This window comes from Eubalaena glacialis, chromosome 10, assembly GCF_028564815.1.
Source record: "Eubalaena glacialis isolate mEubGla1 chromosome 10, mEubGla1.1.hap2.+ XY, whole genome shotgun sequence".
Taxonomy (NCBI): Eukaryota; Metazoa; Chordata; class Mammalia; order Artiodactyla; family Balaenidae; genus Eubalaena; species Eubalaena glacialis.
The window spans coordinates 86,826,333-86,955,592 of record NC_083725.1 but is presented as its reverse complement, the minus strand read 5'-3'; the positions used below and the strand labels follow the sequence as shown (position 1 = coordinate 86,955,592).

General features: G+C 35.3%; 1 protein-coding gene across 1 annotated transcript; it reads right to left on the bottom strand.

Annotated features, from left to right (window-relative positions):
- Nucleotides 1-20,589: 20,589 nt before the first annotated feature.
- Nucleotides 20,590-116,852, bottom strand: ANO5 (anoctamin 5). Its single transcript, XM_061203149.1, has 21 exons — nt 116,072-116,852; nt 105,156-105,199; nt 93,892-93,942; nt 82,381-82,494; nt 76,702-76,770; nt 75,313-75,597; nt 62,732-62,845; nt 59,643-59,758; nt 50,637-50,771; nt 50,045-50,150; nt 49,891-49,951; nt 41,383-41,534; nt 39,209-39,283; nt 37,390-37,612; nt 35,527-35,696; nt 34,770-34,867; nt 30,108-30,238; nt 27,072-27,277; nt 25,223-25,401; nt 23,699-23,804; nt 20,590-20,975 (listed from the first exon to the last, which is right to left on the bottom strand). Exons 1-21 carry the CDS (start codon nt 116,850-116,852, stop codon nt 20,754-20,756), a joined length of 3,438 nt encoding a protein of 1,145 aa, XP_061059132.1. The 3' UTR covers nt 20,590-20,753.
- Nucleotides 116,853-129,260: the final 12,408 nt, after the last annotated feature.

Sequence of the window (129,260 nt, the reverse complement as noted above, 5' to 3'; positions counted from 1 at the left end):
CATTTAAAGTCCATAATCTGTACAAACACTTGGTTTCAGCCCTTCGTACTCAGCTTACTTCTGGGTCTACGCCACCCCTCTTCCACTTTGTGTCATCAGTATATGGAGACTGACTTTACTCCTATAGGATCTTTTTATTCTGTTTCTGCGTGCTGTGTTGTTTATATATTTCTTCATTACTTCTTTCTTTCTTTTATTTTACTTTGAGCAAATTATGGATGTATTTGTTTGATTCTCCCTTTTTAAATTTAACAACAGCTTTTAAAAATGTTCTTTCTCATTCTAAAATTTCGAACAGTAAAACAAGAAAAAAAATGTTAATTTCATCTAAAATCCTACCACTCACATATAACTTTTCTTTACATTTTAGAAAATGTGTCTGCATTTTGGTAATTCTCAAGCTTTAATGTGCAACAGAATTACTGAGGAAGCTTGGTAATAATGCAGACTCCCTCAGGCTTTAGCTCCCAGGGATTGTGACTTAGTATATCCAGGGTGGATCAAGGATTCTAAATTTAAAATGTCAGATTTTTAAAAATCTGAGGCAATTCTGATGCTGATGATCTACAGACCGTATCCTGAAGAAAAATACAAACAACAACAGCAAGAAAATTACTGCTACAGACAACACTTGTTGTCCATATAGGAAAAGGTATACACATTCACATGTATCCTTGTGGCAGACATGGCTGGTTGACTCCTCCAGGGCCATTTCCAACTCATGTCTCTGTTGTCTATTGTGATCTTCCCCTAGAGGGCTTTCCCTACAGTCTCCCCTGCAGCTACAGTTGGCCACGTTACCCAGTTTTGGCCAATGAGGGCTTCTGGGAAATTTTATCGGTTTTTTGATAGAACAGAAAGGCACAAGGAGCAAACTGATTGCCACTGCCCCCTCACCTTTTGAAGTAGACATTTATCATATTCGTGACAGCTCATTATCTTTTGAATTGCCCGATACAGAAGTTAGCATTTCGTAACTGGACAGGCAATCAATTTAAGCCCAGTCTATCAGACACTCTCATGAGAAGGATCTGAAAGTGAGCACTGTTAGGAAGCAGGATCTGTGTGGAGTTTCCACTTGCTATCATGGATGGTAGCTGGCTGAGGTATCTGGATTTTGGTATCATCAGTGGCAGAGGTGACTGTTTCCTAACAGTGGTGAGGTAGGGTGACGTATTCATCCTAGTTTGGCCAGGGCTTTCACAGTTTGCCACTGAAAGTCTTGTGTCCGCAGGAACTTGCTCAGTACCAGGCAAACCTGGACAGTTGGTTACCCTATGACTAGGGTAACATTCTTGATGCAGGTTTAGTCATAAACTCAAGTTTCAGTAAAACCAAGTTCCTGGAACTTAGTGCTAAGCAATGGCAGCGGCTGAAGTTTCTGGTGTGTTTTGTAGATGGATTTCGAGATTTTCTCCTCAAAGCCGAACTAAGGGTCTTTTCCCCACCCTTCCAATGATTTCATGAGCTGCTGAATATACTGCAAATTACTTTTAAACTAGGGAGAGTGAATTTGTTGTTTTCAACTCAGGTCCCTGACTAATACACCCTTTTCCTGCTTCAAATACCATGATGACACCTACAGATATAGTAGCCATCTTGTAATATGAAATGATGAAAAGGAGGATTAGAAAAAACAGTTAAGGATGACAGAGTGGAAAAAAGAAAGAGCTGTATTCTTGCTGGTATAACTAAAACAATGAGAAAGTCCTGCAACTGCCTATCTATAAGACGTCCTGTACCTGAGATAATAAATATCTGGTTTTAAGTCATTGTGCCCCAGTTAAATAGCTATCTTAACTGATACGGGCTCATGTTAAGCATGCTATTATGTAACCTGTTTTTTTTCTCACTCACTCAACAGTATGTGAATTCATATTTCTCTACCAATAATATAGATTGACAGCATCTATGATGATGGTAAAGCCTAAATTTCCTTGAATGTTCTAATCCTCATTTCCCACCAAACTTTATTCATCTCTATTTTGAGCTGTTTTATAATTTTTATACTGCTGTCTCATATAAATTGCTTGGTAAAACTTTAATAAAATATGACAGTAAAAATATTAAATTATCTTTGAATGTATTGACCACCAAAAGATATAACATATTTTTAAAATGGTTTTTAAAAACTTGCTATATAAAAAGCTGGTGAATAATTTCTGCTGCAGGACAGATTTCTGCAGAACTAAGGAATGACTTTATGTCTTTTTTCCTCCTTCAAAACTTTATTTCCTAACTCTGCAGAATTGGTCCTAGGAGAGGCAGCTTAGAACATCTTATATATCTTCCAAACAAGGAATGAGATGGTTTTCAGTTGTGAAAAGTTTCACTGGATTACTCTGATCAAATGATTAAAAGAAGAGGAGAAGGAAAGGGAAGGGAAGAAAAGGAAAGGAAGGGAATAAAGAGAGAGTGAAAGAAAGAATAAAGGAACAAAAATAATGAAGGATGTAAGAAAGAAAAGAGTAATACAAATTGGAGTTCCAGTATGAAAAGCAAGTGGTTATGAACACATATTATCTGACTTGTTTATAAGCTAACCCCCCATTCATCATCTTATATAAAACTTTCAGTTCACCCCTTGTAATTCTTTTCTCCTTTCAATATGTTAGTGATTCCATAAGATGCAAGGTGACCTCTATCTTCCCAGAAAGAGCATTTTGCCAAGACAAGAAACTGTCAGCAAGCACGGTGCTTCCACCCCACATCTCCCTTTATCCTAGACTCTTCCCAGCTGCAATGAATGACACAGACAATGCAGACATCTCTTCCCACATATTAAACCCTGCTCCCTCAGGGTCCACAATCCATCAGAGACCCACCAAAGGGACTTGCTGTTGACATACTGGAGTTGCGTCTCTTGGTATCAGAAACAGAAGACACCATTTACCATAACCCCTTGTTGGTGTCTTTACTTCCCCTCAACTTGCTTTTGCTAGCATCCTCTCTCTTGCTTTCATGCTATTTGTGAGAATAAAAAGTAATAATTTCTGACCCAATATATCAACCTATATAATTGGTCTGTTCATATTTTCTATTTCTTCTTGGTTCAGTCTTGGGAGACTGTACCTTTGTAAGTATTTGTCCATTTCTTCTAGGTTGTCCATTTTATGGCATATAGTTGTTCATAGTAGTTAGTCTCTTATGATCCTTTGTATTTCTGTGGTGTTGGCTGTAACTTTTCATTTTTCATTTCTGATTTTATTAATCTGGACCCTCTCCATTTTTTTCTTGATGAGTCTGGCTAAAGGTTTATCAATTTTGTTTATCTTTTCAAAGAACCAGCTTTTAGTTTCATTAATCTTTTCTTTCTTCTTTCTTTCTTTCCCCTTCCTTCCTTCCTTCCTTCCTCTCTCTCTTTCTCTCTCTTTCTCTTTCTTTCTTTCTTTCTTTCTTTCTTTCTTTCTTTCTTTCTTTCTTTCTTTCTTTCTTTCTTTCTTTCTTTCTTTCATCACTATTTCATTTATTTCTGCTCTGATCTTTAGGATTTCTTTCCTTCTACTAACTTTGGGTTTTGTTGTTCTTTCTTTAGTTCCTTTAGGTGTAAGGTTAGGTTGTTTATATGAGATTTTTCTTGTTTCCTGAGCAATCTTTCATACTCTTAAACTTCCAGTCTGGATTCTTAGGACATATGAGTTGGCTATTCCTTCTTTAGAGTTTATTAAAGAAAAAAATCAATATCCTTTAATTATAATTATTAATCATAGCTAGTAATATTTCTATGTTGTTCTCTTTCTAAGAATATATTATTTTATGTTTCTTAAATGCTCTTTTATTTTCTTAAACAAATAAATCATTTTATTTTAAATTCATTATCCACTGTGTCCAACAGTTTTGCTATTAGTGTGTGTGTTCTCTAAATTATTGTGTTTTTAGTGGGTGCTGATACTCCTAAAAACCCAAACAAACTTTTTGGCCAACCCAATATATCACTATGGTGATTCTCCTATGTGATATCACTATATTAACTCCTCTAAAAGAGTCACCTCCTCTTTGAGGTAATTTCACTTGAGGAAGGCAGGAATAACATAAGAGAAATCCTCAGGCAACATAGCATCATCAGTGATCACTCCCCATTTCTCCCACTACAACAAGTAATTCTTTCTTTAAACCTTCAGGAAAAAGTTACACAAGGAGGTACTAATCTCCTGAAACTGTAATCATACTATTTACTTAATAACTATTATGTAAACATAATAAAGACTATACATGACAAACCCACAGCTAACATCATATTCAATGTTGAAAGACTGAAAGCTTTTCCTCTAAGAGCAGGAAAAAAGAGAAGGGTGCCACTCTCACCATTCTTATTCAGCATATAACTGGAAGTCCTAGCCAGAAGAACTAGGCAAGAAGAAGAAATAAAAAGCATCTAAATCTGAAAGGAAGAAGTAAAAGTGTCTCTGTTTCCAGATGATATGTTGTTATATATGAAAAATCTTAAAGACGCCAACAAAAAACTCTTACAAGTAATAAACAAATTCAGTAAAGTTGCAGGATAAACAATCAACATGCAAAAATCAGTTGTGTTTTTATACAATAACAATGAACTATCAGAAAAAGAAAGAATTTTAAATCCCATGTACAATAGCATCAAAGAGAATAGAATACATAGGAATAAATTTAACCAAGGAGGTGAAAATCTGTATGCTGGAAAATATAAGACATTGATAAAAGAAATTAAAGAAGACACAAATAAATGGAAAGGTATCTAATGTTCATGGATTGGAAGAATTAATAGTATTAAAATGTCCGTACTATCCAAAGCCATCAATAGATCCAGTGCAATCTCTATCAAAATTCAAATGGCATTTTCACAGAAATAGAAAAATATCCTAAAACTTGTATGGAAACACAAAAGACTGCAAATAGCCAAAGCAATCCTGAGAAAGACAAAGCTGAAGAACATTACTTACCAAAAAGATAGGAGATAATAAGTGTTGACAAGGATGTGGAGAAAGACCCTTGGGCATTGTTGGTAGGAATGTTAATTGGTACAGCCTTTATGGAGAACAATATGGAGCTTCCTCAAAAAATTTAAAATGGAATTACTATATGATCCAGCAATCCCACTTTGTGATAAATAAATGGAATTATCATCTCGAAGAGATATTTGCATGCCCATGTTTATTGCAGCATTGTTCACAGAAGCCAAGACATGGAAACAACCTAAAAGTCTAATGATAGATGAATGGATAAAGAAAATGTATCATATATATACAATGAAGATATGTGCATTCAGTTCCAGACCACCACAATAAAGCAAATATTGCAATAAAGGAGTCACACAATCTTTTTTGTTTCTCAGTGCATATAAAAGTTATGTTTACACTATATTGTAGTCTATTAAATGTGCAATACCATTATATGTAAAAAAAGAATGTACATACCTTAATTTAAAAATATCTTATTTCTAAAAAATGTTAACCATCATCTGAGCCTTCAGTGGGTCATAGTAGCAACATCAAAGATCTCTGATTACAAATCACCATAAAAAATATAATGATAATGAAAAAGTTTGAAATATTGTGAGAATTACCAAAATGTGACACAGAGACACAAAGTGAGCAAATGCTTTTGGAAAAATGTCATCAGTAGACTTGCTAGATACAGGGTTGCCAAAAACCTTCAATTTATAAAAACCAAAGTATCGGTGAAGAACTATAAGCAAAGTGCAATAAAACAGGGTATGTGTATATATATAAGGAATATTATTCAGCCATTAAAACGAAGAAAATTCTGCCTTTTGAAACAACATGGATGAAACTTGAGGGCATTATGCTAAATTAAATAATACAGACAGAGAAATACTGTATGCCCTCACTTACATGTGGAAGCTAAAAAAGCCAAACTCATAGAAATAGGGAGTAGGATGGTGGTTGCCAGGGGCTTTGGGTATGGGGAATGGGGAAATGGTCAAAGGGTACAAATTTCCAGCTATAAAATGAATAAGTTCTGGGGATCTAATGTACAGAATGGTGGCTATAATTAACAATATTGTTTTATATACTTGAAAGTTGTTAAGAGAGTAGATTTCAAATATTAACATCACAAAAAAAGGTAATTATATAAGACGGTAATGGTGTTAATTAAGCTTACTGTGGTAATCATTTTGCAATATATGTGTATAAAATCATGTTGTACACATCAAACATATATGCTGTATGTCAATAGTATCTCAAAAAAGCTGGAAAAAAATTAAAACTCCAAGTCAGTTAATGTAACACTACAAGGAGTTCACTTAATGAAATCTAAATATATGAGTTCTTCGTATGATATCACTTATATGTGGGATCTAAATAAATGGTAAAAATGAACTTATTTACAAAGTAGAAATAGAGTTACAGATGTAGAAAACAATTTTATGGTTACCAGCGGGGAAAGAGGGGGAGGGATTAAACTGGAGGATTTGGATTGACATATACACACTACTATATATAAAATAGATAACTAATAAGGACCTACTGTATAGCACAGGGAACTCTACTCAATACTCTGTAATGACCTTTAATGGTAAAAGAATCTTAAAAAAGTGTAAATATGTATATGTATAACTGAATCACTTTGTTGTACAGCATAAAGTAACACAACATTGTAAATCAACTATACTCCAATAAAAATTTTTAAAAAATAAATATATGAGTCCTTCCAAGAGGAATATTTGGATTTATCACTTTTTGACTAATTTTCATTACACATTCGTATCACCTAGGCTTTAAAAACAAATCTATTTATTATATACTAATTGCAATAAAATTCATATAATAACCAAGTCAGAAAGTTAAAAATGGAAGTATGTTTTCCCTATTTCCCTCACCCTACTCTTTAGAAGTTACTGTTGACAGTTTGCTGTGTATCCTTACAAAGATACTTATAGGTTCATATAAACGCTCATATAACTTTTTACACTTGTAAAGAGAATAATATTTCAAAAATTATTTGTGTACTTATCCATATTTTCAAATCTGCAATATTCACCTTAGTCAGAACAAGATGTTGGTCCAACTAGAGTAATTAAGATTTATTCAAAAAGAATGTAAAGAGAAAGTATAGGGTAATATTCAGCTTCTATGATCCATGATAGAATCTTGCAGGAGTTTAATAATATTGAAATACAGGCATTATATATAGTAAAAGTATTTACTTAATTCACTTGGTTTCTGAAATGACTAAACATTAATTTATCATATAACCCAACAATTCCACTTCTAGGTATTTACCCAAGAAAAATTAAAAACAGGTATACACAAAAACTTGTGCATGAATGTTTATATCAGTATTATTCATAATAGCCAAAAGGTGGAAACCATCAAAATGTTCATCAACTGACAAACAGATAAATGAAATGATATATCCACACAATGGAATATTATTCATCTATAAAAAGAAAAAAATACTGGTATATGCTACAAAGTAGATGAATTTTAAATCATTATGCTAAGTGAAATAAACCAGTTATGGAAGACTACATATTATGTGATACAATTCATATTAAATGCCTAAAACAGGGAAATCCACAGAGTTAGAAAGTAGAATAGTTGTTGCTTAAGACTAGGGAAAAGATGATAGCTAAATTGTACAGAGTTATTTTTTTGAGGTGATGAAAATGTTCTAAAATTGATTGTGATGATGATCACATATATCTGTGAATATACTAACAGCTATTGTACACTCTAAAGGATTGAATTGTATGTTGTATATTTATATCTCAATAAAGCTTTTTTTCAAAAAAATCATTTGACTTCCACTTGACAAATCAAGAGCCAGACTTAGAGGTGCCATTCATAGAGTTCTTCCAGTTCATAGAGAAGACAATTTTGGTTTGCCATTAAAAAACAAAAACAAAAACAAAAGCAAAAAACTTCAGCAAGACTGGATTTAGAATTAGGAAGAAGCAAGGTATGACAAGTGAGAAATGCCACTGCTTGTGTCTTTGGGGATGGCGATAAGAAAGATAAAGTCAGATGTGGATCTCATTTTCATCTTCCTAGGCTTCAGTCCGGAGAGGAATACACATCCTAATAAGATGAGGACATGTAAGCAGATGCCATTGGTACTCCACCACTTTCTTCACTGACCTAAAGTTTACCTGCAGCTTCAGTGGACAATTTCCATAAAGATTATTGGTATACTTGCATCCCTTCACCTGAATGATTTTGTTTTTCTGGCTGCAGGAATGTGCTTGTCCTGGTGGGGCAGGTAGAATTTCATAAGAGTTATTCCTAGAAGCAACCCATAATCAGTGAGTGATGGGAATTGGTGGATAAAGACCCCACCTTGTTTATCCCTCAGTGTAATAATTCTGAGCTTTGTTTTACACAGTTTTTGAGGACCCTCAGTGAGACTGAACTCTAGTTTCCCATAATGGTAACCACTGATAAACACATGCTTTATTCTCCGTCTCATTTTCTCACTCCCTGGAATCACATCCTAAATATAGTACTTCACCCAAATCCTTATTTCAGTCTCTGCAATAAGCAGGGGGGACACTGAAAGCAGGGAGTAATTGCCCCCATTCCAGGTGGGGTCCCTAGGAGGAAACTAGGAAGTTATACAGAGGACTTCACAGTAATATGGATCAGTTCAGCATAATAACAAGTAGATGGGTCTGATCAGAAAGAATTTTTGTGTATAGGGGGGTCCTAAGCTGAGAACCTGTGACATTGCCACTAAGTGCACTTGGAAGACTCAGGGCCCTATCTAGCAGAGGCTGAAAGCAGCAGGCCACTGGGCCAGGGGCAAGGTGGGGGACATGGCATAAACCTAGGGGCTTTTAGCTAGCAAAACCTGGAAGAGAATAGAGCTGGCAAGAGGAAGATAGTTGCTCTTCTCAAGGAGTATTATCCAAGACACTACTGCAGATTTACTTGCCATAGGATGTCACTAGAAAATACTACAGGTTCAATTGCCATAGGATGCCAGCAGGGCTCTCAGTGACCTGACTGACAAGGGTTATCTTGCCAAAGAACAGCAGAGAGCAGCACACACACCAAAATCAGCATGAGACCAGAGACCTTTCTCCCGTGCCACATTTCCTTCCACTAATAAACTGGAACACCATCTTTACAGTAGAAACAAGACAGAAGACAGGCTCTCTGAGAAACTGAGCATTTTTATCCAGGAATTACTGAGGCCCACCTAAAAGTACTGTTTATGTCTTTGGATCCAACAGAGTTGGAAACCTAGCAATGGTTAAAAATTATATTTCTCCCTGCCTACCAGCAGGTGGCGATCAAGATAGAGTCATTACAGAAAAAAAATATAGCATAATATTTTTGTTGCTTATCCCAGTTTCTAGGGTGAGTTAAATTGTGAGCTTAACTGTACACAAATCAGATGACTGTTTTGTAAAATCTCCACATTGATTTTAGTGAATGGATTGTGTTGTATCCCATAACGTTAACTTATTTAATCATTTCTTTACTAATTACTTTTAGGTTATCTCCAATATTTGTTACAGACAATGCCACAATGAATAGAGTATACTTGAGCTATCAACTTTCTACATACATTTTTCTATATGTAGTTCACAAATTTGTATTTCTGTAACAACTATTCCTAGAGTGAAATTGCTGGTCAGTGTGTAGCTTGTTGTTGTTTTTAACTGTTTACTGTGAAAAATGTCAGGCATATACAAAAGTAGAAAGAATAGCTCTTAAAAACACATATGTCCCCATTACTGAATTTCAACAAATGTTAGCACCTGGAAATCTTGTTTTGTTTATATCTCCTCCAATTTAAACTCCCCTCCCCAATCTAGGATTGTTTCGAGGGATATAATCATCATGTCACTGCACCCACAAATATTTAGAATACATCTCTAAAATATATGTACTCTCAAAATCATAGCAATAATGCCATTATCATACCTAAACATTGAAAATGATTCCATCATCCATTTTGAGTTGAAAACATTGCTCAAATTTGTGCTTCCCTCATATTCTCCTGCTGCTACTGTTGCTATTCCTGCCCACCTTCTCTCCTCCTCCTGTGAAGAATAGCCGTCGTTTGTCAGATATGTCTTTTGCAACTCTTTGCTCCCAGTCTGTGGCTTATCTTCTTCAATCTCCTGACAGTGTCTTTCATGAGCAGGAAGTTCTAATTTTAATGAAGTTCAGCTTATCAATTCTTTATTTCATGAATTGTTCCTTTGGTGTTGTATCTAAAAAGGCAACACCAAACCTGAGGTCATCTAGATTTTCTATACTATCTTCTAAAAGTTTTAGAGTTTTGTGTTTTACATTTTGGTCTGCAACCCATTTTGAGTTAATTTTTGTGAAGGTTGTAAGGTCTGTGTATAGTTTTTGTTTCTTTTTTTTGCATGTGGTTGTCCAGTTGTCTTAGCATCATTTATTGAAAAGACTGTCTTTGTTGCATTGTATTGCATTTGTTCCTTTGTCGAAGATTAATTGTCTATATTTTTGTAGGTAGTTCTATTTCTGGACCCTCTATTCTGTTCCATTGATCTATTTGTTCTTTTGCCAATACCATACTGTCTTGATTATTATGGTTTTAGAGTAAGTCTTGAAGGAGGGTAGTGTCAGTCCTTCAAGTTTTTTCTTCTTCAATATTGTGTTGACTATTCTGGATTTTTGCATTTCCATATAATTTTTAAAAATCAGTTTGTTCATATCCACAAAATGTCTTGTTGGAATTAAAAACATTTGATATATAATTAACTTGGGATTTTGATTGGAATTGCATTGAATCTATAAATCAAATTAGGAAGAAATGAAATCTTGACAATATTGAGTCAGCCTATCCAGGAATATGGAATCTGTCTGTGTATTAAGTTCTTTGATTTCATCAGAGTTTTGTAGTTTTCCTCATATAGATAGGTATATGGTTTGCTAGATTTATGCCTAAGTATTTCAGTTTGGGGGTGCTAATGTAAATGATATTTTGTTTTTAATTTCAATTTTCATTTGTTCATTCCTGTTATGTATATAGGAAAGTGACTGACTTTTGTACAGTAACCTTGTATCCTGCAACCTAGCTATAATTGCTTATTAGTTCCAGGTTTCTTTCCCCATTCTGTCATATTTTCTACATAGGTGATCATGTCATGTATGAACAAAGATAGTTTTATTTCTTCCTTCCCAATCTATATACATTTTAGTTTCTTTTTTGTCTTATTGCATTAGTTAGTACTTCCAGTAAGATGTTGAAAAGCAGTGGTGAGAGGGGAAATCCTCACCTTGTTCCTGATCTTAGTGTAAAAGTTTCAAGTTTCTCATCATTAAGTATGATTTTAGCTGTAGAATTTTTGTAGATGTTCTTTATCAAATTGGGAAAACTCCCCTCTATTCCTAGTTTACTGAAAATTTTTATCATAAACAAGGGTTGGATTTTGTAAAATGCTTTTTCTGCATCTACTGATATGATTGTGTGATATTTTCTCTTCTTTAGCTTGTTGGTATGATGCATTACATTAATTGATTTGTGAAGGTTGAACCAGCCTAGCATACCTGAAGTAAATCTCACCTGGTCGTGGTGTGTAATTGTTTTTACACATTGTTGGATTTGATTTGCTAAGATTTTCTTGAGGATTTCTGCATCTATGTACATGAGGGATATTGCCTGAATACTAATTCCCCAGCATGCTAATGAAGTAGAGACCTTTTTCATGTTTCATATGTTCATTGGCTATTTGGAAATCTTTTTTGAAGTGTGTGTTCAAGCCTCTTGACCATTTTTACAACATGCTGTCTTTCTCATAACTTTGTAGCAGCTTTCAAAAATATTGTGATTATGGCTTTGTCAAAAATATATATTGTAAGTATCTTCTATTACATGCTTATAATTTCAATGCTTTTTTATTGATGTATAACTTACATAGAGTACAGTGAATAAGTAAGTGTACAGCTTGATGAATTTACACTTATGTATACATCTGTGTAACCACAACTCAAATGAAAATATAAAACATTCTCAGCACCTCAAGAATCTCCTTCATGTGTTCTCCCAAATGATAATTCCCCCCAAAAGTAACCATAATTCTGATTTTTATATCATAGGTTAGTTTTTTTCCTCTTTTTAAAGTCTATATACATCAAAAACATGTAGACATGTAAAAATACTCCTTTTCATTGACCTTCTTTTATTTTCTGTGAAATTTATCCATGAGTAGTCCATTTTCATTACTATTAGTATTCTTTTTAATTACTATAACAAAATTATTATATTGTAGTTGGATTTTTAGATTGTGTCTAGTTTGGAGTATTATAAATAAAGCTGCTATGAACATTCTTTACATGTCTTTTGGTGGAAATAAGTATTTAAGAATTGCTCCATCATAGGGTGAACTAATATTTAGATTTAGTAGCTCATACCAAACAATTTTCAGTCATAGTAAAAAAATTTCAGTCTCATTAGCAATGTATGAGAATTCCAGCTGCTCCTCTCCTTTCCAACACTTGGTATTATCAGTCCTTTCATATTTATCATTCTAGTGGGGGGTGTACTGGTCTAATCCGCATTTCTGTTTAACTAACGATGCTGTTTACCTTTCCATATTTTATTGGCAACTTGGATAACCTCTTCTGTGAAATGTCTGGTTAGTCTTTTGCCCACCTGTAAAATTGGGCTGTCAGTCTTTATTTTACTTATACAGAACTTCTTTGTAAATTCTGAAGCTCTTTATTTTGGAAATATCTTATCTGTGGCATATATTTTCACACTCAATGTACTTCTGTTGAATATAATTTCTTAATTTTAAAGAAGTTAAATTTATCTGTTATTTCTTTAGTGGTTATTGTTTTGCCTATCCCAAGTCATGAAGACATTCTCCTGATTTTGTGATTTCTCTTAATCATTTCTTGCTAGGTGTTTATCAATTTTGTTATTTTTTTCAAAGAATCAACTTCTGTCTTTGTTAATTTTCTGTATTGTATGCTTGCTTTCTATTTCATTGACTTCTAATAATATTTTTATTATTTGTTCTTTTCTCTGTTCTTGGGGCTTATTTTGCTAATTTTCTCCCTATATATTTGAGACAGCAGCTTAACTGATTTTCGTAATTTATTCTAAAAAAATATAGCATTAAGATCTCTATATATTACTCCAAAAACAGTGATTTAGCTGCTTCCCACAAATTTTGAAATATCAACATTCATTTTCATTTTAAAGTATTATCTAATATCCACTGAGATTTCGTCTCTGATCCATATGGCATTGACAACTGTGTTGCTTCATTTTTGAACATTTGGAGGCTTTTCTAATATCTTTCTGTTGAAGTCTAGTTTAATTCACTATGGTCAGAGAACATACACTAAATGATTTCAGCCCTTTGAAATTAATTGTGTACACTTTATGGCTCAGGGTATGTTCCATTTTGGTTCATGTGCACTTGAAAAGAGTGTGTGTTTTGCCATTGTTGGATGTAATTTTATCTGTCAGTTGTCACACTGATTGCATTGTTTAAATCTTCTATATCCTTATTGCATTTTTTCTGCTTCAGTCTATCAGTTATTAATGTAAACATTTCCAAATACAATTGTGGATTTACTATCCTTTTTAGTTCTATCAACATTTTAAAATATATTTTCCTAAGTGTTATTAGATAACACATATTTAGAAGTTATGTATGCTTTTTGAATTACCATTTTTTTACATCTTTATTGGAGTATAATTGCTTTACAATGTTTAGTTTCTGCTGTATAACAAAGTGAATCAGCTATATGTATACATACATCCCCATGTCTCCTCCCTCTTGTGTCTCCCTGCCACCCTCCCTATCCCACCCCTCTAGGTGGTCACAAAGCACCGAGCTGATCTCCCTGTGCTATGCAGCTGCTTCCCACTAGCTATCTGTTTTACACTTGGTAGTGTATATATGTCCATGCCACTCTGTCACTTCGTCCCAGCTTCCCTTCCCCGCCCCCCACCCCCACCCCGTGTCAAGTCAATTCTCTACATCTGCGTCTTTATTCCTCTCCTGCCCCTAGGTTCATCAGAACCAAGTTTTTTTTTTGTTTTTTTGTTGTTTTTAGATTCCATATATATGTGTTAGCATACGGTATTTGTTTTTCTCTTTCTGACTTACTTCACTCTGTATGACAGACTCTAGGTCCATCCACCTCACTACAAATAACTCAATTTCGTTTCTTTTTTATGGCTGAGTAATATTCCATTGTATACATGTGCCACATCTTCTTTATCCATTCATCTGTCGATGGACACTTAGGTTGCTTCCATGTCCTGGCTATTGTAAATAGTGCTGCAATGAACATTGTGGTACATGTCTCTTTTTGAATTATGGTTTTCTCAGGATATATGCCCAGTAGTGGGATTGCTGGGTCGTATGGTAGTTCTATTTTTAGTTTTTTAAGGAAACTCCATACTGTTCTCCATAGTGGCTGTATCAATTTACATTCCCACCAACAGTGCAAGAGGGTTCCCTTTTCTCCACACCCTCTCCAGCATTTATTGTTTCTAGATTTTTTGATCATGGCCATTCTGACGGGTGTGAGGTGATACCTCATTGTGGTTTTGATTTGCATTTCTCTCATGATTGGTGATGTTGAGCATCCTTTCATGTGTTTGTTGGCAATCTGTATATTTTCTTTGGAGAAATGTCTATTTAGGTCTTCCACCCATTTTTGGATTAAATTACCATTTTTTCATTGTAAAATATATAAATCTCTAATATTACATCTTGCCTCACAATCTTCTTTTTCTGATATATGTATAAATCTGTTCTATTTCATTTTATTTACTTTAGAGTTTCCCTGGCATATCCTTTGTCCATTCTGTTACTTTCAACCTTTCTGTGTCCTTATATGGAATGTTTCAAAAGAAAGCTCTGGAAACTTACCAGGGCTACCTATTCTTGGCAGAACCTAAACTTAACTATTTTTCCTAAGCCCTAAGTCTGTTGAATGTTCAGCTTAACTTCTCTTCTTTTCAGCTATTATTTTTGCTTTTGGAATCTCCAATTTCCTCAAGAGGAAATAATCACCATAAACGCCTTAACTCCCTCATGCTGTTTTTTCTTTCCTAGACACTGGTTCTGTAAGGCAAGTCCCCCTTTGCCTTGAAATTTTCTGAAGTTTTCAATTAATTTTTAAAACATTTTACCCAGCTTTTCTAGCTGTTCTCAGGGTTCAGTGGTCTGAATAAAACCCAGAATTTTATTATGGAAGTGTAATTTCTTGTTGCTGATTAAAAACAGGATGAGTCTAACATGTTCCCGTTAAGAATAATGTTTTCTGTATGCTTTTCATTAATTTTTCCTCTTAAATTGATTTTTTCTTCCTTTTCCTTTTCTTAAAAAATTTATATTGCTATTCTCTTTTGATGCGTACTGTTTTTCTGTCTTTGTTCTTTTTAAGTAGCCTAATTAAAAGCTATACATTTTCCCTGAAAACCACCCACAAGAAGTATTTAGTGCACCCATGAAATTTCAGCTACACAGTATTTTCAATACCATGTAACTGAAATTATTTTCTAAATTCCATTTTATGATCTATGAGTTATTTCAAAATTTGTAATATAATTTTCCTAGTTATCTTTTTATTATTGTTTTCTAGTTTCATTTTTATTGTGAGCGGAGAAAATTATCTGATCAATTTTTTCCCACTGAAATTGCTGGGGATTTTGGTTTGCTTGTTTGCTTTTAATGGCCTGGTATTTGGTCAGGTTTTGCAAATGTTTAGAATTTGCATGAAAAGAAATTCCTATTCTTCAGTTATTGAGTACAACATATCGTGAAGGTAAATTAAGGTTATTTTTTAATCACATTGTTCAAATGACCAATAGTTTATTTTAATTTATTTATTTTTATTTAAAATTTTTTTGTCCACATGGTAGTTTGTACTCTGTCAACTTGGCGAAGCTGCATTTACCAGAAGTCTTTTCCTTATATGGCGTCAGGTTAGAGTTACAAAAGAGGCAGACAGAAGGGAAGCCACAGCTATTTCTTTCTGAATGTCTTTGAAGCCAGTTATGGGGAGGGACACGCAGAAGGGGGTCCAGTGGGCTCTACTTATCCACACTTTCTTCCACTCTACATCCAGATCTTTCTGCCCAGGAGTGGCCCTGAGCCCCCGAGTGAAGCTTGGCTGAAAGCTCAGAGTAGTAGCTACACAGGAGCCACAGCTTTCCACAGACTTCTTCCTGAGCTTTCCTCCCTAGTCTCACTTCAGCACCTGGATGTTTGTGCACACTCCAATGTGTCCACACATGGAGACATTTCAGGAGAGCTAAATGGTACCTTCCTTCTGACCCCCCAAAATCTCCCTCCCAGACCATTACTTCCCAGTTCCTTCCACAATTTCAAAAGGCCTATCTCTATAACAAATCCTCTATTCTACAATATTCACAGTACTTTTGCTGTCCTGATTATATCCTGTCTGAGAATCTATTTGCATTTTTAAAACTTAGAATGTGATGCATTTAATTTCTCACCAGTATGCAGTTTTATTTTCCTGAATATATTGGTAAAAGCAAATATTTAATCTTATCTCCCCTCTTTTAAAAAGTATTTTCTATAGTTATTTTATGTAATTATTTTCTTAACTACACAGGCTTAGGGCTCTGAGGGTGTAAGATTTCAATTACTTCTACACACTGCAGGATTAGAACAGTTTGACAAATTTGGAAATCCTGAGTCTACATATTTCTCTGATAGGTTGGAATGATAAATAAATGTTTGAGAGTTATTACAAAAAATACTTCTGGCTAGGGAATTTGTCATTTTTATGAAATTCTCATCAGTCTTATAGCCCACCCCCCAAAGTAACCCTGAAGGTTTTTAAAAGCTCCTCTCCCAGAAACTCTGTTCCTAGGGATATGGGATAGGACCAAGGGATATGCATATCTCACAAGTGGCCCAGACAATTCCAAGGAAGCTGGTTGTGGATTTCTTTGGGGGAAAGGTGGACCTGGAAAAAATTTTGGAAAATATCTCAACACATTATTTTTCCCCTTGGGCCTTTCTGTTCATTTTAATCACCTCTCAAAGTAGAAAAGATAAAAAGGCAAAACAACAAAAAATTACCACCTTCTCCATTTTTTCTGGACCATCTAGACTCTTTCTTCAAGGAATGTGCATCTCTAAATGGGACAAACATGTAATTTTGTGAATTAAACATGTTATACGTAATGCATTTTAATATTTCTAGACAACAAAAAATGACCTCAAAACCTCTTAGAGCACTCAAATTCAGAAAAAGCATATCAATATTTTACTGTAAGAATAAACTGAGCTCATGTCAAAATGTAGTTTAAAATTAAGTATTATTTTATTCATTGTGCATATTTGAATCTTGAGATTTATAAAATTTATGTATATGTAACTTAAGAGATACTTTTCCTGTGTACATGCATACCACCCTCCTTGCAAAAAAAAATGGAAGAAAGAAAGAAAGAGAAGAAAAGAAAGCACTTGTTTTCTTGGTTAACACCATGGCACATAATCTTTCATAGGAAAGACACACCTAGTCGAACAGTTTTAGGAGAGGGAAGCAGGTATCTAACACACACTGAACCACGCTTTAATATTCTCCTGAATTTTTACATAATCCTGGAATAACTGACATACTTGAATTATTACACATAAAGTAGTGGAGTAAAATACCGTCTAGAAAAAAAAAATAACATAACAGCAACAGGGATTCATGTGAGCAGACATCTAAGCCTGGCCAATGGTACTTCTTGCAATGCTATTTTCCTTAATAACATTCTTTGATAACATAATAACTGGTACGATTAAAAACAAAAGAGGTTCTTTCACAACAATATATTCACCTTTTGAATCAGCAGCACAAATTCCTCAGCCTCAACTGGAGTAATCAACAGAGACCCAGGGCTACACATGGCAGCTGACACTACAAAGTCACTTTGAAATCAAAGTTTTACTTTTGACATATAATAGTTTTCAACCTGAAATTTCTTTGGCTTTTGTCTCACCCTCATCAGATGGTTTAGGAAAGAGACATTCTTCTTAGCATCCACAGCTGCACAATGCACCTCACAACACCTCTCTCCCCATAGGAGCACACACAGGTTCATAAGGAGGGAACTCTTATCTCCTTCCTCTGTCCCTCCTCTTCTTTATCTTCTTCTTTCCTTTTTCTTTTCCTTGATAATTTGCTTGATGGCTTAGTTAAAAGAAGACTGTTAAAGTCAAGAGGAGTCACGAGAGGCAGCAAAAATAAGATAGCATTCCATTTAATTAAGACACCTCCCTCTTCTTGATGGGTTCCTCTAAAAGAAATGTTTTGAAATGGATTCTGCTTCTTTTGTGCAAAGAAAAACTGATGAAGGTGAAAATTTGAGATGACATTTGAAACGAGTTTTTTTTTTTTTTTTTTAGATTTTGTACTTCATATTATTTCAAATAAAGTCTCAAATGATTTCTGGAACATTTCTGAAAAAAAATAACTATGGATTTGATTGAATTATAAAAACATCTGCCACGCTGATAAATATCAACTTACACCTGGTAGTCAGGTGCTCAACTCAGCCCTCTTACAATAACTAATGGGTTTAACTAGACAAGACAAATCTACCTGAATCGATTTGGCTTCGGATTTTGTTTATCAAGCTTTTAGGAAAGTGAGAGATACTTGTATTTCCTTTTAAGATGTGAGAAACTTCTTGGTAGAAAATTGAAATGTGAATAGAAAGTATTTGTCAGCATTTTAAAAGGAAAATATCTACCTATCATAGGAACTATTTACCTATCTTAAAAACTATTTCTTCCCTTGCTAGTTTCTCCGTACATCCTAGAAACCCGACACTTGAGTTGTTTTGTTTTAAGATTGCAACGTACAGATAACCATGTGAATTAAATTTGTCTTTATTTATCTTGCAGTCTAGCTCTATAAACACTGTTAACCCATAAAAATTAAACCTTATATCTGAGAAACTGATTTCCATGCCCTTCCTTATTTTTATTAGCTCCCAGGAAGGAAGCAGTATGAGCTGTACAACATCATAGTAACAGAGTTTGCTTTGACAAGCAAAAATACTGCATCTGTGGCTAATTTCATAGTAACACTAACTGGTTCTCTCAAAGAAAATAATCTCCTCCACATGTGAAATCATTCTTCAATAATGAGATCATTTCAAATTATGCAAAAATGTTCATAAAATCTACCCAGTGGATGATAAATTACTGCCAATACTGGGGTAACTGTCTCATGGTTTTATAAATTGATAATCCTCAGTTCTAAATGCTTAATACTGATCATTAGTTAATACTACCTGCCATAAACTTAATACTGGCAATTCTATAAAATCGTATTAGGATCAAATAATGAAACACTACTTTTTAAAAAATCTTGTAATAAAGTTTCTTCTTTTGTGTGCAATTAAAAAACACTATTCTTTTGAAAATGAAGTGTAATTTGAAACTAGAGATTCAAATGTTATAAAATTAAACTACATCTCTCTATAGTGTTTAAAATATATATTAAGTATTTTTTAAGGGAAATAAGAACAAGAACTGGGGTACATGTGCCACAGGCTTAAGTATGAGAGAAATAATTCAACGAATATATTTTTTTTACTTGGCTATCAAATCCATCACCTCATTCTTACTTGGTTGATCCATATTTGGTGTTAAGCTCTGTGATTGATGTTAAACTAACAATTTCTCTAAAAGAAGCTCACACCTGAGATGTTACATCACATCAAATCAACAGTACAACCACATCTTGTGGGGCAAAGGCATAGGAGCAAGGCACCGAGCATTGTACAGCAGTGCATCAATAGAAAAAATTGTAAACTCATTAGAAGATTTGAGACTGCTTTAAACGAGATAGAATTTCATAAACAACTTGTACCTAACTTATGCAAATAGTTAATGCTCAAACAGGCTTCATGATGCAAAATAGGTGTTGTGGAAGAAAAATTATTTTTAAAAATAATTCAATGATTTTTTAGATTGAAGTCAATAAATTAATCAATATACACTGTCTTGTATTCATTAACTACTAAGAAGACACACTCACTTCTGTATGTCTTTCATTTACTTAAAGACCTGAAACAATCTAATACCTTCTTAATGCTGTTTCCCAGATAAGACAATCCAGTCTTAAAACTATTGTTTCTGAAATGTTATATTTAAAGAAATTAGTTGTTAGTCTTTTGCTGAAACCCAAATGTTCAGTCTCTTGAAAAATCAATTTTGTATTTACCTGGAAGGACTATCTGGAATTCTGATGGAAGTTTACCTTATTCAGGATGATTTTGGGAACAAACCCCTGCCATGATATTTACCCAATGTTTTTAATATGTATGTTTTCTTATCTCATCTGATATTGGTTTTTCATCTGCATAGTCTAAAATGGCAGGATATATATATGGCTCAATAGACCTCTTCACTTCTTTTCTTTTCGTCCCAACACTTTTCTTGATGGGACAGAGATATAACACAACCCAATAGAATGAAGACCATGAAAATGTGCAGCTGCACTGGAAGGTGATGGGACAGCTCACATCCAGTGTTTAATTCTAAACTGCAACATCCCATGATCTTCCAATATTCTGATTTCACACATACATTTAACAATCATTTATAGAACCCCAGAAAACAATATCTGGGGAGGGCCCAGCCAATGAAGCAGACAAGTGGTATTCTTCCAGCCTCCACTAAGTTGGCCTCTATATGAGTGTACAAAAACTTTGAGTTAAGAAAAAAAGAAGAAAGGGTAAAATTGACACACAGCTTCTGGCTTCTGGCCCCAAACCCAGGGAAAACTGTGAAGCCAGACAGGCAACCAGCGGCTTACTTGTTATGTTGATTAGGTTGCTGATTTAGCCAGATGTACTTCGTTTTCCTGAATAATGAGATGCTTGGCAAAATCACTAGAATTCATTCGCAAGTTCTCTTTTAGTTTGTTAAGTTCAAAGTCATGGAGAATCTTGACAGTCATTAACTTTTCTCGCTTGATTCTTTCCATGACATCTTTTGGAACATCAGGGATCATCCACGCCAACAAAAATTTCATTAGAAACACAACATGCTAGAGGAAACAAAAGAAAATCAGACACACTGCTAGAGTTGTCAAACGTTCAGCAGATGTTCGTACAAATTGTTTTATTCGTTCAACAAACTGTGCTCGATACAGTAGTTAGAAGGAAAAACAAAGAGATATAGTCCCTGTCCTGGAACTTTCCTACAAAGACCAACATTAAGCAAACAAATATATACTAAAATATGTGATTACAGAGATTCCAGTTGAACGTGGTTATTGAATATACTCTTCACCTATGCTTCCTCCTGAAAACCTAATAAAATATTTGTAAAGAAATTTAAAAATTGTATTGTTCACAAAGACACACAAAAAAGGGAGGAAACAGTGATAACAGACTCGAGAGAGTGAAGAAAGCTGGCACTTACATTTGCAGTTGGTGATACAGTGATGGTAGAAATCAAGACAAAAGCCAATTTTGTTTCAAATCATCAGAAAAGTTCAGAAAAGAAGGTACTAAGGACTTTGAAGGTGTAGTGTGGGTGGAGTTAAAAATAAGAGGCTTATTTAAAAATTTGTATAAGGGGCAGATGAATTTTCAGAGCCTCTCTCTAAACCATGTTCAGGAACTACTTCTCTCCAACCCCGCCCTGGCAGCAACTGAGTACCTTATTTTCTGCAGAAATTATATTTTCTGCAGAAATTAAGACAGAGAGCTGTGAACTCACAGGCAGCAGAGATGGCGAAAGATGGAGGTGTGGCACCATACTGAAAACAGGGCAACTCAATGCAATTCAGCATTCTGAACCATGAGATCTCTAGTCCCTCCTGCCTTTCTTGGCTCTCAACACAGTCATGAAATAGCTCAACAAACAGGAGGTTGGAGGATTTTTTCTCTGGGAAAAATAACTAATCAGAGAAGTTAGAATTATAGATATCAAAATTTTTTAGGTCTCAAATGAAAAGGCCCCTTTATCACCCTACAGTCAAGCCCACCCAAGTGACGTTCTTCCTGTATGCACACAAAGCTTATAATCGGCTTTCATTGCTTCGCTCTTAAATATGAGCAGATTGCCAAGAACAACCAAATACGTAAGAAAGTCTCTAACATGAAAGGGTAAGACCGAAGCACACAAATAGGAACTAAGAGGATACCTAGATAATGACGAGAGCAAGAGAATAGTAGAATAAAAAGACAAAGATATGAACCTGACTATAGGAGAGAAAATAAATGATAATTATAATCGAATTTCAAAACAGTTGTAACATCTGAATAACAGAAGTCCCAGAAAGATACAACAGAGAAAAGAAGGAAATTATCAAAGAAATAGTACAAGCAAATTTTCTCAACTTAAAGGGTAATTACATTTGCAGGTCAAAGGGGCTTAGTGAGTGTCCAGAACAATTAATATTAATAGTCCAACATCACATGACTGTCTTGTGAAGTTTCATAAAAGAAGGACTAGTGAGAGAATCCTCAAAGCTTACTGATACATAAAAAAATCATAAACAAAGAATGGGAAATTAGAATGGTATTGTACTTCATAGCAACACTAGAAGCTGACAGAAAATAGAGCAATGTCTTGGAAAATTTCAGGAATACCTAAAAAAAGTTGGTTCAAAAATTTTCAGGGAAAATGACTTTTAATCAAATTCTATACCAATTAATTATCTATGTGGAAAAAGAAGAAATTTTATATTCAAGTTCTCAAAAATTGTCCATTATTTTCCTCAGAAAATTAATGAAAGATGTGCTTTATCAAAATAAGCTAGTAATTCAAGAATGGGAGAATAATAGATTGAAGAAAATATAGTATTCAGTATAAGAGAAGTTGAAGAGAAGTCCCAGAATGATGGTGAGTTGGAGCCTGGGATGATCAAAAAAAATAAACAGAAACAAAAATTCCAAAGAATTCCTTTTGTAATTTACCAGGCTGAAAGGTGATCTAAACCGCTGATGGAAAATATGGGAATGAAAGTGATAAATTCATAAGGAGCTGAGAGGGGTGAGGATTTAAATTACTTACATGTATAACCTTGATAAAAATAAAACAAATTAAACAAAAACTGATAGGAATTTGTGTTTTCTTGCATTAGACTTATCTAGTCTATTATTGGCCTTTACTGTCGAGTGAAAAAATGCCTAACATTTATTTATCTCTCCCTTATTGGCCTTCATGTCTTATGATTTGTAGCACTCAATTTGTAACTTAGTCAAATACCCCCTCTGTATTGGTTCTTTTGTATTGCATGCCTTATATCCATAATTACCCTAGCTTTTCCACAAGGTAGGAAACATAATACAGTGGACAGAGCAGAGGCTTGGCAGTGAGACATCTGGCATTGAAACCCAGCTCTAATATTAGTCGATTATCTTTAAACCAACTAACTAATTTTGCTGACTGTTGGATTCATTTGTCAAGGGTGAATAATAAAGCCGAACTTACAAAGTTATTATTATAGCCTCTGGAACCACTATTTATTAATAATAGGTATTCAGTAAAATAAGTGGGTCCTCTGCCCTCTGACTGACCTCAAAGAAAAAGGTCTTACTTTTTCTTTTCTGTTACCTTGGTATCTTCAACAAGAGTAAGTGAGTAATAGGCAATCCACTGTACTTAAAATATTCCTAACTTACTTTTTATGACAACAAATACTTCCTTCAAAATAGTCTATTGAGATAATGTTAATTTTCTGCGGAACAAATATGCATAGAAATATATGCCTAAAGGGAGAAAAGAGACTAACTGGCACGAAAGTTAATAAAGGCTTACCTCCATAATTATGATGAAGGTCATCTTAGCAGCAAGGACGTGCCAGTACTGCATACTATGAAAATATTTCTCCTCGTGATCAGGAGGATTTCTGTAATCTCTGTACCTGAAAAAAATGGAAATAAATGCAAAATATAAGCTATAACTTCAAACAAACAGACCTAGTATAAATTCATATTATTTCTTGTAAGAGACCCTTTCAGTTGACAACAAAAGTCAAGTCAAAGGAAAATAATTGCTATTATGAAACATTTATCTTTCCTATACAGATAAAAATAATAGCCATACGTTACTTTTGTATGGTATATATGTAGCAGGAGACACAAGTGAAACTGCTCTCCTGCCCTTCAGAGACAAGTTTCTCTAGAGAGTTAGCAAAATTTGCTCTTTCCATTCCATTCCCTCTCTTCCTACTCCTTAACACACTTAGTTCTATCATCACTCCACTGACACCAACTGTCTCCAATCATTAAATTGAAGGAACATTTTAATCCAGATCTTATTTGACCTGTGAACAATAGAACTTGACATTGTTGACCATTCCTATTTTCTTGAAACTCTATTTTCTCGGCTTATATGACACTGCATTGTTTTTGTTTTCCTTATTATCCTTCTGGGGTTTTCTTGGTGTTCAATTTGTGAGTTCATTTTTTTCTGCAAGTGTCTAGATATTAATGTTCAAAGATTTAGTTCAGGTAGGTAGTGATGACATCAAGAAATCTGACAGTTGCCCATGCTATGATTCCTCTCTATATAAATATAGAATATAACAATGCTTTTGTCTACCTGTGTTGCAACATTTTGCTGTTTTTTTTTTGTTGTTGTTGGAATCCCAGATGAAGCAGTTGGTTTAAGGTTTAAGTTTAAAAGACTTGATGTACCATATATATATATATATATATATATATATATATATATGTGTGTGTGTGTGTGTATGTATATATATGTATGTATATATATATATATATACATATACACACATACATAAATAAATATATATGATCTTTCAATCCTAGAGTAAAAAGATCCTCACAGTACATGAGACACTGAGTGTGAAAGCAGCAGGTTTACAAATCCAAGTTCACACTCCCTACATGGAAGAAACCTTTTAAATGGGATGGCTGGTGAACTAATCATACTGTTATTTCTCTCTTCCTTACTCTGTCTCTTTTTGAGGACACATAGTTAAATTCAAGTAGGTTAAATGCACGTAAAATATGACCATGCTGTATGATTATACATATTACAACTTGGGACCAAGGAGGTATTTGTTGAAGAAAATTTTTCCAATAAACTTAGAAAATAAGAAACAATTCAAAATTGACATTATCTTTACCCATAATATTATCTTACTTTTGCGCATTCTACTTTTTCAAATCAGAACCATACAATGTGTGAATTCTAGAATTGATGCACTTTATCCAGGACTTTTACTGCCCCAAGTAAATTTTTTTTTGTAAGACATGAAGGAAATGGAGAACTTAAGAAATACATTTAAAAAGCAAAATGAAAACAAGAGAAAACCTGCAAGTGGTGAAGTCTCGTTTTTCCGAAGGTACAGTGTGGTTTGGAAAATCGGCTATCAGGAATATTGACAGGCTGTTATTGACATACCCTTTCATAGGCTGAATGGCATTTTTTGAGTAGGCATAGTAGTAAACTAAACGGGGAATCATGTCCGATGTAAATGCAACAATAAAAGCCTAAAGGACAAAACAAGAGGGAGATCATGAGCTAACAATGCAGTTTTACAAATGTCTGATTTGTATCTCTTTCAGTTCCATATGCCTTATGGATGCAAAATGATTAGAATGCTATTATTAATCAAGTTAATATATGAGTCTTTGACCTAGAACATAAAATAGTTCATTTATAGTGTATAATCAGTATTCCAAGATTTCATAGCTAGAAAGTGCTACATTGAAAACTTAACCTAAATGTATCTGTCTCCAAAAACACCATGCCTGTGTCTATCTCTTTCCATCATGGCTTGCTATTTCTTACATTTCTTATTATTTCATAACACAGTTCTACTCTCCTTAACCAAATTTACTTGCCTGGACTTGTGTGTGTGTGTGTGTGTGTGTGTGTGTGTGTGTGTGTGTGTGTAGGGAATGGAGAACGAAGAAATAGAAGACCATGTACTGGTAAATTTCCCACAGTTCAGTGCAATTAATTTCAGTATTTGATGCCATAGGAATGGTATTTTCCCATCCTTTCCTAAGCTCTGGAATACTATAAATGTCATGTTTCCTTTAGGTAAGATAAGTCAATTTAAAACCATTTGGCTCTGCCATCTACATTTTTAGTGGTAGATTTAAAAAATCTTTTAATATTGCTTCTATAGTTACTGGTCCATTTCATGTTTTATTAGCACTTACTGAATATATTTTGGCAGTTTTATTTCTAAAAAAGTGACAATTTCAAATAGATTTAAAAATTATTAGAATAAATGCATACATAACATTCTTATAATTTTCTCACTTGTGCCCTGTAATTCTTTTTTTGTTTGAGATTTTCAGTTTTGTTTATCTTTTCAATGAACCAACTCGACTTATTTAGCAATTATATTGCTTTTTGTTTGTTTTCTAATTTATTTCTGTTTATATCTTCATTAATTCTTTCTTACTACTTTCTATTGACTAGTTTTACATTTTTTCTTAGTTTCATAAATTACATGTTCAGTTCATGGTTTCCTTCTTCTTTTTCAATAATAAAAGTATTTATTGGTATACAGTTTTTATAAATATGGTTCTGGCTGATTCCTAAAATCAGCTAGGAAAATATTGATAGGTTTTCATTTTAATTAAGCTCTCCTTATAACTTCAATTTTATTTCATCTTTGTACAATAAGCTTCCTTGGAAGCGTGAATGTTAAGTGGTTAAATTTTCTTTTTTGGCTATCTTATATCAACTTCATTATTTATACCATTATTGTAGATGAATATTCATTGTAAAATTTCTGCTTTTGGGAATTCAGATTTATTATCATTTTTAATAAGTGCTCCATAAAAATAACAGGTAAATGTTGTGTATTCTGTTTGTAGTATACAACTTTATGTATAATCAAGCTTTAATTGTATTATTAAATCCTTTATACGATTACTTATTTTCTGTCTACTTTGTCACATGCTATGAAACTATATCATGGTATTTTAATAAGCAAGTTTTTACAATTTTCCTTGTATATCTAAGAGTTTGCATGTCATAGAGTTGCCTATGTTGTTTAGCACATAAAAGTTTAGGGATGTTTTACCTTTATGGACCATGATGAAATCAATGTAAATAAAGATTGAGTTAAACATCATTCACATCTCCCCATCCTCAAGAAAAGAAAAAAGTACAGTTATTCCACTGAAATAGGTCTACTTACATTAGTTGCAACAGAAAGGACAGCCATTCCATAAAGAATGTCTTGCCAAACACCTATGCTATGAGCCTTAGCAGCTACAGGTCTCCTGTACTGAGTCGTAAGCTTCCAGGCATCCACTCGAATCTCTATTATATTATTCAAGAGAGCAAGAAGAGGAGCCAAAGGAAAAGAGGCCACAAATAATGTAACAAATCCAAACTGGATAACTGCAGAGATAAAAGAAAAATTCACAAACTCATTATTGTGTAGGGGAAAACGGAGAACACTCTGCCTAACTCCTGCTACTTCCCTCATTTTGGAGGGATCTACATCAGCAAAACACTCCAGGCCTCTTTCCAGCTGTCCACGTCCTCTTCCCTATAGGAAGCACAGTGACTTATTTGTTGAGCTGGTCATGCACAGCTCAGCTCCATCCCTGCTGTTTCTTTTGAGACCTGCTTGTCTGAAGAAAGCATTTATTCTTGTTAGATAAGATATGGTTATTATCCATAAAACATAGTCTTTTACTATGGTCTATGTTTAGGTCTATGCTAGCCTAGCATTTACACGGGTATTGGCACATCAGTGGGGTAATCAAGTTTTCTATTTTGCTAATCTATGTACTTTTTAAGATCAGGGATAATGACCGACTCATTTGTATGTTTGGGGTATATAAAAACTCTCAACTATAAGCCTTATGAACAAATGCATTCTTTAAGATTTGAAGATGTTAACAGAGGAAAAGGTAGAACAAACAAGATATCTGACAACCAATCAGGAAATGAATCATATAAAGCATCAGAAATATATATAAATTTTATGTGGGCAAAAAAATATACATATCGTGGAATGAGGTATTTGTTAAGGTCCTGATCCTCTGTACTAACTTGACATCTTTCTAAATAAGTTTTACTCTCTTTCCTCACTGAGGCTTAACACCTGTGTAAGCTGGCTTCTCTCTCCATTTTTCTTCTTTTGTTTCCATCAGTGCTTGGGGTGAAAGAATCCATGCAGCTGGCAAACTTCCCACATAAGTGAAGAAAAAATAATAAGAGATACAAAAAATGGCTTTCTATTGAAGGAAAAAAGAAAAAGAGAATCTTCCACTAGTCCTCTATTTTTAGTTAGATTTTGAGTGTTTCTGGATTTCAGCTCTTCTCATAAGATTTCTCATTAGAATCAGTCTTGTCATCTACTAAACCAAGGGAACGAACTGCCTCCTTCCTGACTTCTCTACTGAACCAAGAAATAGAAAGTTAAGACAAAGTATTATGTAGAAACAGCTTGAATTTCTAGGTTTAAATCCCAGATCTTTACCTATAATCTCTGTGGCCCATGGCAAATTACTTAACCTATCCAAGTTTCAGTACCCTCTAAGATAAAATGACTATTTCTGTAGAATGTTTCAAGATTAGAGATAATGTATATAAAATATCCAGAATAAATTAACTCTTAGTGGTGTCTCAATAAATGGTAGTTAATCTTATTATGAAACCCTGATTTCATCTTTTAATTCCAGTTATAATCTCTGATACATTTATGCACAAATTCACTTGAAACATAAGCAATTAATTAAAAATTACAGCCTTATCACTCCAGAAAGCAAGGACTACCTAATTTTATAACTGGAGACTTCTTCCTATTTGTCCTGATTTACCTATTTTTATCCAGGTATCATATGTATGTGTTACAGTGGAGAATCGGTAACAAATTCAGGCCATCTCCGTTATTCTACCATGACTTTTATGGGCCATGAGAATAAGTTGGGAAAACAGTCCTCTTTAATTCCACCAAAGAAACAGAGAAAGACATTTGAGAGGAAACACCCTGAGTAGACTCCACAAGCAGTCCCCATTACTATCTCTCCTAAAATTTCATCTCAAGGTCTCTTCTCTTTTCAATCCTTAGAATATTTTATGCATTTCTTGTGTTCAATTTGGGTTTCCCTTGCATAACTGCTTTTAGCCTTCTTCTTTTCAGCCTGAAACAAGGGACATACACTAAAGGTATGTCAGACTCTGTAAATGTTTGTCAGCGTATTCTTTCTATGAGCAGTCACTGAGGCAAATGAAAGGAGAAAGCTACTTAAACTAATTTGAGACAGGTATTAAAAAGTGATCCTTACTTATAACAGAATTCCAGAGATTAGCCTTAAAAAATGCAAGTCTTCATAGTTAACAAAAAGAGACTCAGAAAGATATGGCAACATTCCCTCTCTCCTGTGGACATGGAGGGAGAGACAGTGTTCTTTCTGCCTGATAAAACTAAGCCAAGGGGAATTCCCTGGTGGTCCAGTGGTTAGGACTCTGCCACAAAACAAAACAAAACAAAACAAAAACCTAAGCCAAATAATCTAGTTGGACAAGGCATTAAATTAAGATCTTTCTCAAGAATTGACATTGGAGATTTGTATGAATGTTTGTAACTGGCACTCATTTCTTCTGTTTTAGGTTAAAACAAATCTGCCCTTGTTAAGTGTTATCTGAACGGGTTTCCATTTCCCCCTCCCCCCAGCCCCTGGCAACCTCCATTCTATCTCTGCTTCTATGTGTTTGACTACTTTAAGTACTTCATGTGAGTAGGAGTGGAATCACACAGTTGACTGGCTTATTTGATTTAGCATAGTGTCCTCAAGGTTCATCCATGTTGTCATGTATAGCAGGATTTGTTTTTTTTAAGGCTGAATAAAACAAAAATCCATTATATGTATATGTATACCACATTTTTTTATCCATTCATCTGTCAATAAATATTTTGATTGTTTCCACACAAAAAAGTGATCCTTACTTTATTTGGTTCAACAGAATTAACATTAAATTGATAGGAAAAATATCTCTGAGATTGGTGTTTTGAAATTAATTTCATTCTGCATTCTATTTGGTGGGAAATAGAAATATTGAACCAATCTTTTCCATATCCACCCATCTATCTTTTCATCCACTAGCTAATGATTTACTGAACACCTACTATGTGCAAGGTAGGAAGAAATATAAAAAGCTGAAAAATACTTATTTTACTCAGCCTATTCCATGTTTCAAGGCAGTGGTTGAAAATTACCTGTTTCCAAGTACTCATAGAATAGCCCGAGAGAACCAAAAGTTTCAAGGTCATGGTCCTGCTCCCATCGACTGTATAGCTTTTCAGAGTTGGTTCGAGCTTTTCGGCGTCTCCACCAATTCAGAACCAAGCTGTCGGAAGTGATAAAAGTAAATACATGAAATAGGGTTTAAAAGAAAGGGGTCAGAGAATCAGTGTTAGATCTAAAAAATGGCGGTAAGGGAGGGTAAGTAAGTTTAGATCACAGAACATGTAGAGGTAAGACTACAGCTAAAGTCCAAGTCAGAGCCTTGTGTTCTGTTCACAGTACTTGATGAGGGCAAAAGATCTTTACTTGGGTGATTGAGAAAGTAAGACAACCCTGACTCTCTGCAGGAAAATGTATTTACTCAGAGACAGTTCTGTTAAAGAGCACGTGGAGGAGAGGATCACTACAGGATGGTTTTTATCTATTTAATTCACTAACCTTTATGTTGTCATGATACTCAGAAGGCCACTTGGGGAAATGAGAAGTGGGTTACAATAGAAAATGTATGACTAGGGAACGAAGAGGTTATCTAACACATGAAAATAAACGCAATAATCCTAAACAAAATATTACCTAACTAAATTCTATACTATACAAAATATATCATGATAATACTGGATTACTTAAGGAACAAAAAGATTATTTTTATCAGAAACACAATCAATGTAAGAGACCATATTAACAAATTTAAGGAGAAAAATATAAAATCATGTTGACTGATGAAGAAAAATGCATTTGATGTATTTCAATCACCTACTAAAACCTATTTATGACTGAAAAGTAGGAAAAGAAGAAAATTACCTCAATCTGACCAAAAGCATCTACCAAAATCCTGGGGTTAACATCATTCTTAATAGGGAAAAGTTAGAAGCATTCCCTTTAGAATCAAGAACAAAATAAGGGTGTGTATGATCACATTCAAGACTTTATTGGAGATCTTAGCCAGCACAATAAGATGAAAAAGAAAAAGGCAAAATAATTGGAAATAGAGGAGACATCTATGATTACTAACAGTAATGTGAATGGATTTTCTGCATAGAAAACCCAAATGAAGTTAGACAGAAATTATTAGAAATAATAATAGAGTTTATCAATATATTGCATTCTTATATACCCACAAAACACAAGTAGAAAATATAATTTTTAGAAAGATACCATTTACAATAGCAATTAAAATGAAAAGTACCTAGAAATGGATTTGACCAAAGATTTATAAGACCTGTATGCCGAAGTTTAAATATTTATTTGAAGTCATTAAAGTCCAAACTAAATGTTCATGAATAAAAAGACCTGGCATAATAAAATGTCAGTTGTTTTACTGAAACAACTGGAATGTAATTTCAGTCAAAAAACCAAAATACTTTCCCATGTGAAATCTGACAAGATGTTTCTAAAATTTACACAGAAAGACAAAAGACAAAGGATAGTCAAGATATTCTATAGATGAGGAATAAGTTGGTAAAACCTGTCCCACCAGATATGAAGAGTTATTATAGAGCTGTATTAAGAGAGTGTAGTATTGGTGTAGGGATAGACAAATCCTGGAACAGAATGGAGGCCTAGTAATAGCCTTGTACTTGCCATTTGGCATAAATGGTATGGCAGATCATGGAGAGTGGGGAAGAGGGACTTCTCAATAAATGGTAACATGATATATATTATATATATATGTATATATATATATATATGTGTGTGTGTGTGTGTGTAAGAAATTAAATTTGACCTTCATATCAAACACAAAAATCGTTTCCATGTATATTAAGAATTTAAAAGAGAAAGGCAACAATAATGTTAAAATGCTAAAAATATTTAGATGTAATTATATGAGACTAGGTTTTTGATCTTAAGGTAGGAAAGGGTGTATTAAATGAGACTTTAAAGATGCTAAACCATAAAAGAAAAGATTGATAAAAATTTTGCTATAAGTATCTACTTTTGTCCATCTACAGCAGTGGTTCCCAACTGAAAGTGATTTGGCCCGCAAGGGGACCTTTGCAGTATCTGGAGGTATTTTTGGCTGTCACAACTGGGGGGAAGGTGGGCTACTGGCATATAGTGGGTAGAGTTCAAGGATGCTGCAAAACATCTTACAACGCAAAGGACAGCACCTCACACCAAATGATTATCTGGTCCAAAATGTCAATAGTATTGAAGATGAGAAACTGTGATTAAAGATACTATTAAGAAATAAAAAAACAAAACTTGTGCTGGGATAAAATATTTGCAACACATATAACCGAAAAGCAAACAAACAAAAACACAGTAACCAGAGTTATACAGTATTTCTACAAATCAATTAGAAAAAGATAAACATACAAGTAGAAGAATGGTTAAACAACACAAATAAGCATTTCATTGAAGAAAACACGTATGGTAAAAAAAGACTCATTCATGTTCTTAATCAGAGAAATGCAAAATCAGACCAAAATGAGATATCATTTACACCCTCCAAATTGGCGAAATTTAACAAATAAGACAATATGAAATACTGTAGCAAATGTGTGAATTAAAAGGAACACATTTTCTGCTTATATCAAAACCAAAATACAAAGAAAAAAGGAATGCTAAAAAGGGAAAAGAACACCTGAAAATTTTGAGACAATATCAAAAAGATGGGCATGCATGTAACTGGAATCACAAAGGAAAAGAGACCACCCAGTTCAAGAAAGAGAACTTTCCTAGGAATCACAGAAGCACTTTTATGTGTTCCATTCCAATTATAAACCCCTTGATCCCCACATAGTAACCCTCATGTTGAATTTTGTAATCACTTCCTTGCTTTCTCAAAAAAAATGGTTTTATCATCTATGATCCATTTTGAGTTAATTTTTGAATTAACTCGTGGAGTTTTGTTATTTTGCATATGGATGTCCAGTTGTTCTAGCACCAGCTATGGAAAAGACTGTTCTTTCTTCAATGAATTATTTCTGCACCTCTGTCAAAAATAAAATGGCCATATTTGTGTGGATTTATTTCTTCAATCTCTGTTCCATTTGACCTATATGTCTATCCCTTCAACAATCCCACGTTGATTTAAATGGTTTTATAGTAAGTCATAAATTGAATAGTGTAATTCCTCCAAATTTATTCTTCTTTATCAAATTTGTTTTGACTATTCTAGTTCATTTGCCTTCAATATAAGTTTTAGCATCCACTTGTCTATATCTACTAAAATCCTACTGATATTTTGATTGGAATAACAAATCTATTTATCAATTTGGGGGATAATTGGCATCTTTACTAAGCTGAGTCTACCAATCCATCAACACGTTTCTCTCCACTTGCATAGATGAAATTTTTTTTTCAACAGGACTTGTAGTTTTCAGCATACAAATCTCATATATATTAAAGATTTATACCAAAGTACTATATTTTTTTTGAGCTACCAATTGCTGTACTAACCAATGTTTCTTGCATTCCACACTTTCATTTCTTTTTTCAGTAGTTCTTCCAATGAGGGTCTATGAATGTAAACTCTTAGTTTTTTCATGTCTAAAAATGCCTTTATTTCACCTGTACTTTATGTAATAGTTAAAATGCTTCTAGAAATCTAAGGTGAACATTTTATTTCACTAAGAATCTTGAAAATACTTTTGCATCTAATGTTATTAGTGAGAAATCTATTGAATGTAGATGGCATTCCTTTTTCTTCTGAAAGATTTTAAGATGATTTATCTCTGATGTTCTGTAGATTGACCATAACATATCTGGGTGTGAATTTAATTTTATTTATTTTGCTTCATACTCAGGATTCATTTTCATTTCTGGAACTCATGTTTTTCTTCATTTCTGGAAAATTTTCAGCAATTACCTATTCAAAGGATTTTTTCCTCCACTATTTACTCAATTTTCTTTTTCTGAAACTACTAGCAGATTAATGTAGATGCCACTATATAGCCTCCTGTCACTTTAATATTTTTAACCTCATTGTCTCTCTGTTGCACTGTACAATGTGGAAATTTCTCAGTACTATTTTCCAATTAACTAATTGATTCTTCAATTGTGTCTGATCTGTAATTGATCCCATCTATTGTTCTCTTTACTTAAAGTATGATTTTACATTTACACATAATTAATTCTTTTTCACATTTATTTGTTCTCTTTCTAAAATTTATTTATTTTATTATTTTATTCTATTTATTTTTTTTGGCTGTGTTGGGTCTTCGTTGCTGCATGTGGGCTTCTTCTCTGGTTGCGGTGAGCAGGGGTTACTCTTCATTGTGGTGCGTGGGCTTCCCATTGCGGTGGCTTCTCTTGTTGCGGAGCATGGGCTCTAGGCATGCTGACTTCAGTAGTTGTGGCACGTGGGCTCAGTAGCTGTGGCTCGTGGGCTCTAGAGCATAGGCTCAGTAGTTGTGGTGCATGGGCTAAGCTGCTCCGCAGCATGTGGGATCTTCCCGGACCAGGGTTCGAACCCGCGTCCCCTGCATTGGCAGGCGGATTCTTAACAACTGAGCCACTAGGGAAGTCCCAATATATTCTTGACTGTTGATTAAAAGTGAAGCTTTTTTGTTGCTGTTGACTTAAACATTAGCTAACAAAGGCACAATGATAATCAAAGAATTCCATCTTCTTCCAGAGGAAATCTCTCATGGTTACTTAAAAAAAAGCAAAAACTTGTAAGTCATACATACGGATAAATGGCTTCTTTAATGTTTCCGAAGACCTGTTTCCCAGTCATTATGATGGTCAACTGGGTTGTCAATTCTACTAGACAGCCTCCAGGATCACACTAGTAAGAAGAAAAAGGAGAAAAATAAAGTGAAGGATGAAAGATGGACTTCTGCAACAAAAGAAATCCCAAACCAGAGGGTGAGAATCTGAAGATTTGCATTGGAACAGATATTAAAGAAATATAAATGGATATTTAGTTCCAAGTTCCAAGCATGATCACCAGTCTATCTACATTAGATTCAGCTGTGAAATATGTTAAAAACAGATTTCTGGGCCTTATTCTTAGAAAATTCCAAATCTTTATATCTGGATTAGGGCTGGAAGTTGTTATTTTCTCCATGTGATCTGGATGCATAGCCAGGTTTGGAAACCACTGAACTGTTCTCTGTACCCATGGTGGAGCCCTTTTTGCTGTACCTCTAGAAAGTTATTCATCCTTTGATGGAAGTCTTCAGGAATACAGAACTTACTTATTCCAGTTCATAGTTCATACTTTATACCAAACAATAGGTGCAATATAACTTCTTGCCCAAAACGAACTGGAAAGTCTATCAGATAGCAGGATTCTAAGACCAATATGCTCTGTGGACAGAGTCAGTGTCTTAGACTTTTCCTGCAACTTGATAAAATCTGAGTTAGTGTGGGGCACACCTAAAGGTATTTAGTTAACACTGAGTTACTGAAGCCACAAACCTCACCTCTCTAGAGAATTCTTACCTCTTCACTTCTCCACACATTAAACAAATATGTGTATTTTCCAGGATAGCCCACGAACTTCCCTTTAAAGAAAGCCACATAGAAGCAGGACGAGTAAAAATTTACAAACTGAAACAGGAACATTTTCAAGGTAAGACTGCTCTCATACTCCTGGTGAGTCCGAGGAATTTCTGGTAAATAAAAAACACCAAGGTTTAATAATGCACCTTCCTGCTTCTCCTTATTTTTTTTACTCCCTGGGATAAGTGGATATCTAGTCATATTATTCTGAGAGTCTGTTGAAATCTTCCCCACTCTGGTCATAACTGACCAATATTAAGTAGCTATGGATGTGCACTAGGCTTTCTATTAGAGATTGTGTATTAATCTAATCACCAGAGAAGCCTGGGAAGCCGTCATTAGTACATTTAGAGGGGTGAAGTACTTGCCTGGGGTCACACAGTCAAAATATGGAATTCAAGTGCCTATTAGACTGAAGAGCCTTATGCTCATCCCCGTAACACTATATGATACCCTGTAAACACATCAGATCTCTCTCCTCTGTTTTCAATCAGGTTTAAACAAAGTACATCTTATAAAGGGCAGAGGATGATTTCAAACTGAATTGTGCTTTCCTCTCATGAATTAAACGGCTTTATCAGTTTTGAAAACAATGTCATGCAAACGGTGGCAGTAATAGTACATATTTTCCCTCTCCTTCACTTAAATGCATGATCATGATCATGATCTATCTTAAAATGCATGATCATGGTTTATCATTTTATGAATTCCAAAGATAAGAAAATGTTAGAGTCTCTTCACACCACAGTAAAACAACATGAGGCATAAAAGAGTAAGGGGCCATGCTTTTCTGAACTGATGATCTCCCAAGAGCACAAGCTGATCCAGCCAAATCCATGACATTTTCAGCAACACTGAAATAGTAACACATATTTTTTAGGTGCTGAGATATTTTTTAGGTGCTGAGATATTTTTTAGGTGCTTTGTTTGTAGGTGCTAATTGCTATAATTTTTTATTTTTTGGCTGTTGCTAGCAGAAAAAATAAGTAAAACTGAGAGAGAAGAACTCCAAATTTGAAAATAGTATTTAATGACAGTTGCTTCCCAGTGCTTACTCTAGTGATGAGTAAATACTGTGCTGCCTTTCTGGTTACCACTGGGCACACTGTCAGTGTACAGATTTAGAGGAGGGGGGCATGAGCTCCTGGAGAGAGCAGTCCCAGAAGAAGCTGAGGCCTGGACTTGAGGCTCTGATCTCATCCCCAACTTGCTGGGGGCAAGGCCAGGAGCAACTGTGCTCTGTGCTAGTCTTCCTGACTGAAACTACCACTCTGCCTGTGACCCCTTCACCCTCCCTCATGGTTTTAGGAGAGATTTTTAAAAGAACATAATAATCCAGGTTCTAACACATGGTAACTGAGAAGAGAAGCACTAACTTTTAGATTTATTCAGGAGGACCTGATTGTTCTGTTTTCCTCACAGTGGTTTTCAAAATCCAATAAGATTAAATAAGATTAAATCCAATCTAACACATGAAATAAAAATTATCTGTGTCTTCAGAAACGTGTGAGGATTTTATTTAGGCTTCAACTAACCCCATCAAGGAAGGATTAAGGTAAGAATACTCAAAAAGATCTACAGAGTCCTAATTCTTTTTAGTTATTTTTCCTGCTTCCACTATAATCGGCCTGAATGCAGCTGTTAGGGGATTCTGAAGTACCAGGCTATGGGTCTACCTGTAGAGCAAAACTGCCTTAAAATGTGCCTTTAAAAAATGAACTCCCTTGGGGATTATCCAGAATGGAGGTATAGCATTGGTAGGAACCCTTTTTCAGAGTCATACTAATGACTTGGCCAGCTTACCCATTTTTGTAATCCAGGCAGATATCCTTTCATAAAAGAAATTCAAGATCAAGATGACAATAAAGTTCAAGCACGATCCAGTGAGAGATGTGGTTATCTGGGGAGTGAGGAAACTTCTGACATGCTTTAAGGATGCTTCACTTTCCATGAAGCTAGCAAATGTAGCAAAGACTGACAGGCGGTATACAATCACAGCTACCATACATGCGATGACCAGAGACATCTGGGGGAGGGAAACAAACACTGGTCACTCTGGTCTCTGAATCCCTGTGATGCATATATATCTGAAACATACTCTTCTCTTCAACTCATATATTAAGTTTAGCAGATCTGACATGGAAAGCAAGCCAAGTCAGTCCCTTTCACCATAGATGGCAGGAAATGAAAACTAGGAAAGTAAAAGGGTTAGAGATAAAGTGTATGGTAGCAGCTGAGTAAATCGAAAATAGAAAAGTATTCATTGACCATCCTCTAGGTCTATCCTTTAAAACGAGTTGGAAAACTACCAGCAAGCCAGAGTCTGCTTGTGGCCTTACCTGTTCTTGCGTGGCCCTTAAGGTAAGAATTTTTGTTTGTTTGTTTGCATTTTTAAAGGTTGTAAAGAAAAATAAAAACAATTATGTGTCAGAGATGATTTGTGGCCCACAAAGCCTATAATATATCCTTTACAGCAAATGTTTGGCAATCTCTGCTCTAGGTTGTAGTTAAATGTGTAGTGTGAAGATCACTTACTTTCTCAAGAAAAATAGGTTTAAAGATTCGATTTCATTTCCCCTCAGAATACTGCCATTAGTAGTCTGATATGCCTGGTAGTTTAAATATTTGTATAAATTTTATACCTTCACATATTACAAAATCACAAAGATCTTTATATCAATGATTGGAGAACTTTATTGTGAAAGTTGAGGAACTGAATCAAATTGAATGAGTACTAGAAATAAATGACAGTGATCTTTCTGGAACCACACTCCAGAATATTTTTCAAGGAGAGTCCCAAATTGATTATCACCCCCTTTTATTCTATCATCTCTCCTAAAATGATTGTTATATCATCTAGGAAAACACACATTTAAAATAGAAAAACCAATATCTTTATCAAAAAAGGTTAAAGATAAAAAATTATAGGACAATATGGAATGGTGAGGTTAAAACACAGTCTACAACTGCTAATTATTTATACTTCAACAGGCTAACTTCTCAGAGGGTAACCTTGCCTGTTTTCCTAAAACTAAAGGTCAACTGTAAGAGGACATAAATTTTGAAAGGGGAGGGCAGGAAATAGATTATGATGATGGAGAAATCTATCAGGTAAAAGGCATGGAAAAAATCTGACTCCCTAACAATGGAATATGCTAATTAAATTCTTCATGTAGAAGATGTACATTTTCTTCCATTTATCTTGGCAAGAGAATGAACCTTAATGGTATAGTTTTTCATTTTGTATAAGTATTTTAAATGGATAAAAGATAAATTAATAATGTTTTTAAAAAACTAAACAAATAGTCTGAAATCAAATTATTTATTATACCGTTCTGGTTTCAAGTTATCACCAAATTAACAAAGAGCTGGGGGAGGGGGAGGGACGGACTTTAAGATAAAGCGCCTCTCTCTCCCCCCAAATCTTTATCCAAGGTTTAATCATGGCACATCCATGTAAATTACAGTTTATTTTATATAAGAGCTCCATTCAAGATAAAAAAAAAAATACTGTGGAGTGGGAGGGAAGAGAGGGACTCGAGCCACTGCAGACAAAACTATTGAGGTAATCCCAGTATGATCTTACATCAATAGATGATAACAGTTTTTAAACAATGCTCACCCATAAAGTCACCGTGGCTCCCGATAAAAAGTACCATGGAATACGACTACACAGAGGCAAGTAAGGTTCCATCTCCTGTAATTTTGAAGAAATCACAGCAAAATTCAAAATCTACCCTCAAAGTTGGGAATCCAAGCAGTAGTCAAAATCACAAAGCCATGTTAAAGTAGAAACCTCCCCAATGGGTTCACCACAGCTCATGGAATGCTACATTCTAGTAGTGGTTCCTTACGTTTAGGTAGAAACCTTTAGGGCTCTCAGATGAAATATTTTACAAATGATATGAGATATAAAGGATACACATTATTTCCTGAGTGTTGAATTAGAGTTGCATTTAGGGAGAGGGAGACAGGAAAAACAAAGTCAAAACCTGAGGGCTGCTGCTTAAGCAGACATGCCTTAATGATGTTAAAATTTTCTAATTGAATTAAATTGAATTGAGTTGAATGCACTGCTCTGTAATTGCTCTGTATGATGTTAAGTAGGGTGCCTTCTTTATATTTATAGGATTAATTGTCTTCTTCCACACAGTTCAGGGGCCCAGACTTTTCTACAATTATGGTTTTTTAAGTCATTAATGGAAGATATTAATTATACCAGCTGATATTTTTAGTTATATCGAGAGGCAGTTAGATCTTATGGCCAAAATACTGTCATACAGTAAAAAATAGTTATCAGCAGAAATCTAAATCATGTAATTCTATTTAACATATAAGATTTTACATCTGTACAGTCTCAAGGATTTTTCAGAAAGGACTGAATGCAAACAGAATGTAGCAGTCAGGGTAGGCTGCCCAAGAGCTCTATTGAACCCCAGGATGTGTGTGGATACGTCTGATTATGTACATGTGTATGCATGTGTGTATCCAATGTGTCTGTGTGTTCGTGTGTGTGTGCATATTTGTTTGTGCACATGTGTGTGTCCATTCCTGCATGTACGTGTTCCCAACAGACTCAAATGTAAGAATTCTGGTTGTGCTTAACCACTGAAAAAGCACTGCAATGACGTAAAAAAAAAACAAAAAAAAAACTCTCATTTCCAAAGCCATTAAAGCTAAGTGAAGTAGACGATTCACAGTGAATCAATACATTTTGGTCAACAGTGTTTGGCAAAGCCAATAGGCCTGCTTTTATTTTCTTTTTTATCCCATTAAGTATGAACAAATACATATCATGTCATTATTATGACAATATCTCTTTTAATATATTTTTATTAATTTCAAATAGCCACCCAAATTGTTAATGTATTTTCTGAGGTGATTTTTCTCTTCATTCATTTACTGAATTTTTTGTAATGTTTCAAGGCAATTTAATAAACGTTTAGTGAATGCCTGCACTATGAGAAGAATGTTGAGTATTATACACAAGAATAGTGTCCTGAACAGAGTAGGGAATTCTACTGAGGAGATTTTCAGGGACATATTCTATTCTCTATTTAATAGCATCAGGTAACATGGCGATTATAGATTATGGAAAAGTGGGGACTCTAAGAATATGCAGCCAAGAGTCTGCAAAGTATCTTCCATTTTCAAGTGAAACAAAAATGAAGTACCTAGAAGTCAAATAACTCAGTCAACAACATACAGCCAGTTTGCCAGTTATCCCAAAATCTAGACTTTCCTTTCCAGACACCAGTGCAATGATCTTCCCATTATAATTAATTAGAATGGACTAGGTGAATAAACTTTGGTTGAATAAAGCAATCACTCGTAAGCCCACTACCTTAATACAATACTATTTTAATTTTCACGCATTAACTTAGTATCATTTCCATGTCTATATATTTATATACAAAGCCCACAGCATGCACACTATTTTCCATTTCATTTTATTTCACTTAGTATTAAAACTATGTATTTCATGATATGATGACTTGGATTTGCTTCAAAATAATCTAGTGGCAGGGAGGGGTAGGTGTATAAATGAAAAAAGATTGCCGATGAAATAATAATAGTTGAAGCTGGGTGATGATTCCATCCTGGGGCTCACTATACTTTTCTACCTACTTTTGCATGCGTTCAAAATGTATATTAGAAGTGAGTAAACAAGTTTTACGTGATTTATATGTTGTAGAATATTTTAAAGGCAAATTAAAATACACATCATTATTTGAGAGGCCACCCACAGCAGTGTGTCCACTGAAATATGCTGCCTATTTCAGTTTCCTAATATACCTTAGTCACTGCGTTAAGTTTCCTGTGTGTGCACATCGCTTCAAATTCAGGTCTCAGCTGGAGCTGCTGCTGTTCCTCCTCAAAGTCCACCAGGTCCCACTCATACTCCAGTCTGGCTTGTCGCTGCTTCCAAAACTCCAAAAACAATGTGACTATGGGCAAAGCAATGTATAAAAACAAATATAATAAAGAGATGGAGGAATAAGTGAATAAGGAGATAATAACTAGATTTTTCTTTACTTTAAAAAATCATTTTGGTTGTATGACGGTTCTTCTGTCGCTGTTTGACGATAAAATTATTAATTTTGGCATAATACTATGTAATAGTATTGAAATAACTCATATATAGAAATACAAATTAGTTTCTTAGACCGCAGTCCATGCAAGAAAAATCTTTTTCAGGCACGCTCTTCTCTCTCTCTCTTCATTCAGATAATTTGAAATAATATTTAAACTTGACTTTTTACTAACACTTAGATTTTGTTTGCATGTCTTTTACTGAAATCATTCAAGCAATGTACCACATTCTCAGGCTTAGAGAAATTTAAGGAAAACATAGGAGCCATTTCATAGCACAGTATGTCTCTCTCTCTCTCTCTGTCTCTCTTTGTCTCTCTCCTTGTTTCTGTCTCTCTATATATATGTATAATATATAATATTATATAGTATAATATGCAATATATACAATTTTTAAACAAACTGTCACTTAAAGAATAACATATTTACAGAAAAGTATATAAAACATTACCAACACCCCCAGAAAAACCTTCCCTTATAACCCTTCTAAGGCATAGATGTAACTAGTTTACATATATATATATATATATATATATATATATATATATATATATATATAAAACACACACACACACACACACACACACACCAGTTTCTTTACCCATTCATCTGTCAATGGACATTTAGATTGTTTCCACATCTTGGTTAATGTGGAGAGAGTTGCAATGAACATAGGAGTGCTAACATCTTTTCGAGATCCTGATTTCAATTATTTTGGGTAAATACCCAGAAGTGGGATTGCTGGATTATAAGACAGTTCTATTTTAATTTTTTGAGGCACTTCCACACCGTTTTCCAGTTGTACCATTTAGCATTCCCACCGGTAGTATGCAAGAGTTCATTATAATTCTCCACATCCTCATTATTTTGGTAATAGCCATCCTGACAGGTGTGAGATAACATCTCATTGTGGTCTGATTTGCATTTCTCTGATAACTAATGACATTAAGTATTTTTTCATATATCTGTTGGCCATTTGTATAACTTCTTTGGGGAAATGTCTATTCAAGTCCTTTGTCCATTTTTAATCAGGTTAGGTTTTTTTTTTTTAAACTATTGAGCTACAGGTGTTCCTTATATATATTTCCGAGATTAACCCTTTATCAGATAGATGGTTTGCAAATATTTTATGCCTTTCAATGGGTTGCCTTTGCACTCTGTTCATTGTTGTCTCTGCTGTGCAGAGCATTTTAGTTTGATGTAGTCTAGCTTATTTTGTTTGTTTTTGTTGCCTGGGCTTTGGTGTCATCTGCATGAAATCATTGCCAAAACCAATGTCATAAAGATTTTCCTTATACTCTCTTCTAGGATTTTTACAGTTTCAGGTCTTATGTTTAGGTCTTTAATCCATTTTGAATTGATTTTTGTGATGGTGTAAGATGTGAATGAAAAATGTTGCCTTCCATATCAGTAAACAAAGGATTTTGCAGCCATCAAGCCACTACAGCCCAGATGGTGAGCCCTGAGGGAACTCAAGATGGGAAAGAACAGGATACTGGCGCTAGACAGCTAAGGTGCATATCAAAGGAATGATTTCAGTTAGCCCAGATTCTTGCATCTTCCCATACAAAGAAAAGCGCTAATTCATTAACTTGAGGTATCTGGTTTTCTTTAATTAACAGTAATCTTTTGATGTTCTGACTACCTGGTCTTTGTTGCAAAACTGCTATGTATCCTGGCTCCTCCCTTACCTCTTCAGAGCAGTTCCTCAGAGCTATCTGAGAAGCTGCCACCTGGGCTTGAAGTTCTCAGAAAGTCTGCCAAATAAAACAATTCTCAACTTTCAGGTTGTGGATTTTTTTTCAGTTGACAAAGATAAGGATCCAATTTCATTCTTTTGCATGTCGCTATCCAGATTTCCCCAGCACCATTTGTTGAAGAGACTATCCTTTCCCCATTTTGTTTTCTTGGAAATCCTGTTGAAGATTAGTTTACCATATACATGTGGATTTATTTCTAGGCTCCATTCTGTTTCATTGGTCTCCATGTCTATCTTTGTGCCAGTACCATACTGTTTTGATTGCTGCAGCAAACAAACAGTTCCTAACTGGCTTTCTCCCCAGGGCTAAAAGCAGAGGCAGCAGACACAAATGCCCATCTTCCAATCTTTCTTTGAAAGAGATTTACTTGCAGACTTTAAAAGCTGCTGCCTGAGGGTCCAGCTTCCAAACAGCCTGTATCTAGGTGCTGACTGAGATCTTCCCATTTGGGACACTGATGGGTTTTGGCACATCCCCCAAATACTGGGAGCCACTAAGAACAAAGAAGGCAGCTTGGACAATCACAGGCCACACTTTCAAGGCTGGGAGAGGTAGCTGTTTTACCTAATGCACAGAAATCAACACAGAGAGTCAAGGTAAATGAAGAAACAAAGGAAAATATGTTCCAAATAAAAGAACAAGATAAACTGCAGAAAAAGACCTTAATGAAATGAAAACAAGCAATTTACCTGATAAAGAGTTTGAAATAATGGTCATAAAGATGCTTACTGAGGTCTGGAGAACAATGCATGAATAAAGTGAGAATTTGAACAAAGAGACAGAAAATATAAGAAAGTAATAAACAGAGATCATAGAGCTGAAGAATACAATAATTTTATTGTAAAATTCAATAGAAGGGTTCAGCAGCATACTACATCAAATGAAGAAAGGATCAGTAAACCCCAAGAAAGGGAAGTGGAATTCATTCAGTCAGAGGAGAAAAAAATGAATGAAATGAAAATGAAAAATGAGTGAAAAAAAGTGAAGTCAGCTTAAGGGAGTTATGGGACAATATCAAGCAGACCAACATTTGCATCATAGGGGGTCCCAGAAGGAGAAGAGAGAGAGAGAGAGACAGCATATTCAAATAATGGGTAAAAACTTCTCTAACATGGGGAAAAAAACAAATATCATATCTAGGAAGCCCACTGAGTTCCAAAAAAGATGAAAACAAAGAGAACCACACTGAGACACATTATATTTAAAAGGTCAAGAGTTAAAGACAAAGAGAGAATCTTATAAGCAAGAAGAGAATAACAACTTATGTATAAGGGAACCCTCATAAGACTATCAGCAGATTTTTCAGCAGAAACTGCAGGCCAGAAGGGAGTAGCATATAGTCAAAGTACTGAAAAAAATTTGAGGACCAAGAATACTCTACCTGGAAAGTTTTCCAGACAAGTAAAAGTGGAAAGAGTTTATCACAACTAGAATGGCTTTTTAAGAAATGTTAAAGGGACCTCTTTAAACTGAAATGAAAACATATAAAAGTACAAATCTCACTAGTATAGGTAAATGTATAGTTAAATTTAAAATACTCATGTTATAATGGTGGTAGGTAACTCACTTGTAAATCTATTATGAATGTTAAAAGACAAAAGTAGTAAAAATAACTGTAACTACAATAAAATTGTATAACTATAATAATTGGTTAAAGGATACACAAGCTAAGAAGATATAAACTGTGACATCAAAAACATAAAACATGGGAAGGAAAGTAAAAATATAGAGCATTAGTATGCATTTGGAATTAATTTGCTTTGCTTGCAACAGAATGTTATAACTATAAGATGTTTTATAAAAGCCTCACTGTAATCACTTACAAAAACTTATAAAAGACATGCAAAAGATAAAGATAAAGGAATCTAAGCATACCATTACAGAAAATTATCATACCCCAAAAGAAGAAGGCAAGAGAGGAAGAAAGGAACAAATGAATTACAAAACAGTTAACAAAATGGCAATAGTAAGTCCATATCCGTCAATAATTACTTTAATGTAATTAACTAAATTCTCCAATCAAAAGTCACAGAGCGGTTGAATGGAAAAAAAACAAGACTCAGCTATGTGCTGCCTACAAGAAACTCACTTCAGCTGTAAGGACACATATATACTAAAAGTGAAAGGATGGAAAAAGATATTCCATACAAACTGAAACCAAAAGAAAGCAAGATTAACTATACTTATATAAGACAAAATAGACTTTAAGACAAAGATCACAATAAGGGGAAAAGAAGATCTTTGTATAATGATAGAGAGATCCATCAAACAAGAAGATATAACACTTATAAATACTTATGCACCCAATAGAGGAGCACCTAAAATATATACAGCAAATGTTAACAGAACTGAAGACAGAAATTGTCAGCAATATAATAATAGTAGGGAAATTCAACACCCCATTTTCAACAATGGATAGATCATCCTGACAGAAAATCAATAAGGAATCATTGGACTTAAACTACATGTTAGACCAGAGGGACTTAACAGGCATTGACAGCACTTTCCATCTAACAGCAGCAGTATACACATTCTTCTAAGTGCACATGGAATGTTCTCCAGGAAAGGTCATATATTAGCACCATACAACAAGTCAATAAATTTCAAAAGTTTGATATCATATCAAGCATCTTTTCTGACCACAGTGGTATGAAACTAGAATTACAGGAAAAGTTAAAACTGGAAAATTCACAAATATGTGGAGAATAAAGGACATGCTACTGAACAAACTTAGAAAAATCAACAGAGAAATCAAACAATATCTTGAGACAAATGAAACTGGAAATACACTATACCAAAACTTACGGGATGCAACAGAAGCAGTTCTAGGAAGGAAGTTCATAGTGATAAATGCCCACATTAAGAACCAAGAAAAAGTGAAAATAAACAACCTAACTTTAGACATTAAGGAACCAGAAAAAGAAGAGCAAAGTAAGCCAAAGGTAGTAGAAGGAAGGAAATAACAAAGATCAGAGGGTAAATAAATAAAAGAGACAAAAAGACTAGAGAAAAGATCAATGAAACTGTTTTATTTTGAAAAGATAAACAATAGAAAACCTTTAGCCATAATTACCAAGAAAAAAAAGATAAGGCTCAAATAAATAAAATTAGAAACTAAATAAGAGACATGACAACTGATACCACAGAAATACAAAGGATCATGAGACTACTATGAACAATTATGTGCCAACACAGTGGATAACCTAGAAGAAATGGATAAAGTCCTAGAAACATACAACCTACCGAAACTGAATCATGAAGAAATAGAAAATCTTAACAGACCAATTACCAGTAAGGATATTGAATCAGTAATCAAAAACGTCCCCACCAACAAAAGTCCAGATCAGACAGCTTTACTGGTGAATTCTATCATACATGTAAAGAAGAATTAATCCTCAAACTCTTCAAAAGATTAGAAGAGGAAAGAAAACTTCCAAACTCATTTTATGAGGCCGTCATTATCCTGACACCAAAGTCAGACAAAGACACTACAAGTAAAGAAATTATACTTGATGAACATAGATGCAAAGAACCCGATCAAAAGAGTAGCAAATCAAATTCAGCAATATATTAAAAGAATTATACACGATGATCAAGTGGAATTTACTCCAGGGATACAAGGATAGTTCAACATCCACAAATCAATCAACATGGTATACCACATTAACAAAATAAATGATAAAAGAAAACCATCTCAACAGATGCAGAAAAAGCAATTAACAGAATTGAACATCCATCATGATAAAAACTCTCAAAAATATAGGTATAAATGGAATGTACCTCAATATAATAAGGGCTATACATGACAAGCCCACAGCTACCATCATAGTCAATGGTGAAAAGCTGAAAGCTTTTTCTCTATGATCAGGGACAAGACAAGAATGCCTATTCTTGCCTCTTCTATTCAATAGAGTACTGGACGGCCCAGCCAGAGCAATTAGTCAAAAATAAATAAATAAATAAAAGACATATAAATTAGAAAGAAAGAAGGAAAGAAGTAAAACTGTCTCTGTTTGCAAATAACATTCAATTATAAAAAACATCCTGAAGACTCCACCAAAAAACTGTTAGAACTAATAAATAAATTTAGTCAAGTTCCAGGATAAAAATAAATATATAAAAACCCATTGTGTTTCTATATACTACCCACATACTAACAGAAAGAGAAATTAAGAAAATAATCCCATTTACAATAACATCAAAAAGAACAAAATACCCAGGAATAAATTTAACCAAAGAAATGAAAGATATGTACACTGTATACTACTAGACACTGATGAAAGAAATTGAAGAAGACACAAATAAATGGAAAGATAGCCCATGCTCATGGATTGGAGGAATTAATATAAAAATGTCCATACTACCCAAGCAATCTCCAGGTTTAATGCAATCCCTATCAAAATTCCAATGCTATTTTTCACAGAAATAGAGAAAACAATCCTAAAATTTGTATGGGGCCACAAAAGACTCCAAATAGCCAAAGCAATCTTGAGAAAGAAGAACAAAGCAGTAGGCATCATATTCCTGATCTCAAACTATATTACAAAGTTATAGTAATCAAAATAGCATGGTACTTTTGGCATGGCATAAAGAGAAACACACAGACCTATGGAACACAATCAAAAGCTCAGAAAATAATCCCACGTATTATGGTCAATTTATATTTGACAAAGGAGCCAAGAATACTCAATGGGGAAAGAACAGTTTCTTCTATAAATGGTTTTGGGAAAATTGGATATTCGTTTGCAAAAGAACAAAACTGAAAAAAAAGGGAACCCTCGTGCACTGTTGGTGGGAATGTAAATTGATGTAGCTGTTATGGAAAACAATATGAAGGTTCCTTGAGAAATTAAAAATATAAATATAATAGGATGAAGCAATTCCACTTTTAGGTATATATCCAAAGGAAACAAAATCATTATCTTGAAGTGATATCTTTACCCCCATGTTCACTGCAGCTGCTGGGTGTTCCATGCATAATTGCTCCTCTATTTGTTACGACATATAAGGTTAGTGTTGGTGTACAATCTCTGTCAATGGAAAGAATTGAAAACTACTACATTTGTTGTAATTTGTGTACCTATCATCCATTTCTGATTCCAAAAAATGACAGAGGCAGGATTTGGTAGCCACATGATGAAGAGATGTCCATATACTAACTTAACCAGAGGAGGTTCCTGGAGAATTATGGGTAAGACTTCTCTGTCCCCCGTTCTCTCTTTGAATCTGGTCTTTTCTCTTCAGACCATAGCAGTCAAGCAGAAGTAACAGAAACCCATAAGAACCTCTGCTTCATGTACACACCCCCACAAATGTTGGTGTCCTATTGCCTGAATCAAGCTACCTTGCTCTCCTGGCCAGTTTTTTTCTTTTTTTAATTAACTAATTAATTAATTATTGGTTGCGTTGGGTCTTTGTTTTTGAGCGCGGGCTTTCTCTAGTTGCGGTGAGCGGGGGCTACTCTTCGTTGTGGTGCGCGGGCTTCTCATTGCGGTGGCTTCTCTTGCTGCAGAGCATGGGCTCTAGGCGCACAGGCTTCAGTAGTTGTGGCACACGGGCTCGTGGGCTCTAGAGCGCAGGCTCAGTAGCTGTGGCGCACAGGCTTAGTTGCTCCGCGGCATGTGGGATCTTCCTGGACCAGGGCTCAAACCCGTGACCCCTGCATTGGCAGCTGGATTCTTAACCACTGCGCCACCAGGGAAGTCCCTCTTTGGCCAGTTTTTAAATGCACACACTTGCGCTTGTTAAAGACTTTTTTTGTTAAATTGGAGAGAAAAAAGTCTATCTTTTCCCAGAGTCCCCCAAATTTCTAGACATGTTTTAGAAGTCTTTAGGCCTCCTCTTGCCAAGTTACTCTTACAGAAAATACTTTCCTCACTGATGGCGGGAATAACTTCATGACACTTCTACTTCCCACGTGATACAAAAGAGAAGAGATACTGGGACATTTCCAAAATTAAGGGAAATTCCACCTTACGTGGGAGATTTTTACCGAATGGAACTGGAAGCTGAAACTAGAATTTGACGCAGGATATTTAAATTCAAATGTTGATGTATTAGCCCTCAACAATTTTTGAGTCTCGTTCCAGTTTGTATCCATGACTCAGTATCCTCCAGCCACCAAATACTTATGTTTATTTCTCCTGAATTAAGCACTTATTGAGCCTGTTTTTACCACAGTGCTGAGAGAGTGTATTCTGAATACATATGAAGTTTCAAAAATTATAGTGTTTTTCAGAGAAGTGAGCAGATGATTAATGGAGACCTTTCTGGACCAAGTATCAAGACGAATGACCATTGATGTGGACTCCATCAGTGTACTGATGCTAGCAAAGACATAAAGATGTAAAATCACCTTTGGTTTATAAGGTATGCCAACTGTATATGTTATATGAATGGCCATAAAACAGATAACATGGAGAAAGCTGCTTTTATGTAACTATTTACTCACCCCAAATTCCCATGAATATTGCAAAGAACACTGTTGACTCATTGTCAAATAAATGGGAGAACTGTAAAACAATAACAACATCACAAAGACTACTTAGTATCAAATGAGGGAGGGAAATTGCAAGTCTTTTCAACATACCACAATACATACATACCTTTGAAGCCAAACAGGTAGAATTTAGTCTCCAATAGTCACACATTACATCACAGAGTGGGCACATGATAATCTGACCCCCAATCTCAGGGTCACAGATCTCAGTGCTGCAGAGGGAAGAGGAAAGTTTTTGTTTTGTTTTGTCCACACAGCATGGCATGTGGGATCTTAGTTCCCCAACCAGGGATGGAACCCATGCTGCCAGAAGTGGAAGTGTGGAGTCCTAACCACTGGACTGCCAGAGAATTCCCAAGAGCAAAGTTATTTTAAAAGTGGCATGTTTGGGTGAAAGTCCAAAGCTGTTCTTATTGGAACAACTTTATACAGCTTCTTACATATGGCACAAGGGGAAATGAACTAGCAATTATTGTAGATCAAATCATGCTTTGAGGAACAGAATCTTTAGAGCCCATCATTAAAAACAAATTTTCCATAAAGCACCAGGTGAGGGCTAGCTGCTATGTTTGGGTCTTTTTCAGAAATATCAATTATCTGCTGCCATAGGAAACATTCTGACACAAATTCCAGAAAAATAATAGCAACAGTTTCAGTTAGCATAAGATTCTCTATTTGGGCAACTCAGTTGCACTTACCTGCTTGAGTTATCATGCATCGATAATAAGCCGTAAATAAAACAAGCTAAGCCAACTATAGCTGCAAAAAACAGCATTTCTGTGTAAAATCCGAGAAAGACAAAATAGATGCCAATTTTTTCTCCGTAATAATCCCTATGAAAGAGGGTAAAAAGAGAATCAGAGGTTGTAAGAATGATACAGTCCTGAGAGTCTTGGTTTTGTATTCAGACAAACTTGAATTCTAATTTTGGCTCCATTGCTTTCCAGCTGTGTAATTTTGATAAAGTTACTAAACTTTCTAAACTTTAGTTTCCACATCATAAAATGCAGGATAACGCTTATCCATAGAATTGGTGTAAGGATTAAAAGAGACAACACATGTAAGTAAGAAGCCAACTGAGTGGAAGTTAAGATTTACTTTTGAAATAATCAGGTAATTTGAAAAGCTTTTAAATTTTAAACAGGGTTTAAATGTTTTGAAATAAAGTGCAGAACATTCTTCTAGCAATTAACAAATCAAAATCACATTCACAATCTGTGCATGGACTTTTGCTTTATCTCTTTCTAAAATTGAAGAATGTACTCAGACCACAACAGATGAGAGTGGTTGGTTGTATGTATGAACTTCCATCTTCCTCTGAATTTGGACCGCTGATGGATGCTTATAGAATTGTAAGACAGGGAGCAAACCAAGGAATCAAAAATGAGTGTTTAATAAAGTTCCATAAAATATACAGTTCAGCTCTTGCTTTACAAAGAGTTAAAAAGTGACAGCATTAGTTGGCATAAATGTTCAAGTCTTATAACCAAGTTTTAGGGGTTTTTTTCTGTTGTTTTTTAAACCAACCCTCTCCTTAAGGAGTCTCTCAAAGAACCAGAGAACAAGGTTTTCTCTGCCTCATAAAACCAGTTTTTAAAAAAAATCAACACAAAATAGGTTAATCTTCTCCCTTATTCATGTAGAGCTCAGCTCACTAAATCCGTGAAGTCTTTCCACAGTTTCCTAGACAGAGAGATGTATCCCTTTTGGGCTCTGATAGCATGATATATATAAATCTATTACAGCACTTTTTATTAAATTGTAATTTCCACACATGCTCAAAAAACAGGCAAATCTAAACATAAAGGGTTTAAATTTTACATAACATAAACTTACTTAACATAAACTTAATTTCCCAATGAGAAGGTTTTTAATTTTTTTTCACTCAATATTAATTTTATTGAATCTCCCATTCTTCAGTTTTCAAAATTTCTAATCTTTTCTAATGAAACAGGCATCTTTCTGCTTGTACCATCTTTCATTCTTTCATTTTTTCATTATTTTCAGTGATAATAAACATTTTTACATTGTTGTTTTCCCTTGTTCTGCTTTTCAAATTACTATAAACTTGAAATTAAATTATAATTCCATTGTATTCCCTTGTTAATTTACCATTTACAGCTTCCTTAGGTTCACTCACACAGGATGAGCAAACTTGCTTTTTCTCTTTTTTTCGTTTTTGCTGAAAAACATAGCAATTATTATAATACTGCATAACATCAAAATCTAAAAAAAAAGAATAAAAATATTTGATTTGGGAAAATTTACTATTCACCGTGTCTATTTCCATTTGATGTTTTAAAAATTATAGAATCAATATTTTTTAAGGTAAAACATCAATATTACCGCTATATGCTTAACCAAAAAATTATTTGGGAATTCATAAAGAAACTGGATATTTCAGAGAACTACATTTTTCTTCCTTTCAAATTTCAAGAATCTTATTCCTTGAGAATTAAAAAAAAAGTCCTCAAGAACTCCAGACCTTTAATTAGTATTTAAAAGATTCTCAAAAAGAGAAATTCTCAAATGAACATTTGTTATATATGGAATTATAGAAATAATTTTACTAAACTTTGGATTTGGGGAGCTTAATAATAGATTACCAACTAAACCATCTCTTAAGAATGCAAAAAGCAAGAGACATGTCTTAGATTTGTATTATCATAAATACATATATATTATTTACATATTATTGAAATAACGTTTAACATGTTAAATTCTTATTATTCAAAACAAAGAAAATGAGAAAAAGCCAATAATATGAGATACTCTGTAAAGTATCAAACATAAGGAGAATAAATACTTCTTTTGAGTATTAATTTTTTAGAAAAATTTGTCTTTTATTTACACTTATGGTATTTCTTAACCTGTCCATTTTACTTGCTAGATTTTGCACTCATCTGTGGCCCCATAACATTTAACAGGGCATCTCATAGGTAGAAGACATTCAATAGTCTTGGTTGTGAGATCTTGTGAGAAGGCCTTGGTCTAATTTTGTATTCCCAGGACTTAGTCTGAGACATAGCAAATAATCAAAACAATGATGATGGAATTGAAATAAATACAGGCTTGAGGAATGAATGAACAAAACGCAAAAACATTTGGTCTAAAGAGATTCATTTTTATCAGGAATTCATGGACATCTGAGAAACTTAGCTTAGCGATTACACTATCTTGGCTTTTAATAGCACCATTATAGTCACTGTAAACATATTTGTTCTAACCTATTTGCTATATAGCAGTATATCAATTTTATTTATAAGCATTAAGCCATCCCAATAGACGATATCAAAAGAAAAATTATTTGGAGCTCTTAAATTGGAAAGAAAAAATGGGATCAGAAGGCATATAAAATTGAAGACTGATAAACCAATGATGGTAACCTTTGTATTCCTGGTTCTCCCTGAAAAAATATAATCTAATATGACAAAATGATCAGTACCCAAAAGGCAGTAAAAATATTTACAAATATTTGGACATGGAACTTAAGTTTGGTGTAGAGATAACATGAAATATGTGAAATCTAGAATTCAAATCCTATATTCTAAATCTCTTTCCAGGCACCCCTAGTCATCGTTTTTTTTTTTTAACCCTCTATATCCAATCCACTAGGTCCAATAAATTCTGTCATAAAAATCTTTTTCCTTTTTTTCCTTCTTTTTTCTTTTTTTTTGGCTGTGTCACGAGGCATGTGGGATCTTAGTTCTTCAACCAGGGATTGAACCTGCACCCCCTGCATTGGAAGCACAGAGTCTTAACCATTGGGACCACCAGGGAAGTCCCATAAAAGCCTTTTTCTAATCCATAGTCTCCTCTTTCCTGTTACCAGTGCCTTGGATATGACCTTCAATATCTATTACTGGAAAATTTTAACAGCCTCCTTACTTCCCTGACTTCGGTCTTGCATCCTTCTACTATCTGTCCTGTTTCCAAGAGAGTAATGTTTCTAAAGCACAAGATTAAACAATGACTGTTTCCTCCTTCAAAGGTTTTGTCCTTTCATCTTAGCAGTGTTCTTCATGATTTTTTACTGATAAACATTCAAATCTTACCAGCCACGCCTCCTAAATGAAGAACTAAATGCACAGTGCTCTTCTTTAGCCCAGTGCTCTGTACTTGTTCTCTAGCTGGGATAGTCTTACCTAACTTGTTTACCTAGCAACCTGCTACTTCTCTCAAGACACACTCAAGAATAAGCACTGTGAAACTTTCCCTGAGGTTGTCATAAAGGTAGGTGCTCTTTCCTCTGTGCTCTGTTCTTTCATGAGTATCACTCTGCTGTAATTATTATGCATTTGTGTGTCTTCCTGCAGATACCTTTGTGTTAGGAAACCACGTTCTGATTACGTTTATAGCCCTAGCCTCTTGCTGATATCTAGTGATGCTAAATAAATGCTCATTAAAGGAATGTGGGCATTGTAATTATGTATCTATAGACAATTCCTTTCTACTTTTAAGTATATTTTTATTTTTATCAAGTCTTCCCATAAAAAACTTTCATAAAACCATAAAATCAACAAGGAGAGGAAATAAAACCACACCTGATACAGGCCTTCAAGCATCATGACAGAGAACACCATGATCTTCAAATTACCTGTAAGTAAAGAAATAAACCCAGTTCCAACTGAGTACCTATTACCAGCTGCCATACCTGAGGTACAGAGAGCAGTGAAGAAGATGCTTAAGAAATTCTAGGGAAAACATGTAAAGTAGGGTGGGGACATTAGACAAACACAGACAAAATAATCCCTGGGAAAAAGTCTAACTAAATGTCATAATACTGAACGCATGTTGGGACTTGGTAATTCATAGTACTAGCTAAAAGAAAGGGATCTGAAAATGAGTAAGCCTGGAAGTGGCAGCCTCAGAAAAGCAATGTTTCTGGGGAAGAATCAGATATAAAGGGTGGTACTTCTTAAAAGTGGCAGAAAAGAGAGAGAGTTCGGATTCTATAGACATGAAAGAAAAAGCGTATGACAAGCACAGGATATCATCCATGAAAGAAACTGCATGGAATAGGAAAAAGAACTAACAGAAGAGTGTACTCTAATGCTAGAAACTCCATGAATTAAACACAAACAGAAAAAAAGCAGAGCATACTATACAAAACTATGTTAAAATAAAACTGAAAATATGAAACAAAGAGCTTCAGCTAATGAAAATTCTCCCAAAAGAACATGAGGAATACTGTAAAAAAGCAGTACAAACTGAATTAAATGTTCTCAAATAAATAACTGCAAATGTAAGAAAATATCAGAAATATAAAAATAAGAAGAGAAGTGGGAAAAAACAGGAATAAATAAAACAAGAGATGAAAGAAACCAAAAAACAGAGGAAAGAGAAGAACCCTGTAAGACCATGTCAGAACTGATGATGAAATTATGAGGTATTCAAGAGAGAATAAATGGACACCAAGTGAAAATCTAATAAAAGATGATAAGAAAAACAGGATACCTATCAAAAGAATGAAAATGACATAGAGAAGTAAAAAGGGTCTCAGGAAAATTGTTTGATGTGAAGACAGGCAAAAAAGACCAAACATACAGATAACTGGAGTCCAAAGAAAATAATCAAAGCACTGGAAAATAATTATATTTTAAAACTATAACCCAAGAACACTTTCCAGAAAAACAAACAAACAAACAAAATAAACAAAATAAAAGATACATATTTAAAGGATCCACCAGGAACAGGGAAAACTGACTTAGAACAACCAATTCCAAGACATAATGTGTTAAAACAATCAGACTTTAAAACAAACAAACAAGCAAACAAAACTCTCCAAGGCCCCAGGCAAGATGATAAAGTAATGTACAAAGGCAAAAGAATTTCCTACTAAATGAGGACACACTAGAGGCATTTCCACTAAGATCATGAACAAGGCAAAGACACCAACTATTATTCAACATTGTTCTGTAATTATCAGCCAATGAATTGAATAAAAGAAAATAATTATAGACATAAGAATTGGTAAAGAAAAGTAAAATATTTCTATTTAAAGATTACATGATAATATACCTGGATAGCCTTAATGAATCAATAAAACTAATTCAATAAAGAATTCATCAAGGCATTAGAATATAAAACTAACACTCAGAAGACAATAACATATAACATGTAAGTAAATACATAATTTATAATAGCAACAAAAATATAAAATACTTAGGATTAAACTTAAGAAAGTTTTATAACTCTATAACACTTCTGAAAAACCCAAAAGTAGGCTTAAACTAAGACATACCTTTCCCTTGACAACTTTTCCATGATTAGAATGTCTCATCATCAAAATACCAGCCTACCTAAGTTAATTTATAAACTTAATTTGATCCCCATAAAAATACCAACCATCTTTTTTAGTAACAAGCTAGACAAGTTGATACTAAAGTTTATATGGAAGAATAAACATGTAGAATATACAAGGAAACACTGAGAGTAAGAGCTATGATGAGGTATTAGCCCAACTAGATATTAAAACATACTAGAGGTAAGCCACTACAATTAAAAGAGCCTTCTGAATCACTTTGCTGCACACCTGAAACTAACACAACATTGCAAATCAACTATACTCTAATATAAAATAAAAATTAAATTAAATAAACAGCCTGCATGGATAGTTAGCTAGATCAACAGAATAGACAGAACATCCAGAAAGCAACTCAACTGCATATAGAAATCGAGTATATGATAAAGGTGGTACCTCAAATCACTGAGGCAATGATAAACATTTTAATAATAGTTTTGGGACAAGTAGAATAGAAAGTGCATATTTAACTTTATAAGAAACTGTCAAAGTTGTTTCTTTAAAGTTGCTATACCATTTCGCCTTCCCACCACCAGCGTTTGAGATTTCAAGTTGTTCCACATCCCTGATAGCACTTATTGCTGCCAATATTTTAGATTTTAGCTATTCCAGTGTGTGTGTGGTGGTATCTTAATGACGTTTTAATTTTTGTCCCCTTAGTGAATAAAGATGTTGTACATCTTTTGATGTACTTATTGGCAATCCATAAATATATTCCTTTGGTGATGAATCTTTTATCTTTTGTCTATTTTAAATTTTGTCTTATTATTGAGTTGCAAAAGTTCCTTAAATATTCTGGATAAAAGTCCTTTATTGATATGTGTGTTGCAAGTATTTTCTCCAGTCTGTGTTTTGCCTTTTTATTTTTGTAACTGTCTTTTAAAGAGCATACATTTTTAATTTTAATGAAGTTAAATTTATACATTTTTTAAATTGTGCTTTTTGCATTTGATCTGAAAAGTCCATGCCTAACTCCAAACCACATACAATTTTCTCCTATATGTTCTCCTAGAAGTTTTATAGTTGTAATGCTCACAATTAGTTCTCTCATCCATTTCAAGTTAGTTTAAATTTTTGTACAGGAGAGAAGCAAGATTCACATTTTTCATGTAGATAGCCCCTTGTTCTAGCATCATATGTTGAAAGGACTATCCTTTCCCCAATGAATGACCAGGCACCTTTGTTGAAAATCAATTGACTATATATATGTGGATCTATTTCTGGACTCTCCTTTTATTAAAGATTTTTCTTTGGAATAATTTCAAATATATAAAAAAGTTACAAGAATAATTCAAATAATACCCATATATCCTTTAATTCTTTTATTGTAAAAATATTGTTCCATTTGCATTTTATCTCACTTCATATATTATATTTCCCCATATATATATGCCTTTTTCTGAACCACTTGCAAGTAAGTTGGTTGAATATGTACATCATGGTCCTTTACCCTTAAATACTTTATTGTCTATTACTAAGAATAAGGATATTATCTTACATAATCACTGAGAAGAAACCTTAGGAATAAGAGCTGTTTTCTTCAGTTCCTCCCTCTGCGATAATATAGTGTTTTCTTTCTTGTCTTTTCGATTACCTAGTTAAAAACTTTACACCTAGCTATCAATTCTTTACATTAAATTGTGTTAAAATTTTAAATTTATTTAAAAAATTATTTCATTACTGAAATGGAAAAGCAGTATAATTTGCTATAAATGAAAAGTTATAATAATAGGATGAAAAGCTTTAAAATGTTATTAAATTTAAGCTAGATATTGCCATCTGATGAAAAAATCTGAGCTTCCACTTTGTTGTAAAAGAAAATCAGCAAGTGCTAACAAGGTACTGACCTGAGATGTAATGCATTTGTCTATATCAAGGGTTATAAGTACAAACCTTTGGGGAATATTTACAGCAGAAACATCTGTAGACAGCTAAATACTCTCAATATATTTTGAACAATGTAAAATATGTAAACCTCATTCTGACAACTTTGCTTTTTTGAAAACATACCATGAAAATATTCTCCAAGGGCACTAATTGTAATAGTGAAAAATTTGAAACAGCCTAATCTTTTTCAATAGAAGAATAGACAAATAAGTTATGCAAAGTTTATAATATGGTACCCTGTGTTCTGTTAAAAAGCACAAGATAGATCTGTGTGTACTCAAAGGGAAGTATGCCAATAATATACTATTTAGTGATAAAAGAAAATCTTAGCAAAAAAGTAAATAAAGATTCCATTGCTCCAGGAAAAAAGAAAAAGTGTATGTATTTTACTACACATGCACATAAAAATAAGACTGAATGGCTATTACCAAATAGCCATAGTTACTTCTGTGGAATTCAATGGAGGTGTAATTTCACTTAAAACTTTGCCCATCTCTTTATTGCTTGGAATTTTTTATATACATGTCCTAGTTTTATAATTAAAAAAATTAAATGGCCATTAATCAGAACAATTAAAATATCCATCCAATCAAGAGTTCATATAAAGATTTACGGAAACCACAGTTTATATGCTAGTTGCCTTCTATTTTTTCTTAAAAATTTCCCCTCTTATTTGCCTTAAATGAAACTGTTGGAATAACATTTCACTTGATTTGGATGTAGACATCAAAATCAGTCTCATAAAAAGGAGGCTGTGATGCTGTGCAAGCAGAGCAGTAAAAGCATACCTCACTGAGTAAAAATACTGCTTCTAGCAACTAGGGGTCTGTAATCTGTTTCTTTATTGAAATCATAGCAGGAGTCTCCTAACATCCTGTATGCATGTAATATTGTCATGGTTCAAAGCAAGGACCTGCAACCATAGTCTTCTTGCATAGCTAATGAAACTGTCTAAAGAATTGAGATAATAGAACAATTGCCTTCACAGTTTTCTGAGATCAACACACACACAAACATCCATACATGACCTTTCTGCTATCTTCTAAATTCCTAAACTCAGAGGAAAACAAACAAACAGAAAATAATTATGTTAAACACTAAGTGCTAACCCCATGCTAAGAAAATATACATATATCATTTAACTATCAGATAACCCCATACGGAAAGTACTATTGCTATTCCTATTTTACAGATATAAGTCTCATAGAGGTTAAATAACCTGACCATATTTATATGCTTCTAAGAGAAAGGGCTTGGATTTGAACCCCATCTACCTAAATGCTAAGGCCCAACTTCTGAACCATCAAGCTATCTCTGCACTGTGGTTAAGACCATTCTGGCAACAGCATTTTGCTCACAAATGAATGACTAAATGGTAGCATAGATACAAAACTGGGAAGATGGGAAATGTAGTGGGTGAGAATAGTAGTAAAAAGAATGGAATACGATGCCATTGTGAATAAAAACCACATAATCAAGTTTTAATCAGTTTCATTCTGTGTAAGAAACTTACCTAATCAAATTAAAAGGCTGCTCCTTGTAAAAATAGGAAAACCGAGCCCAGTTCTGGCAAAGTGTGTACCTTTCATTGACAGGATTAGGAGGTTCTGATGGCTTCCAGTATTGACCCTACAGACATGCAAGAAGAAATTACTGAATGACAAAGCAAAAGACAAGGGTGAATAAAGGAACACTGCTTTTATAAAAAGGCTAGTGAATGAGGCAAATGTTCTCTTTCACTTTTCGATTTGGATTTTCATATTCTATTGATGTAAGTTACTAAATCATTTAGTGTATTGTAGAGTGTAGTACATTTGCTACACTCTACAATAAATGAAAATAATAGTGCTTTATTTATTAAATTTTCACACCCAGCTATCTAAAAACACAAGTTGAAGTCTGAGACTTTGGCTTTACTCAAGCTGCTCCTTTGACCTGGAGTCCTCCTTTCATCTCTACTCAAATTCCAACAGTCACAGCTCAGGGATTCCCACAACTGTATAGCTGGCTGGGACTTTGGAAATAGGCTGACATTTTTATTTTATATGTGGAAAAACTGAACCCCAAGCAAAGTTAAGTGAATGATCCAAAGTCACACAGCTATGACTGGAATCTCCTCTAGGCAACCTGTCTTGTCCTCACTGGCCATCACTGATATCTGTTTCCCAAAGAACTTAAAATATACAACAGACTTTAGCACTTAAAAGCCTCAATATTGTTTCACGTGTAAGTTCCTTCCCCATTTTTAGGTACTGAGTAGGCTTATTAATATAAAGTTAATTAGGGCCTAGCAGAGCACTGTCTACACATAGCTGTACAATATTTTCTCTTTAACTGTTTGCCTAGACAAGTAAACTACTGAAGACAACACTGAGCAAACACCCAATCTAAAATTAAGCACATATGAAAATCTCTGTATGATAAGGTATAAGATTTTATATCATCCAGATTCCAAATTTTGTCTTCTTCTATAGCTTGTCCTGCTGAATCTTGAGAAATGAAATAGAAAAAAAGAAAAAAGTTGCCTATTTGTGTATCTTTAAAAAAAAAAAAAAGGTTCTTTAAAGCACATAAGAGAAAAATCCAGTACCTAAACCTGTATTCAGGAGAGAAGAAAGGAAAAAAGGTAAAATTAATAGTAAATGATAGCTCTCTGTAGCAAGAGCTCAGTAACACTGATTTTCTAGTGACCGTGGAGGACTCTGCTGGAAGGCTAGATATATGGAGTAAAATTGCTGGTGACTAAGGACAGTTTGGCTCTATGACCTGGTGAGAGTAAGAAAAGAATCAATGCCCTAAAAACAGACAAACAAACAAAAAAATCCTCAAAATCTTCAAAAAAAGAATGAGCCCTTTTTCGAAGAATGATTAACAAAGAATGTGTTGCAAAGTGTTTATTAACCCGCTATAGATCTCTCTACTTGATCAAACGCTGTGGCATTATTTAGAATCCATAATCCCCTAGAAGTTCTTTTGCCCCAGGGAAAAGCGTGTGTATGTGTGTATGCGGGGTGGGGTAGTTTCTCTAAGACAAGCTAAATTCACCTGAATTGATACTAGTGTTGAGAATTGCCACTCATTTTGGAAAATTCCGCTAACATACCAAAGATAATCAACTAACCAATGTTGAACAGACCTAGAGTCAACAGTTAACATACTGTTGAATAAATATTGACAGAGGAAAGCTGGAAAAGAGAGAGATTGGCTTTGGGCTTTTGGAAACCATGACAGCAACATCATTTTCAAAAACATGGGCAGGACTTCCCTGGTGGCTCAGTGGTTAAGAATCCACCTGCCAATGCAGGGGACACGGGTTCGATCCGTGGTCTGGGAAGATCCCACATGCCGAGGAGCAACTAAGCCTGTGTGCCAGAACTACTGAGCCTGCACTCTAGAGCCCGGGAGCCACAACTACTGAGCCTGTGTACTGCAACTACTGAAGCCTGCATGCCTAGAAACCCATGCTCCACAAGAAGAAGCCACCACAATGAGAAACCTACACACTGCAACGAAGAGTAGCCCCTGCTTGCTGTAACTAGAGAAAGCCCACGCACAGCAACGAAGACCCAATGCAGCCAATAAATAAATAATAAAATAAAAATTAAAAAATAAAAAATAAAATTTAAAAAAAGGGCAATGACTTAGATGCCACTTGTTTAAATAGAAATACCTAGTTCTTTTATATTCCAAAGGAATGTGTTTCTCTAAAAGAGGTCATCATCAAAAAGTCTTTAATAGTAGAGTTAAACAGGAAAAAAGGAAACCAAGGTTCCAGGAGATGATCCAAACTAGTTTATATGTGTTCAGCCAAATAATATCTACTGACAACAGGTGATGAAATTTAAACACTGAATATCCAAAAGGAAAGGTTTCTCTCAGAAACCCCCAGAAACTAGGCTATCTCGGTTGACAAGCCAAATTTTAGGTTTGGTTGAATGGGTGCACCTTATAAAATGTCACTTCTTTGTTGAACTCAATATTTTTGTACATGATCCGCCAGCCTCAATCCTACTCCAGAATCTCGGTTGTTTGTCTGAATCTTTCTTACGGACTGAAGTCTTTAGCTTGTTTTGAAGTTGTACTTATGCTTTATTTCCCAGAAATTCCTAGTCTGTGAGCTTGGATTCATGGTTGTGTTCCAGTAATACCTAACAGAATGCTTTACATATAATTAAAACCAATTATACATTTGATGAATGAATACATGAATGCATGCAATTTAAGTCCTTCACAACTTAAAAACTTTATAAATAAGAAAAGATTTGATGGATAGAAATTTCCAAAGGCTATGTTCTAAAATGTTGTTTTAATATAACTGCTATTTTCAATATGGTTTCTAAAGAAAATTCATGCGCAAATGTAGTAATTTTTAAATGAATTTCCACTGAAATCTCAACGTAGAGAGAGGTATTAACTATGTGTTTCAGCATAGTTCTCAGCTTGGACCTAGGAAGTCTGTGGGGATTTTCCCAACATGAGCGAGATTAAGCAACCTGTCATAAAACAGGAAGCAAATGGAAGATTCCTTCTCCCAACAAGGCAGCCTCTGAATGTGGGAAAGGGAAAACGGGCTCAGTATTTCAAGACCAAGCACATACTTACATCATGGAGTGGAAAGGCAGATGAATAAGTGTGAGAATTTAGCAGTCTTTCAATCCCAAACCTTTTCTTCCCATCCTCTATGCCAAAAGGACACCGTGAGAGAATATAATAAACCTATAAGGTAAGCATAAAGAAACACACATTTCAGAACTTTATGCTTTCTATATTTCTTTCAAGTCACAATTTAACAGAGTCTACTTTGCCTCAATACAGGCTCTGATTATGGAAGGAACCTTCCCCTTATTGTTTGGGGGAAGACGTAGAGGTTGGGGTTGTATGGAGTCACAGGTATTTCACCTCCTGGGTATGAGAGCTCATTATTCCCTTGGGGAGAGGAGGAATGGGTCATATAAGTTATTTTTCTTCTCCTGTCCCAAGCTCCTCTGGGAGTCCTTTGTACCAGAATTCATACTATAATCAGGGTTTCAAGTTAGAGTCTAATACCACTGTTACTAACAGTTCAGGTAGGATAAAATGGAGTAGAATTGACACTTGGCCAAGCTGTCTTGAATACTTTTCATTAATTACTCCGATGTTTTGAATAGGGCCTTTTCTTGATATCAGAATTTATTAACTCAGATTATCACACCTCTGCAACTACTTTGCAATCATTTACATATTTTTATCAGTTTTTTCTGCTATATAATTTGGGCTTTGTGTCCTCTGCTTTTGTGTATTTGTCAATTCAATCTCATCTGTTTTTTGTCTTGCAGGAACTTTCCAGTATTTCTGCTTTTCTGACTGCTGAATTTGGCCATTTTAGCACTGTTCTTTTTTTTTTTTTCCTATTTTTTTTAATCTCAAAAAAAAAAAGTTTATTTCTATGGCAGGAGAGAATAGAGGTTAAAAGAATCTTCCCAAGCTGACCATAACTTTTTTTTTTTTTTTTTACTTTTTTGGTTCCATAAACTTTCTCTTTTTTTTTTAACATCTTTATTGGAGTATAATTGCCCCACAATGTTATGTTAGTTTCTGCTGTATAACAAAGTGAGTCAGCCATACGTACACATATATCCCCATATCCCTTCCCTCTTGCATCTCCCTCCCACCTTCCCCATCCCACCCCTCTAGCAGGTCACAAAGCACTGAGCTGATCTCCCTGTGTCATATGGCTGCTTCCCACTAGCTATCTAGTCTACATTTGTATATATGTAAATGCCACTCTCTCACTTCTTCTCACCTTACCCTTCCCCCACGCCGTGTCCTCAAGTCCACTCTCTATGTCCATGTCTTTATTCCTGTCCTGCCCCTAGGTTCCTCAGAAACATTTTTTTTTTTTTTTAGATTCCATATATATGTGTTAGCATATGGTATTTGTTTTTCTTTCTGACTTACTTCACTCTGTAGGACAGACTCTAGGTCCATCCACCTCACTACAAATAACTCAATTTCGTTTCTTTTTTATGGCTGAGTAATATTCCATTGTATACATGTGCCACATCTTCTTTATCCATTCATCTGTCGATGGACACATAGGTTGCTTCCATGTCCTGGCTATTGTAAATAGTGCTGCAATGAACATTGTGGTACATGTCTCTTTCTGAACTATGGTTTGCTCAGGGTATATGCCCAGTAGTGGGATTGCTGGGTCGTATGGTAGTTCTACTTTTAGTTTTTTAAGGAACCTCCATACTCTTCTCCACAGTGGCTGTATCAATTTACATTCCCACCAACAGTGCAAGAGGGTTCCCTTTTCTCCACAGGCTCTCCAGCATTTGTTGCTTCTAGATTTTTTGATGATGGCCATTCTGACCCATGTTAGCTAATACCTCATTGTGGTTTTAATTTGCACTCCTCTAATGATTAGTGAAGTTGAGCATCCTTTCATGTGTTTGTTGGCAATCTGTATATCTTCTTTGGAGAAATGTCTATTTAGGTCTTCTGCCCATTTTTCGATTGCATTGTTTGTTTTTTTGATATTGAGCTGCATGAGCTGTTTGTATATTTTGGAGATTAATCCTTTGTCAGTTGCTTTGTTAGCAATTATTTTCTCCCATTCTGAGGGTTGTCTTTTTGTCTTGTTTATGGTTTGCTTTGCTGTGCAAAAGCCTTTAAGGTTCATTAGGTCCCATTTGTTTATTTTTGTTTTTATTTCCATTTCTCTAGAAGGTGGGTTCAAAAGGATCTTGCTGTGATTTATGTCATAGAGTGTTCTGCCTATGTTTTCCTGTGAGAGTTTTATAGTGTCTGGACTTACATTTAGGTCTTTGATCCATTTTGAGTTTATTTTTGTGTATGGTGTTAGGGAGTGTTCTAATTTCATTCTTTTACATGTAGCTGTCCAGTTTTCCCAGCACCACTTATTGAAGAGGCTGTCTTTTCTCCATTGTATATTCTTGCCTCCTTTATCAAAGATAAGGTGACAATATGTGTGTAAGTTCATCTCTGGGCTTTCTATCCTGTTCCATTGATCTATATTTCTGTTTTTGTACCAGTACCATACTGTCTTGATTACTGTAGCTTTGTAGTATAGTCTGAAGTCCAGGAGCCTGATTCATCCAGCTCTGTTTTTCTTTCTCAACATTGCTTTAGCTATTTGGGGTGTTTTGTGTTTCCATACAAATTGTGAAATTTTTTGTTATTGTTCTGTGAAAAATGAAATTGGTAGTTTGATAGGGATTGCACTAAATTTGCAGATTGCTTTGGGTAGTAGAGTCATTTTCACAATGTTGATTCTTCCAATCAAAGAACATGGTATATCTCTCCATCTGTTTGTATCATCTTTAATTTCTTTCATCAGTGTCTTATAGTTTTCTGCATACAGGTCTTTTGTCTCCTTAGGTAGGTTTAGTCCTAGGTATTTTATTCTTTTTGTTGCAATGGTAAATGGCAGCATTTCCTTAATTTCTCTTTCAGATTTTTCATCATTAGTGTATAGGAATGCAAGAGATTTCTGTGCATTAATTTTGTATCCTGCTACTTTACAAAATTCACTGATTAGCTCTAGTGGTTTTCTGGTAGCATCTTTAGGATTCAGTATATATAGTATCATGTCATCTGCAAACAGTGACATTTTAACTATTTCTTTTCTGACTTGGATTCCTTTTACTTCTTTTTCTTCTCTGACTGCTGTGGCTAAAACTTCCAAAACTATGTTGAATAATAGTGGTGAGAGTGGGCAACCTTGTCTTGTTCCTGCTCTTAGTGGAAATGGTTTCAGTTTTTCACCATTGAGGACGATGTTGGCTGTGGGTTTGTCATATATGGCCTTTATTATGTTGAGGAAAGTTCCCTCTATGCCTACTTTCTGGAGAGTTTTTATCATAAATGGGTGTTGAATCTTGTTGAAAACTTTTCTGCATCTATTGAGATTATCATATGGCTTTTATCCTTCAGTTGGTTAATATGGTGTATCACTTTGATTGATTTGCATATATTGAAGAATCCTTGCATTCCTGGGATAAACCCCACTTGATCACAGTGTATGATCCTTTTAATGTGCTGTTGCATTCTGTTTGCTAGTATTTTGTTGAGGATTTTTGGATCTATATTCATCATTGATATTGGTCTGTAGTTTTCTTTTTTGTAGTATCTTTGTCTGGTTTTGGTATCAGGGTGATGGTGGCCTCACAGAATGAGTTTGGGAGTGTTCCTCCCTCTGCTATATTTTGGAAGAGTTTGAGAAGGATAGGTGTTAGCTCTTCTCTAAATGTTTGATAGAATTCGCCTGTGAAGCCATCTGGTCCTGGGCTTTTGTTTGTTGGAAGATTTTTAATCAGAGTTTCAATTTCAGTGCTTGTGATTGGTCTGTTTATATTTTCTATTTCTTCCTGGTTCAGCCTCAGAAGGTTGTGCTTTTGTAAGAATTTGTCCATTTCTTCCAGGTTGTCCATTTTATTGGCATATAGTTGCTTGTAGTAACCTCTCAGTGTCCTTTGTATTTCTGCAGTGTCAGTTGTTACGTCTCCTTTTCCATTTCTAATTCTATTGATTTGAGTCTTCTCCCTTTTTTTCTTGATGAGTCTGGCTAATGGTTTATCAATTTTGTTTATCTTCTCAAAGAACCAGCTTTTAGTTTTGTTGATCTTTGCTATTGTTTCCTTCATTTCTTTTTCATTTATTCCTGATCTGATCTTTATGATTTCTTTCCATCTGCTAACTTTGGAGGGTTTTTTTCTTCTTCTTTCTCTAATTGCTTTAGGTGTAAGGTTAGGTTGTTCATTTGAGATGTTTCTTGTCTCTTGAGGTAGTATTGTATTGCTATAAACTTCCCTCTTCGAACTGCTTTTGCTGTATCCCATAGGTTTTGGGTTGTCGTGTCATCTTTTCATTGTCATTTGTTTCTAGGTATTGTTTGATTTCCTCTTTGATTTCTTCAGTGATCTCTTGGTTATTTAGTAGCGTATTCTTTAGCCTCTCTGTGTTTGTATTTTTTACAGTTTTTTTCCTGTAATTGATATCTAGTCTCATAGCATTGTGGTCAGAAAAGATACTTGATACAATTTCAATTTTCTTAAATTTACCAAGGCTTGATTTGTGACCCAAGATATGATCTATCCTGCAGAATGTTCCATGAGCACTTGAGAAGTAAGTGTATTCTGTTGTTTTTGGATGGAATGTCCTATAAATATCAATTAAGTCCATCTTGTTTAATATGTCATTTAAAGTTTGTGTTTCCTTATTTATTTTCATTTTGGATGATCTGTCCATTGGTGAAAGCGGGGTGTTAAAGTCCCCTACTATGATTGTGTTACTGTCAATTTCCCCTTTTATGGCTGTTAGCACTTGCCTTATGTATTGAGGTGCTCCTATGTTGGGTGCATAAATATTTACAATTGTTATATCTTCTTCTTGGATTGATCCTTTGATCATTATGTAGTGTCCTTCTTTGTCTCTTGTAATAGTCTTTATTTTAAAGTCAACTTTGTCTGATATGAGAATTGCTACTGCAGCTTTCTTATGATGTCCATTTGCATGGAATACCTTTTTCCATCCCCTTTCAGTCTGTATGTGTCCCTAGGTCTGAAATGAGTCTCTTGTAGACAGCATATATATGGGTCTTGTTTTTATATCCATTCAGCCAGTCTATGTCTTTTGGCTGGAGCATTTAATCCATTTACATTTAAGATAATTAACAATATGCATGTTCCTATTACCATTTTCTTAATTGTTTTGGGTTTGCTATTGTAGGTGTTTTCCTTGTCCTGTGTTTCCTGCCTAGAGAATTTCCTTTAGCATTTGTTGTAAAGCTGGTTTGGTGTTGTTGAATTCTCTTAGCTTTTGCTTGTCTGTAAAGGTTTTAATTTCTCCTTCGAATCTGAATGAGATCCTTGCTGCGTAGAGTAATCTTGGTTGTAGGTTTTTCCCTTTCATCACTTGAAATATGTCCTGCCACTCCCTTCTGGCTTGCAGAGTTTCTGCTGAAAGATCAGCTGTTAACCTTATGGGGATTCCCTTGTATGTTATTTGTTGCTTTTCCCTTGCTGCTTTTAATATTTTTCCTTTGTATTTAATTTTTGATAGTTTGATTAATATGTGTCTTGGTGTGTTTCTCCTTGGCTTTATCCTGTATGGGACTCTCTGTGCTTCCTGGACTTGATTGACTATTTCCTTTCCCATATTTGGGAAGTTTTCAACCATAATCTCTTCAAATATTTTCTCAGTCCCTTTCTTTTTCTCTTCTTCTTCTGGGACCCCTATAATTTGAATGCTGTTGTGTTTAATGTTGTCCCAGATGTTTCTGAGACTGTCCTCAATTCTTTTCATTCTTTTTTGTTTATTCTGCTCTGCAGTAGTTATTTCCACTATTTTATCTTCCAGGTCACTTATCCATTCTTCTGCCTCAGTTATTCTGCTATTGATTCCTCCTAGAGAATTTTTAATTTCATTTTTTGTGTTGTTCATCATTGTTTATTTGCTCTCTAGTTCTTCTAGGTCCTTGTCAAACGTTTCTTGTATTTTCTCCATTCTATTTGCAAGATTTTGGATCATCTTTACTATCACTACTCTGAATTCTTTTTCAGGTAGACTGCCTATTTCTTCTTCATTTGTTTGGTTTGATAGGTTTTTATCTTGTTCCTTCATCTGCTGTGTTTTTCTCTGTCTTCTCATTTTACCTAACTTACTGTGTTTGGGGTCTCCTTTTTGCAGGCTGCAGGTTTGTAGTTCCCGTTATTTTTGGTGTCTGCCCGGAGGGGACTGGTGCATGTGTTCTGGTGGATGAGGCTGGATCTTGTCTTTCTGGTGGGCAGAACTGCATCCAGTGGTGTGTTTTGGGGTGTCTGTGAACTTATTATGATTTTAGGCAGCCTCTCTGCGTATGGGTGGGGTTGTGTTCCTGTCTTGCTAGTTGTTTGGCATGGAGTGTCCAGCACTGGAGCTTGCAGGTCATTGAGTGGAGCTAGGTCTTAGTGTTGAAATGGAGATCTCTGGGAGATCTCTCGCCGATTGATATTACGAGGTCTCTGGTGGTCCAATGTCCTGCACTCGGCTCTCCCACCTCAGAGTCTCAGGCCTGACACCCGGCCAGAGTACCAAGACCCTGTCAGCCACACGGCCAGGTACATGGAGAGTTTCTTGCCTTTTGGGAAGTCTGAGGTCTTCTGCCAGTGCTCAGTAGGTGTTCTGTAGGAGCTGTTCCACATGTAGATGTGTTTGATGTATTTGTGGGGAGGAAGGTGATCTCCACATCTTACTCCTCCACCATCTTGAAGGTCCTTCTTCTTAGCACTGTTTTAGATATACTTCTCTTCACCTCCCCTTTTAAATACTTTATTGTTTAAGGAATTGTTGATTGCAATGTTTGTCACCCTTGACAAACATTAGATAATCATCATTATCTAATCTGGTTATTCATTTTAAGGGCAGTTTAATATTATGTCTTTGTAAATAAATGATAATTTATGCAAAGTCGTTTTAATTTTATAAATAATGTGATAAATATTAACTATTTTACATACTTTGGATTATTTCCCTAGGAAAGATTCACCAAAAAGATTCACCAAAAAGATTCTCCAAAAAGAACTCTGTACTGGGGAGCTAACAAAGTGGAAAATTTTACTCTTCCAATATTAAGACTTATTATAAAGCTATGGTAATAAATACAGCATGGTGTTGTCAAACAAAAACAAATCCAAACTTAGGAAAGATTTTAACGATTACTGCAAGAGGATGAGGGGGACTGTTGCAATAGAGAGATCTGGGAACATCTGAAAAGCCAAGCATAAAATGACTTCTTTTATAGGGAGAAGTAAGCCAAGTTCAGGAAGTGTCTTTCTTTGTGTTAAGGAAGGGCTAGTCTACATGCCAACATTGGCTAAGGTTGAGGGTGCATCAAAGTTTAGGGTCTTTTGGGGAAGTAAGTTCAACTGAATTTTGGTTAATTTACCTAACAGTCCTTTGTTTCAAGGGATCAATGAGGATACATAGTTCAGCTAACCATTTATGAAACAAAGAATGGGAATGTGTCTAACCTGTGTCTAACCTTTATTACCATAAAGTAATAACAAAAGGAAGAAACTGTAAGGGTAAGTATAGATCTAAAATACTACTCAGCCACAAAAAAGAAGTCAATTTTGCCATTCACAACAACATGGATGGACCTGGGGGGTATTATTCTTAGTGAAATAAGTCAGAGAAAGACAATTACTGTAAGTTATCACTTACAGTAGAACGCGATATGTAGAAACTAAAAAATAAAATAAATGAATGAATATAACAAAACAGAAACAGATTCACAAAGATAGAGAACAAACTAGTGGTTACCAGTGCGGAGAGGGATGGAGGGAGGGGTGGGATAGGGATAGGGAATAAGAGGTACAAACTACTATGAATAAAATAAATAGGATACATGGATATATTATACAGCACAGGGAATATAACCAGTATTTTATAACTTTAAATGGAGTATAATCTGCAAAATTATTGAATCACTATGTTGTACAAAAAAAAAAATAATGCCTAGTACATAGTAAGTGCTATTTAAGTGTTTGCTATTGTTAACAGTAAGAGTATTTTAAGGAATCTCAAAATTATTTTGCACATTTGCAAGGTCAAATATATGCAAGTATATACTTGCATATATGATTACTTTAAGAAGAATGCAAATTTGGATACATGAGTTTGGTATATGTTAAAATATATCAATAAGAAAGAAAGAAACAAAGAAAGAAAGAGAGAGAGAGAGGGAGCGAGGGAGGGAGGGAGGAAGGAAGGAAGGAAGGGAGAAAGAGAGAGAAAGAAGAAAGAGAGTAAAGAAAGATGGAGGGACAGAGGAAGGAAGGAAAGAACTGAAATTTCCCTGGTGCCAAATCTTAGAGCATTTCCTTTAGAGAACTTGTAATTATAAATTCTTTTTCTCTTCTCTTTGAGACGTATGTAAATATTTTTAAAAGCTAAATAAGCCTCTTGCCAGTTTCATAACTCAGGAGTGTTTTTCTTAAGTTTTCCAGGAACCATCTCTTTTAAATGTAAACATCAAGAAAGATAACATCCCTGTTTCCTTGGCTCTATGGGAGTGTAGTCTAGGTACCTGGTTCCAAGCTGTAACTACCTGCTCCACATAGATATATGAGAAGTTTTTATTTTTATTATTATTATTATTATTATTTGGGATAGAGACAACTAATACTGATGAACACTTCAATTAGCAGATGAATTTAGAATAAATTATGTGGCAAACAGTGTTGTCAAGTCAAACAGGGGGGTTATCTATGAATATTCTTTAAGTCATATAGGGAAGGGTGGTTCTTTGCAGTAAGCAGTTTTACAGAACAGGAAGAGTGGGAGATTTCTTTAAATTGTCCCAATTTTCCAGGAACAGAACTCAGGCAAAGTTCAACATTGTCAGTATGGATACAAAAATGGACACAGATCAAAGCAGCAGAATCAAACCCAGAAGTAGATCTATGAATATCTAGACACATGAGTTACGACAAAGAGGGAACTGTAAAACAATATGAAAAGTTGAATGTTTTCAATAATTGGTGTAAGTCAAATGACTATACATATGGGGCAGAAAAGGCCTCTATTTTGCACCATGAACAAAAATTAATTCCAAGTGGATAGTAGTTCTCAATGTGAAAAGTAAAATAATACAACTTCTAGAATACAGGAAATAACTTCATGATCCTGGTGGTAGTTAAAGGTTAACAGCTTTATTCATAAAGTAAAGGCTTGAGAAAGTAGACTACAGTTGACCCTGGAACAACGTTGGGGAAGGGGCACTGACCCTTTGGGCAGCCAAAAATGTGAGTATAATATATAGTTTGCCTTCTGTACACAAGGTCCCTCCATATCTGCGGTTCCACATCTAAGAATTCAAACAACCATGGATCATGTAGTAGTGTAGTATTTACTATTGAAAAAAAATCCATGTATAAGTGGACCCTTGCATTTCAAACCCATGTTGTTCAAGAGTCAAGTGTGCATTAAAATGAAAAACATCTGTTTATGAAAAGAAACCATAAAAAGGATGAAAAAGGAAGCACAAAGTAAGAAAATATCAGTAAAATATATAATGAATAAAGGGTTCAAATAAAGACTATATAAACTGTTCCTACAAATCAACAAGGGAAGACCTAACTGAAAAACAAAATCAAGAGACATCAGCAGGAACTTAACAAAAGTGCATATCTAAATGCCCAATAAACATAAACAAGGAGGTCAATCTCATTTGAGATTGCAAATTAAACCATAATGATACATACACAAATAAGTTTCCATAGAAAGTAATGAAAATTAATGAATAAAAGCTCATACAATTAACCAACCATAGCTAATTTAACCAACCAAATAAATGTTGAGCCAAAGAAGCCAGACTCAAAAAAATACATACCGTATGACTCCATTTTTTATAAAGTTTAAAAACAGACTATGCTAATCTCTGCTGTTACAAGTGAGAGTCTACCTCTGCTGAGAGGGACAGGAATAGTGACTGGAAGGAGGCACTAGGGCTTCTGGAGGGCTAGGAAAGTTTTCTCTTTTGATCTGGGTGGTGGTTACATAGCTGTGTTCATTTTGTGATTGAATTCAAAGAATGGTGCACACTTGTGGGCCTATCTCTATGTATGTTATGCTACAGTTTAAAAAGAAAGAAAAAGAAAGATTGGTACTTTTTAGTGTTGAGAAAGATATGTGGAAAACAGCATTCTCCTATGTTGTTAATAGGACTCTAAATTAGTACATAATTTTGTAAAGGGTGATAGTGTAACACATATACATTTTTAAATGCACATGCTCTTAGATCCAGAAACTTTCTATGTGGTATCTATTTTGCAGAAAAATTTACACATATGCCGAAATATGTAGTAAACAGCAGAAATGTTTGCAACATCAGAAAAATTGGAAACAAACTCAAAAACTGTCAGAAGTGAAAATGTTTTATAAAATTATGTTACATCTATAAATTAGATATTAGAAATATATATCGTGAGCCTCAGGTGTCATGATGATTGTGAAGATGCTTTGAAAAGTATGAAATTCTATACCAATGTAAGATGCTCTTGTAATACTGTACATTTGTACATATGTGAACTACAGTATTCTGGATGAAGATAGGAAGGAAGGGTATTTTCTACATCAATCTTCCAAATAATTTCCTGAACAGAGCAAGAACAGTATTGCTCCACTATGAAGGAGAGGAAATTGTGGTTTTTTTTTTGAATTTTTGAATTTTATTTTATTTATTTTTTATATAGCAGGTTCTTATTAGTTATCTATTTTATACATATTAGTGTATATATGTCAATCCCAATCTCCCAATTCATCCCAACTGTTGAGTTTTAATGCTGAATTAACCTAAGACATTGGCACTCTTTACAAAGAACAAGTAAAGATAAATGAGTACTGACATTTCTATATCTGAGCAAGTTGCTAAGTTGTTCCTACAGGTTCACTGGCTTTCTATTAGCAACTTTTTAATGCAACAAGTATATCTGAAGGATTTACGGTTTGCAGAGTGCTTCATGTACATTCTTTCATTTGATCTTCCGAAAAATGCCAGTTTACCATTCTCTCTGTTTTAAGAGGTTATCTTGTTTAGACAGTAGAGCTATTAACTGAAACCAGGCCTTCTGATTCCATGCCGTGTGCTCAACATTCCCTTAAAGGTTGCCTCTTATATTTGTTGTTGCTGCTGCTACTTTTTAATCCAGGTAGGAAAAGGAAGAAAATTTTTAGTCTGTGGATTTGCAATTTTTATGTAAATTCTAGGCACTACATTTTGTTTAATATTCCTGCCAGTGAATTTAAAAAAATATATATAACTAGGGACTAGAAAAATGATTATTTCAAAATCCTTCTTAGACACTTAAGAGTGCTGAACCTAAAGGGAATGAAGTCTCTCATTCTTCAGGGAAAGAGAGTAAGTAGTCTCAAGGGGAAGGGTCTTGTGATTGTTAGGACCCTGGTAACTTCATTAATAGGTAACAGATACACGGGGTAAGAGCAACAAAGAACCTGAATTTTTTTTCCTATAAAGTCAGATCAATAATAATATCTCACACTTATTGAACACTTAGTATGTTACAGAAACTATTCAAAGTCATTCACACCTTAACTCATTGAATTCTCAGGGTAACCTATGAGGTGGCTATTACTCCTATCTTAACAGGAAGAGACAGTGGCACAGAAACTGTGATTAGGAGAGAGGTTTTCAATGGGAAATTTCAAGACCCTAGGACTACAAATGGAGAGGAAATATTATTATTCAAAAGACTGAAAACAAAAATTAAAATAAAAATTTTAAAAAAAGAAAGACTGAAAACAGTTTTAAATGAAAGGAAAAAGTTCAGATGTTTCTCAAATGCTATCTATTGTGAACAAAGTAATATGGCACCTGCCATTTCAGTAAACAAGGAATGTTGCCTGCCACCAAGTCATCAGCCACTGTAGCCTCTCCACAACAGGGGATTCAGGATGGAGAAAAACAGGATACACGTCCTACATAGTTAAGAGGCATATCAAAGGAATAATTTCCATGAGCCCAGACGCTTGCATCTTCCCATGCGTAGAAAAGCACTAAAATCATTAACTTGAGATATCTGGTTTTTGTGATTAGCAGTAATCTTTCAATGTCCCACTATATGTATTTTTTCCAGCAACAAGTCCTATATATCCTGGCTCCTCCCTTACCTGTTATAACAGTTCCTCAGAGTTCGCAGTAATGTCCTTGAATAAAACATAATTCTCAACTTTTAGGTTGTGCATTTTTTTCAGTCAACACCATATACAAAGAAATTAAAACATTCCATTTCCAGTTGGAATGACCAATATTCCTGCTGCTATGCACTGAATTTATAAAACCAAACTATAAGTTTATAACACCATTTTACAAAAATCTTACAAAACCAAAGTCCTCTGGCTCTCAATTAAGTGATTTCCCCAATAGTGCATGAGGCCTCTCTTTGCTGTGTCCACACTGTCAACCACTCATTTTTAAACGACAGCTGGAGAAGTAGGGAGGTTAACAGGGTTAAGCGGTCCAAGTAGCCTTTCAAACCTGCCCAATACCACCGAACACTTATCGAAATTTACACAGAAACACCTTGTAGACATAGTATCGCACACGCACACATATAAAAGCACACACAGGCACACATCCCTTACTCCAAGGGATGTGCCCAAAGGTCTTCTCTACCTACAATTCTGTTTCTTGATGAGGATGGAAAGAAGCTTGACTCATCTTCAATGAGGAAGAGCTCCTGCCGATGTCTGGTGAATTGGGCAGTGAAATATTCAGCATGAGGATGCTTCACATTCCTTGGGAGCTTCAGAGGCCCAAGCATACAGCTAAAAGGGATTTTGTCAGCTCGAGGAATATCACTCTCCTTAATAGGCATTTTGATTCCCAACACTTCAGCATAAGTAACTAATACCTCCCAAGGGGCATGGATCTTGACAAAATAAGTTTTCCCATCTTCGGAGTTCTGTATAAAATGGAGGCAAAATAACAGAAAGATTACTGAGTTGATTAAAGAAAGAAAATTTTACAAAATCTCAAACAAATTAAAGACATCAAGTATTTTCAATTTATTGAAAAATTTCAGCAAAACTTTGCAAATGATCAAAACAGTTATACATATTATACTTACATATATATGTATATATGTGTATACTATATGTGTGTGTGTGTGTGAGAGAGAGACAGAGAGAGACATAGAGACAGACAGAGACAAAGAATATTTTAAAAAATATATTTCAGGGTCAATGTACACTAGTCTGAAGTCCATAGAAACACATGTGATTCTGGGAAATCTCTTAAGTTTTTAGCAACTAGCTATAAGCTTAGAACTGTGTTTAGGGTATATGAGAAATACATACAAAGTATAAGATATACTCCCTCTTCTTACCCAGTTTTGATGTATCACCTACACCTAAAGGAGGAACTTCAGGTAATAAGGGTTCATTACACAGGAGAATAATTAAGTTACAGATAGAATATGTGGTATAATTCATATTTACTAGTTCAGTAAAAAACAGGGATAAATAAGAAGTAGAGACTATTAATTTAGAAGTAGAGAGTATTAGAGTTTCATGGACAGGGTGGGATCTGAAATAGGTCTTTAAAAGTAATTTTGAAGGAAATTCTAGAAAACCAGTAAATGGTAGGAGGTTAAAAAAAAAAAAAAAACTTGGCATATTCATGAGCACAAAAAGTGTCTTGGCTTAACTAGAAGGTTGTGTTGCAAGATAGCCAGGTTAACTAGTTAGGGTGCTAGATTATAGGCTGCCTTCAAAATGACACAGATATGAAACAAAAACCATGTCTTTACTTTCTCTGGACCCTGACTAGAACTATTTATGCTTATTTTTAAAGTGTTCCACTCATCCCTTATCATCTCAAATTCAGAGCACCGACCTACTTATTTACCTGGAAGACCACAGGCCCTACCATCCCCAGTTACATGTCAGTAGCCAAAAAAGCTATTGTTTTACTCCCAAACACGAAGTCTAGCCAGTCAAAGGTCAGAGGAGAAGAAAACAAAACTTAAAAAACCAAGACTCTGATATAGATTAACAATTACATTTACCATTTTATCTTCAATTTCCAACTCAAGACCTGTTTTTCTGAGATTTTGTTCAAACTCTTTTCTTCTTTCCTATGGAAAAACAAATTAGTAGAATTATGTAAAACCCTTTTATTTGCCCAGCGATAAACAGACTTGTTACACAATGACTGTGCCTCCAGATGGTCCCTTGGTTGTATATAAAAGTACTCTATGTATTACCCCCATCTGAGTGCCATGGCCTGCTTTTCACCTATATTATAAATCACAGTACAACTATAAAAATCCAATATATCTAGGAATAATCTCCAGGAAATATGCAGGACCTCTATCTGAAAAAAATGCAGAAAACTTTACTAATTAACATAAAAAATTTGATAAACAGAGAGACATATTATACTCCTAGTCGGGAAGATTCAGTACTACAAAGATATCAGTATTCTTCAAATAAAGGACATATTTAATGCAATTTTAAGCCAAAATATCATCATGACTTTTTAATCATGAAGAATAATTTCACTTAGAAAAAGTAAAATTAAATTTAATTCAATTAAATGCAAATAATCATTACTGTGGGCTTTAAAACAATGATTAATTGTCGAAAAATCTTTTGGCTTTATGATTTAAGTGTGAAAAAATTGTAACAGTGATTTAAGTATAATTCAAGTATGATTTAACTCTTATGTAAGTGTGAAAAACTGTAAATGTGACTTAAATGTAAAAAATTATGATTTAAGTGTGAAAAATAGTAACTGACATTTTAAAAGGTTTCACTAGGATATTACAGGACACATCTTCAAATGGATATGTCCACCTTGAGAGATCTTCAAACTTTACAAGGAATAAAATATAATTTTAATGGGTTCTTTTTCTCCATTTCCAAAGTTTACTACATGTGAGAATATGTCTATGAATAATTCTCACTCTCTGATACCCTTTCACAATTGCCCTTCTCCTAGGTTACCAAAGAAAAGGCAGGCTGTGAACATCCAGGAAAGCAAAAACAAAACAAAACAACAAGGGGCAGAGAGGGACATTCAAAATATTGTTATCAGGGGGCTTCCCTGGTGGTGCAGCGGTTGAGAATCCGCCTGCCAATGCAGGGGACACGGGTTCGAGCCCTGGTCTGGGAAGATCCCACATGCCGCGGAGCAACTGGGCCCGTGAGCCACAACGACTGAGCCTGCGCGTCTGGAGCCTGTGCTCCACAACAAGAGAGGCCGCGATAGTGAGAGGCCCGCGCACCGCGATGAAGAGTGGCCCCCGCTCACCACAACTAGAGAAAGCCCTTGCACAGAAACGAAGAGCCAACACAGCCAAAAATAAATAAATAAATTTATTTAAAAAAAAAAAAATTGTTATCAGTATTAAAAAAAGTAAATCTTCTCACTGTAGTAACAAATGCTTTCGCAAGTCATGTGGACACCAATTCTCTGAGTTCAGTAAAACTGAAGGCGGAGCTAAGAGGATTATTAGGTGACAGACCATTAAACATTACTTTTATGATAAATCACTTTGTAATTTGGGTCTATAATTCAGGAGCTCAAAAAAGATTCAAACTGCTAAAACAGTACCTGTTCTATTCCAATCTACTTATTTATCTGAACAAGCTTAATTTATACAAACATATATAAAAATAGAACATACTTGAAGCTGAACCATCTCATTATAGGAATAATTCTCATTCATCTACGAATAAGGAAAATATTGTTTTTGGGGTTTTTTTTAACATCTTTATTGGACTATAATTGCTTTACAATGGTGTGTTACTTTCTGCTTTATAACAAAGTGAATCAGCTATACAGATACATCTATCCCCATATCTCCTCCCTCTTGCGTCTCCCTCCCACCCTCCCTATCCCACCCCTCTAGGTGGTCACAAAGCACCGAGCTGATCTCCCTGTGCTATGTGTCTGCTTCCCACTAGATGGCGGAGGAGTAAGATGTGGAAAATATTGTTTAAAGCCCCTGTGTTCATTTCATTAATTGATGCATTTAGGATGACTTTACTTTTGATGTTTGATAACTACCTGTCAAATATTGTAGTATATTCATGATGTTTTATCAATTATACACTTGTACAATTGTAAAAAAAAAAACAAAACCCTCAAAACAAAAGAAAAAGTTTAAGGCTTAGACTGTTCTGGTGAAAGGAAATAAAAACATTTCAAGGTATATACACATTTGTTGTAGCAAACTTAAGACTGAACAAACAATAAAAGACTCCCAAAGATAAAACACTTAAATTAGGAAAAAATTATGTGGAGAGAGTGGAAGGAAAATTTTAGGTGGAGAAAAATAAATGATGTAAAATTTGAAGTGTTAAAAAAGAGTTTCTTCATATAATTCATTTTTTAAAATAAATGATGGTGAGTGTCAAATTTCCATGGTATTTACCTTCTAGGGATATAGGCTAAAAACTGGACCATTTACAAAATATTATAAATTATATCCTTTGCAACTACTGAAATGTATGATAAATAATTGTAGTTGGGGAAGACTTGTAGATGAATCAGGCTTTCAGGGGAAGTCCAGGAGTTCATTTTAGACCTGCTGAGTCTGAGATTCTATAAGACTTCCAAGTAGAGATGCAGAATAGTCACATGGGAAAGAAGTACAAACTGGAAAGGTAAACGTTGGAATTAGCACAAACATGGTTTTAAATTTTAAAACTGTGAGACAGGATGCATCATCAAAGAAATCAATGTAGGCTGAGAAAAGAAGAGGATTAAGGACTGAACCTGAGGCACTACAATAACAAGAAATCAGGGAGAAGAAAAGATTGAGAAGGCGTGGCTAGTGAAATAAGAAGAAAACTAAGAGAATGTGGAGACCTGGAAGCTGAGTGAAGAACATAAACTGTAGAGAAGGGAATGGTAAGCAGTGGCAAATGCTGCTAACAGGTCAAGCAAGATGAGGGTTGAGACTTGATCATTGGATTCATTTATCTGAAGATGAGCAGAGTGGGTGACGTTAAGGCCTGATAGGAATGGGTTTAGGAGAAAACTGGGCAAAAAGGAAATTGAGAAATCGACATTAGCTGGCAGGGAAATTGAGATTAAAAGGAGGTTTTCGTGCTTGCTTTTTAATTCGTTTTTAATACGGAAGAATTAACAGCACATTTATTTGTTGAAAGAAATGATCCGGTAAAGAACAACACAAAATGCAATTTTAAGAGAGAGGAAAGAATCGTAAAAGCAATATCCCTAGGTAGGTATGCAGAAAAGAGTTAATATAACAGGCTTGAAACTGCTATCCTTAGAAAGGCCTGCCTGCAAGGTTGGTTCTGGTGTCTGGGAACTTGGTTTTTGTGAGGGTTCCCACCATTCCCAGAACTACTAAGAGTGGCTCACTTTACCTCAACTGTTTGTACAAACTATGTAGTTCACACTGAACATCTGCTTTCTTCCGGGACTACAAAATGTTGGTATGAGATAGGCAGAAGGTTACAGGACCAGCCCCCAATAAGATCCTACAGTACTGAGTCTTTAATGAGCTTCCTTAGTAGACAGTACTTCCAATGTGATGTCATACATTGTTACTGGAGGAATTAACTGCATCCTGTGTGACTCCACTGGGAGAGAACTCTTATAAGCTTGCTCCTGGTTTTCTCTGGACTTTGCCCCATGCATCTTTTCCTTTTGCTGATTTTGCTTTTATTATTTCATTGCAATAAAACATAGCCATTGAGTATGGCTACATGCTGTGTCCTGTGAGTCCTTTTAGTGAGTCAGCAAACCTGGGGGTAGTCTTGTTGACTCCTAAATGGTAGGCAAGAAGAAAGGGATCCAGAATACAAGCAAATGTGTTGGCTTTAGATAGAAGGATAAATAGTTCATCTATGGTAAAAGGAAGAAAGGTAGATTATACAGGTGGAAGATGCTGGTAGATGGACAAATGTGGTAATGAAAATTAAGAATTTCTCTTCTACTTGCTTCAGTTTTCTCAGTGACTTAGAAAAGTGGTCAGCTAAGCTTGAAAATGGGGAGGATACATAGAAGGTGTGAGAGAGAAAAAGTTATAAAACAGTCACCCAGGAGAGTGGGAAACTGAATAAATTAAGGAAGTAAAGTATGACTGCCAGATAGCATTAAGGAGCGAGTTGAGGTCTATCGGCACAAATATGAGATAAAACCAGTAAGTGAATTGTATGTCTGTCTTTCTGCATGGTTCTAGCATTAGCAGGTGGAGAGTTGGGTTTAACTAAAATTGTTTTTCAAAGTTAAGTACAATTGAGAGATGGGCAAGGGATTTGATGGCACATGCAATAGAGTATAATTTGATATGAGATTTAAACTGAATAAGCATAAAGAAGAGCATAAAGATAAGGAGAAGCAGTAAAAAGGTAGTTAAGATAATTGTATCTTATCTGGTCCTGGTGCAGTTGAAGGAAGAAGAGTATTTGTCAGACATATTCGAGGGATTGGTCAGACAGTTGGATACTTTGAATGAGATTATAAAGAGCTGTAGTTGTTAGTAATGACAAGTTCTAGGGGAGTGAATGGCTGAGTTAGAGACTAAGATACTTGCAAAAGGGAGTTCAAGGAACAGAGAGGCTAGGATGCCAAAATAATCATCTAGATAACCACTGAGATAATCAATACTTAAAAAGGGAGTATTTGTGGAGAGAGTGATAGTGATCCAGGAGCTAAAATTGTTGAGAAATAGAACAGAAGACCAGGGACAGATTAATGACAGCAACAATGCAGGGTAGCGATAACTCCGATGAGATTTAAAACTCAGGAGCTTCAAGGCTGAGCGAGGGAGGATAGACTGTAATCAACAAAAAGATAAAAGGAGAGCAGGCATTCATCCATCTCCAGAAAAAGTGTAAGGGAAAAACCACCACCGCTTGAGAGGACTGCTGTGGAAGGCACCAAACCCACCCGAGGAGCTAGGCTTGAAGGGGACATTCAGAGAAGAGCTGAATATGGTGATAGTGAATGAATTTTAGAGGCCTGGTGGAAGAGTTTCCAGGCAAAGGGTGGAAGAAATGGACAGAAATGGCTATGTACAGGGCCTTATGGGGATAATAGCTACAGTTTTTTACTTTATGTGACATTTATTTCCTATGTAAGTATGTTAGCAAATGTGTGTTTATATGCTTACCCACATGAATTAATATATTAATTCATTATTTCAAATATCTAATATTTATTAAGCATCCATTATGCTCTAACTGCTGTTCTAAGCATTTGAGTATACAGTAATGAACAAGACAAAGTCCTTGGTTTTGTGAACTTAATTTATGGTGTTGGAGACAGTAAACAAGTAAAAAAAATGAATAAATAATGTAAGTTCAGAAAGTGATAAGGTCAGAAAGAACATAATATCAAGGCTATTCAGATAAAATGGATTAATGAAAGTTGAAATGAAAATTAAACACAAAAGATAAATATTATATTCAGATATACACCTCAAATTCTGGAGGTCACATTTCATATCAAAGGTGAGCTATATAAAAAATATATCAGTCACTTGGGAGAAGAAAAAGAAGTCACTGTCCAAAATACCCAAAAAATAAAATTGACTTTAAACATCCATTCTTAGGCTGCATATTTTGTAGTCTTTTCACTCAGTTTCAGCTTTCAGTAACACTCTGGGGCTGCTAACTTTTACAACATAATTCAGAGGAAACATCCCTGTCAAAGTATAGAACGTGCTTCTTTTTATTATTCCCATCTCTCTTACATAAGTACTTACTGCCTTCAGTTCAGCTTCTTTCTTTATGTCATCAACATAGGAAAGCACAAAATCAATTTGCCTAATCCCATCTCGGAAGAAGATAGAATCTTTGCTTTGTTCATCTTTTTTAAACTGCAGGAGACATGAATGACACAACTTTAAATTATAGTTTTATTTTCAGACGGCAAAAACATGAAAGGGATTAGCTAAAATTTGGTCACTGAATTTGATTAAAATTAGCTAAAATTTGGTCACTGGTCATCTAATTTTTTCAGTCCTGAAATGACAGATGAAGACAACCAGAGTTTTCATCAACAGAAGATCATGCTTATTTTAGAAAGTGAAATGCCATAAAGAAGTTACATATTAAACAACAAAGACTCACGATGAAGCTAAGCATATTTACTGCATGCACACACAATAAAAATGCTACAATTATACCAAAACACAAAATGAATACATGTATACATTGATCCAAAATGCATGTTCAGAGAGGCTTGTTATCTTCATTAAACAACGTACCAATTAGTCCAACAAATAATTCATGGTCACACACTACTTTGGGGCTATAATTAATTATAGACCAATTAATGAATCTCACTGCAAGAACATAAACTTATGATTAATGCTTATATGTATGTTTTCATAAAATTGTTACTTTCTAATTCAACTTTTGAAGGGTTAAAATGAAATCAAGGTGCAGTTAAAAATTAGAAAGCAAGTTAGCTTGCCAGCTGACTTCACTACAAGTAAACTCTCATGCAAATCTCCTTTCAACATCAACTTCCTAAGTGAGCTAAAAGCAACACGCTGTTTAAATCTGTGTTATCAATTCTCTCAGTATAATCGTCAAACTTACAAATTCGGCTTTCACATGTGTAGTTCATTAATTCCTCCCCTTTCAAAACTGCAAAAACACTAGAGAGTTTCAGAAAGAAGAGATTTCATGTTTGACTGATTTGGTCTTCTTTATAGTTTATATATAATATGTAATAGTTAATATTTGGAATAGGCCACATATAATACCTAGAATGATGTAAATAGATGATGCAGTGCATGTCAGTGATCTCTCTAACCCTGTGATGCAAATTTATAACATAGGCAACTTTCCAACTGCTTTAGCTAACCTGTGAATGGGGAACTGGGTTTTTAATTTTCATAACTGGTATTTATATTAGTTCATGAGTTTCTTTTATGGTACTCTATGCTGTTTTTCATTCAAGTCAGGCCAGGCAGATCACCCATAAAAAGGATTGGTTGTAGATCAGTCAAGTAAGAATAAGACAAAAATCTCATATTTGATCTGTGGTCTATGAACAGAATAACTGTATTTTATCTATATGAATGCATAACTGATGTCTCAGAAAGAACTAGCTCCCAGTGCACAGGAGGAAATGAGTGGAAAAAAGAATGAAGAAACAAAAAATATTCAGGGAGTCTAGAGATTACATATCAAAATACAGTAATTCAAATGATATGTCTGAGTTCTCTACACCCCAGTCAAAGGATACATAATCATCTCTCTTTTGCTAAAAGAAAGTAAAACAAAACAAACAAAAAAAATCCCTGAAAAAATTCAAACTGCTATCATGTTATATCTTGATTATAAATCACTAAAAAAAGGTGAACAAAACAAAAAAATTATTTGAGCTCTTGTAAATCATCACAGTATTAGCATATCTTATGAAATTCACCAAAATTTGTGGAGCCAACTGGGGAAGGAAAAAAACTACTAATTAGATTAAATACAATCAAAGCAAAAAATTAGAGGGAAAAAACAATAATCTTTTTGCTCTAAATCTGGGACAGTCATATTCTGTCTGGTAGAGGGTTTTTTTAAACAGCATATATTTATAAGCAGTCATATTGTTTGAACAAGCTAAATTTAGGTCCACAGAGAGAAGTTCTGGTGATAGAAGATGTGCACATAGAAATCAACAAAAATCACACTCAAGAGTTTTTGTCTATTAGGGAACAAACAAAGTAACTAGAATATTGAATCTAATTATTTCCTGAATGTTCAGTCAAAATGGGTGTATGTAATTCCCTTCTCCTGAAAGGTAGCCAAGGTAGCCTTTGGCTACCTAGAAAAACCCAAATTTCTATCATTATGTCATGCCCTAACTATAAACTGTAAAAAAATTTTTAAATACAGAGGAATCACTGGTAGCCTTGTAAATCACCATGAGGTACATGTCTTAGGACTGTTAACAAAAACTGGTTGAAGCCAACTGGGGCAGAAAAACCTGATAATTTTGTTCCATTTAATTGAACACTATTAAAACACATCATTCTTTTGTTTTGCTCAAGACATGACATTAAGATCATTTTTTGCAGTGTGTGTAAGGTTTGTATTTATATTTGTATTTGTGTTTGATTTGTTCTTGGGAATGCCTGTTTATAGTGAGGCAAATATCTGGGTGGCTATTGAATGAGGTCGTTTTTCTGAGGTTTATAAACTTGGATTCTTGATGGGGATTCGTAAACTTCTCAAACCGTATGTAAACTGCATGTGTGTATATGTGTATGTGCGTGTGAGTGTATTTATGTGTGTATGTAATTACATTTATTTAGGAAAAGTTTCCAAAGCTTGAATCAGACCCAAAAAAGATTAACAATCACCATTCTAAAACCCCAGTTGCCTGGGGAATAGGAATCAGTGACAAAGTCCCCCAAATCAATAGTATTCATTGCAACAAAAATGACTCGGGCTAGCACTGCAGCACTAGCAATGCATCCAAAGCATAAGCAGCAGCATTCAGCACTGGTTACCATAAGACGCCGCCTCAGGAACAAATTGTATCGCTTTGCAGACTGTAAAGCAATCAATATAGAGTTAGCAAATCCTGCCCAGGATGAAAGAAAAGATCCCCTGCAAAAACAGACACGCAAACAAACAAGACCCTCAGTATGATCACTCATGTGAATATGCATGTGTATGTGTAATAATTAAATTGGAGGGTGGGAGAAGACAGAAGAAAAGAACAAAAAAAAAATAGGAAGAAAACAATAAAAAATAAATGAAAGAAAAAAAAAGGAGACTTCAAAGTAAATATCCCTAAATCCCTTTACAATAACTTCAAATAATACACATTTGTGGACCTGGATTAAGAAGAAAAAAAAAGAAAGAGAAAAAAGAATAATGAAGGAAAACATGAGAATGGAAATGTAAAGTAAAATAGGTATAATAGGTATTCTGTTAAGTATGCCTATACACATCAGACAAAGAAAGCAAAATTACTACAGTTATTCTGGGACCATGTATGGTATGCAAAGTTTACCCAATAGTGTAAAATACTTCATTACTGAAAAAACACTGAAATTACCATTATCATGTACATGTGTGTGTAATTACTTTTTTTTTAGGAAGAGGTTCCAAAGCTTTAATCAGATCCAAAAAAGATTAAGAATCTTTCATTACCATTAAAATATTTCACTACCAAAATACTGAAGAAAAAAAGGAAAAGTCAGTGATTATTTAAATGCTGAGTTGTCTTCAGTCTTCAGTTACCATGACCATTATTTTTAAAATACCAAAACAATTAATTAAAAACATCTGGGATAATCAATAATCTTTGAAAGAAAACCTATGGCACAAAAAAGGCAAGTATTGTATTTTATAGTATAATGAAATGATAAATTATCTAATAAAATTATCAATAAAGAGTTTCAGTTCTTGTCATGCAAAGTTTTGTTTAAACTGTTGTTCTCCTGGAATAGGCTAAAGAGACCCAAGCAACTGCTGACTAAGGCGGGAAAGTCCCTGCTCTGTAAACTGATGAGCTTACTATGTATAGATGAGTTAATATTGCTGTTATTTAAAAACAACAGATACAAGATGGATGTTGGTCATTGTATAAAGCATATTTTAAACTGTTATATTCTGTTGGGCTGAAACATTTCACTTTAGCACTTTGATTTTCTTGGGATCCTTCATGAGATTCACAAGTCACTGTTTTTCTCAGCTGTTTTACCTAAAGTCATCACAGAATTGTTAAGGTAAATGAAACAGTCACACACTAAGAGGCCACATAGGACCATATTATGACTTTCATGGGCCCCTACCTCTATTAAAATTTTTTTAATTAAAAAAATTATATATATGATTATATTTTTTTGTTTTTTTAAATTCTGATTTTGAAAGAAATTAAAATTAAAGCATTTCCATGGGCTCCAAAAAGTATCCTGTGCCTACTGTGCCTAAAGAATAAGTTGGCCCTGGAGTCACGGGTTAACTAGTGCCACCACATTAAGAGTACTGAGAATGCAGGGTATAAAAAGTTACCTAAATGACTGGTAAAAAGCCCTTTGTGATCAACACATCTAATGGCAAGTTACTTTGAAGCTTTTTCAATACCGGATACCCTCATGGTACAAAAACCAATGGGCTCAATATCAACAATTGGTCCTGAAAAAGTACTGACTTAATAGGTAATATTTTTTAAACTTGATTTTAAATATATTAAATGAAGATCACCAAAGGACTTGATTACAAAATGATAAAATTAACATTCCATAGACTAAAATTTTAGAATTAATAACTTTATTATATATTTCCAACATGTGCTGAATATGTGTATGTTTTATTACAAATGGATAACACTAAAACTTATTAATGTTTTATTAAAAGGTATTTTTATTAAAAGGTATTTTTAAAATCATTCCTATTTCCTTGTTACTTCAGTAACTAATTGGTGTATTTACTTCTGGTTTTGTCTAAGCACTGAATTTTTTGATATAATAAGTGGTTATATTTAATGTACACATTTTTCTTGCCTTTTTAATATTACCATAATATTAAAATAAATTCTCATATATTATAAACTTGCCATAAACATAATTTGTCTATATCTTTTCAATTCATTAAATTTAATCTAATGTATTTGTAAAAAGATTCTTTAGAGTCTCTTCTCTAGGAATAGAGTTGAAAACCTATATTATTGGTGCTACATAGAAGTTGTCAATAGCATCTTTCTCTCATTATACTAATTTGAACACCTTTACTCCTAAATTTTGAATTATTATTCTGCCATGTGTTTTAAATCTGCATATTTTTTAAACCCAAGATAAAAATTATATATATGTATGGCAATGTCCAATTGGAAATTTAAAAAACCCAATACTTACATGAGTATCAAAAATATGAAGTATTTATGGACAGATTTAACATATATGTGCAATACTTGTATATTGAAAATGAAAATATTGCTGAGATATACTAAAGAAGATCAAAATAGAGATATATTTTATGGTCATGTATTGAAAGATCAATATTGTTAAGATGTAAATTCTCCTCAAATTGATCTATAGATTCTACACAATACCAATCAAAATACCAATAAAATTTTTTTTTTTAGAAATTGGTAAGCTGATTCTAAAATTTATTTGGAAATGTAAAGAATCTAGAGTAGCCAAACAATTTTGATAAAGAAGAACAAATTAGAAATAATTACTCTACCTGATTTTAATACTTCCTATAAAGTGAGAATAATCAAGACAGTATAATATTGGCACAAGAATAGACATATGATGGGACAGAATAGAGAGTTTAGAAATAAACTCACACATACACAGTCAGTTTCCACAAAGGTTCTAAAGTAATTTATGAGGAAAAGACAGTCATTTCAACAGGTAGTACTAAATATGCATATTTAAAAAGTAAATAAATTTAATTCTCACCACAAGTCATCTACAAAAGTTAACTCAAAATGAATCCTAGACCAAAAGTAAAAGTTAAAACTATAAAACTGAAGAAAATCTGAGAAAATCTCCCCTACTTTGGTGCAGACAAATATTTCTTATAGCACAAGAAACATGGATCATAAAAGAAAAAGGATGAGAAATTGAACTTTGAAACTTTGAAAATTTGTATTTTTAAAAATAGTGTTAAGTAAAAGAAAAGGAAAGTCACAGATTGGGAGAAATGTTTGCAATAAATACAACTGACAAAGGTTTTGCATTCAGAATACATAAAAGCTTCTTACAAGTCAATAAAAAGATAATCCAATTTCTAAAAATACAGAAAAGATTTGAACATATAGTTAATAGAAGAAGATGTATGAATGGCCAATAAGCCCATGAAAAGATGTGTAACATTATCATTCATCAGGAAAATGAGCACTGAAACCATGAGATAACCTCCATTCAATCACTAAAATTAAAAAGTTGACACTATCAAGTGCTGGTGAGGATGTAGAGCAACTAGAATTCTCATGCATTACTGGTAGGAATGAAAAATATACAACCATGTTTTAAAATAGTTTAGCAGTTTCATATAAAGTTACACATACATTTTTCATATGATCCAGAAATTTTACACCTAGGAAATTAATGAAAAGAAATGAAAATACATGTCTATACAAACACTTCTTACACGAATGTTCCTAACAGCTTTTTTTATAATGGTCCCCAAACTGAAAACAATTCAAATATCCATCAACAGGTGAATGGATAAACAAATTTTGGTATATCCATACAATGGAATACTACTTAGCAATAAAACAAAATAAAAGAAACCAAAAAACTACAGATATAGTCAACAAGATTCAATTTATCAGTATCATTTGAAGTTTTGGATGAGTCTCAGCAACATTGTGCTGAACAAAAAAAGCCAGTAGCCAGACACAAAATAGTATATACTATTACATACATCATATAGTATGATTCCATTAACATACTAGTTTAGAAAAAAAATTAAAAAAACAAATAAGTGGTTGCCTAGGGCAGAGGTGAAACAGCAAAAGGAAGCTTTTTTGAGGTAATGGAAATCTATATCGTGATTGTTGTGGTTTGTTAAAATTTGTCAAACCATACACTTAAAATGGGTGCATTTCATTGTATGTAACGTATAAACAATAAAGATGATAATTTTTAACTTGAACAACTAGAAGAATAGATTGTATGTAGCTAAAATATGAAAGACTTCAAAAGAGCAGTTTTTGTCTGGGAAAAAATTACATTTTAGACATGTAAATCTTGAGATGTCTTTAGATATTTAAATGCAGATGATGGGGAAATGGCTTGGATATTTAAGTCTGAAGGTCTTAATATTTAAGTCTGATGTCTATACTAGAAACTTAAATTCAAGTGTTACAACATATCATTGGTATTTAAAGCCATGAGACTGAATAAGATCTCTAGGAGACAAATGTCTGAGTCCTAGAGCAATCATATCTAAATACATACATAGATCAATTATAAATACTAATCTGTATTCATACTTATTGCTTCTGGTTCATTTATTCAAAGGTACATTCTGGCTGGTTTGCGCCTATGCCAAGCATGTCATTAAATATTTGGAATATCATCCCTAAGCTGAACAACATCCACACCCATTCAAAACCTGTTAACAGCATGTTGATTGTTATTAAGGCATGCCTCTAGTGTGCCTTTCCAATTCCCATTCCTCCTTCTTTAAACACTAAGTACTTTTCAAATTATTCCTTCCAACACAAATGGCACTCACTCTAAGACAGGTTCCTTTAGGTATAATTTTCTCCATTTTTCTGTGTTTCATTTAATGGTTTTAGCATCCTTTAGCAATTTAGCTAGCCATTTAAGTACTCAATCAAAGCCACTGTTGACTACTTTATTTAAAATAAAAGGTTAAATTATGTGAATTCCTCTGTACTTATAGAATCATTAGTAGTGAAGTTCTATCATAATAATGGTAGGATTACATTTTTTTCCAAAAGGAAAATATATCCAATGATATCCTGCTGGATATCTTCAGCTTGCCTCAGTAGAACCCTTCTCTATCCATCTCTACCCTGCTTTTTTTTCTTGGGAGGGCGACTGGTTATACTGATAGGTATCAAAGAGCTCCTTTGACTTCTGGCTTCCCACAAATGATTGGAAGGAGGGAAAAGAGTGTAAATGTCTTCCTTTCTGAGGCTGGATTCAGGAAGGCTGTATCCTTCCACTGAAGGTCATTAAGCCTCTCAAGAATGTCTCAAGTACATGACTCTCTCCTGGGATCTAATAATTGTTCCCTCCCAATTCCCTTCAGTTCTATGGATGATAATAGATTCATGGTTACTAGATCTATACACACTGGGCTTTTCTGGCACCCCATATTTGTAAAAGTTTTTTATTAAGCCCTCCTCAAATTATCCTATTTTGAGTATGCCTAATAGGACCCTGATCGATACAGATTTTTCTTTTGTGATATTTCTATAACATTAAAAGAAAATTTCCCTGGAAAAATGGTGGATTCTGGGACTGACACAGGAAAAGTACAAGATGAGATGAGCTTAGAGCATCTTGTAATGCCAGAAAGTAAGAAAAGCTAAAAATAAAGCAAAATCAATAGGGTTATATCAAAGGGATACAGGGATCAATCAAAAAAGCTCTTAATAATCAAAGCAAGCCCAATTTGAGCAACAAAGTAAATGAAGTAATACTAAGTCTATAATGTAAAATATAAAATAAATATCTCTGAGCCCAAACTGATATAAATAAATATACAAATAATGTATAAATAAATTGATGAATAAATAAATGAGACCTATTTCTCATACAGAAGAATTCCAAATAATTCATTTACCCTTAAGGAAGTGGAGCAAAATCCCCCAATTCTTGAGTGGGCTGCACATAGTGACTTTCTTCTAAAGAGTACAGTATAAAAAGGGAGAATAGAAAGAAAAACTTCACAGTAGAGCAAGCTGACAAATATGACTTCAAGCCAGGCAATCAAGGTTAACAGCAAGAATGATAAGTCATGTGGGTAGGCAATGTACCCTTCACATAATGTGATGAAAAAAGCATTTTACTCCTATTGTCTTCCTCCCAAAAATGCACTACCCCAGTCTAATTATGAGAAAAACATCAGGAAAGCCATAATTGAGGGACATTCTACAAAATACTTGACGAGTATGCCTCAAAACTGTGAAGGTCACTGAAAATGAGAAAAGTCTGAGACACTGTCACAGCCAAAAGGAGCCTGAAGAGACATGACAACTAAATGCAATGTCGTGTCCTGGATGGGATCCTGGAACAGAAAAAGAACACCAGGGAAAAACTAAGGGAATGTGAACAAAGTATGGACTTTAGTTAATAATGATGTACCAATATTGGTTCATTATTTGCAACAAATGTATCATATTAATGCAAGATGCAAATAGGGAAAAATGTACATGACGTATAAGGAACTTCATGTACTATGTTCATAATAAATCTGTAAATCTAAAACTATACTAAAATACAAAATCGATTAAAAAAGGAAAACCTACTGTTTAATTTTAATAACTTACTGTTTGACCAAAGACAATGTCATCATAAAGAATGAAATACCATAAACCACTTTAAAATCATTTGGAATTTAAAACTTCAATTGTTAGTATGTGACTTAATTGGGGAAATTATTTGCAGCATATCACAGACAAGGGGATAATAATAAACATATGACCAGCTCCAAAAAAATCAAGAAAAAAAAAAGAAAACCTAACAGCTTGACAGGAAAACAGACAAAGAAATATAGACAGAATGACCCAGCAAAATAAATTAAAATGATCATCAATGTAGAAAAAGATAAAATATCTCACTCATATTGAGAGAAATGAAAGTTTAAACTATCCTAGGATACAGAGCTAACTGAAAAAGCTCTCACCTGAAAAAGGTCCACTATCTATCTCTCTAACAGACAGGCAAACATCTAAACTTATTAATACCCTGTTAATGAAGCTATGGAGAAATAGGACTCTCATATATTTCTTATAAATGCAAAACGGAGGGGAATTTGGCAATATATGGTAAAATTACATATGCCTTTATTTTTTGATACTTAAATCCTACTTAGAAAGATACATTTGGCCAAAATATTATAAAACTGATTCCCAAGGGTTAAAGACTAAAAAGAGAAAAGATTTCCAAGATTAAAAACAACCCAAACATCCATCAGTAAAGGGACTGGATGAATACACTATCCTAAACCTGCACAATAGAATACTATGCCACATACTAACAAATGAGAGTGAAATTGATACACAGTATAGAGTGAACTCCAGGATATGTTTTTAAGTGAAAACCAAAGAACAGTCCAGTATATACAGTATGCTGCCTTTAAAGAAGCAGGAAGGGGGCTTCCCTGGTGGCGCAGTGGTTGAGAAACTGCCTGCCAATGCAGAGAACACGGGTTCGAGCCCTGGTCTGGGAAGATCCCACATGCCGCGGAGCGACTAGGCCCGTGAGCCACAATTGCTGAGCCTGCGCATCTGGAGCCTGTGCTCCGCAACAAGAGAGGCCGCGATAGTGAGAGGCCCGCGCACCGCGATGAAGAGTGGCCCCCACTTGCCGCAACTAGAGAAAGCCCTCACACAGAAACGAAGACCCAACACAGCCATAAATAAATAAATAAATAAAATTAAAAAAAAAAAAAAAGTAAACGAGTTTATTAAAAAAAAAAAGCAGGAAGAATATAAATATACATATGTATGTAGACACACATACACATACACACACACACAGAAAAGTAAAGGATACATTGGAAAGATAAACTAAATAAAAATGTTTACTACAGAAGGTTTAAGGGGAAAAAGAAGGAAGAAATTTTTCTCTGAAATGTTTTGTTTCATAGTTTCAAACTGAGATAGATTTACCTTCAAGCTCATAAAGTCTAAGCTTCAGGGCCTCTTACTTGCACCAGTCCCTTCAAGGATTTAGGAAGGATTCTAGCAATGTGTTCTCACAGTCAAACATTTTTGTAAAAATTCTAAAGTAAATTATTATCCCATTATTCTTCTTAAAAAGTGACACCAAAATGGCATAAGCTTTAGGCTCCACTAAACTTTATTCGATCTACGGTTTTCAACTTTGGAATCATGAATGTTTTACATGGTCAAAAAATAAACAAATTAAAAAGAAAAATAAAAACAATAAAATTTCAAGTATTATAATTTGATCAATCCCACAACCTTCATTCTGGAACATAAAGATCAGTACTCTAGTGAAAAGGGAAACATCTGTACCAAAACTGTCAGTATAAGAATGTAACTCTATTTCCCCATCTTCCCAAACAGCATCTTTTATTTACTACGCAACTAACAAAAAATTCTGAATCCCTTTATTAACCTCTTAATTGATATTCAAATTTGATTTTTAAATAAACTGTACTTCTTCATGATTATTCTTAGGTATGTACTTACAGGTAAGAAGAAAGATGTATGGAGAGAGAATACTAAATTAGGCCTCGGAAACCTGAGTTCTAATCTAGTCCAGGATCTGCCCCCCTAAATATATGGATCATTTTGGTCAAGTCATTAAACTTCTCAGATCCTTCATTTTCTCATCTGTAAAAGTGAGAAAGTAAAATGCTAGCAAAGTACTATGCTTTATGTGTCATTCTCATTAATGTATCTGATGACATTTTTTTTCCCATAAGAAACTGATTTTTTTCCAAGGTAATAAATTCTCTAATATCATGTATAAGAACCTGAAAAACAACTGTGAACTGAGAAATAGTCACGATTGCTGACTACAAAAAAAAACACCCCGTCATGTCCATGCAAGAAAGTATAGTACAGGGCTGCTTACCCTTGGTTCTTCACTGATGAGAAAACTGGACTCTCTGCTGCTCAGGTCCTGCTAATAGCACCATGGAGAAGATAGAACGCTGTTAATAATAATAATGCAAGTGGGGAGTATATAACTTTTAAAAATAAAAACTCTAGGTTCTCTGTGCAGAAGTACTAAACCTACAACTCAGGGGAGCTATGAAGCACCTGAAATTGGATGCAAAACTGCGTGTATATATGTGTATACATGTGCATGTGTGGGTGTATAATGTGTGTGTATGTTTATGCGGAGAGAGAGAGAGAGAGAGAGGGCGCTTGAGAAAGAATGAGAATTTTGGAGGTAGCTTTAACAAATCATAAAAAGAAAATCTGAGATACAAGAAATGATTAAGAAGTACTACATTGCAGAGAAATAACAAGGAGCTCCAATCTTTTAATGATGCTGAATCCTGAATGGGACCAAAAGGAAGGACAGAATTAATTGGCTATTTTAGGCCTTTCACCATTTGTTTGAAATTATTAAAGTGAATACCCTGGAAAATGCATCACCAGAATTCTTAAGGATTTATACTTATAACCCAAGAGAAAAGCCATACATAGATATAAATACACACAAACCACTTGTAGTTAAAGTAATAGTGATGCCTCCCTTGGTGTACGGTGGATTTAAATCTTCACGTTCCATGATAGCCCACACACCACAGCACATACTCCTGAGATCACTCAAATATTTCGCTTTCTCTCCTTCCCTCTCTCTCTTTCCTCTTTTTGTCAGTCTAGCTAGAGGTTTGCCAATTTTATTATCTATCAAAGAGCTAACTTTTTGTTTTAATGCTTTTTTCTAATATTTTTGTTTTCAACTTACCGATTACTGCTCTTATCTTTATTATTGCCTTCCTTCTGTTTTGTCTGGGTTTATTTTGCTCTTATTTCTTGAAACGGAAGCTTATTATTGATTTAAGACTTTTCCTCTCTACTAACATAAATGTTTAGTGCTACAAATTTCCGTTTCAGCATTACTCTGGCTACATCCGTCAAATGTTAATATGTTGCATTTTCACTTTTATTCAGGTCACTTTTTTTTTTTTGGCCTGTTTGTTATCGTTTTGTTTTTTCCTTTAGGCTTTCTTTGACCCTTGGATTGTTTAGAAGTATGCTGTTTAGTTTCCAATAGTTGGAGATGTTCCTGTTAACAATGGTTACTGATTTCTAGTTTGATTACATTGTGGTTCGAGAACACATTCCATTATTTCAATTATTTTAAATTTGTTGAGGTTTGTTTTATTGCCCAGAATATAGTCTGTCTTGGCATGTGTTCCATCAGCACTTGAAACGGATGTGTATTTTGCTGCTGTCAGGTGGAATATTATGTAAATGTTGGTTACATCCTGTTAGTTGATGTGAGTTCATCTATATCTTACTGATTTTCTATTCAGCTGTTCCATCTATTATTGACGAAAGAGTGAAGTCTCCAGTTATAATTATAGATTTGTGTATTACTCCTTCCCATTTATTAGTTTTTGTTTCGCATATTATGATGCTATTATTTTGTGCATGCAAATTTAGCATTGCTATGTTTCATTGTTGGATGGACTCCTTTTATCATTATGTCATGTCCTGCTCTGTCCATGGTAATTTTCTTTACTCCAAAGTGTAATCGATATTAATGATGTGATATTAATATAACACTCATGCTTTCTTTTTGTTAGTGTTTGCATTTATTTTCATCCACAATGCATATTTTTAATCCTTTTACTTGCATTTTTAAATCCACTTTGCCAAGCTCTTTTTTCTTTTCAATTTGTGTGTTTAGACTATTTACACTTCATGTAATTACTGGTGTATTAGGAATTAAAAGTTCTGCCATTTTATTTTTGTGTTTTCTGTTTGTTTCTTCTGTATTATGTTTCTCTGTTTTATTTTTCATGATTTCCCGTGGGTTATTGGAAATATATTTATAATTCCATTTTGATTTATCTAAACAGTTTTTGAGTATATCTCCTTGTATAGTTTTTAAATGGATGCTTTGATATTAATTACATTATATATACATTATTTATCACAGTTTACAGTATACATGTTTTACTTGTCAAATGAAGTATAAACCCCTCACTTCCCTTTACAATCCCAAACCTTCTTTGTTTATAATATAATTGTGTTAACTATTTCTCTGCATATATTGAGATTCACATCAGACATTGTAAAGTTTTTACTTCAACTGTCAAAACATAATTTTGAAAACTCGAGACAGAAAGTCTATTGCATTTACTCATGCTTTTACTCTTTCTGTTGATTTTTCCCTTCTTCTCCATGCTACAAAATTCCTTATTTTATCATTTTCTTTCTGTTAGAGAACTTCCTTTGGCCAATCTTTTAGAATAGATGTGCTGGTGAAAACTTTTTTTAGCCTTCCTTCCTTTGTGAATGTCTTGATTTCTCTGTTCATTCCTGAAGGGTATTTTCACTGGCTATAGAATTCTGATTTGGCACTGAGCTCTTGAAAAAATCTGAATTGCTTCCTTTAGCCTCCATGGTTTCTAATGTGAAATCTACTGTCATTTTAATGACTTTCCCCCTAGAGTTAAGGTGTTGTTTCTCTCTCACTGCTTTCAAGATTTTTTTTTTTGTCTTTAGTTTTCTGAACAAGTTTCAGTTTGATTGGTATGAATTTCTTTGGGTTTATCCTATTTGTGGTTCCCCCAGCTTCTTGAATCTGTAAGGTTTATGTCTTTTAACAAACTGAGATATTTCCAGCTGTTATTTCTTCGAAATTTTTTTCAGCCCACTCTCTTCTCCTAGGACTACCAATAACACAAATGTTTGCCCTCTGATATAGTTCCACAGGTCCTGGAGGCTCTATTCATTTTTTTTTCTTCAGTTTCTTTCTCTCTGCTGTTTAGGTTGGGTAATTTCTATTCTATCTCCAAATTCAGTGATTCATTCCTCTATCCCTTCCCCTCTGCTGTTGAGTTTTTTTGTCAGTTATCCTATTCTTCAGTTCTAAAATTTCCACTATGTTCTTCTTTAAAACATCTTTTTTTTTGCTGAGAATTTTTAGTTTTTATTTGTTTCAAGAATGTTCATAATTGCTCATTGAAGCATTTTTATGACTGTCGCTTTAAAATCCTAATCAGCTCATTCTAACATCTGTGTCACCTCAACATTGGTATCTCAAGATTGTCTTTTCTCATTCAAGTTGATATCCTTCTGGTTCCTGGCATTATATGTGATTTTCTACAGAAATCTGGGCTTTGGGGCTATTATAAGACTCTAGATTCTATTTAAATCTTCTGTTTTACCAAGTCTCCTCTGACACCACTCTGGTTGGGTCAGTGGGATGATGCCTCACTACCTGGTGGGGGTAGAAGTCCAGGTTCCCCACTCAGCCTCTGTGGGCATCAGCGGGTGGTGAGGTGGTGGGATGGTCTCCCATTACTGCTGTGTGGGGGTGGGAGTTCAAGTTTATCATTAGGTCTTTCCTGATCCCAACCTAACTGAAAAGGGCAAGGGTGCCACCTGCTGCTCCCCACATGGCCTCGTTGTCACCATGGCAGGGAGGGGTATGGGAGTGGATTTTCTACTTCTAGACAGCGGTAAAACTCCTGGCTCTCCACCAGGCCACCGCTGACACCAACACAGCAAAAAAGGGTGGATACCTTGTTACCACTGATAAGAGTGGAAGTCCAGGCCATCCACCTTGTCTCCACTGACACCATGCAGGGCAGTGTGTGAGAGGGACACGTTATCACTCAGTGGGGGATGAAAGTCTTGGCTCCCCACTCAACCTTCTCTGACACCAACTCTATGGGAAGTTGGGACGCCTTGTTACACCAGGCAGGGGTGAAAGTCTAGTCTCCCCATGTGAGCTCTTTTGGAGGGGATGGTGGCAGGACTACAATTTTTTCCTGTGGTGGTTGGCTACAACGAGCAGTTATTGACCAAAAATTGTCTGTCCTCCTGCATCACCCTGTTCCTGGACCATTGGCTAGGGAGTACAGGTTTTTCTTGATGCTTTATTTGTCTGTGCCAGTTAGCATTTCTGTATTACTGGCTTCTCAAGCACCCAGTCTGCAACATAGGAAGCAAAGAGAAAATCCATGGAACTAACTTCACTGTTGTTCCTTGGGTCCCGAAGTCCCTAGCCAGTTTGTCTTCTTCTCTAACATTCACAGTCTTATTATGTTTGTTTTACATATAATGTCCAGGGTTTTTAGCTATACTTAGCAAAAGAAATAGAGAAAATTTTGTCTACTCCATCTTTCTGGAAGTAAGAGCAACAGACACTTTGGAGCTAATTCAATAATATACCCATTTAATAACTCTAAACCTTATCAGCCATTCTTCATCTTTGTTTCGGAGAAGTGCTGTTTTTATTCCAACATACTTTATATTAAAAAAATATATATGCTAGACCTAACTATAGGTCAAGTCTAAAGGGAGTTTGGTATGATAGTGCTATTCTCATAGGGTTGAACATTCCCCTGTCACTTACTGCCTTCCTATAAAAGTAAAACTAAAAAAAAAAAACTAAACTAAAAATTATGACATATGCTATTTCTAAAATACTATGGTTGCTCTTGAAATGTACAGAGGTAAGGAACAGTATAAATATGACTTGAGAATGTTTTTTGTTACAGAAGTTTAAGTTTGGAATATACATATAAATATGAAAGATACACAAAGAAGCAAAGAATATGAAGTAATTCATAATTACTTGAAGTTAACTTGAGCAATACATATAAAGATCTGTAAGAAGTATATTATTGCTATGTCAATATGAACAAAATGAAAATGACAATATTATCATTCAAGTTGCATCAGTCAATCTCATAAGATAAATCTTTCCTCAGTCTGCTCCAAAGACATGTAAACTTTAATTTTTGATGTTCTTTATTTTCTAGATAATTGTCTTAATTCACTAACTCACTCAATAAATATGTTCTCTGTACCGTATTACATCACTTTAGTTGTGGAGCCTATGCTTTATGACAGTGCTTTCCAAACTTTAATGGCAATATGAATAACCTGGGGTGCTCTTTTTAAATCATGACTCCCTAACCTTATCCCCAACAATATTGATTAGTAGTCTGAGGTTGGTCCCAGGAGTCTGCATTTTTAAGAAATTCTTTATATAATCCCTATTCAAGTGGCCTACAAATTACACTGTAAAAATAACTGGACCAAATGATTTTCATAGTTTATTCAATTCTCATATTCTACTCCTCTCAGCATTTTAGTCACTGAGCTTATAAAGGATCCCAGAACTTCTAGAAATCTTAAGTCAACCAGCTAAATGAGCCAGTTTATCCAGCTAAGTAGCACACAGCCAACCTATTCTGGTAAGTTGTGTTTCCCATGGTGGGAATTTCAGTCACTCCTAAAAAGCTATTTTTAAAGAGACTTTTTCTATTTGGCTGTTCATCCCTAACCCAATTCAAGGACATCCAACTCTATGAGTATGGCTCTGAGTCAACTAGAGCCTACCAGAAAGATTATTTTATCTGAAATACTTTTAGAATGCTTACACTCTGTATTAAAAAAAAAAAAAAAAGTTAAGTTGTTAGTACCTATTTGCAAGTTTATATAAATAAAATAAGGACTTTGCTTAAGAGAATCCTATATTTTTACAAATTGTATTTAACTTTATTATTTATAATTTTATTTAATATATTTACTTAATTCAGGTTGAGTAACTTAAACCCTGGCATAGTCATCAATAAGCACTTATCAGGTTCAAAATGGCAGTAGAAGGAGATCCTGAACTCACCTCCTCCCACGGACACACCAAATCTCCAGCTACAAATGGAACAATTCCCTCTAAAAAATGAAAACTATCTGACTAGCACCTCCAGAACAAAGGATAAAAGGGCCACAATGATGAGGGTGGGAAAAACAGAGATGCAATCCCACCAAAAATCCCACTCTTGGGTGTGGCTCACCCATAATCAGGAAGGATCTCACAAATATGGAGCTTCTTCCTGAGAAGTAAGGGGTCTGTGCCCCACATCAGGCACCCCAACCCTTGGGAAATGCACTGGAGGGACAAGCCCCCAAAATGAATGGTTTGAAAACCAACAGGGCCTATGTTCAGGAGACCCAAAGGGCTATAGGGAACTAAGATTCTACTCTTAAAGGGCTCATCTATAGACTCACTCACCCTGGGACCCACCACAAAAGAAGCAGTTTGAAAAGCACCTAAACTATATGTGAAAAAGATTCATTTGCCAATCTTAAAGCATCTATCAGAGGGGCAGGGCCTGTTAGGACTCTCTCTAGGGATAGAGGTGTTGGTGGGGGCCATTTTTGCCCTCTCCCTCTACCTTGCTAGCACCAGTGGGTGCACACAGTGATAGCACTCTCCCACTGTCCAGCTAAAGCCAGTGGGAGTGCCTCGTCCCTGCACTCTCCTGCTCCATCACTAAAAGCAGTGGGTGTGCCCCAGCCCTGTGCTCGTCTGCTGCCTCTAAAGCCTTACCACTAAACCGGACTTACACAAAATGTTAAAGGGACTTTTTTAAGCTGAAAAAATATGAGCACTAATTAATAACAAGAAAACATATGTAAGTAAAAATCTCACTGGTGAAGATAAATATATAGTAAAAGTAGTGGATTAATCACTTACAAAGCTAGTATGAAGGATAAAAGACAAAGTAGTAAAAATAACTATAACTATTATATTTAGTTAAGGGATACACAAAATAAAAAGATGTAAAATGTGACCTCAAAAACATAAAACATGTGAGGGAGTAAAAATGTGGAGTTTTAAAATGCATTCAAACAACTAGCTATCAATTTAATATGAACTGTATGTGTGTACACACACACACACACACACACAGGCTAATATATGTGAGTTTCATGGTAACCATAACACAAAAATCTACAGTAGACACAAAAAAGATAATGAGAAAGGAATCCAACCATACAACTACAGAAACTCATCAAACCACAAGGGCAGAGAGCAAGAGATGAAGAAAGGAACAGAGAGGAAAACAACCAGAAAACAATGAACAAAATGGCAATAAGTACAATTAATGTAAATGTAAGCAGACTCAGTGATTATTATGAACAATTATATGTCAACAAATTGGACAACATAGAAGAGATGGACAAATTCCTAGAAACATACAATCTTTCAAGACTGAAACAGAAAGAAATAGAAAGTCTGAACAGACTGATTACTAATAAGGAAATTGAATAAGTGATCAAAAACTTCTCAACAAACAAAATTCCAGGACCAGATAGCTTCATTGGAGAATTCTACCAAACATTCAAAGAAAATTTAATATCTATCATTCTCAAACTCTTCCAAAAAATTGAAGAAGAGGAAACACTTCCAAACTCATTTTAGGAGGCCAGCATTATCCTGATAACAAAACCAGACAAGGACACCACAAAAAAAAAAAAAAAAGAAAATTACAGGCTAATACACCCCTTGAACACAGATGAAAATATCCTCAACAAAATATTAGCAAGCAAAATTCAAAAATACATTAAAAGGATCATATACCATGATCAAGTGGAAATTTATTCCAGGGATGCAAGGATGGTTCAACATCAGCAAATTAATCAACATAATACAGCACATTGACAAAACAAAAGATAAAAGTCATACGATCATATCAAAGATAAAAATAATAAGATACAGAAAAACCATCTGACAAAATTCAACGTCCATTTATGATTAAAAACTCTCAACAAAGTGGGTATAGAGGGAACATATATCACCATAATAAAGGCTATATATGACAAGCCCCCAGCTAACATCATACCAAACAGCTTTCAGCTTTTCCTGTAAGATCAGGAACAAGAAAAGGATGCCCACTCTTTCCACTTTCAGTCAACACAGTATTGGAAGTCCTAGCCAGATCAATTAGGCAAGAAAAATAAATAGAAGGCCTACAAATTGGAAAGGAAAAGTAAAACTATCACTATTCACAGATGACATGAGTTTATATAACCGAAACCCTGAAGACTCCACCAAAAAACTGTTAGAACTAATTATTAAATTTAGTAAAGTTGCAGGGTATAAAATCAATACACATGACTCATGTACCACAATGTTCACTGCAGCTCTATTTACAAGAGCCAGGACATGGAAGCAACCTAAATGTCCATCGACAGATGAATGGATAAAGAAGATGTGGCACATATATACAATGCAATATTACTCAACCATAAAAAGAAATGAAATGCAGTTATTTGTAGTGAGGTGGATGGACCTAGAGTCTGTCATACAGAGTGAAGTAAGTCAGAAAGAGAAAAACAAATACCATATGCTAACACATATATATGGAACATAAAAAAAAAAGGTTATGAAGAACCTAGGGGCAGGACGGGAATAAAGACACAGACCTACTAGAGAATGGACTTGAGGACACGGGGAGGGGGAAGGGTAAGCTGGGACAAAGTGAGAGAGTGGCATGGACATATATACACTACCAAATGTAAGATCGATAGCTAGTGGGAAGCAGCCGCATAACACAGGGAGATCAGCTCAGTGCTTTGTGACCACCTAGAGGGGTGGGATAGGGAGGGTGGGAGGGAAGGAGATGCAAGAGGGAAGAGATATGGGGATATATGTATATGTATAGCTGATTCATTTTGTTATAAAGCAGAAACTAACACACCATTGTAAAGCCATTATACTCCAATAAAGATGTTAAAAAAAAATCAATACACAAATATTAGTTGTATTTCTATACACTAACAATGAGTTATCATAAAGAGAAATTAAGAAAGCAATCCCATTTACAACTGCATCAAAAAGAATAAAATACTTAGGAATAAATTTAACCAAGGAGGTGAAAGACCTGTAACACACTGATGAAAGAAACTGAAGAGAATACAAAACAATAGAAAGATATCCATGTTCATGGATTGGAAGATTAATATTGTTAAAATGTCCATATTACCCAAAGCATCTACAGATTAATTCAATCCATCATAATTCCAATGGCATTTTTCACAGAACTGAACAAACAATCCTAAAATTTGTCTGGAACCACAAAAGACCCTGAATAACCAAACCAATCTTGAGAAAGAAGACCAAATCTGGAGGCATCATGCTTCCTGATTTCAAACTATATTATAAAGATATAGTAATCAAAACATAATGGTATTGGTATAAACACAGAAACATAGATGAATAGAACAGAATAGAGAGCCCAAAAATAAACCCACGTATATATGGTCAATTAATTTATGACAAAGGAGCTAAGAAAATACAATGTGGAAAGGATAGTGTCTCCTTCAATAAGGGCTGTTGGGGACACTGGACAGTCACATGCAAAATAATGTAACTAGGTCACTATCTTACACCATACACAAAAATTAATGCAAAATGGATTAAAGAATTAAATGTAAGACCTTAAACCATAAAACCCCAGAAAAAAAAATATAGGTGGTAAGCTCCTTGACATCAGTCTTAGAGATAATTTTTGGATCTGACTCCAAAAGCAAATGCAATAAAAGCAAAAATAAACAAGTAGGATTACAACAAACTAAAAAGTTTCTGCATATCAAAGGAAATCATTAACAAAATAAAAAGGCAACCTACTGAATGTGAGAAAATATTTGCAAATCATATAACTAATAAGAGGTTAATATCCAAAATGTATAAAGAACTCATGCAACTCAACAGCAAAAAAATAAATAATCCAATTAAAAAAAAATGAGCAGAGGATCTGAATAAACATTTTCCCAAAGAAATACAGATGGCCAACAGGCACATGAAAAGACGTTCGGCATCGTTAATCATCAGAGAAATGCAAATCAAAACCACAATGAGATATGACCTCACACTTGTCAGAATGGCTATCATCAGAAAGACAAGAAACAACAAGTGTTGGCAAGGATGTGGAGAAAAGGGAACCCCTGTCCACTGCTGGTGGGAATATAAATTGGTACAGATACTATGGGAAAGAGTATGGAGATTCTTCAAAAAATTAAAAACAGAACTACCACAGGATCTGGCAATTCCACTTCTGGTTATTTATCCAAAGAATATGAAAACACTAATTTGAAAAGATACATGCACCCATACGTTCACAGCAGCATTATTTACAATAGCCAAAATATGGAAACAACCTTAAGTATACATGAATGGATGATTAATAAATAAGATGTATATATATATATATATATATGCAATGGAATATTTCTTAGTCATAAAAAAAGAATAAAATCTTGCCAATTTCTACATCAATGGACCTTGAGGGTATTACACTAAGTGAAATAAGTCAGACAGAGAAAGACAAAAGACTGTATGATTTCACTTATATGTGGAGTCTAAAAAACAAAACAAATGAACAAATAGAACAAAACTTACAGATACAGAGAACAGACTGGTGGTTGCCAGAGGAGAGGTGGCTGGAGGTAGGCAAAATGGGTGAAAGGTGTCAAGAGGTACAAACTTTCAGTTACAAGTAATCATGGGGATGTAATTTATAGCACAGTGACTATAGTCAGTAGTACTGTATTGTATATTTGAAAGTTGCTAAGAGAATAAATCTTAAAAGCTATCATCACAAGGGACTTCCCTGGCGGTCCAGTGGTTAAGACTTCACCTTCCAATGCAGTGGGTGCGGGTTCGATCCCTGGGGGGAAGCTAAGATCCCACATGCCTCAGGGCCAAAAAACCAAAACATAAAACAGAAGCAATATTGCAACAAATTCAATAAAGACTTTATAAAAAAAATAGGAGCCTTCACTGAAGCTGTTTAAAAAAAAAAAGCTGTCATCACAAGAAAAAAAAATCTGTGACTCTGTATGATGATGGATGGTAATTAGACTTACTGTGGTGATATTTCACAGTGTATACAGGTATGAATCATTATGTTGTATACTTGAAATTAATATATTATATATCAATTATACCTCAGTAAAAATACACTAATCACATACTACTAATAACTTTAACAAAAAAAGCTATCAAATATTATACCTGCATTATAGTCAAGCACAGTATTAAGCCAAATACTATTATCTTGCATATCAAGTCTCAGCATTTCTGAGTTTATATCACAGAAAGCCTCAAAACAAATCCAAACTTATGGTTGCTCCCTTATAACATCCAGAAAGATTCAATATTAAATCTGCATGAAACATGGAACTTGCTTTACTTACTTAAAAATGAATAGGTTGGAGGACAAAACATTAAGAATGTAGTATGAGTAAATAACTGGACTACAAAGACCTAAGTATTCATATGAAGTACATTTCTAACCTTGGCTCAATTTTTTGTTCTGACTTATAGGAGACTAACACATATATTTAACTTACCTCACTTACTTCAAAAAAACGTTCTTCACTACCAGCTCTTCTCTCTAAATTAAACAACAACAACAACAAAATCATGTTAAAACGGCCAATCAATCACAGTATGTTAAAAGTCTGCAGAAGGAGAAAATAGGAATTCAAAATTTAAACAAAAGAAGTCCAAAGAAAATAATGTTGGAAGAAAACACCCAAGATCTTCCTGGAGCTAAGTTGTTCAAAACAAACTCAAAATAATTCAGCACCAAAAACTGTCTATAATATAGAGGAAAATCATCAAATACTAATGTGTAGATTGTAATCTCACCCACTAAGAAATAAACTTAACTCTGATGAATACAGTTGTAATTCCATAGCCACACAACTGCTGAGAGGAAAACATTCAGTAGGGATGTCCATCCTTATCTCTTAGCTCTCACCATGTGAGATTTATTATTCTATCAGTGTGTTTTCCTGGAACTGAACCACACTAGTTACAAGTAAAGTACTAACAGAGGACTACCAGTTTTAAATAGGCCAAATTACTTTCCTGACACAGATGTCTTCATGATAGTTATGTGCTGAATCATTTGGACTGAAATACATCTTCAAATAAGTTTCTGACGCTAAAAACTGTTAAATATAGAATTCTGATTCTTATTCTCTTGGGACTCCAATTTGCAAAACACTGAGAAATATTTTACAAGTCAAAAACTTGAGGGAGAAAATCACAATGGGAATGGAATAAAATATTGCTACCACTTAAGAGTCATCCACAGTAACTGTAATTTTAGGAAGTGTTAGTATATATTCTGAAAATACAGAAAATATAAACCTACCATTTGTATAGTTTTTTTTTCTTTCCCAATTTTGTTTATTGTGATAAAATACACATAGTATAAAATTTACCATATTAACCATTAACAAGCAAACAGTTCAACAGTATTAAATTCATTCATAATATTGAGCAACCATCACCAACATCCATCTCAGAACTCTTTTCATCTTGTAAAACTGAAACACTATACCCATTACCAACTCCTCATTCTCCCCTTTCCCAGCCCCAGGCAACCACCATTCTACTTTCTGTCTCTATGATTTTGACTACTCTAAGTACCACATATAAGTGGAATCATGTAGTATTTTTCATTGTGTGAGTGGTTTATTTCACATAGCATGTCAAGTTTCATCAATGCTGTAGCATATGTCAGAATTTCCTGCCTTTTAAGGCTGAATAATATTCCATTGTATATGTATGCCACATTTTGCTTACCCATTCATCCACTGATGGACACTTCTGTTGCTTCCACATTTTAGCTGCTGTGAATAATGCTGCTATCTACATGGGTGTACAAATATCTCCAAGATCCTGCTTTCAATTCTTTTGGGTATATACACAAGGTGGAATTGCTAGATCATATGGTAATTCTTTTTTTAATTTTTTAAGGAACCACCACACTGTACCATTTTACATTTCCCTAGAGTGCACCAGGTTTCCAATTACTCCACATCCTCTCCAACTTTTGTATTTTTTTTTTTTTTGATAGTAGGCATCCTAATGGATTTGAGGTGGTACCTCTTTGCAGTTTTGAGTTGCATTCCCCTAATGATTACGATGTTGAGTATCTTTTCATGTTCTTCTTGGCCATTTTTATATCTTCTTTATAGAAATGCCTATTCAAGTCCTTTGCCCATTTTTAAATCAGGTTGTTTGGTTTTTTATCGTTGAGTTTTAGGAGTTCTCTAACTGGATCAGATATATGATTTGCTCATATTTTATCCCATTCTGTGGTTTGCCTTTTTACTTTACTTGCAGTGTCTTTTGAGGCACAATTTTTTTTCATATTTGTGAGGTCAGTTTGTCTATTTTTCTTTTCTTGCCTGTGCCTTTGGTGTCATATCCAAGAAACCACTGTCAAATCCAAAGTCATGAAACTTTTGTCCTATGTTTTCTTTTAAGAGTTTTATAGTTTTATGTCTTACATTTAGGTCTTTGATCCATTCTGAGTTAATTTTTGTATATGGTGTTAGGTAAGGACCCAACTTCACTTTTTTGCACATGGATATCCAAATTTCCCAGCACCATTTATTGAAAAGATTGACCTTTCCCCATTGAATGGCCTTGGCATCCTTGTAAAAAATAATTTGACCATATACATGCAAGAGTTTATTTCTGGGCTCTCTATTCTAGTCTATTGGTCTATATATCTGTCTTTATGCCAGTACCATACTATTTTGATAACTTTAGCTTTGTAGTTAATTTTGAAATCAGTGAGTCATCCAGCTTTGTTCTTCTTTTTCAAGATTGATTGGCTATTTGGGGTCCCTTAAGAGTCCATATGAATTTTAGGATGGATTTTCCTATTTCTACAAAAAACATAATTAAAATTGATAGGGATAGCACTGAATCTATAAATCACTTTGGTGGTATTGACATCTCAACAATATTAAGTCTTCTAATCCATGAACAAGAGATGTGTTTGCATGTATTTATGACTTCTAAAATTTCAGCAATGTTTTGTAGTCTTATTTGTACAAGTCATCACATTCTTGGTTAATTTATTCTTACGTATCTAATTCTTTTTGATACTAATGTAAAAAAATTTTCTTAATTTCCTTTTGAGATTGTTCATTGTTTATATACAAAAATGCAACTGATTTTTGTGTGTTGACTTCATATTATGATACTTTATAAATGTTGACTGCATTTATAGTTCTAACAGGTTTTTTATGGAATTTTTAGGGTTTGCTACATAAAAGATCATATCATCTGTGAACAGAGGCAATTTTAATTCTTCCTTTCCAATTTGGATGTCTTTTATTCCTTTTTCTTGCCTAACTGTTCTGGGTAGAACTTCCAGTACTATGTTGACTAAAAGTGGAAAAGTGGATATCCTTGGTAAATACCAATAAACTTAACTCACATACACAAAAGCTCTTTGAAGTTCCTAATGATTGTTAAGAGTATAAAGGGGTTCTGAGATCAAAAAGTTTAAAAATGCTATCTTAGGTATAAACTCAGTAGAAATACATGCACTATGGGAACGTACAAGAATGTTCATAACAGTATTATTGGGGTTAACTAGAAAACCAACATCACCTCAAATATCCAGAAATAGTAAAATGGATCAATACAATGTGGTATAATCATACCACATTTTATAGTTACCAACAAAAGTGAATTAATTTTAACTACATGCAAAAACATAGATAAATCTCCCCAAAATAGTTCAGCAAAAAAGGCAGAAATATTTAGTAATATTTCAGTTATATAAAGTTAGCTATGCAAAACCAAAGTATGTTACTTAGGGATGAACAGGTAAGGGTAGATGTTGTTGGGATACAATTCTCCTTGGGTCTTTCAGGTTTCTGCACATCTTGCAAATGAGACATGGACTGCCCTTTGTTCTGGATTATCTTTTCAAGGATCTTTGTTGAGATAGAGATAGAGATTCCTTCAGGAGCAAAGGACACGTTCACTTACAGTCTTGGAAGACTGGATCAGTGTCTCCCTCCAGAGCAAAGGGAAGGCAAATTACTGACCAATAAAAAAGACTCAAGTTCCCTAAGCTCAGATTGCTCTCCTGTACTGCAAACCACCCACCGAATGTGCAGGCCCTCTCTGCATTGATCTGCGGCAACTTGGGCTCAGGAAACTGGAACACGCTGCTACTCATCCTATTGTTAATGCTGTGAATAGTAAACTGTCCTTTGTCTCTGATCCAGGTGTCTCATATCTTCTACCAGTGACCATGAAATTGTAACAGGCTACTTGGTTAACTTCCATGTGTGGTAAAATCTCAGACTTTTCACAGCTCTTGACATTGATCGTCAGTATAATATTGATAATGACAGTGGTGATAATGGCTAACATGTATTGATTCTCTGTTGTTAAGAGATTTACAGTACAGTAGAGGAGACAGACCAAAAATTGTGATAAATGCTATAAAAGAGACAAAAAGAGCAAAGAGAGAGGGAGAGAGAAACAGGGAGGGGTGCAAATTAGACATGAGAAACTCAGAAAATCTCTCTGAGGGAGTAATGTTTATACTGATATGTGAAAGTTGAGAGGATACAAGTCACATAAGAACACATAAAGGCTGTAAGACAGGAACAGTTTTAGGTGTTGAAAGAAACGAAGGTCAAGCTAGAGATGAATAGGTAAATGGCAGAGAGGCCTGAGAAGATGTTGGACAGGCATGGAGTGGGAGACAGTTTGTGGAGGACCTTGTATGCCTGTATTTTTTCCTAAGAGAAATAGTAAGCCACAAAAAAGCTTTTAAATAGAATTTACATTTAAATTTTATGAAAAGCACTAGTTGCTGACTGGAGAATGGGATAAAAGAAAGTAAGAATGGAGAAAGGAAACAAATTATGAGGCTGCTGCAATGAATCACAAGAGATGATGGCGGTCTGGCCTGGAGTTGGAACAGTGCAAATGAAGGCACATAAATGGATTTTAGATATTTGAGTAAAAATTGGAAACAAACTGCTATCAAATTTCAGATGTGCAGGTGGAGAGACAAAGAAGATTAAAGACTCCTAGGCTTGAGCAATTCGAGATTTCATTTAATGAAACAGGGAAGATTATTAATGGTGGGCAATTAACACAGCAGATGCTGTTGGCTCCCCACAAATATTCTTTCTCTTCCTTGTTCTTTACTAACAAAATACTAATTATATGGTACAGCAAAGAGCTCTAGCAAAAAAAGAACAAAAAACAAAAAACGAAAAAACACATTTCCTAGCCTCCTTGCAACTTAAGAATATGACATAAATTCAGAGTTACCAAATATCACATAAATGGCATTAATGTCTATCTCCTAAGATATGTGCAAGCATTAAATGAAAAAAATGCGTGTAAATTGCTTCATGCAGTCATTGGCACAGAAGTGATCAATGAATATTAGTTATTCTTGTTGATATTGCTACTATTATTAGGATATATTCTATTCTTTTATTAATTTTCAGAACTGTTTTAAATTCTTTGGGATGAGTTTTAGAGTGTCAGAATAAAGATGAAAGAATATCTTTTGTATTCAGGTCTTTTTGTTGCAAGATCTATTAAAAAGTTAATAGCTAGCATAAGCAAAGCTTGAAAACTAACAAACTATAGCTATAGCCACATCACAACTTTTCTAAGTACAGGTTTTCTCATCTAAAAGATTAAAAATATAAGTAAAAATTATTTGAAAAATATAAAATATTATGCAGTACCATCATCAAAGGGTTTTACCCATGAATACTGTCTAGATGTACAGCTCAAAATTCCATAATGTCTTGACCACCTCTCATTGGACGTTCCAATAAAAAGGAAACCAATCTAGCAAACTCTTTTTTTTTTCTTATTTATTTATTTATTTATGGCTGTGTTGGGTCTTCGTTTCTGTGAGAGGGTTTTCTCTAGTTGCGGCAAGTGGGGGCCACTCTTCATCGCGGTGCGCGGGCCTCTCGCTATCACGGCCTCTCGTTGTGGAGCACAGGCTCCGGACGCGCAGGCTCAGTAGTTGTGGCTCACGGACCCAGCTGCTCTGCGCCATGTGGGATCTTCCCACACCAGGGCTCGAACCCGTGTCCCCTGCATTGGCAGGCAGATTCTCAACCACTGCACCACCAGGGAAGTCCCTAGCAAACTCTTATAAGAAGTTGATAAAGAACAGGATTCTAAGAAATACATGCTTTGTCTCTCAACGTATTGTACTTGCACACTGACGTAAGGAGGCTTTTATTTTCTTGAGGGCAAAAACAGTCACTATTGTGCATAGAACTAAATATAGTTCCAAGCACAGAGCAAACAAATGCACACCTTAAGCTAGAGTTATAGAGTATTTTATAATTCTGTATTTTAGAAAAGAAAGTAGAAAAACTGGAAGCATTAACCCCTCCTTCCTCTAATTATTTTTGCTGTATTTAACATAAAACACCTGGTTAAAAAATATTTTCAAACTGCTATCAGAACTTGATGCAATGCGTTTATTTGAGAATGTGGAAAGGGGTCAATACAGTTCCTCCAGATTATCTCCTGTCCGTACTAGTTCTCTCTTATGCTTTCGCCCTTCAACTTGCTGCTTCCTCGCCCTGGATCTAACAAGATTATCTTTTTTGGCTAATTCTTGCTTACTTTTCACTTTATATCGGTTTTGACATCCTCCTTTCATGCCTTGCCTGAAACCTCCTCATCTGCCCCACAGTTAGCCTCTTCCCTGCCCCCATACCACCCTGAACTTAAGCCTTTTGTGGGTACCTAGCCCAATTATACCTCCCTCCACAAGACTGCAAGCTCCCTGAGAGCCAGGTAGAGCGCACTTTGTAAACCGTATCCCTTTCTGAAAAGCAGAAAGATGAAAGAAGATAGATGTATTTCCTCACACACCATGCTCCCTCTCACACATAGTGCTAACTCACTCTCACTCACTCTCTCTCACACACACAATCAGATGTTCACACATGCCATAGACCCAGATACACTTTCACACTCACTCAGAGAGTATAAAGTTGAAGAAACTGTGCATAATCTCCAAACCTGTCGAAACAGAGGCCTATATGAAGAGGCAAGATTTGAAGCCAACAACTCTAGATCAGCTTCTCATTATTCCTGCAACTTCCTCTAAAGTCAATAGAATTGACTGTACTTTTCCTGTGGGCTAGAAACCAGAACTACGAAGGGTTTAATATCAATCGCTTTGGAGAATCATAAAATATGAGCTAAAATTTAAGCCAGCCCAAAGACAGCTTGGAGTTTTCACTGAAAGCACCTTACTAAGAATACACACTGCAGCAAACCCAGAACCCAAAAATAGCCCTTGCACTTACCAAATGGTCTTCTCAGTTTACACTTCTTCCAGCGGCATAAAATAACATATATGCAATCAAATATTCATATTACTAAAGGATAGGTGGTTTGGTTAAATACAATGCTTGATGTAGTTGTAAAGACGCAAGCAACTTCACATTCAATTTTAAAACTGCCCTTTCCAATGTTAAACCCTTAAACTTTCTTTTCCAATGCTGAATGTGTCATAAATCAGCCAAAGAAAGAATATTTCAAATCAGAACTTCCTTACAATGTCAACCAGTCAATAGTTCAATTTCAGCAACATTGATATTTTACTAGCAGTGTTTCTTTACATAACTATTTAAATGGTCTATTACACATTGCCCTTATAATTTCATTTTAAAAATTACTAGATTGTGGGAAAACAGCTAATTGGAGATCACTGATTGCTTAAATGTTCAACTGTTAAGAAAATAAACTGAGAAAATACAACAAGTCCTAGAAACATCCATTATGTCTGAAAGACACAATGTTAACATTCTCTCTCCGGGAAGAAATTTTATCACATGTAAATCAATTGTTTAACTTTCTCATATTTACTCTTCAAAGGTGATTTACGAAATACATAATACACAGATCCAGACTTACCTATATTGGGGAATTTACTCTAAGAAATCCATTTGTATTTTAAAACACAGGAATAAAAGTAGCTCTTAAAAATTCATGCTGTGGAACCCAGTATTGTTCAGCCTTCTGAAACCAACACTTTTGTTTTCATAACTGTGTCATTAAACTCCAGAAAGAAACATATATTTAGAACTGGGTTTCCAAAATTCCACGTGACTGTCAATGTTAAAAAATACATCCTCGGGCTTCCCTGGTGGCGCAGTGGTTGAGAATCTGCCTGCCAATGCAGGGGACACGGGTTCGAGCCCTGGTCTGGGAAGATCCCGCATGCCGCGGAGCAACTAGGCCCGTGAGCCACAGCTACTGAGCCTGCGCGTCTGGAGCCTGTGCTCCGCAACAAGAGAGGCCGCGACAGTGAGAGGCCCGCGCACTGCGATGAAGAGTGGCCCCCGCTTGCCGCAACTGGGGAAAGCCCTTGCACAGAAACGAAGACCCAACACAGCCAAAAATAAATAAATAAATAAGTAAATAAAAAATAAAAATAAAGGCATTCCTTTAAAAAAAAAAAAAAATCCTCATTGCAATGCACTTTTCATATAACCCTAGAAGTAACAGAAATCCTAATAATGAGCAATAAAACCAACGCAGCAAATTAATCAACATATTGAAAGACATTTAGAAAAATAAGAGTCATCTGGGTGGGCTAGACCACCCTGCTCCTTAGGCTCTGCTCTTACCAATGCCACTGTCTTCTGCTATTTGGATTCTGGATCTATGAACAAAACAGGTTATAGGAATTTGGGCAGGGTGCATTCGTGAGACCCAACCATCAAATACATGTATTCCACATTAATATCCTTTTCTCCTACCTCCACCCAAATCAGAGGCAAAGCTTTTATCACAACAAGAGGAAATATAAATCAATTACAAAAGTCTTTGCCAAGAAAAGGGGAACTGAAATTACTTCAGGAAAAGTTCTAAAACCTTCCTGGGATGGACTGAAGCTTCAGTATGACCTCAAGCTGAAGTAACACTGATCTACGTATAAATTCTAGTAAGCAAAATTATCCTGAGGCTAAATTAGATCTTCTAACATCTGAGAGAGAGTAATGGTCAATCTCTGTAATGCCATATTGATACATTTTTTCCTTCATTATATGTATAAAGTTACATACTCCACATTTTTTCCCTCCACTCTTCCTTCAATGAAGAATATATTTCTCATAGCTTTACTTCAGAAGGACTGATTATAAGTAAATACTGAATGCTTCAAATGAAAAACAAAATCTATTAAGAGCTTCAGATTACTGAAATTACAATAGGAAACAATTCTCTGCAAAGGAAGAAACCACTGAATAAGCACAGAATAGGACTTCTAATTTTATTTGTCTAAAAGACATTTGACTTCTTTTGCACACTGAACATCAATCATTTTCCCTAACAAGTTTACTGCATTATTTAGCAGAGCCGTTAGTCAAAGTTTAAAGTTTTCAATAGTTGTATTTCCCTCTATCTTTAAATTATTTTTTGTTTAAAAAAATGGGAGTTGCTTCAAGTGACACCATCAAGAACATGGAAAGAGAACCCACCAAATGGAAGAAAATATTTGCAAGCCATATACACTGAATATATAAAGAACACTTATAACACAATAATTGAAAGGCAAATAACTCAATTTTTTAAATGGGCAAAGAATCTGAAGACATTTCTCCAGTGAAGATATATGAATGGTCAATAAGCATTGAAAAAGGTACTTAACACATTTAGTCACTGAAAAAAAGTAAGTCAAAACCACGTTGAGACAGCATTTCACAACCACTAGGGTTGCTATAAATAAAAAAGACAGACGATAACAAATGTTAGTGAAGATGTGGAGAAACTGGAACTGTTTTATATTACTGGTGAAAATATGAAAAATGACGCAGACGCTTGGAAAACAGTTTGGCAGTTTCTCAAAATGTTTTATATAGAGCTACCATATGATTCAGCAATTCCACTCCTAGGTGTATACCCAAGAAAGATAGAAACATATTTTCATACAAAAATCTTGCAATAAATCTTCATAGCAGCATTATTCACAGTAGCCAAGAAAGTGGAAATAATCCAAATGTGCACCAATGGAAAATTATTTGGCAATAAAAAGGAATAATGAACTGATACAAGTTACAACATGGATGAACTTCAAAAACATTATGCTAAGAGAAAGAAGCCAGTTACAAAGACCACATATTGTATGAGTCTGTTTACATGAAGTGTCCAGAATAGCGAAATCTAGAGAGACAGTAAATAGACTAGAGGCTGCCTAGAGCTGAGGGTAGGGGAGGTGGGGTGGGGAGGAGGAATGACTACTAAGAGGTTTCTATTTGGGGTGATGAGAATGTTCTAAAATTAGATTATGGTGACCACAAAATTGTAAATATACCAAAATTTGAATTGTACGTTTTAAATGGCTGACTTTTATTGTATGTAAATGAAGTATATCTCAAGCTGTTAAGAAAGGGGAGGAGGAGGATGCAATAATGCACTTTATTTCTTGGTGTCTTTGAAAACTAAATAGTATGACTTCTTAGATCATTTATCACTTAAAAAAAACTGTTTCCATGTTTAGATCTAACACTAAACAAGACATGAAAGTAGAGTGTCATTGAGAGAATTGAGCATCATTGAGGGCCCTGGAGATAGACCCAGAAAAATACATGCATTTTCAGGAAAATGCGTGTACTAAAATAGACCCACAGAATACAGGTCCGGGGTGGCCACACGGGAGTTTCCAGGGGCTGGCCTTCTCTCTGTTCCGTCCTGTCCCAGAGGGCTTGGTATTTCCCTGGACCCACACCTGCTTAGCTTCTGGCCGGTTCCTGGGGCCTCAGGCATGACTCAGGAAGAAAGTCCAAGTATCATGGGTACTGGGAGACGGGAAACCCCGAAGCAAACAATGGGCAAACATTTTTCAACGGAACTAAGGATTCAATGAAAGCTTGTATAACAGCATCCTCCCCAAGTGCATAAGAATCTCAAACTGATGGACCTTAGGGTTCGGTCTGCCCTTCCATAATTAACGGTAATCTCAAAGCTTGAGCAGTAGTCGGCGAATAGAAAGGGGCAGCAAGACTCGAGGGCCAGCTCCCCACACAGGGAACTGCTGTCATGCGCCCTAAGCTTAGGCTCTCTCGGTGGGAGACTCCTTCTTTCCTCTGCCTGGGTTCAGAGGCCCGAGCACCTCAGTTCACTCGCCCGGCGTGCTCGCCTCGCCTCCCTGCACTGTGCGACCGCTCCGCGGCGTCCAGAGGAGCAAGGAGGGCGGTCTCGGAACCGCTCGGAACAGGTGCTGGCCTCGCGGGAGCAGCCCGAAAAAATCCCCGGCCCGGGCAGGGAGTGTTCGCCTGCAGTCCCCGTCTCGCGCAGGGCACGCCGCTACGCGAACATCCCCGGGATCCCGGCCGCAGGGCCGCCAACGTCCCCCGGGGTCCCCGCGCCTAGAGTGGCGCGGTCCACTCACGGAGCCCGACCCTCCCCCCCGCGCCACCCCGCCGGCTCCTACCTTCCTCCTGCACCATTTCCAGGACATCCGGGTCGCCCATCTTCGCCAGCTCGTTGATGACACTGCTGGAGGGGCAGCAGACTGCCGACCCCTGCGACTGGAGGCGAGATCTGGCCTGGAGACTGAATCTGATCGTGGGCCGCCGCACTTGCGCCGGGATCAAGAGATCCTCTTTATAAACCTCATTCTCCTCGGGTTCCACCAGCGTCGGGGGCTTCAGCCAGCTGGGCTTCTTCTCCAGCGGGTACTTCCACTCGACCTGGCCCTCGACCCTCGGCTTCACCGCCCTCTCCCTGTAGCGCTCCTGGGACCTCTCCCAGTACGTTTCCCGGAACGTGCCGGCCTGCTGGTCTCCCAGCTTCCACGAGCCCTGTCTCCTCTGGCTCTCTGGCGGCGCTTCTTTTGAGTCCGCCTGGGCGCTCTCTCCCCGCCTCTCTCTACTCCTCCCCAAGTCCTCCACGGGGGCCTCCATCTCCCCGCCCCCCGGTCCGCCGGACTCGACGCCACCCCGCCCCTCTTCGCTCCCGCCCTCTGACTCACTCGGCCCCGGCTCCGCCGCCTCCTGTCCCGCTTTGGGGCCCGCTGTCTCCCGGGCCCCTCGCCCGGGCAGCTCCCTTCTCAACAGGCCTTGCTGGTCCCATCCCACCGGGTTGGCCCTCGCCCCGGCCTCCTGGTTCTCCCGGTTCTCCTGGGCTGCCGCCTCCCCTCTCTCTGAACTATCCTCCGATGCCAGCCGACGGGCCAGCTGCGTCCTCACCCAGTTGGCCTGGTCCTCTTCCATCTGCCCAGCCCTCCGCCTAGCATGGGCGGCACTCGAAGAGAACCCCTTCCCAGTTGAGGAGTTATTTTTTGTCGGGTGAGAAAAAGCCCTCCTTCCCTAAGGCGACCCCACCCCCTTAAGGCCCGCGTGTGGCCAGGTCTCCAAGGTTCTAGCAGCCCCCTCCCTCCCGAGTCCTGCGCGTGGGTATTAACTTCGCAGCTGGCAGGGTCCGCTTCCGGGACGCAAACGCGATTTCTAACACGGTTGGTGGAAAGTCAAACATGTTTGTCGTGAATTCGAATTCAGCCTCTGCCCCTTAAAAGTTGGATGGCATTGGTCAAGTTTCTGTAAGCCTAACAGTAGCCACCTAAGGGACTTTCGAGGGTCACATTGTACAGTGCGGGCATAATGTGTTAAAAATTTAGCTGCTATCAAGACTAACCCATTTTCCATTGAGCCCTGCTCCACCTCAAAGTGTGTCTTAGTGCCTTGAGAACTTCAACCTCAGGCAGAGCGAATGGTCACACTCTTCACAGGCTCCTCTGAATTGGTTCTAGGTTTCTGAGACCTTATCAACTGCCACCTCCCCAATAATTGGGAGATAAGAATTACCCTCTAACAAGGGAAAAATAGATAAGTGATGATGAACTAAGGGTGAGGTAGAGGTCTGAACTGAGGGCCTTGAGAGTGCTAAGGAGGGCATGACTTTGAGTTTGGGGCAGGCATGGGATGATTTAAGAATAACGACATAACCAAGGAAGACTTGACCTTTCTTAATTTTCATGTTACTCTATTTTTCCCCCCTTCTATTGACGTTTTAGAACTAAGAATTACCTTTTACAGATGAGAAAATAGGCCTTGAGACAAGTGTTTTGGTGAAGGTCATGGTTAACTGTGGAAATGGAAATCACCTTTTTTCCCCTATACATTGCTATCTGTTCTCTATTTAAACCTCTAGGAATATATCAGTTCTGGTCAGGTGATTTCAGACTATAGGCAATTCCTTACTTGATGCATTCTGGAATTGTGTTTGAAATGTGAATATACATAAGTCAAGCAATAGACTTACATGTAATTATAATAAATTGCTAGTTATGATAGAAGTGTTTGGTTTTTACTTCTTGATTAATCATTGTTTGAGTCTAATAAAAGGTTTACGATGTGATTTGTTTCATGTTCTTCACATATACCAGGTACTCTGCTAGGTGCTGTAGATATTGTGATTTAACAGATGGTACAATCTTTGCTTTATGTAGATTAAATAAAAATAAAAACAATAAAATTATTATTCTATAAATTTTATATAATTATGTTTTCTATTCTTGATTCTGTACCATATTTGAAGTGATATATGAAAAGACATTTAATGATGATTTTGTGCAAAATTAAATGGAATATTTTGATGCCAAATTTGCTAATATTTTATCAACTTCTCTAAACTTTGTTAACAAATAGTTGGCTCCTCCTTGTGTTCTTTTGATAAAGGTATGTATCTTATCCATAACTCTTGAGATCTTGAGAAATTTTCTCTGAATTCTTATCACTGAAATACTTTATTTTGCTTATCCATTCATCATTTTAGGATCTGTCAGTTTCCTCCATTGCTACACCCTGCCTCTTTAGACACAATCTTTAACCATACATTTCCAGAATTATGTTATGAATAATGAATACATGTTCTTTTAATGTAATTGAACACACAGTTTTGTATTGAGACCAAAAAGTTATCTTTTTTAGCCCTCCAAATAATTTCAGCCTTTGTTTCCAGATTATTCAGCCTTTGTTTCAATGTTATTGCATCACCTGGTAGTGCCTTTTTTTTTTTTTAATTTGCTTCTTGTGCCCTACACTAAGGGTGGTATGCAAAAGTGTTTAAATGACAATAGAAACACAGCTGCAGATATAAAAATGGTGATACTTTGGAAACTAAACTGTCAAATGATTGCTTAAAATACTTGTTTGCCAACTGGTAAGTAAAAGTATGAATTCTCTGTAGGAAAGCACTTCAGGGGTGTCAGTATATAATGCATGAAAGCCTGAGCTGTATGAAAGTTAAGTGTATAAAATTGAGTAACACCTGCATGTGAACATTTTTTATTCTAGCAGCCTGATTAAATAGATGGATTTAACTCTGAAGAGGACAAGTTCATAAGCTACACTCTGGAGGCCAGAAAAGACCTTGGAAAGTCATCTAATGAATCCTTCTCCCTGCTGGTATCTAAAGCAAGGGTATGGCGGCTCCAGTCTGTCGTTTGGATCAGTTGGCTTTCTCGATTTCTCTACATGCCAAGGCTTTAACTCCTACAGTAAGTGTCTCCTTTTGGGCTACTTGGCAATCGTTTACTTTTTAACCCCTAAAAGTTTCATTTATTCCATGTATTTTCAACATCATTACAATCCATATAAAATAGCATGCTCTAGGGTATGGATCTTTGAATCAGGAGTCAAAAAACCTGCATTTTATCTTTGTCTCTGTCCCTTAATGAGCTAAAAGGCACAATGACCTTGAACAGATGACTTTGCATTCCTCATCTGTGAATATTAAGGCTCTTAACTTGTTCCACCCATCTCCCAAAGTTGTTGGGAAAGTCAAACAAATCATATGCATGAAAAGACTTTGGAAACAATAAAAATGTAACAAACATGAGACAGTTTTATTGACTAGCAGAGGTAGTTATAGATTTACCAGTCGGTAAGGATACTAGTTGTGGGATATTGTTTCCCCTGCAACAAAATGCTGCTTCAACCATTTCTCTGGGATTTGCGGGCATTTTCTCACTCCACACAGATTCCTCACTCACTACGTACTGGTTTCAGAGGAGGGGGCCAAGTCTCCTTATTTGCAATATTTATTTCTTTGAATCCTGACTTATTTAGGCCCTGGACTTTTACAATAAGCCCTAGTCCTGTTTATTAGGACCTTCATCGCTCCTACCATCTGACATTCTTCCCTTTCCTAAAAAAATGCTCACTTTACAGGCTGGCCTCTGGAACTATTGTGGTCATCAGAAAAGCCAGTACAATTCTGAGCACTTGGGTGGCATGTCTACTATGCCCTGTAACTAGAAAAATGCAGTTGGTTCCCAGACTGAAGAGATGGGGGACTGTCTCAGCAGAAGGCCAGGAACAAGAATGTTTTCATCTCTCCCGTGCCTGTTTGCAACAGGCACTGAGATTACAAATGACGCCCTTCTTCCTGCAGTCTGCCAATGACTTTCTGTCACATATGAGGGAAAATCTAAACACCTTTCTTGTCAGTAGGAGTGCCACGCTATATTTACGTGATCTAAGTCCACTTCCCACCTCTCCCATCACGTTCTAGCCATGCTGTCTTGTTGCTGTTCCTCAAACCGAATGAACACTTTCCCATCATTTCCTGAGCACTTTGCACTGACTGTTCTCCCCATAAAGATCTTCACACGGATGCTTGGTGGTTCACTGTCTTCCATCATTTAGTTTTCTATGCAAATGTCACTTCCTTGGGAAGAACTTTGCTGACCACCCTAGGACAATAACCTCACATCACTATCCTCTTAGCCGGCATTTTTTCTTCATAGCTGCTATCTCTTTCTGACTTTGCATATTTAATTGCTGATGCATATTTATTTTTGTATAAGATCCATGGAGCCTGAGGTTTTCTCAGTTTTCTTCTCTGTTGTACCTGTGGCACTTAGAATGGTGCCTGGCATAGAAAGGTTCTCATAAATATTTGTTGAATGAATGATACGTCAAAGGTCTATCATCACATTTCCTATTCCCTGAATCAGTGGCTGACTCCTCCCTTGCTTTCCTGAATCTGGGAGAATAATTGGATTACATACTTGCAGCAGCTTGTGGCTCAGTGCCATTCTGAGAAATAATTTTCTAATTCTGAAAAAAAACATAAAATTTACCTAAAGAAACAACTAGAATCAGCAGAGATAGAGACAGTAAATCAGGACTTTGCCTCACCATCTGAGCACCAATCTCTTGGCTTCTCTTTGAAGACATATTCTAGACCCTTGGCAAGCAGTGGCAGCAGATGACAAGAAGAGGCAAGAAAGACCCGTCTGTGCTTTAGTGCTACTATATTCTTGTAATAACAAGTGTCCTTTGGTATAAAGCAATCACATCCTCTTGTTTAAATGCCAGATGCTTAGGATTGTTATTTTTCTTTGGCATACACATAAACAGGAGATAAAAAAAACAAACGAACCCATATGGTCTACACTGGCTGCATCAAATAAGAATCTGGATCTTGGGCCTTGAGTGGAGATACCTATATTACTATATTTCCCTTTCATCTTTCACAGATAAAGTTTTCCATCAGGGAAACTATACCCACTGGGTCTAGATTTTCTTTACCATCAAATCTTTTTTGAACCTTGTCATGCAACTGAAAGAAACTGTTCCCTTAAAGGTTATCATTCATTGCCTTGTATCAGCCATTATATCCAGTGCCTCTTTCCAGATCTTCGCAATGGACCTGTGCCATTCTGAGTCTCCATCCATAATTCTGACTCTCCTACTCTTTAGGAAGCATGATATGGAAGAAAGAGCATGCATGTTAAAGTCAGAGGTTCTGGATCAGGCAGACCTGTCCAAGTTCGAAGTGGCTGCATAAACTTTAGCTAGTGGGCTAACCTCTCTAAACCTTAATTTCCTAATCTGTGTAATGGAGACAGTCATATCCAGCAAACAGTGTGGTTATGAAAATTAAATAATAATGCTAAGTCCTTGGCACATAGTATACATTAAAAGAATGCTAGTTTTCATCTTTCTTTTGTACATTCAATGATTTCCTTGCCTCTTTCATCTTCTTTCAGCAAAATCTCCCTTGTTATTCTCATTTACTCTTTTTTTTCATGAACTCTCTCTTCTTTGAGGCGCCCAAATATCCAGCTCCACACTAACTGCTTATTGAAAATTTCTAAAGTCTTAAGTCACTTGTATGTTTTAATATTACTCTAATTTGAACAGATACAAGGCTAAATCAATTTCCTCCAAACTAGTTCAACTTCCCAACTTTCCCACTTATTTCAAAGTCACCAGAATTATCTCAAGTTGGTGATTAGTAATTATAATAGCTACTATTATTCAAATATGTATTAATTAATGTTCTTTGCATATATTACTACATTTATTCCTCATGATGATGTGAGATAGGTACTTATTATCAGACACCTCTGTATGTACTACACATCTTGGCTCACCCTCTTTTAAAATTAACTTTATTGAGGTATAATGTACATTAGTAATTATAATTATATTAATAATTAAAATCACTAATTTTAAGTGTGCAATTAGATATATTTGTGACGTGTTATAGTTATGTAACAATCACCACATTCACAATATAGAACATTTCCCAAAACTATTCCACACATTTGTAGTCAATCCCTTTATCCAGTCTACTAGCCTCTGGCAATTGCTGATATTCTTTCTATCACTAATTTTTTGGCTCACCTTTATATTCCAGTTTTTACGATAGCAATTAGTTATGCACATGTGCAATTTGAAAGAATCTTGCTTTGACTCTACTGAGTATCTCATACTTCCTGACCTAGGGTTTTTCCATCATCATGAAGTGGGTTTCCTATGCTCGTCCACTCCACACTATTCTGACACACATGCACACCTTTAAGTAGGAGAATGTTAACACAACATAAAGCTACTCTGACCAACTGGGAATGAGGGATAAATATTCCCCTTTTTTATTTCTTGGAGGGGCAATTCTGAGATGCATTTAACACAGCGCTTTAAGGGTTCATCAGAGGGATCTACCCCCTTTAGCCCTTGGATTGGCTTGTCTTCCTTTCATGTTTGTTCATGTTTGACTCTTCCCACCCCCAAACCACCCCCAAACCTTCCTTAAGATCACTTCCCAAAATAATCTTCCTGTATATAAGTCTTACCTTGGGCTCTGCTATTAGGGGAAATCCAGGCTAAGATGAAATTATTATTTTTATCCCTATTTTAAAAAATGATTTAGTAAACTAAGGCTTACAAAGGTTAACTGCCCACAGTTGCATAGCTATTAAAAGAGCAAGAGCTTGGACCCATCATAACCTGATTCCACAATTCGTGTTCTTAATCACCACATAGCTTTTCAAGGTGGAAACTAAAATCAGCTTTGATTTTGTGCAATATTTTTAAAATGTATATCTAAATTACCAATTTTCTGTTATTTCTTCTTTTGAAATGTGTCACTCTTCAGTTATTGAAAATTATTTCATCCAGCTGGAAGTCACACTGGGTAATCTCCTACTGCTTTCACTTTATAGCCCCCATCTTTGATTACTATGATAGCCTAATAGTCGATTTTCTTCCTTCCCATCAAGCAATACTGTTTATGAATAAGTGTGTCAGCTTTGGGGTTTGATGAAACTGATCTTAAATCTTAACTCTCTCAGTTCTTAACCATGTGATATTTGGTGAGACTCAATCTCTCTGAGCCTCAGTTTCTTTATTTATAAGATGGAGAAGATAATTCCTAACTAACTCACAGGGTTGTTTGGTGCAATGAATATAATAACTCATGTGTTTTCACTTGTTCAAATATTAAACCATGGGTTGCCATTTTCACTTTATTGTATTTGTTATTGTTGTTGAGTTGACTTTAAGTGGTAAAGTTTTTGAGAGGATGGAGCCTTTTGTTGTTAAATATATATCCATGCCTTTAATTTCTATGAAGGAATTTATTTTTATTAGTCTAAAACTTTCTGTAACCTATGAAGCAAACGAAAGATTTCTGGATTTTGAAATCAAATGCATCACGCATAAAAATATCGGTACAAATATTGCTTGAAGTAATGGAAGGAACTCTTTAGACCCAGCAGAATCACATATTGATTAAAGTGCTCCATTATGTAGCGTTCAGATGATCTTTTGTTCTGTGGCAATGAAATAAAAGCTTCTGAGAAACAGTAATTTCCCATTAAAAGATGATTTAATGCTTGGATTTAAATATGCTGTCATCCAATTCATGTTCCCTAAAATATACCCACTATTGAAATTTTAAAGGAGTCCTTAAAACTTGGGTTAAATAGAAAACAAAACTTGACTGAAATACAGGAGCTTCAAGTTAGTGAAAGCATACAGTTTTGTACACTAAAATTTGTCAGGCCTTTTATAAAATATGTTTGTGCAAATTTAGCCTATTTTCAAAGTACCTAATTTGGTTACAATTTCAACCATAAGTACAAAGAAAATGCAATTAAAGGGTGTCACTGCCTCAGTGGTTACGTCTGGCATTTTATCTACCTAATTAAATCCTCTTTCTAGTACTCCACCCAAAGGCTACATGGTTTTAACCAGTAGCATAAGAAACATCAAGAATATGTTTGACTCTCTGCAAATCATGAGCATACTTGTAATTGAGCCTGCTGTGGTTTGTAATTTCATGTTTTAAGAAGAAAGTTCTTAATCACATTCTTTATTTAGTTCCCCCAAGCTAAATACTTATTTGTAGTTGCAAGCAGTCACTCACAGAGAAAATGAGCCCACCCTGCTTGATTACATACTTGCTTTACATTAAGGGGTTGGCTCTATCCCAGAATTGCCGGAAAAGTCATCTTCAAAGACGAAGAAATGGGAGTCTGTAAAAGAAAAACAGGCTGCTTCAAAAGTTTACTGATCAACATCCACTCTACTGAGGTCAGAGAAGGTCCTGCAGATGGACCCCAGGGCAGGGTCTGAAGGACCAGGACTTGTCCAGGTAGGGTGTTCAGCCAGAAGAAAAAAGAACAGATAAGTACTCTGAGCATATTTTACATCTGTGATTATTCAATTATTTGTTCACTAATCTCTCCTCCATTACTCCATGAGGACTCCAACCATGTCTCTTACTCATCGCTGCATCCACCATCGGCAAGCACAGGGCTTGACATATGAATATTCAGATGAATTGATATCCAAATGAATCTCTCCTTCATTGTTTGGCTCTTTGATAGTTTCTTTTGTAAGTGTCTTTTCTTCCCAACTAGACTGTGGTCATCTGAGAGCAAAGACCGTATCTTTTTTTTTTTTTTTTTAACATCTTTATTGGAGTATAATTGCTTTACAATGGTGTGTTAGTTTCTGCTTTATAACAAAGTGAATCAGTTATACATATACATGTGTCCTCATATCTCTTCCCTCTTGCATCTCCCTCCCTCCCACCCTCCCCATCCCACCCCTCTAGGTGGTCACAAAGCACAGAGCTGATCTCCCTGTGCATTGCGGTTGCTTCCCACTAGCTATCTATTTTACATTTGGTAGTGTATATATGTCCATGCCACTCTCTCACTTTGTCACATCTTACCCTTCCCCCTCCCCATATCCTCAAGTCCATTTTCTAGTAGGTCTGTGTCTTTATTCCCGTCTTGCCACTAGGTTCTTCATGACGTTTTTTTTTTTTTTCCTTATATTCCATATATATGGGTTAACTTACTGTATTTGTTTTTCTCTTTCTGACTTACTTCACTCTGTATGACAGACTCTAACTCCATCCACCTCACTACAAATACCTCCATTTCATTTCTTTTTATGGCTGAGTAATATTCCATTGTATATATGTGCCACATCTTCTTTATCCATTCATCTGATGATGGACACTTAGGTTGCTTCCATGTCCTGGCTATTGTAAATAGAGCTGCAATGAACATTTTGGTACATGACTCTTTTTGAATTATGGTTTTCTCAGGGTACATGCCCAGTAGTGGGATTGCTAGGTCATATGGTAGTTCTATTTTTAGTTTTTTAAGGAACCTCCATACTGTTCTCCATAGTGGCTGTATCAATTTACATTCCCACTAACAGTGCAAGAGTGTTCCCTTTTCTCCACATCCTCTCCAGCATTTATTGTTTCTAGATTTTTTGATGATGGCCATTCTGACCGGTGTGAGATGATATCTCATTGTAGTTTTGATTTGCATTTCTCTAATGATTAATGATGTTGAGCATTCTTTCATGTGTTTGTTGGCAATCTGTATATCTTCTTTGGAGAAATGTCTATTTAGGTCTTCTGCCCATTTTTGGATTGGGTTGTTTGTTTGTTGACTATACTACAAAGCTACAGTAATCAAGACAGTATAGTACTGGCACAAAAACAGAAACATAGATCAATGGAACAGGATAGAAAGCCCAGAGATAAACCCACGCACATATGGTCACCTTATCTTTGATAAAGGAGGCAAGCATATACAGTGGAGAAAAGATAGCCTCTTCAATAAGTGGTGCTGGGAAAACTGGACAGGTACATGTAAAAGTATGAAATTAGAACACTCCCTAACACCATACACAAAAATAAACTCAAAATGGATCAAAGACCTAAATGTAAGGCCAGACACTATCAAACTCTTAGAGGAAAACATAGGCAGAACACTCTATGACATAAATCACAGCGAGATCCTTTTTGACCCAGCCCCTAGAGAAATGGAAATAAAAACAAAAATAAACAAATGGGACCTAATGAAACTTAAAAGCTTTTGCACAGCAAAGGAAACCATAAACAAGACCAAAAGACAACCCTCAGAATGGGAGAAAATATTTGCAAATGAAGCAAGTGACAAAGGATTAATCTCCAAGATTTACAAACAGCTCAGGCAGCTCAATAACAAAAAGACTGTATCTTATATTCTTCCAAGATCCTTTCCAATGATGTTCCATTCAAATCAGTGTCAATACCTATGGGATGTTGAGCTGTGAATTTGAGAAAGTAAAGGAAAAGGTAAGGAAGCAAGAATGGTAGTAAAGAGTTGTGATGCTTTATGCACAGCACATCTCTAAGTATACATTGAATTATATGAACATCCCAAATTTGATCATTTGTGATCTATAAATTCTATATTGATTTCATATGGCTTTACCTAGCTACTGGAAAGTGACAAAGGTTGAGAAATCCAGAAAAAACCCATAACATTTGGGTGGGCAAACTGAAGTCTAAATTACAGTTCCACTACTTAATAGTTCCATAATCTTGCACAAGTTTCCAATTCTTGTTCGATCTCAGTTTTCTCAGTTGTGAAATGAGTATGTGTCTTTTTTTGGAGGGATGTTGTGGAGATTAGGTGAGTGGAGAATTTAAAGCTCTAACCTATTACAGACCAATAAAATTAGCTCCACTCCCGAATCATCTTGTGCAAGTATTGTAACATCCCCTCACCTCAATCTGCTTATCTGTAAAACAGGCAAAACGGATAAAGAAATTAAATATGAATCAGAGTTCATACTCATAAGTACTACACTATAATTTTAAATTAGCTCCTAATGGCTTTAAATTCAACTTGTTTAAAAATTAACAGTCCTGCATACAATAAGATACAGAGCTTGTATAGGACATAGAAAAAAAGATGTGTGTGTGTATCTGTGTGTGTGTGTGAGAGAGAGAGAAGCTAAAGTTTTCTGTGTCTGGGCTTGGTTCACCTATTTTTTCTTCTCAGTGCATGAATGAGTGACTAGTATGTGTCACACATCATAAATCCCTGCATGCCTAACCTTCATTTAGTAGGAACGTGAGGTGTTTATCTCTGAGTCAGTTTGCATGTCTGCTAACACTATAGGGTTAGCTGTTTTGAATAAAAGAAGGTTCATAGTACAAGAACGTGTATCATTTTCTTTGTATTTAGGGATCTTTCAATCATTTTATTCACCAGATTTTAATTCTGACTCTGGCACTGTTCTAAGGGCTTTATATATATGAACTCATTTAATCTTTCTAATAACCTTATACAATATATACTATTCTCCCTCTTCTTCTCATGAAGAAACTGAGGTGCAAAGGGTTTTCAGTAACTTGCCCACCCACAGTCACAGCAGGTAGGTGAAGCCAGGATTTCCATGGAGGTAGATAAGCTCAGGAGATCATGCTCTTCCTCTTTGCACTATTCTGCCTCCTAATGGTTTATAAACTTTACACACTACAGCTGAAAACTCTTACTGCCTAGCAGATGTGTTAAGCAAAAGTGATTACCAATTAATATTATGTAAATGACTGTGAGGGATGCCCTGACAAAGATAACTCTCTAACTGCCTATAATTGCACCAATAAAGTTTCATTTATTTGCATCACAAGTTACCCCCTTTAAGATGTATAAAGGCTGGGCAGGGGCAAGGAAGGAGAGAAATGAATCCTGGAGCATTGGAAAACTGCTTGGAGGTCATGACTGGATTTGGTGCCTCAGTAAGAGAAAGGCAGAGTGGACAGAAAGGAACTTCCCTATTAGGTAAATTGTCAAAACAGTGAGTTCATTACCGTGAGTTGCTGTTTGTGAACAAGGAAACTGAACATCAGAGAGCTTAAGGACTTGCCCATGGTCACAAAGCTAGTAAGGAGCACAGCATGGATTGGAAATTGTGTCTAACTAACCCCATATTCAACTGCTATTTCCTCCATTACCCTGGGTACCTCCTAGGGAAGAGGAGAAAAAGGGGAAGAGGTGATCTAGGGACTCGAAGGGGGAAATAGAAGAGTTTGGAGAAAAATAAACCTCTTTCTAAGTTTCTAAGGTTGGCCTATTCTTCAACTTTTTATTTCTATTCTTTTGTCATGAATTCGTGTCAACTTGTTATCCCCTATATTCTGCTTTGCTTGAAAGGACTTTATTGATTGACCATGTTGTGCAAAGTACTATGCTTGCTGCTGTGTGTGTCTGCAGAGAGATAAATATTTTTTTCTCTAAACCAATGAATTTATGGTGTGGATAGAGAAATAATATGCACATGTTTTCCCGGATAAAGCCCAAGTTTCTGAGCCTGGCACCAAGGCTCTTCCCAAGTGGACCACCACCTTCCTCACTGCCCTCACTGCCCTCTTGCCTTCTCCTCACTTTGACCTCATTTGAGAACGTCCAACTACTTACCATGCAAGTCCGTGCCTTGGTAAGTACTGTTTTCTGGAATGTGTTTCTCATTCGAGGGCACTCCTCTCCCTCCTAACTCCTAACATAGAAACTGATGGAGTAGCAGCTAAAGAGCAGTCTTATGATATAGACTTTGCCAATTAGATGCTCCCATTTAGTTCTTTGTAACCTAAGAAAATGGCACACACACATATACACACAAAGACCTGAATTCATTCATCATGGTGGTAAATGGAATCTAACAGAGAGACCATGTTTAGATATGTCTTGATGACAACAGCAATATCTAGGATGGCAGGTATGTGGGCTAGACCATTCCTGCCGTAAGATGGCTATTATCCCTCCTGTTCCTGAGCCCTTTAAAACTGCTTTGATTCCTGTCTCTTTCCTAAGCCTGGTCCTCCTGTGAAATGTTGAATATCTGAGCCCTAATACTCTTTCATTAAGGCCCCTTCTATTGCTGCAACCAAAACAGCTAATTGTCCATTCTCTGTCCTCAGACTATGAAATCTTCTCTCAAGCATTTTCTGGTATCTATGATCTGAATTAAATATTCTCTTCTTTTTTGAAATGTGCCCATTACGATATGAGGTAGGTACATTGAAAAATA

Coding starts and splice junctions, on each gene's coding strand:
- ANO5 (XM_061203149.1), bottom strand. CDS start 116,852: ATGGAAGAGGACCAGGCCAACTGGGTGAGGACGCAGCTGGCCCGTCGG. Junction 62,846..75,312: donor CCTCATCAAGAAACAGAATT/GTAGGTAGAGAA, acceptor CTTACCTTATAG/GTTTATTATATTCTCTCACG. Junction 50,151..50,636: donor ATGCATGATAACTCAAGCAG/GTAAGTGCAACT, acceptor TTCCCTCTGCAG/CACTGAGATCTGTGACCCTG.